This window comes from Trachurus japonicus, chromosome 7 (genome assembly GCF_045865225.1).
Source record: "Trachurus japonicus isolate A0001 chromosome 7, Traja_1.0".
In the NCBI taxonomy this organism is placed as follows: Eukaryota; Metazoa; Chordata; class Actinopteri; order Carangiformes; family Carangidae; genus Trachurus; species Trachurus japonicus.
Genome location: NC_140913.1, coordinates 36,036,576 through 36,180,754, shown reverse-complemented (window position 1 = coordinate 36,180,754; position 144,179 = coordinate 36,036,576). Strand labels below are relative to the sequence as shown.

General features: G+C 44.1%; 1 protein-coding gene across 1 annotated transcript; it reads left to right on the top strand.

The window, feature by feature from the left end:
* The first annotated feature begins 29,696 nt into the window (after positions 1-29,696).
* oprl1 (opiate receptor-like 1) lies at positions 29,697-111,519 on the top strand. The gene is made up of 5 exons (XM_085782999.1): positions 29,697-29,884; positions 83,837-83,924; positions 85,432-85,614; positions 86,919-87,009; positions 110,796-111,519. Exons 1-5 carry the CDS (start codon positions 29,697-29,699, stop codon positions 111,350-111,352), a joined length of 1,107 nt encoding a protein of 368 aa, XP_085639125.1. The 3' UTR covers positions 111,353-111,519.
* Positions 111,520-144,179: the final 32,660 nt, after the last annotated feature.

Here is a 144,179-nt window from a genome sequence, read left to right as displayed (position 1 = left end):
AGTCAGTCAGTCAGTCAGTCAGTCAGCCAGTCAGCCAGTAGGTCAGTAGGTCAGTCAGTCAGTCAGTCAGTCAGTCAGTCAGCCAGTCAGTCAGTCAGTCAGTCAGTCAGCCAGTCAGCCAGTAGGTCAGTAGGTCAGTCAGTCAGTCAGTCAGTCAGTCAGCCAGTCAGTCAGTCAGTCAGTCAGTCAGCCTGTCAGTCAGTCAGCCAGTCAGTCAGTCAGCCAGTCAGTCAGTCAGTCAGCCAGTCAGTCAGTCAGTCAGTCAGTCAGCCAGTCAGTCAGTCAGCCAGTCAGTCAGTCAGTCAGTCAGCCAGTCAGTCAGCCAGTCAGTCAGTCAGTCAGCCAGTCAGTCAGTCAGCCAGTCAGTCAGCCAGTCAGCCAGTCAGTCAGTCAGTCAGCCAGTCAGCCAGTCAGTCAGTCAGCCAGTCAGCCAGTCAGTCAGTCAGTAGGTCAGTAGGTCAGTCAGTCAGTCAGTCAGTCAGCCAGTCAGCCAGTCAGTCAGTCAGTAGGTCAGTAGGTCAGTCAGTCAGTCAGTCAGTCAGCCAGTCAGCCAGTAGGTCAGTAGGTCAGTCAGTCAGTCAGTCAGTCAGTCAGTCAGTCAGTCAGCCAGTCAGCCAGTAGGTCAGTAGGTCAGTAGGTCAGTCAGTCAGTCAGTCAGTCAGCCAGTCAGCCAGTAGGTCAGTAGGTCAGTCAGTCAGTCAGTCAGTCAGTCAGTCAGTCAGCCAGTCAGCCAGTAGGTCAGTAGGTCAGTCAGCCAGTCAGTCAGTCAGTCAGTCAGTCAGTCAGCCAGTCAGCCAGTAGGTCAGTAGGTCAGTCAGTCAGTCAGTCAGTCAGTCAGTCAGTCAGTCAGCCAGTCAGTCAGTCAGTCAGTCAGTCAGTCAGCCAGTCAGTCAGTCAGTCAGTCAGCCAGTCAGTCAGTCAGCCAGCCAGCCAGTCAGTCAGTCAGTCAGTCAGTCAGTCAGCCAGTCAGCCAGTAGGTCAGTAGGTCAGTCAGTCAGTCAGTCAGTCAGTCAGTCAGTCAGTCAGTCAGCCAGCCAGCCAGTCAGTCAGTCAGTCAGTCAGTCAGCCAGTCAGCCAGTAGGTCAGTAGGTCAGTCAGTCAGTCAGTCAGCCAGTCAGTCAGTCAGTCAGTCAGTCAGTCAGCCAGTCAGTCAGTCAGCCAGTCAGTCAGTCAGTCAGTCAGTCAGCCAGTCAGTCAGTCAGCCAGTCAGTCAGCCAGTCAGTCAGTCAGCCAGTCAGCCAGTCAGTCAGTCAGCCAGTCAGCCAGTCAGTCAGTCAGCCAGTCAGCCAGTCAGTCAGTCAGTAGGTCAGTCAGTCAGTCAGTCAGTCAGCCAGTCAGCCAGTCAGTCAGTCAGCCAGTCAGCCAGTCAGTCAGTCAGTAGGTCAGTCAGTCAGTCAGTCAGTCAGCCAGTCAGTCAGTCAGTCAGCCAGTCAGCCAGTCAGTCAGTCAGCCAGTCAGTAGGTCAGTCAGTCAGTCAGTCAGTCAGTCAGTCAGTCAGCCAGTCAGTCAGCCAGTCAGCCAGTCAGTCAGTCAGCCAGTCAGTCAGCCAGTCAGCCAGTCAGTCAGTCAGTCAGCCAGTCAGCCAGTCAGTCAGTCAGTCAGCCAGTCAGTCAGTCAGTAGGTCAGTAGGTCAGTCAGTCAGTCAGTCAGCCAGCCAGTCAGTCAGTCAGCCAGTCAGTCAGTCAGTCAGTCAGTCAGTCAGTCAGTCAGTCAGTCAGCCAGTCAGTCAGTCAGCCAGTCAGTCAGCCAGTCAGCCAGTCAGTCAGTCAGTCAGTCAGCCAGTCAGTCAGTCAGCCAGTCAGCCAGTCAGTCAGTCAGTAGGTCAGTAGGTCAGTCAGTCAGTCAGCCAGCCAGTCAGTCAGTCAGCCAGTCAGTCAGTCAGTCAGTCAGCCAGTCAGTCAGTCAGTCAGTCAGTCAGTCAGTCAGTCAGCCAGTCAGTCAGTCAGCCAGTCAGTCAGCCAGTCAGCCAGCCAGTCAGTCAGCCAGTCAGTCAGCCAGCCAGCCAGTCAGTCAGTCAGTCAGTCAGTCAGTCAGTCAGTCAGCCAGCCAGCCAGCCAGTCAGTCAGTCAGTCAGTCAGTCAGTCAGTCAGTCAGTCAGTCAGCCAGTCAGCCAGTCAGTCAGTCAGCCAGCCAGTCAGTCAGTCAGTCAGTCAGTCAGTCAGCCAGTCAGTCAGTCAGTCAGTCAGCCAGTCAGCCAGTCAGTCAGTCAGTCAGTCAGTCAGTCAGTCAGTCAGTCAGTCAGTCAGTCAGTCAGCCAGTCAGTCAGTCAGTCAGTCAGCCAGTCAGCCAGTCAGTCAGTCAGTCAGTCAGTCAGTCAGTCAGTCAGCCAGTCAGCCAGTAGGTCAGTAGGTCAGTCAGTCAGTCAGTCAGTCAGTCAGTCAGTCAGCCAGTCAGTCAGTCAGTCAGTCAGTCAGCCAGTCAGCCAGTAGGTCAGTAGGTCAGTCAGTCAGTCAGTCAGTCAGTCAGTCAGTCAGTCAGCCAGTCAGTCAGTCAGCCAGTCAGTCAGTCAGTCAGCCAGTCAGTCAGTCAGTCAGTCAGTCAGCCAGTCAGTCAGTCAGCCAGTCAGTCAGCCAGTCAGTCAGTCAGCCAGTCAGTCAGTCAGCCAGTCAGTCAGTCAGCCAGTCCGCCAGTCAGTCAGTCAGCCAGTCAGCCAGTCAGTCAGTCAGTAGGTCAGTCAGTCAGTCAGTCAGTCAGTCAGCCAGTCAGTCAGTCAGTCAGTCAGCCAGTCAGCCAGTCAGTCAGTCAGTAGGTCAGTAGGTCAGTCAGTCAGTCAGTCAGTCAGCCAGTCAGCCAGTAGGTCAGTAGGTCAGTCAGTCAGTCAGTCAGTCAGTCAGCCAGTCAGTCAGTCAGTCAGTCAGTCAGTCAGCCAGTCAGCCAGTAGGTCAGTAGGTCAGTCAGTCAGTCAGTCAGTCAGTCAGTCAGTCAGTCAGTCAGTCAGTCAGTCAGTCAGTCAGTCAGCCAGCCAGCCAGCCAGCCAGCCAGCCAGCCAGTCAGTCAGTCAGTCAGTCAGTCAGTCAGTCAGTCAGTCAGTCAGTCAGTCAGTCAGTCAGCCAGTCAGTCAGTCAGTCAGTCAGTCAGTCAGTCAGTCAGCCAGTCAGTCAGTCAGCCAGTCAGTCAGTCAGCCAGTCAGCCAGTCAGTCAGTCAGCCAGTCAGTCAGTCAGTCAGCCAGCCAGTCAGTCAGTAGGTCAGTCAGTCAGTCAGTCAGTCAGTCAGTCAGTCAGTCAGTCAGTCAGCCAGTCAGTCAGTCAGTCAGTCAGTCAGTCAGCCAGCCAGCCAGTCAGTCAGTCAGTCAGTCAGCCAGTCAGTCAGTCAGTCAGTCAGTCAGCCAGTCAGCCAGTAGGTCAGTAGGTCAGTCAGTCAGTCAGTCAGCCAGTCAGTCAGTCAGTCAGTCAGTCAGTCAGCCAGTCAGTCAGTCAGCCAGTCAGTCAGTCAGCCAGTCAGTCAGCCAGTCAGCCAGTCAGCCAGTCAGTCAGCCAGTCAGTCAGTCAGCCAGTCAGTCAGTCAGCCAGTCAGTCAGCCAGTCAGCCAGTCAGTCAGTCAGTCAGCCAGTCAGCCAGTCAGTCAGTCAGCCAGTCAGCCAGTCAGTCAGTCAGTAGGTCAGTCAGTCAGTCAGTCAGTCAGCCAGTCAGTCAGTCAGTCAGTCAGTCAGCCAGTCAGTCAGCCAGTCAGTCAGTCAGCCAGTCAGTCAGCCAGTCAGCCAGTCAGTCAGTCAGTCAGCCAGTCAGCCAGTCAGTCAGTCAGTCAGTCAGTCAGTCAGCCAGTCAGTAGGTCAGTCAGTCAGCCAGTCAGTCAGTCAGTCAGTCAGTCAGTCAGTAGGTCAGTCAGTCAGCCAGTCAGTCAGTCAGTCAGTCAGTCAGCCAGTCAGTCAGTCAGTCAGTCAGTCAGTAGGTCAGTCAGTCAGCCAGTCAGTCAGTCAGTCAGTCAGTCAGTCAGTCAGCCAGCCAGTCAGTCAGTCAGTCAGTCAGTCAGCCAGTCAGTCAGTCAGTCAGTCAGTCAGCCAGCCAGTCAGCCAGTCAGTCAGTCAGTCAGTCAGTCAGTCAGCCAGCCAGTCAGTCAGTCAGTCAGTCAGTCAGCCAGTCAGTCAGTCAGTCAGTCAGTCAGCCAGCCAGTCAGTCAGTCAGTCAGTCAGTCAGTAGGTCAGCCAGTCAGTCAGTCAGTCAGTCAGCCAGTCAGTCAGTCAGTCAGTCAGTCAGTCAGCCAGTCAGTCAGTCAGTCAGTCAGTAGGTCAGCCAGTCAGTCAGTCAGTCAGTCAGTCAGTCAGTCAGTCAGTAGGTCAGTCAGTCAGCCAGTCAGTCAGTCAGTCAGTCAGTCAGCCAGCCAGCCAGCCAGTCAGTCAGTCAGTCAGTCAGCCAGTCAGTCAGTCAGTCAGTCAGTCAGTAGGTCAGCCAGTCAGTCAGTCAGTCAGTCAGTCAGTCAGTCAGTCAGTCAGTCAGCCAGTCAGTCAGTCAGCCAGTCAGCCAGTCAGTCAGTCAGTCAGTCAGTCAGCCAGTCAGTCAGTCAGTCAGTCAGTCAGTCAGTCAGTAGGTCAGTCAGCCAGCCAGTCAGTCAGTCAGTCAGTCAGTCAGTAGGTCAGTCAGTCAGTCAGTCAGTCAGTCAGCCAGTCAGTCAGTTAGCCAGTCAGTCAGCCAGTCAGTCAGTCAGCCAGTCAGTCAGTCAGCCAGTCAGTCAGTCAGTCAGTCAGCCAGTCAGTCAGTCAGCCAGTCAGTCAGTCAGTCAGTCAGTCAGCCAGTCAGTCAGTCAGCCAGTCAGTCAGTCAGTCAGTCAGCCAGTCAGTCAGTCAGCCAGTCAGTCAGTCAGTCAGTCAGTCAGTCAGTCAGTCAGTCAGTAGGTCAGTCAGTCAGCCAGTCAGTCAGTCAGTCAGTCAGTCAGTCAGCCAGCCAGTCAGTCAGCCAGTCAGTCAGTCAGCCAGCCAGCCAGCCAGTCAGCCAGTCAGTCAGTCAGTCAGTCAGTCAGTCAGTAGGTCAGCCAGTCAGTCAGTCAGTCAGTCAGCCAGTCAGTCAGTCAGTCAGTCAGTCAGTAGGTCAGCCAGTCAGTCAGTCAGTCAGTCAGTCAGTCAGTCAGTCAGTCAGCCAGTCAGTCAGTCAGCCAGTCAGCCAGTCAGTCAGTCAGTCAGTCAGTCAGTCAGCCAGTCAGTCAGTCAGTCAGTCAGTCAGTCAGTAGGTCAGTCAGCCAGTCAGTCAGTCAGTCAGTCAGTCAGTAGGTCAGTCAGTCAGTCAGTCAGTCAGTCAGCCAGTCAGTCAGTTAGCCAGTCAGTCAGTCAGTCAGTCAGTCAGCCAGTCAGTCAGTCAGCCAGTCAGTCAGTCAGTCAGTCAGCCAGTCAGTCAGTCAGCCAGTCAGTCAGTCAGTCAGTCAGTCAGCCAGTCAGTCAGTCAGCCAGTCAGTCAGTCAGTCAGCCAGTCAGTCAGTCAGCCAGTCAGTCAGTCAGTCAGTCAGTCAGTCAGTAGGTCAGTCAGTCAGTCAGTAGGTCAGTAGGTCAGTCAGTCAGCCAGTCAGTCAGTCAGTCAGTCAGTCAGTCAGTCAGTCAGTCAGTCAGTCAGCCAGTCAGCCAGTCAGTCAGTCAGCCAGTCAGTCAGTCAGTCAGTCAGCCAGCCAGTCAGTCAGTCAGTCAGTCAGCCAGTCAGTCAGTCAGTCAGTCAGCCAGTCAGCCAGTCAGTCAGTCAGTCAGTCAGTCAGTCAGTCAGTCAGCCAGTCAGTCAGTCAGTCAGTCAGCCAGTCAGCCAGTCAGTCAGTCAGTCAGTCAGTCAGCCAGTCAGCCAGTAGGTCAGTAGGTCAGTCAGTCAGTCAGTCAGTCAGTCAGTCAGCCAGTCAGTCAGTCAGTCAGTCAGTCAGCCAGTCAGCCAGTAGGTCAGTAGGTCAGTCAGTCAGTCAGTCAGTCAGTCAGCCAGTCAGTCAGTCAGTCAGTCAGTCAGCCTGTCAGTCAGTCAGCCAGTCAGTCAGTCAGCCAGTCAGTCAGTCAGTCAGCCAGTCAGTCAGTCAGTCAGTCAGTCAGCCAGTCAGTCAGTCAGCCAGTCAGTCAGTCAGTCAGTCAGCCAGTCAGTCAGCCAGTCAGTCAGTCAGTCAGCCAGTCAGTCAGTCAGCCAGTCAGTCAGCCAGTCAGCCAGTCAGTCAGTCAGTCAGCCAGTCAGCCAGTCAGTCAGTCAGCCAGTCAGCCAGTCAGTCAGTCAGTAGGTCAGTAGGTCAGTCAGTCAGTCAGTCAGTCAGCCAGTCAGCCAGTCAGTCAGTCAGTAGGTCAGTAGGTCAGTCAGTCAGTCAGTCAGTCAGCCAGTCAGCCAGTAGGTCAGTAGGTCAGTCAGTCAGTCAGTCAGTCAGTCAGTCAGTCAGTCAGCCAGTCAGCCAGTAGGTCAGTAGGTCAGTAGGTCAGTCAGTCAGTCAGTCAGTCAGCCAGTCAGCCAGTAGGTCAGTAGGTCAGTCAGTCAGTCAGTCAGTCAGTCAGTCAGTCAGCCAGTCAGCCAGTAGGTCAGTAGGTCAGTCAGCCAGTCAGTCAGTCAGTCAGTCAGTCAGTCAGCCAGTCAGCCAGTAGGTCAGTAGGTCAGTCAGTCAGTCAGTCAGTCAGTCAGTCAGTCAGTCAGCCAGTCAGTCAGTCAGTCAGTCAGTCAGTCAGCCAGTCAGTCAGTCAGTCAGTCAGCCAGTCAGTCAGTCAGCCAGCCAGCCAGTCAGTCAGTCAGTCAGTCAGTCAGTCAGCCAGTCAGCCAGTAGGTCAGTAGGTCAGTCAGTCAGTCAGTCAGTCAGTCAGTCAGTCAGTCAGCCAGCCAGCCAGTCAGTCAGTCAGTCAGTCAGTCAGCCAGTCAGCCAGTAGGTCAGTAGGTCAGTCAGTCAGTCAGTCAGCCAGTCAGTCAGTCAGTCAGTCAGTCAGCCAGTCAGTCAGTCAGCCAGTCAGTCAGTCAGTCAGTCAGTCAGTCAGCCAGTCAGTCAGTCAGCCAGTCAGTCAGCCAGTCAGTCAGTCAGCCAGTCAGCCAGTCAGTCAGTCAGCCAGTCAGCCAGTCAGTCAGTCAGCCAGTCAGCCAGTCAGTCAGTCAGTAGGTCAGTCAGTCAGTCAGTCAGTCAGCCAGTCAGCCAGTCAGTCAGTCAGCCAGTCAGCCAGTCAGTCAGTCAGTAGGTCAGTCAGTCAGTCAGTCAGTCAGCCAGTCAGTCAGTCAGTCAGCCAGTCAGCCAGTCAGTCAGTCAGCCAGTCAGTAGGTCAGTCAGTCAGTCAGTCAGTCAGTCAGTCAGTCAGCCAGTCAGTCAGCCAGTCAGCCAGTCAGTCAGTCAGCCAGTCAGTCAGCCAGTCAGCCAGTCAGTCAGTCAGTCAGCCAGTCAGCCAGTCAGTCAGTCAGTCAGCCAGTCAGTCAGTCAGTAGGTCAGTAGGTCAGTCAGTCAGTCAGTCAGCCAGCCAGTCAGTCAGTCAGCCAGTCAGTCAGTCAGTCAGTCAGTCAGTCAGTCAGTCAGTCAGTCAGCCAGTCAGTCAGTCAGCCAGTCAGTCAGCCAGTCAGCCAGTCAGTCAGTCAGTCAGCCAGTCAGCCAGTCAGTCAGTCAGCCAGTCAGCCAGTCAGTCAGTCAGTAGGTCAGTAGGTCAGTCAGTCAGTCAGCCAGCCAGTCAGTCAGTCAGCCAGTCAGTCAGTCAGTCAGTCAGCCAGTCAGTCAGTCAGTCAGTCAGTCAGTCAGTCAGTCAGCCAGTCAGTCAGTCAGCCAGTCAGTCAGCCAGTCAGCCAGCCAGTCAGTCAGCCAGTCAGTCAGCCAGCCAGCCAGTCAGTCAGTCAGTCAGTCAGTCAGTCAGTCAGTCAGCCAGCCAGCCAGCCAGTCAGTCAGTCAGTCAGTCAGTCAGTCAGTCAGTCAGTCAGTCAGCCAGTCAGCCAGTCAGTCAGTCAGCCAGCCAGTCAGTCAGTCAGTCAGTCAGTCAGTCAGCCAGTCAGTCAGTCAGTCAGTCAGCCAGTCAGCCAGTCAGTCAGTCAGTCAGTCAGTCAGTCAGTCAGTCAGTCAGTCAGTCAGTCAGTCAGTCAGTCAGCCAGTCAGTCAGTCAGTCAGTCAGCCAGTCAGCCAGTCAGTCAGTCAGTCAGTCAGTCAGTCAGTCAGTCAGCCAGTCAGCCAGTAGGTCAGTAGGTCAGTCAGTCAGTCAGTCAGTCAGTCAGTCAGTCAGTCAGTCAGTCAGTCAGTCAGTCAGTCAGTCAGCCAGTCAGCCAGTAGGTCAGTAGGTCAGTCAGTCAGTCAGTCAGTCAGTCAGTCAGTCAGTCAGTCAGCCAGTCAGTCAGTCAGCCAGTCAGTCAGTCAGTCAGCCAGTCAGTCAGTCAGTCAGTCAGTCAGCCAGTCAGTCAGTCAGCCAGTCAGTCAGCCAGTCAGTCAGTCAGCCAGTCAGTCAGTCAGCCAGTCAGTCAGTCAGCCAGTCCGCCAGTCAGTCAGTCAGCCAGTCAGCCAGTCAGTCAGTCAGTAGGTCAGTCAGTCAGTCAGTCAGTCAGTCAGCCAGTCAGTCAGTCAGTCAGTCAGCCAGTCAGCCAGTCAGTCAGTCAGTAGGTCAGTAGGTCAGTCAGTCAGTCAGTCAGTCAGCCAGTCAGCCAGTAGGTCAGTAGGTCAGTCAGTCAGTCAGTCAGTCAGTCAGCCAGTCAGTCAGTCAGTCAGTCAGTCAGTCAGCCAGTCAGCCAGTAGGTCAGTAGGTCAGTCAGTCAGTCAGTCAGTCAGTCAGTCAGTCAGTCAGTCAGTCAGTCAGTCAGTCAGCCAGCCAGCCAGCCAGCCAGCCAGCCAGTCAGTCAGTCAGTCAGTCAGTCAGTCAGTCAGTCAGTCAGTCAGTCAGTCAGTCAGTCAGCCAGTCAGTCAGTCAGTCAGTCAGTCAGTCAGTCAGTCAGCCAGTCAGTCAGTCAGCCAGTCAGTCAGTCAGCCAGTCAGCCAGTCAGTCAGTCAGCCAGTCAGTCAGTCAGTCAGCCAGCCAGTCAGTCAGTAGGTCAGTCAGTCAGTCAGTCAGTCAGTCAGTCAGTCAGTCAGTCAGTCAGCCAGTCAGTCAGTCAGTCAGTCAGTCAGTCAGCCAGCCAGCCAGTCAGTCAGTCAGTCAGTCAGCCAGTCAGTCAGTCAGTCAGTCAGCCAGTCAGCCAGTAGGTCAGTAGGTCAGTCAGTCAGTCAGTCAGCCAGTCAGTCAGTCAGTCAGTCAGTCAGTCAGCCAGTCAGTCAGCCAGTCAGTCAGTCAGCCAGTCAGTCAGTCAGCCAGTCAGTCAGCCAGTCAGCCAGTCAGCCAGTCAGTCAGCCAGTCAGTCAGTCAGCCAGTCAGTCAGTCAGCCAGTCAGTCAGCCAGTCAGCCAGTCAGTCAGTCAGTCAGCCAGTCAGCCAGTCAGTCAGTCAGCCAGTCAGCCAGTCAGTCAGTCAGTAGGTCAGTCAGTCAGTCAGTCAGTCAGCCAGTCAGTCAGTCAGTCAGTCAGTCAGCCAGTCAGTCAGCCAGTCAGTCAGTCAGCCAGTCAGTCAGCCAGTCAGCCAGTCAGTCAGTCAGTCAGCCAGTCAGCCAGTCAGTCAGTCAGTCAGCCAGTCAGTCAGTCAGTAGGTCAGTAGGTCAGTCAGTCAGTCAGCCAGCCAGTCAGTCAGTCAGCCAGTCAGTCAGTCAGTCAGTCAGTCAGTCAGTCAGCCAGTCAGTCAGTCAGCCAGTCAGTCAGCCAGTCAGCCAGTCAGTCAGTCAGTCAGCCAGTCAGCCAGTCAGTCAGTCAGCCAGTCAGCCAGTCAGTCAGTCAGTAGGTCAGTAGGTCAGTCAGTCAGTCAGCCGGCCAGTCAGTCAGTCAGCCAGTCAGTCAGTCAGTCAGTCAGTCAGCCAGTCAGTCAGTCAGTCAGTCAGCCAGTCAGCCAGTCAGTCAGTCAGCCAGTCAGTCAGTCAGTCAGTCAGCCAGCCAGTCAGTCAGTCAGTCAGTCAGTCAGCCAGTCAGTCAGTCAGTCAGTCAGCCAGTCAGCCAGTCAGTCAGTCAGTCAGTCAGTCAGTCAGTCAGTCAGCCAGCCAGTCAGTCAGTCAGTCAGTCAGCCAGTCAGCCAGTCAGTCAGTCAGTCAGTCAGTCAGTCAGTCAGTCAGCCAGTCAGCCAGTAGGTCAGTAGGTCAGTCAGTCAGTCAGTCAGTCAGTCAGTCAGTCAGTCAGCCAGTCAGTCAGTCAGTCAGTCAGCCAGTCAGCCAGTAGGTCAGTAGGTCAGTCAGTCAGTCAGTCAGTCAGTCAGTCAGTCAGTCAGTCAGCCAGTCAGTCAGTCAGTCAGTCAGTCAGCCAGTCAGTCAGTCAGCCAGTCAGTCAGTCAGCCAGTCAGTCAGTCAGTCAGCCAGTCAGTCAGTCAGTCAGTCAGTCAGCCAGTCAGTCAGTCAGCCAGTCAGTCAGCCAGTCAGTCAGTCAGCCAGTCAGTCAGCCAGTCAGTCAGTCAGTCAGCCAGTCAGCCAGTCAGTCAGTCAGCCAGTCAGCCAGTCAGTCAGTCAGTAGGTCAGTCAGTCAGTCAGTCAGTCAGTCAGCCAGTCAGTCAGTCAGTCAGTCAGTCAGCCAGTCAGTCAGTAGGTCAGTCAGTCAGTCAGTCAGTCAGTCAGCCAGTCAGTCAGTCAGTCAGTCAGCCAGTCAGTCAGCCAGTCAGTCAGCCAGTCAGTCAGTAGGTCAGTCAGTCAGTCAGTCAGTAGGTCAGTCAGTCAGTCAGTCAGTCAGTCAGCCAGTCAGTCAGTCAGTCAGTCAGCCAGTCAGTCAGTAGGTCAGTCAGTCAGTCAGTCAGTCAGTCAGTCAGTCAGCCAGTCAGTCAGTCAGTCAGTCAGTCAGCCAGTCAGTCAGTCAGTCAGTCAGTCAGTCAGTCAGTCAGCCAGTCAGCCAGTCAGTCAGTCAGCCAGTCAGCCAGTCAGTCAGTCAGCCAGTCAGTCAGCCAGTCAGTCAGTCAGCCAGTCAGTCAGCCAGTCAGTCAGTCAGTCAGTCAGTCAGCCAGTCAGCCAGTCAGTCAGTCAGCCAGTCAGCCAGTCAGTCAGTCAGTAGGTCAGTCAGTCAGTCAGTCAGTCAGTCAGCCAGTCAGTCAGTCAGTCAGTCAGCCAGTCAGTCAGTAGGTCAGTCAGTCAGTCAGTCAGTCAGTCAGTCAGTCAGTCAGCCAGTCAGTCAGCCAGTCAGTCAGTCAGTCAGCCAGTCCGCCAGTCAGTCAGTCAGCCAGTCAGCCAGTCAGTCAGTCAGTAGGTCAGTCAGTCAGTCAGTCAGTCAGTCAGTCAGCCAGTCAGTCAGTCAGTCAGTCAGCCAGTCAGTCAGTAGGTCAGTCAGTCAGTCAGTCAGTCAGTCAGTCAGTCAGTCAGTCAGTCAGCCAGTCAGTCAGTCAGTAGGTCAGTCAGTCAGTCAGTCAGTCAGTCAGTCAGCCAGTCAGTCAGTCAGTCAGTCAGCCAGTCAGTCAGTAGGTCAGTCAGTCAGTCAGTCAGTCAGTCAGTCAGTCAGTCAGCCAGTCAGTCAGTCAGTCAGCCAGCCAGTCAGCCAGTCAGTCAGTCAGCCAGTCAGTCAGTAGGTCAGTCAGTCAGTCAGTCAGTAGGTCAGTCAGCCAGTCAGTCAGTCAGCCAGTCAGTCAGTCAGTCAGTCAGTCAGTCAGTCAGTCAGTCAGTCAGTCAGTAGGTCAGTAGGTCAGTCAGTCAGTCAGTCAGTCAGTCAGTCAGTCAGTCAGTCAGTCAGTCAGTCAGCCAGTCAGTCAGTCAGTCAGTCAGTAGGTCAGTCAGTCAGTCAGTCAGTCAGTCAGTCAGTCAGTCAGTAGGTCAGTCAGTCAGTCAGTCAGTCAGTCAGTCAGTCAGTCAGTCAGTCAGTCAGTAGGTCAGTAGGTCAGTCAGTCAGTCAGTCAGTCAGTCAGTCAGCCAGTCAGTCAGTCAGTCAGTCAGTCAGTCAGTCAGCCAGTCAGTCAGTCAGTCAGTCAGTCAGTCAGTCAGTCAGTCAGTCAGTCAGTCAGTCAGTCAGCCAGTCAGTCAGTCAGTCAGTCAGTAGGTCAGTCAGTCAGTCAGTCAGTCAGTCAGTCAGTCAGTCAGTAGGTCAGTCAGTCAGTCAGCCAGTCAGTCAGTCAGCCAGTCAGCCAGTCAGCTAGCTAAATGAGAGTAGAGAGAGGAACTAAAGCCTCCGACTACAGAGCTGAATCCTGTGGAGACGGATGTGAATGTGATCTGGATGTGGACATGAATCCTGATGGTGGTGTGAGTCAGACGCCTGAACGTCTCATTACAGTGAAGAATGTTTAATTCTGTCTTCATAGAACAATAGGCTACGTGATACATGAGACTGCTGCAGGCCACAAAAACAAATATCAGTGGCAAAGATCAAAGGAAATTGGAGCCATTTTTATTATTTTGTTCAAACTTTTGTGCAACCTGAGAGTCTGCATGAATCTTTAATGTGATCCTTATTAACGAGCGAGACAGAAAACGACACGGCGCTGACTCCAGATCTGAAGACGACTGTCGGCTAAAGTTTAATGTGCTTTCTAACATCGACCAATAAATCTAGAAGAGGAAAAACAAACCGGAGAGAGTGAGGGAGTGAAAACCACACGAGCAAGTAGAAGGAAAACAGAACTGATGGAAAAGGTTTGAACTTAAAGGGATAGTTCAACATTTTGGCAAATTGGGCTACACTATGGAGGCTAAAGGAATTTCTTGGTTTCCCTCATCAAACTCATCAAATACACAATCCAACAACTCCACAACGCTCTGGTGGACAAGTTGTGAGCTGCACATTCACCACGCTATGAGATAATAACACAACGTTACCACACAGAGTTGTTTTAGAGGGAAATACAGAGACTGTTGATGAAAAACTGTCCCTGAAGGCAACGCGCATCAGTGGTTTTGCATGAATGTGGGACTGTGTGACTGAATGTGTGCTGCTGTTGTTGTTTTTTGTTGTTTTGTTTCCCTGTGTGTACCCGTGTATCTTGTGTGCTCTGCTGGCTGCACGTCAACCCGCCCCCCAGGGGGAAAATAAAGTCTAAAGTCTAAACTAAACTACATTAATGATCTGATGGATGTTGTTGTTGTTGATGTGATAAGCAGACGGTGTCTCTGTCTCTGTCTGGGTTGTGTTTACAGATCTGGGTCGTTGCTGCTTCATGTCTGCTGCTGCTGCTGCTGTTGGAGCGTTGATGTGTGGACATGAACTTGTGAGGACGGAGCTCCACCAATCAGCTGCAGCGTCACACTGCAGTTATATATAGTATACAGTATATATAATATAATATAGGACATTGAGCTGCGTCTTTTTAATAAAAATACCATGACCGTTATTGCGACACCAACTGAACACTGTTGTGAAGTCACGTTGCTGCTTTGACATTTTCTTTACATTTGCTTGGCACATGGATGTGACAGCAGCGATGTGACCACATGCAGCTTTGACGTCATATCAGAGCCTTAATGTCAGTAAATTAGAGTAAAATACAGACTTCATTTATCCCGTACGAATGCACCGCAAGAAAACACAGACATGGGGGGGGGTTACACATCACCAGACGTCCCCAGGTAAAACTAAACCCGTGTGAATAGGACTTTAGAGCGTTTATAAGGTTACAGCTTTGAGATCTCACATGGACTCCAGAGATGCTCCAAGATTCAACATGTTGGTGACTTGGTTCTGTTTTGTAATGAACTCCTTTTTCACCAGAAGAGACGAGTCAGAGGTGATGACTTCTTCTCATCAACACATCAGTATCTCCATGACGACCTGATGAACAGTTTGATCCTCAGATGAAACATCCATAAAGAAAACAACAACACTTCAAGGCACCAAACTAAAGAGGATGAATGGATGAATGGATGAATGGAGTCTCCTCTGCCACTTCAAACGGCTGAATGCAGCGTCTGTCTACGTCTTGTGCTCGGGGCATTATGGGATGTGAAGACAGTCTGTGTCCGTCTGGTGCTCAGGGCATTATGGGATGTGAAGACAGTCTGTGTCCGTCTGGTGCTCAGGGCATTATGGGATGTGAAGGGAGTGGTTGTTGAAGAGGCTCGTTGCTCTAGGAGCTTCAGAGGAGAAGACGTGAAGCAGCTTCAGATGTTTCTGCTTGTTTCCATCCACCGTCCTGTAGTCTGGTGTGTGTGTGTGTGTGTGTGTGTGTGTGTGTGTGTGTGTGTGTGTGTGTGTGTGTGTGTGTGTGTGTGTGTGTATATGTGTGTGTGTGTGTGTGTGTGTGTGTGTGTGTGCCACATGGAGGAGGTTAGGGTCTCGTCACTGCAGCGACTGAGTCTGTGATGTTTCTGCAGCTGTTACTCTTCCAACTTCCTGTCCAGTTTATATTACTATATTACTATTATATTACTATATTACTGTATTACTATATTACTATTATATTACTATTATATTACTATATTACTATTACATTTCCCCTCGGGGATTAAATAAAGTATTTCTGTTACAGCTGAGGCCGTGTTTCATGACAGAGCAGTTTGATATGAAGCAACATCTCACACAGTGTTTCTACTGCTTCACTCTGTCCTTCAGATTCTGTAGTGAAGTCAAAGTAGAAACACACACACACACACACACACACACACACACACACACACACACACACAAAGATGAGAAAAACATCTGATGAATGTTTTAAAGGGATAGTTCAACATTTTGTCAAATTGGCCCATTGCCATAACCCCTATAGTCATAGCAGTAGGTTCGTTACCTTTAATTGTCGGTGCAAGCTGTTTTTAGAACGGCGGAGCAGAGCCGTGAGCTGCTCAGAGCTACGCTACGGAGGCTCATTATGGGATTTCTTGGTTTCCCTCATCAAACTCATCAAATACACAATCCAACAACTCCACAACGCTCTGGTGGACAAGTTGTGAGCTGCACATTCACCACGCTATGAGATAATAACACAACGTTACCACACAGAGTTGTTGTAGAGGGAAATTCATGTAAAACCTCTGATGCGTGTTGCCTTCAGGGACAGTTTTTCATCAACAGTCTCTGTATTTCCCTCTAAAACAACTCTGTGTGTGTATTTACTCTCTCATCACTTTGATTGACAGCTGACATCACAACCATGACATCATCACTGATGAGACCTGAGGGACTCAGTCCATCATGAGTCTGTGTTGGACACACACACACACACACACACACACACACACACACACACACACACACACACACACACACACACACGCATGTATAGACAGCAACACAATAGTAGTATCATTCCTGCTAAATGATACTTGACCTCTGGCTAAGCCCCGCCCCCCTCTGGCTAAGCCCCGCCCCCTCCACTTACTCGGACAAACAGTCAACATTCGGTGACGGTTGCTATGGCAACAGCTGTCACCGTAGAGACATTTCACAGGAGAGACAGAAAGATTAAATATCATCTGGAAGTCACCAAAACTTCACTTAGCTTTACTGCTATGGCTGTTGGTTGCCCCGAAACGCCGACGGGCTAATTTCTGTGAGCCTGTCTATGGAGTTTTACATTATACGTTAGCATTAAGCTAGCGGACTTTATGCTTAGTTGTGATGCTGGCTAACATCTAAACATCTCTGACAATATGTTGCCTTAAATACGATGTTGACTTAAAGGGATATTCCGGCGTAAATTTAACCCATGGTCCAACGCACCGTAACACCGAGTTAGACCCCCCCTTGAGAGATGAAGTCTGCTAACCGCTAGCTTCTCTAGTTGTAGCAACGTTAGCAATGACCGCACCATAACAAACAGCGCAGTATACGGATCCACTATCCACCGATCAAAAAGCCACTTACAGCCACAAATAATGCTCAGAACAGCACCAAACGCCATCAACAGTACAAACAGGGTCCCATCCCATAATACGAGGCATCAAACATCTGTTAGCTTAGCCTGGTTTCTATTGAAAAGAGACAAAAACAACTCACCCACTCTGCTCCAGTTATACGCTATGCAGCAACTTTCTGTGTCCAGCACAGAGTCCAGGCACTGACAACACACGTCTGAGGCCGACTGGCAGCACAAACATCTGGTTTCAGCACAAACATCTGGTTTCAGCACAAACATCTGGTTTCAGCACAAACATCTGGTTTCAGCTCAAACATCTGGTTTCAGCTCAAACATCTGGTTTCAGCACAGACATCTGGTTTCAGCACAGACATCTGGTTTCAGCACAAACATCTGGTTTCAGCTCAAACATCTGGTTTCAGCACAGACATCTGGTTTCAGCTCAAACATCTGGTTTCAGCACAGACATCTGGTTTCAGCACAAACATCTGGTTTCAGCTCAAACATCTGGTTTCAGTGGCCACCGACAGCACAAACATCTGGTTTCAGCACAGACATCTGGTTTCAGCACAAACATCTGGTTTCAGCACAGACATCTGGTTTCAGCACAAACATCTGGTTTCAGCACAGACATCTGGTTTCAGCACAAACATCTGGTTTCAGCACAAACATCTGGTTTCAGCACAAACATCTGGTTTCAGCACAGACATCTGGTTTCAGCACAGACATCTTGTTTCAGAGTAGGGTTAGGGTTAGTCACGCGCGATCAGGACGCCGTTCGTTGCAGGAAGAGACTGTCTGTGATTTAGTGAAGGAAACATCACGGACACGGCTGAGTTTATGGAGTTTGAGAACAACAACGACTGGTTTCATTTCGATGGGCGCTGCTATCAGTTAGAGACCGAGTTTACTGAAGACGAGCTGAAGGAAATGGAGTGACAGAGGGGGAGAGCCGGTGGAGTCTAAATGCTGGACCAAGTGGTCAGTGTGGTGGTCACTGCCTGTCGGTGGCCGCTGAAACCAGATGTTTGTGCTGAAACCAGATGTTTGTGCTGAAACCAGATGTTTGTGCTGAAACCAGATGTTTGTGCTGAAACCAGATGTTTGTGCTGAAACCAGATGTCTGTGCTGAAACCAGATGTCTGTGCTGAAACCAGATGTTTGTGCTGAAACCAGACGTTTATGCTGAAACCAGATGTTTGTGCTGAAACCAGATGTCTGTGCTGAAACCAGATGTTTGTGCTGCCAGTCGGCCTCAGACATGTGTTGTCAGTGCCTGGACTCTATGCTGGACACGGAAAGTTGCTGCATAGCGTATAACTGGAGCAGAGTGGGTGAGTTGTTTTTGTCTCTTTTCAATAGAAACCAGGCTAAGCTAACAGATGTTTGATGCCTCGTATTATGGGATGGGACCCTGTTTGGTGCTGTTCTGAGCATTATTTGTGGCTATAAGTGGCTTTTTGATCGGTGGATAGTGGATCCGTATACTGCGCTGTTTGTTACGGTGCGGTCATTGCTAAAGTTGCTACAACTAGAGAAGCTAGCGATTAGCAGACTTCATCTCTCCAGTTTGACCATTCTAACTTGGTGTCACGGTGCGTTGGACCATGGGTTAAACTTACGCCGGAATATCCCTTTAACTTAGAACAGATGTAGACATCCTTGTTAAGTTTATCCAGGTTTAGTTGGTGTTGTGGTCTACTGCATAACTTTATCCAGAGCAGACACTTCTCTTGGTTGAGATGTGGCTTGGGAAAAGTAAACAAATCCCCCCCGTGGCCTCTCAGGATACCTAGTGTCAGAGTAGCATGTACCCCATGAACACCGTTTGACCATTTTAAACTTAAAATGTCAAGAAAAAACATATAAAAACCAATGAAAACTGACTAACTGCAATGCATTTCAATGGACGTGGAAGCAGAGAATGTCTGAGTGTATGGGCTAGCTATGCGCACTGTGATTGGCTCATCGCGTTTGGGGGCGTGGCTTAGCTATAGGTCAATTGATTGATTACCTGTGTACACACACCCACGCACCTCAATTTAAAAAAATATATATTTTTAAATTCATTATTTTATTGTACCTATTTATTCTATATTGTTACTAATTAATTAACTATGTATGTATATGTTTTAACTCTGCTGTCCTAATGCTGTGGCAATATTGTAATGACAGTCATCCCATTAAAGCTAATTGAAACTGAAATAGAGGGAGAGAGTAGTGGAGTAGAGCGGTCTGCATGTTTATCCCATAAACCCCTCCCTCCTCTATCCCCCCATCTCTCCTCACACACACACACACACACACACACACACACACACACACACACACACACACACACACACACACACACACACACACACACACACACACTCCTCCTCCTCTCTCTCTCTCCGCTGCTGGAGGTGAAGCAGCGGTTTCTCTCCGCTCGTCATCCCGGGAACAGACACACACACCGACACACACAGAGAGACACACACACACAGACAGGCAGACAAACGGACACACACTGACCGCGGGATTCGGACTCGGACAGCGGCCACTTCCTGGAGATGAGCGCGCGCGAGGAGCTGCGGTTTTACAGTAAAGAAAACAGGTGAAGGGCGCGTGCACCGCAGCAACGCGGAGGAAACACAACAACTTGATCTGAGGAGGTAAGAGACACACACACACACACACACACACACACACACACACACACACACACACACACACACACACACACACACACACACACACACACACACACACACACATGCACGAGCACATGTAGGGAGTCGGAGCTCGTGCGCACTGCGTGAGGAAACGCGCCTCTGATTCTGCAGCGTCTCAGTGTGTGTGTGTGTGTGGAGCTTCAACACACACACACACTGACGGGGCGAGAGGCAGCGCGTGCGTGACAGGTTTTTTTATTTCATCTATGGTGCAGTGTGTGTGTGTGTGTGTTTTAAGTTTATTGTTGTCATTGCATAAAAAAACATATGCAACGAAATTTCGTCTGGCAGCAAAGAGCTATAGGAGGATGTGTGTGTGTGTGTGTGTGTGTGGGTGTGTGTGTGTGTCTGTGTGTGTCTGTGTGTGTCTGTGTGTGTGTCTGTGTGTGTGCGTGTGTGTGTCTGTGTGTGCGTGTGTGTGTGTGTGTGTGTGTGTGTGTCTATGGAGGATCAACAGGGACCAAACTCTGCATTAAAACATTAATAATGATCATCAGTCCAGTGTTTCCAGATGTGTTTCCAGGGAACCAATGAGCTGAGGGGATTCTGGGGGGCGGAGTCTAACAGGATGACGTCATCACAGCCAGTAGCTATTGGCTATTGGTTGAACTTTGTGAAGACGCTTCTACAACTCAACTGGACTTGGTTGTTGGTCTAGAAGACGTTTCACCTTAATGGATTACATTTATATAATAATGGATTACATTTATATAATAATGGATTACATTTATATAATAATGGATTACATTTATATAATAATGGATTACATTTATATAATAATGGATTACATTTATATAATAATGGATTACATTTATATAATAATGGATTACATTTATATAATAATGGATTACATTTATATAGCAGTTTCCTACCGTTACCCGATACCCAAAGCGCGTACAGCAACCATTATTCATTCATACACATTCACACCGGTGGTGGTGAACTACGACTGTAGCCACAGCTGCCCTGGGGCCACAGCTGCCCTGGGGCCACAGCTGCCCCGGGGCCACAGCTGCCCCGGGGCCACAGCTGCCCTGGGGCAGACTGACGGAAGCCAAACGGCCCCTCCCACCACCACCATGATCATTCATACACATCCACACAGGCCAAGGTGGGTGAGGTGTCTGGCCCAAGGACACTACGACAGAGACTGGGACAGAGCGGGATTCGAACCGCCAACCCTCTGGTTATTGGACGACCCGCTCTACCTCCTGAGCCACTGCCGCCCCGTTACCTTCGTCGTTACCTTCATCACCTTCATCAGCTCATGTTCATCAGTTCTTGCTCCTCTGAGGCTGAGTCTGGTCCAGCTGTCCGGTCTAGAGGACGTTCACCAGACCCATGAAGGATGAAGCTGGAACGTCTTCTAGACTAAAAACCAAGTCCAGTTGTGTTCTATTTAAAGCAGAACTATGCAGCTCGGCCGGAAATAGCTCGCTCCTTCGTTGGTTTCTCTTTTTTTCCCTCTCCGGAGCTCCCCCACAGTTCTGGTAGGCACATGTCACTGTCGTAAAAAAAAAAAAAAAAAACTCGCCGCCGCCACCTCCTCCACCCCCCCTACACGTGCTTGTGTTTACTGCTGTTTGCTAAGCCCTGCTAACACCGAGCTAATGCTAACACGGCGCTAATGCTAACACGGAGCTAATGCTAACACGGAGCTAATGCTAACACCGATCTAACGCTATGCTAACACGGAGCTAATGCTAACACGGAGCTAACGCTAGCACAGAGCTAACGCTAATACAGCCACACACAGGCACAAAGACACAGACATACACACACAGGAATAAAGGTTCCAAAACGCGAAGGTGTGTGTGTGTGTCATGATGTATTACATTATCTTATAAAGACCCATGGTGTGTGTATCTGTGTTAGCATTAGCTCCCTGTTAGCCACAAGCTGAACTTCATCAGTAAACATTTCATGTTTCCATGGTTTCCTCCGACTTTCCGAACTCAAACCAATCACGATTCGTGACATGCATGACGTCATATGCGTTCTTATCTCGTACTGCCGTAAGGCAGTTTCTCGTGATACTTCTATCCATTGACGAGATTTGTAACACCGAGACGGACGACTGATCTTGCAAGTGCGGTTTTCAGCCAGTGGGGGGGGTGAGCGCATTGGCCTAGACCCCATTCACTTCATAACAGGTCACTCAACCATCACAGTGACTCTGAGCCACAATAATTACAGCCCAAATCCTGCATAGTTCTGCTTTAAATCTCTTTGAGACAACTAACCCTGACTATCTACTATCTATCTATCTATCTATCTATCTATCTATCTATCTATCTATCTATCTATCTATCTATCTATCTATCTATCTATCTATCTATCTATCTATCTATCTATCTCTAACTAACTACTAGGACCTGGAGGAATGAGAATATTCACAGGTTGGTAGTTGTTTCCAGATGTTGCTGAACAGCTGCAGCTGTAAACAATAAGTTAAGGCAAGGCAGTTTTATTTGTATAGCCCGTTTTTACAAACAGTTTGTCTCAAAGGGCTTTACATCCCATCATAACAACATCCTCTGTCCTAGAATGCTCTCAGCTGCCGTGGCCGCCATGTCTGGCTTGGTGTGGTGCATGGAGGCTGTGGTGGTTGAGTGCATTACTGATTGTTTTCTATGAAACAGCTGTACCTGCTGATCCCAGGTCTGTCTGAAGCTGTTAGGGAACCTTCTGATTATTGTTTTGATTTGATTTGATTTATTTATTTAGCACAAGTTAAAACAGCCTGGAAGGCTTGTACAAAGTTCCACTCCCATCATCGAAGAATTACATGAACTCAAGATAAACTATTGTTGTGACTGTTCTGTCTGAGATCAGCGAGGAGCGTCTGGCCGTGGCCGGTTTATGGGATGTCGTGTTCTTTCTACTTCTGGATGATGGTGGTCAACGCTGCTCACTGGAACTCTCAGAAGTTTAGAAATGTTCCTTTAACCAACGTCCTCCAGTGTGTTTTGCAATAATAAGGTTGCGTAGGTCTTTAGACAGCTCTTTGCTATTACCCATCATGCAATGCTTCTTGTCTGACACCTTGGTGGTGAGAAATCAATCAGGCTGATATTACTTTGCACTGATAGGAGACAGGATGACAAACTCCAAACCTTTCTGCTCCTTTTCTTCATGTGTTCAACACTTCTTCCCTGTGTTCATTTACACATTAATGTTTGGATTCTTTGTGTGTGTGCACTACTTGGGTCGAAGCCGACATCTGGTGAACATTTCATGTCTATAGCTCTATTAGAAATATATTTTATGAGAAAAATGTTGACGTGTTCAATACTTATTCTCCACGCTTATAGATAGCTACTGTCTGGATGTGGAGCTTTCAGCTGCAGGACATGGTCTTCATCAGGTTCAGACTGAGCTTTCAGCTGCAGGACATGGTCTTCATCAGGTTCAGACTGAGCTTTCAGCTGCAGGACATGGTCTTCATCAGGTTCAGACTGAGCTTTCAGCTGCAGGACATGGTCTTCATCAGGTTCAGACTGAGCTGCTGTGTGGTCTGTGGTTTAGATGAGAGCGTGTTAGAGGCGTTCTGCAGTAACCACTAACGACTTGTAACTAATCCTACACAACGACGAGCAGCAACACAACGACCAGACTCAGGACTCAGGACTCAGGACTCTGACCCGGTCTTCTCCAAACCGGACTGTTGTTGTCATGTCAACCACATGACATTAGTTATTAAGGGGACATACCATGGTAACGTCTCTCTCTGAGGCTCTCTAACAGACATCTGGGTGTTGAATCAACAATAACTCAGTGGTGTTCAGGCTCCTGAGGTTGAAATCATGTGGTTTTACATTGCAAAAACTCAAATCTTTCTAAGAATATTTGTCTTATTTCTTGTCAAAATGTCTCAATTTAAGTCAAAACTAATCTCTTTCCACTTAAAATAAGACTCATCACCTAAAAATTAACTTGTTTTTAGACAGTTTTCAATGTGTTTCAAACTAATTTTCAATAGGCTTTATGTGCAGCTCCACTACTTCCTGAACTGAAACCAGCTCCTTTATTTCCTGTCTCAGATTATTGGATGAACTGATGAATCGAGGTGTCTGACTCTGACCTCAGTGTTGAATTATCTAGAATCGTGGAGATTTACTGGTTTTGGTATCGAGTCCTGACATTCTGGTATCGTGACGACCCTCGTCCTGACTCGTCTCAGTTCGGCCTCCTCTGATTGGTCGATAACTCTTCTTCCACTGGGCCTCTGACAGTCTGCAGGCTGCAGTACCGCGTTTCACCACACATTCATTTAGAGGGGCGCTGTTCCCCTCGTTGGTGAATACTCAGTGAGAAACGGGAAAGAGACAGAACAGAGGAGTGACAGAAACGATGAAACTAAGTGTTTTATTGAAATGTCTGAAGGCCGCGGCTGATTGGACGTCGTTGAGTCCAGTTTTCAGCCCAACACACAGATATACGGTAGATATTATGTGTGTGAGAGAACCCGTTTAGTATGTGATGACTTACTAATAAAAAAATGGATAAAGCAGAGTAACAAAGTGGAAACGCTCACTCTGATTTTGTTTTGTTAGGTGAGGCGTATTGCTCACTTGTTTTTTGTATTTTCTTTGTTTTTATTTTTTGGATTTTTTTATATAATGTCTCTGTTTTTGTATTTGTATATTTGGTACTGTTGGACCCCAGGAAGAATAGCTGTGGCTTTGCTGCAGCTAATGGGGATCCCTATAATAAACATAAAACATAAAACAGACCTGAACCTCTCTCATGCTGCTGGACGATCCCTGACCACATGTCCTCTCTTCTCCGTGTCTCGGTGAGTGAGTGAAGGGAACTGTTTGTGTGTTTTAAACGGGACAGAGGACAGAGCTAAGCTGACTGTTTCCTCTGATTCTGCTGTGATAGAAGCAGAATAGAAACAGTTTTCAGAGTGGACACATCTCTGCAGAGACAAAGCAGAAACTTTCTACGTAGTAACGGCTGTGAGCGGTGACAGGCTGAACATAAGCAGAGGATGCATCTTCCTCCACAGTTTACCTGGACTGTTTGGACGTATTAACGTACTGACTATCTGCTCATCTCTGTAAAGCAGCCTGAGTCTGACTGAGGCTTCATGAGACGTCCACAACACCTGTCTCAGCTTCATCATTCATCTGGATGAGAACTGCAGCAGCACTGAGGAACGAGGCTTCATCTGCAGGGAAGCTGAACCTGGTTTCAGCTGGATAACCAGTCATGCTGCTCAGTCCTGTTGATGCGGGATGAGATTTCATATCTCTGTACTGCTCTTGCTGCAACAAAATATGTTTATTTTTGTAATTACTGACACTCTGGTCTTTAAAATCAAGAAACTGTAACTGTATGTCTTCACTGTCCTGGCTCGTGTTTCAGTCAGTCAGACTCATGGTGGACGGTGAAGAGACAGTAAAGACATCGACTCTATGATCGGGTTGTTGTTAGGAGGATTGACTATCTGAAGAGGCCGTTGCCATGGGGCCGTCTGACGGTGCCACGGTAACACAGTCAGCCTTCAATTCAACCCTGTTTTATTTTTCAGTGCATTCAAAGTCACTGTGAACTTGGTGCCACTGCCTACATTACCCAGAATGCTCCTCTACCCCAACGAAGCTGGTGAGAAACCAACCCATGGAGCGGTGGATAAGGTTATTTATCATCTACCGTGTTACCATGGTGATATCTGTGTAGAGTGACTATATGAGTTCAGTGGTGTCATGTACCACAGATATCTGATTGTTTTCTGAGTGTTTGTTGTGGTTGAAAGAATTGCCGTCCTGGGTGATGATCCCTCCTCTGTTGCTCACCCTGAGCTTTCTCCTGGTTTTCCCTGTTAAAAGGGTTTTCCATGGAGTTTTTCCTCAGTGGATGTGAGGGTCTAAGGACAGAGGATGTTGTTACGATGCCATGTAAAGCCCTTTGAGACAAACTGTTTGTAAAAACGGGCTATACAAATAAAATTGCCTTGCCTTGCCTTGCCTTGCCCCCATGGGTTAGCGCTGTGGCTATCCCTAGCGCCGGGTAGCCATGGTAACTCCGGTTTGCCTGCATCAATTTTAGTCGTGTTTTTTGATCAGGACAACGAATCAAGCTGCGTTCAGACCGCACCTTTTGTTTTTCGAACGAGCGATGAGTTTACATGTTAAGTGAATGCAAACGAGTGATTGAGTGTTTTATCGCCCAGGAGAAAAATCGCTGGGGCTCTGAGCGATAGCGACAGAGCGACGGAGCGTTTTTTCGCTCTGTCGCTCGAGATGAGAAATCCCAACTCTCCGGCCGTCAGTCGCTCAGCGCTGATTGGCTGCCGTGACTCCGGTGGTGCCGGTGTAAACAGAGGCACATGGCAGTGGACATGACGCCATCAAAGAGAAAATGCGAGTCTGTGGCTCTGAGACAAACTGACGAGCGGCTGCAGCTGAGCGATGGAGCGATTGTTTCGGAGCGATACGAGCGACAGCAACAAAAATAAAAGGTCCGGTGTCAACGCAGCTTTAGGGGTCAAAAAAGACCGTAATTCTCCTTTAAGGTGTGAATCCTACATAGTTCCTCTGTAATAAGACGTGCAGCAGCTGCTTCTGGTGCTGTAACAGAGAGAACAGCATCAGATCCATCAGAGTCTCTTAGTGGGGGGGGGGGGGGCCCACCCAGATGGCACCGCAGCCTTACATGGACACACCACAGCTCCGAGTTTAACAACTATTCATCAACGCTCAGGCTGCCAACACACACACACACACACACACACACACACACCTACACACACACACACACACACACACACACACACACACACACACACACACACACCTACACCTACACACACACACACACACACACACACACACACACTGGTGCAGCTGCAATGGAGATTGAACCTGGGAAACAAAAGGCAGAGTCAGAACGGATGGTGTGTAAACAGAGACAGAGAGACATATATAACCATGTGTGTGTGTGTGTGTGTGTGTGTGTGTGTGTGTGTGTGTGTGTGAGCCTCGGGGACGTTCAGCAGCGCTGCAGAGTTACTGTGGTGTTCTGATGTGATGAATATTCATGATGGGGGGGGGGCAGCGTGTTGACGTGTTGCTGCTGCTGCTGCTGCAGTCTGAGCTGCACCAGACCGATGTAGATCTATTACACAGCTCTACTGAACGCTGCTTTCTGATTGGTCAGGATTTATTACACAGCTCTGTTGAACGCTGCTTTCTGATTGGTCAGGATTTATTACACAGCTCTGTTGAACGCTGCTTTCTGATTGGTCAGGATTTATTACACAGCTCTACTGAACGCTGCTTTCTGATTGGTCAGGATTTATTACATAGCTCTGTTGAACGCTGCTTTCTGATTGGTCAGGATTTATTACACAGCTCTACTGAACGCTGCTTTCTGATTGGTCAGTCGCTGCCTTCTACAGTCGGTTGTTTCTGTCTGACAGAGCTGTTAGGAACGCTGCTCAGACGATCAGAGAAGACGTTAAAGAGGAACTAGTGCTGGTTAAACCACTGACTAGTGACTAGTCGGTCCTAGTGCTGGTTAAACCGCTGACTAGTGACTAGTTGGTCCTAGTGCTGGTTAAACCGCTGACTAGTGACTAGTTGGTCCTAGTGCTGGTTAAACCGCTGACTAGTGACTAGTTGGTCCTAGTGCTGGTTAAACCGCTGACTAGTGACTAGTCGGTCCTAGTGCTGGTTAAACCGCTGACTAGTGACTAGTTGGTCCTAGTGCTGGTTAAACCGCTGACTAGTAACTAGTCGGTCCTAGTGCTGGTTAAACCACTGACTAGTTACTAGTCGGTCCTAGTGCTGGTTAAACCACTGACTAGTGACTAGTCGGTCCTAGTGCTGGTTAAACCGCTGACTAGTGACTAGTCGGTCCTAGTGCTGGTTAAACCGCTGACTAGTGACTAGTCGGTCCTAGTGCTGGTTAAACCGCTGACTAGTGACTAGTCGGTCCTAGTGCTGGTTAAACCGCTGACTAGTGACTAGTCGGTCCTAGTGCTGGTTAAACCGCTGACTAGTAACTAATTGGTCCTAGTGCTGGTTAAACCACTGACTAGTGACTAGTCGGTCCTAGTGCTGGTTAAACCACTGACTAGTGACTAGTTGGTCCTAGTGCTGGTTAAACCGCTGACTAGTAACTAGTTGGTCCTAGTGCTGGTTAAACCGCTGACTAGTAACTAATTGGTCCTAGTGCTGGTTAAACCACTGACTAGTAACTAGTTGGAGGGAGAGTGGAGGCTCTCTGCCTTCCACCTAGCGTCTCTTAGTCCTAGTGCTGGTTAAAGGGATATTCCGGCGTAAATTTAACCCATGGTCCAACGCACCGTGACACAGAGTTAGACCCCCCCTTGAGAGATGAAGTCTGCTAACCGCTAGCTTCTCTAGTTGTAGCAACTTTAGCAATGACTGCACCATAACAAACAGCGCAGTATAAGGATCCACTATCCACCGATCAAAAAGCCACTTACAGCCACAAATAATGCTCAGAACAGCACCAAAGGTCATCAACAGTACAAACAGGGTCCCATCCCATAATACGAGGCGTCAAACATCTGTTAGCTTAGCCTGGTTTCTATTGAAAAGAGACAAAAACAACTCACCCACTCTGCTCCAGTTATACGCTATGCAGCAACTTTCCGTGTCCAGCACAGAGTCCAGGCGCTGACAACACACACCGAGGCCGACTGGCAGCACAAACATCTGGTTTCAGCACAAACATCTGGTTACAGCATAAACATCTGGTTTCAGCACAATCATCTGGTTTCAGCACAAACATCTGGTTTCAGCACAGACATCTGGTTTCAGCACAAACATCTGGTTTCAGCACAATCATCTGGTTTCAGCACAGACATCTGGTTTCAGCACAAACATCTGGTTTCAGCACAATCATCTGGTTTCAGCACAAACATCTGGTTTCAGCACAATCATCTGGTTTCAGCACAAACATCTGGTTTCAGCACAAACATCTGGTTTCAGCACAATCATCTGGTTTCAGCACAATCATCTGGTTTCAGCACAAACATCTGGTTTCAGCACAGACATCTGGTTTCAGCACAAACATCTGGTTTCAGCACAAACATCTGGTTTCAGCACAGACATCTGGTTTCAGCACAAACATCTGGTTTCAGCACAGACATCTGGTTTCAGCACAAACATCTGATACACATCAAATATCGCGCTTGTTTACGTGATTCTCTCCGTTCGTTTCCCTGTGAACACTCGATAATAACTTTTATAAACTGATGAAGATACATAGGAACTTAGCTGCATTATATGGAGTAATACACACACATTCATCCTTGAGCTGCGGGACTCTACTTCACTCTGTCATCGCCTCCACGCCAGCTGACTACCTGTAACCATGGCTACAACAGCTGACTACCTGTAACCATGGCTACAACAGCTGACTACCTGTAACCATGGCTACAACAGCTGACTACCTGTAACCATGGCTACAACAAGCAGACATCACAGATAGGATATGGGGGGATCAAGTGGTCATTGTGGTGGTCACTGCCTGTCGTTTGTGCTGAAACCAGATGTTTGTGTTGAAACCAGATGTCTGTGCTGAAACCAGATGTCTGTGCTGAAACCAGACGTTTGTGCTGAAACCAGATGTTTGTGCTGAAACCAGATGTCTGTGCTGAAACCAGATGTTTGTGCTGAAACCAGATGTTTGTGCTGAAACCAGATGTTTGTGCTGAAACCAGATGTTTGTGCTGAAACCAGATGTTTGTGCTGCCAGTCGGCCTCAGACGTGTGTTGTCAGTGCCTGGACTCTGTGCTGGACGTGGAAAGTTGCTGCATAGCGTATAACTGGAGCAGAGTGGGTGAGTTGTTTTCGTCTCTTTTCAATAGAAACCAGGCTAAGCTAACAGATGTTTGATGCCTCGTATTATGGGATGGGACCCTGTTTGTACTGTTGATGACGTTTGGTGCTGTTCTGAGCATTATTTGTGGCTGTAAGTGGCTTTTTGATCGGTGGCTAGTGGATCAATAGACTGCGCTGTTTGTTATGGTGCGGTCATTGCTAACGTTGCTACAACTAGAGAAGCTAGCGGTTAGCAGACTTCATCTCTCGAGGGGGGGTCTAACTAGGTGTCACGGTGCGTTGGACCATGGCTTAAACTTACGCCGGAATACCCCTTTAATCCAGTGACTAGTAACTAGTTGGAGGGAGAATTGGCTGAAAACCAGCCAGAGCTCCTCCAGTGTCTCTCTCTGCTCCACTGCTGCAGCAGACTGAGACTCTGGCTGTCACAGTGTCACAGTGTCACAGTCCGCTGCAGTCAGCAGATCCACTGAGAGGCCACATGTGTCAGGGTTCAAACCTGCGATCTGTCCAGCAAAGAGCCGCGTCATCCCTGGTGCAGGAACTCTGCTGCAGACGACACCTTTCATCAAGGAAACGCAAATAGAAATATAATTAGAACACGGCTCTCTTGAATACTCTATTCTGATTGGCCAATCACCGATATTCTGCGGTGTTTATTTCTCGATAGAGCACCGCAGAGTGGACTGTTGCTAAGGACTCCATAGCAACGGTTCAGTGTGTTTCCTGGTGTTTAACCACGACGTTGTCTCTTCCTCCTTCAGGCAGAAGGCTGAAGCCTGTGGGCCTCTGAGGAGATGGAGTTCCCTGAAGACCTGCTGCTCTGCTTCCTCTGTGTTTTTTGTCTCTTCCTCCTCCAGGCAGAAGGCTGAAGCCTCGGGACCTTTATGATGGAGTTCCCTGAAGACGTGCTGCTCTGGTTCAGTGTGTTTTAACTACGTTGTTTCTTCCTCCTTCAGGCATAAGGCTGAAGCCTCGGGGCCTCTGAGGAGATGGAGTTCTCTGGTTCAGGGTGTTTTAACTAGTTGTCTCTTCCTCCTTCAGGCAGAAGGCTGAAGCCTCGGGACCTTTACGATGGAGTTCCCTGAAGACGTGCTGCTCTGGTTCAGTGTGTTTTAACTACGTTGTTTCTTCTTCCTCCAGGCGGCTGAAGCCTCGGGGCCTCTGAGGAGATGGAGTTCTCTGGTTCAGGGTGTGTTAACTAGTTGTCTCTTCTTCCTCCAGGCAGAAGGCTGAAGCCTCGGGGCCTCTGAGGAGATGGAGTTCTCTGGTTCAGGGTGTGTTAACTAGTTGTTTCTTCTTCCTCCAGGCATAAGGCTGAAGCCTCGGGGCCTCTGAGGAGATGGAGTTCTCTGGTTCAGGGTGTTTTAACTAGTTGTCTCTTCTTCCTCCAGGCATAAGGCTGAAGCCTCGGGGCCTCTGAGGAGATGGAGTTCTCTGGTTCAGGGTGTTTTAACTAGTTGTCTCTTCCTCCTCCAGGCGGCTGAAGCCTCGGGGCCTTTACGATGGAGTTCCCTGAAGACGTGCTGGCCGAGCTCTACAACGACTCTCTGTTCCAGAACAACTTCACGGCCTACAACGAGACGGACATGCTGCTGCCGACCGGCGTGAAGGTCACCATCGTGGTCGTCTACATGATCGTCTGTGTCATCGGCCTGGTGGGGAACTTCCTGGTCATGTACGTCATCATCAGGTGAGACAGACGGAGGGTCAGCGGTGATGTGAGGACGAGTCTGGTGTTGTAGAGATGCTGCTCTCTGACGTCTGTTAACACAACAGTCTGAAAGACGCTGGTCTGTCTGGGATGCTGGATTACTGTCAGTCATGAATCAATGAGTTATCATATCAATTCTTCTTCGCTACAACCCTCCCGCTCCTATAAATTCTGTAATATTCGCCTATCCAAGGCGTACCCAAAGTTAATTGAATGCTGTTCTTGAACTGTTTGGAGAATATGGATGGGCTTGGTCTCTTTTGAAAGGTAACACTCTGAAGTTTTTCCCCAAACTGAAAGAATCACTATAAGTGCTACTATCATTGAGTAATCTAAGTTGGAACACACTGAAGTAGAATGTTTTTATTCTCGCCTGAATTTTTTTTTTGCAATCAGATGCCTGCAGATGAGTGTAGCTGGAAAACACAATGGGGCCACAGCATGAAGCTTTACCTGGCCCCAGTTCAAATTTGATAACAATCCTGCAGAAAATTAGTATTTTACACATTTTTTTCTAAGTGTATGTCGAGGCGTTTTCCTTAAGTTGCCATTAGGTGAAAGGTCAAAGTGCAGCATTTGCATTGTTACGCATGAAGATGGCAGTGCTTGTCACTACCCGATTTGCAACGCTACCCGATTTGTGACAGCCACGTACGGCAACTCCACTTGGACAAACTTAGTTGAATTGACTTAGGATCACTGCCCTATGTGCGTCGCCAGAGACGGTTTATCTTTTTATTAAAAAAAAAAAAAATACTTTATTAGTAATGTAAATTGAGGGTTGGTTGTGGTGGTCTGGATCTTGATGCTCAGAAAACAGGAACACAGGCGACTTTTAATGTTTACTGTCGTCTTTTCTCGCCGGCCTCATCACCATGACAACCACAAACAATCACAACTACCACAACACTCACTGAATAAACGAGTTTGCCGCGGCTGTCTTATGACGGACGTCCGCAGGTTTTTATTTTTTTATTTTTTTATTTTTAAATCATTTTCACAGTACCGTATTTTAAGCAGACTTGCGATTGTACGCAAATCGGGCAGTGCCCAAATGAAGTTTGTCCAAGCGGAGTTGCCGTAGGCAGCTGTCCAAGATGGCGGCCGGTCTGCGCATGCGCAGACCTGTTTTGTCACAAATCGGGCAGCGTTGCAAATCGGGTAGTGACAGTGCTGCCTCTTCCTACGGCCCGTGAAGCAGCACATCGTTTTTTTCTTCTGAATTTCATTGGCTATTCAATGAAGTCATTCATGGCGTATGTAGGGCATGTCCTTCGTTTCAACAACTATATTTTGAAATGGTCGGCATATCTTTAATCACAAGCATTTTAGCTTTCCAATGATATGTGGCATGAGTATTTCAAGTGACTGGTGACATCCCTGTGTAAACCCTGCCCGCCCCCCCCGGCCCGTTGGAGCTGGGAGGGGTTGTTAAAGGACAGTTCCAGTCAAATCCAATCTGTGGCTCTAGTTTCTAATATTTCAGCTCTAACTGAATGAATGTGTAGGTTTTCTTGTTACTGTCCCTGCATCGCCACGGCAGCCGGATCTCAGGCTGTTCAGGCTGTTTACATCCCATAAAGCTGTTTCATCAACTCTGAGGCACAACGTTTTCCTAGCATAAGTATTTTTTCAATAATGTCTGTTTGGCTTCAGACTGTAGAGCTTCGTAAATCCTTCTGAACACGGAGGTGCAAATATTTATTTCTGACTCGTCACGGAGCAGATGGATCCTGGTTCTGAGCTGCTGCAAAAACTCAAACTCATTCCAAGAATATTTGTTTTATTTCTTGTCAAAATGTCTCATTTCTAGTCAAAACTAATCTCTTTCCACTTAAAATAAGACTCATCACCTAAAAATTAACTTGTTTTTAGATCATTTTCACTTGTTGTTTCAAACTAATTTTCACCTGAAATAAGTAGAAAAATCTGCCAGTGGAGCAAGTTTTTTGTGTTTGTAATAAGAAAGAAAAACTTGCTCCACTATCAGATTTTTCTACTTATTTCAAGTGAAATGAGGTAAAAAGTGTTAAAAACAAGCTACTTTTTTATATATAACTATGTATGTATATGTTTAAATCTACTTATTTTATGTAGAATGAGATTTGTTTTGACTAGAAAGAAGACAGATATCCTTGGTGAGGTTTAGAGTTGTTGCAGTTTGCTGCTGCAGCGTTAGAACTGATCTCAGAGCAGCAGCTCCATGTGGAGATGTTTGTCTCTAAGCCTGGAAGCAGCTGTCTGCTCATGTGTGTGTCATGTGTTCACTGTGTGTGTGTGTGTGTGTGTGTGCCCTGTGGATCTGATTGGACACGTGGCTGTGTGTGTGTGTGCTCATGGTCGACCTGGTGGGAAGCTGCTGTCAGCTCAGGTCTGTTGGACCAACACACTGTGTGTGTGACTCAGGTGTTGTTGTTGTTGTAGTTGTTGTTGTTGTGATACTCTGGCCTCTGGTTGTGAGTGCCCCCCCCCCCCCCCCCCCCCCCTCACATGGACAGTAACCACACTCCACCTTACAACAACTGTGAACTGGCCTTTGCATTGCTGCAACACACACTATAGCCCCTCTGACCTCTGACCTCTGACCCTGTCCTCTGATGCCCCTGTGTTGTAGTCCTCTCCTTCATGTACATGACGCCCGTGGGATTCTGCACCACTGCACATTTTGCACTTTTCACTATGTAAGGTTGTATTATGCTCCGACGTAATGTCATTGTTATTCATGGCAATGACAAATAAATGATGATTGATTGATTGATTGATTGATTGATTGAGTTTGCCGTGGACAGAAACATCTCTCTCTCCTCACCGTCCCATGAAGCCGTTTCTGAACAGATTCCAGAACAGCTTTTTGTCAAACACTGTGTGTGTGTGTGTGTGTGTAGGTGTGTGTGTGTGTGTGTGTGTGTGTGTGTGTGTAGGTGTGTGTGTGTGTGTGTGTGTGTGAAGATCTAATCACATGATTCACGTGTTCCTCTCTCACATTCCTGTGCTCATGGTTTTTATCTGAACTGGTTCAGTAGCAGCAGCAGTTTCCTCTGTTATGTCTCTGTCTTTAGGACCATAATAACCCTTTAACCCTAAAACCTTATAACCATATAACTCTTTAACTATATAACCCTAAAACCACATAACCTAAAGACCATATAACATCTGATTCATTTTTTTCCCAAATTCCATTTTTTCCGTTTTAATTTTTTTGGGAATTCAGTTTTTTCCCTTTTTCTCTTATTTCACCACCAAAGAGAGAAAGTGTTTTTAATGTTGATGACTAAAATGTTCACAGATGAAATAGAAATAGAAACAAACACTGCATGATGCAACTCAGCTCTGCACTATGAGCCACGTCTAAGCCGGTCCCATATGGACCAGCAGCCTGTTGCCATAGCAACCCAGACTCAGCTACAGTCACTGCAGCTGTATGCACATCTGGTTCTACAGATGTAAACACACTGAAGTTAAACTTATTGTTACCAACACCGGTCCCGTTACCATCGTCCTCGCCGCGCCGCGGTCGGTCCCGACCCCCGTTACCGTGTCGCTGCCGCCGCGGGCGGTGCTGTTGCCCCGGTGTCCGGTGGCGGGCGGTCCTTTGTTACCATCGCCGCCGCCGCCGCCGGTCCCGCTGCTATCGGACCGCCGTCATCGTTGCCGTCGGTAGCGGTGCGTAGCAAAGCTCCGGGGGGTAAAGGGGGGGCAGCTGGTCACCGTGCAGCCCAGCTAAGGGCTCTGGTTTGTGGGTGAGAGGAGCAGGGAGCCTGGGCTCAGTGGGCTGGAGCTCAGACTGTGGAGCTCAGCGGAGCTGCGGTACCAGGACGGTGTTCCCACACAGGAAAGTTACAGGTACATTTCTACCACTTCAACGAGTTCAGAAACATTATTTTAAGATCAAAAAACTACAAAATGGGGCTTTTAATCAGAAACCAGTTGAGCCATAACACCGGAGGTATTGGTTACAAGCGGTGGAGGATGATGGATTCTCCACCAGGTAAATGTAAACATCGCCCAACTGGAGCTTCGGCAGGGAACTGGTCATCTTAAACAGCTGGTATACAGCAGCTGGTGTTGAATATGGGTCACAAGTGACCAAAACTTCAAAGCTGTTTTTATATCTTTCTTTCTTTCTCGGCTGCTGGCAGATGATTTAAGTCATTACTCGGTTGTTTGTCCATAGAAAGTCCGTTGCGCTGCTACTTTGGAATGTTGCTTTTGACCGCCAGGTCCCTGGGAAGTGACGTCACTGAAAGCTATCAATAGGATGTGAAAAACAAGAAGGGAAGGAGAGAAGGAGAGAAGGAAAGGATGCAAGTGGAGGAAAGAGGATGGATGAAGCTGTGAGGAAGGAGACAGGTGGAGCATCACACCTGAGGTTGAGCTCTGATTGGCTCAGAGCTGCTTTTCTTCTTCTCTTAGTTTATTGTAGTTAAATATGAAATGTTGTCACATCAGAATTCAGGCTGAAGCTTCTGATTGGTCGCTTGCTGCTGTGTGTGTGTGTGTGTGTGCGTGACATCATTATCATCCTCCTGATGAAATCTGTTTATTCATGAGTCTCTTCCTTCATCTGTCTCACACACACACACACACACACACACACACACACACACACACACACACACACACACACACACACATTAATCTGCAGCATCGTGACTTTGACAGAATCTGAGGATTTAATTAATGAGTGAATCAGGACACAAACTGATTATTGATGAATTATTGATGTGTGTGATTGTGTTTGAACTCGTTGACAGGTTGACAGAGTGAATCAGTCTGTAGTTAGGGCAACGGGGCCACGGGGCCACGGGGCCACGGGGCCACGGGGCAATGGGGCCACGGGGCCACGGGGCCACGGGGCAACGGGGCCACGGGGCCACGGGGCACGGGGCCACGGGGCCACGGGGCCACGGGGCAACGGGGCCACGGGGCAACGGGGCCACGGGGCACGGGGCCACGGGGCCACGGGGCAACGGGGCCACGGGGCCACGGGGCCACGGGGCAATGGGGCCACGGGGCCACGGGGCCACGGGGCAACGGGGCCACGGGGCCACGGGGCCACGGGGCAATGGGGCCATATTTAGGCTGAAAATCACAGGGCATGTCTCAGGATACAAGACAGCAGTGTAAAGCTCCAGCAGCATGATATGTAAATGATGATATGATGGGCTATGTCAAGATTTTTAATTTTATATCATACAAAACAAAACACCAAAGATGTGTATAAATAAAAATGATGTGCACAAGAGAAATAAAAATATAAAATATAAACAGCCAAATTATTAAGCAAAAAGGTGAATTTAATTTCAACGAGAAACTCCGCCCGGCCCTCGGGGTGAAAAATTCTGGCCCTTCGACAAATATAGTTGCCTACCCCTGACCTAGAGACTCCATTTAAACTTTAAACAGTAGACACAAGTCTTGTGTATTGGCGTATTACTCCACGTTTTGATAGGTCATATAGTTTTTGATCAATCCCTGATCAATGACCATGATAATTTTTGGAGAAATTATGAGTTTATAATGGGTGTGTATTGCATGGAATGTTCGTGTCAGAGTGCGTGACATCATCGGTTAGAGTGGGAGAGATGCCAGAAAAACTCCAGATTTTTTCTCTTTCCACACTCGGCCCGGCCACAATTTACACTCTACACACATAATCTTTTCCTAATTTGTAGACAAATTTGTTCTGTCTCTCATCATGTGCTCAAAATATCAGAGAGACTTACAGAATTTAAACTCTGAGCCTCTAAGTGCGGCCACGTCTGTCTCTGCTCCTCATTGACTCCAATACAAAGATTTTCTGAGAGGAGCAGAACGGCCTGATGTTTTAAAACTGCCAGCGTCTCCAAAATATTTACTGTAGAAACACCAAATCGTACCACATTTTTCAGTAAGTCCTTAGAGCAACGTTGATCTGTGTTTTGTTCTGATAGGAGTTACCGTTTTGTCACCCTAAGCCTAAATGTGAGACCGGTGCAGAGGCAGAAAATCACTTCGTTGGTTTATTCATGAACCTGCTCTCTGATTGGCTGGAGTTTCCCTTCAGGCTGCCGTACAAACATGACGGAACAAGATGGTGACTCTCTCTAAAGCCTTAAGACCCTTGTTATATGTAGATATAAAAGAAGAAGTGTGTGTGTGTGTGTGTGTGTGTGTCTGTGTGTGTGTGTGTGTGTGTGTGTGTGTGTGTGTGTGTGTGAGTCATTAATCAGCTCTGAACAACACAACATTTGATATTTGATCTTATCAAAACCAAAACAGAGAAAAGTCTGTTTCCTCTCATCTGTTTGTAGCTCCTGGTGTTGCTGTGTGTGTGTGTGTGTGTGTGTGTTTGTCAGCATGTGTGTGTGTGTGTGTGTGTGTGTACTACAGGGTAATGACTGTGTCTTCCTCCTCCCTAATGCCGTCTGTGAATTATGATGAGGCCATTTACTGCCAGTGAATCGCTCGTACCGACAACAGTGTGTGTGTGTGTGTGTGTGTGTGTGTGTGTGTGTGTGCGCGTGTGTGTGTGTGTGTGTGTGTGTGTGTGTGTGTGTGTGTGTGTGTCAGCATGTGTGTGTGTGTGTATTTGTGAGTTTTAACAGACACCAATTAAAATCTGTGTGTTACATGACTCTGTCTCTGTGACTCACACAAACCTTCACACTGACATTGTGAAGCTCTTCATGTCCTCCTCTAGCTCCTGGCTGAATATATATATATATATATATATATATATATATATATATATATATAATCATCTCTGTTTTCCTGTTTCTGTGGCAGTTTGAAGAAATAAACTCACATGATGTGTTTTATAGATGTAATGTATTTAGAGCCCAGTAGATACATGACATGACACAGCTGAACCTGGTTTCTTATTGATACACATTCATTCATTTAAATCAATTTAACAAATACTTAATGTCAGTGATCTCCAAAGAGACAAAAAACTAAAGATTCAACCCACTGTGTTAAAACAGATAGTCAACTCAAGTCAAGTCAAGTCAAGCTTTATTATATATATTTATATTTTATGCACCTTTAACCAATGTGCTTTACAATTACAACAAACACATCTGGGTCCTTATATGACAACATGACAACAGGAAAATAGGGTTGGGCCCAAAACGGCCCCCTGGGGGACACCTGCAGCCGAACATGGTCGAGATGAACATGGTGGAGTGTTGTGCTTTAGGAATGCAATTCTTATTCAGTCCTGGTTGATTCATTTTCAGTTAGTTTATGCAAATTGTGTGAAACTAAAGATTAAACAATAGTTTATAGTGGCAGGTGGTTCCAAGCTGTGGCCAAAAATGGACATTTTGGAAAGTTCGCCTGAATATTTTGTAATAAAATCTCAATAATTTTGTCCTGCTTCAATTAATCAGAATCAACCACTGCAGAGATAATGTTCACATGTTGTACAATGATTTTATAGAGAGTTTGAGCTTCATCAGCATTATTCTAAAGGGCACTCATCAAAAATATGATTTTTTTTTAGGCAAATATTAATTTTATTAATTTTTTTCTGTGTGTCATCTTCATTTACTCTTCACCAGTAACACATATACTGAAATTTACACATCTTAGCAATTCCTCATTTTTTCCCTTTACTATGACACCAAAAGTATTCAAATAGACCTTGTGGTTGCAGAGATATACTCATTTTATTATGGATATGCAATTTTCGAGAAAAGGCCTAAAAAATAAGCTGGTTTAATGTGATGTCTTCAACTGGTTAGAACTGTAAATTCAACTTGTCATTAGTTTCATTCAGACTGCTGCTGTTGGACATTTCTCATGGTTTGAGAGTTGATGGAAACATTTTATCATGTTAGAACAGATGCTGCTGGTTGTAGACGACTAGAGGAAGCAGCGATGTGAGATCTCAGCGGTGTGAGATCTCAGCGGTTTCATCTGGACTCTTCTTCTGCTTGTGTTTCATATTGAAGTCTGATTTTGGACACAAGGTCGAAAATCAAGTGAATTGATTGAATTAAAGCCGAGCCATCAGCGTAAGTGGTCATCGTAATCCACTTTATCTAATTTGTTATTATAATTACATTAATATTTGTCCTTTTTCATCCTCTTGCTCCTCTCAGAAAAATCCCCAAACTGCTCTCATCTGCTGTTTCTCTTCTCTTCTCTTCTCTTCTTTTCTCTTCTCTTCTCTTCTCTTCTCTTCTCTTCTCTTCTCTTCTCTTCTCTTCTCTTCTCTTCTCTTCTCTTCTCTTCTCTTCTCTTCTCTTCTCTTCTCTTCTCTTCTCCTCTCCTCTCCTCTCCTCTCCTCTCCTCTCCTCTCCTCTCTTCTCTTCTCTTCTCTTCTCTTCTCTTCTCTTCTCTTCTATTCTTCTCTTCTCTTCTCTTCTCTTCTATTCTTCTCTTCTTTTCTATTCTCTTTTCTTCTCTTATTTTCTTTTCTCTTCTCTTTCCTTCTTTTCTCTTCTCTTCTCTTCTCCTCTCTTCTCCTCTCTTCTCTTCTCTTCTCTTCTCTTCTCTTCTCCTCTCTTCTCCTCTCTTCTCCTCTCTTCTCTTCTCTTCTCTTCTCTTCTCTTCTCTTCTCTTCTCTTCTCTTCTCTTCTCCTCTCTTCTCCTCTCTTCTCTTCTCTTCTCTTCTCTTCTCTTCTCTTCTCTTCTCTTCTCTTCTCTTCTCTTCTCTTCTCTTCTCTTCTCTTCTCTTCTCTTCTCTTCTCTTCTCTCTCTCCAGCCGTATGTTCCTCTGAGTCTCTGGCTGGTTGAACAGAGTAATGGAATCAGACTCAGCTCGTTATCTCAATCTGAGTGGAAGTGGATTTTAACAAACCGTTTTTCAACAGATGATTTTATTTCAGAGTTTGCACAAAGCCAAACGGGACTCAGAGGTCAAAACTGATTCCACTGCAGATTTTATTACTCGGTTCAAAAACAAATGTCACATCTGTCATAGTTGAATCCAACATGGCTTCATGACCCCCTCGAAAACGAGAGGATTCCTCTCAAGGGGTTTATCCTATTACAGTTTTTCTCAATTGCTAAAACACTAAACCCTGTTGTCTGAACCAAATTCTCAGTTGTCTGAACCCACTGATTGAATCAGTCTCTTTTGGCAAAACCATCAGCACTTTTCACCTGTTTAGACTCAACTTATCAACACATTTTCATTGTGATGCACCTGTGTTGCAAAATGCTGAGCACAGGTGGCAAAAGTCAAACACAACTAAAGCACAAGTTTCACCGGTTGAACACAACAACTCAAAATTGATAACACTTGTGTCCAATGATGTGAGGGCACATATACTGTAGCTAGTTCAGGATGAAGTCCTGTGGCCTGGTCCAGTAGAGAAATGATGCTGTGGCTGAGTAATGCACTTCTCATTTCTATATTTTTGTACTTTATTTTTACGTAGGCCTACTGTATACAAGTACTAAATGCACAAGATTTCTGTTTGTCTTTGTACTGTACAAGTGCTACGTGTAAATGCACAAGATTTCTGTTTTTTGTACTCCTTTTTTTTTTACTATGTACAAGTGCTAAATGCACAGGTTTTTTGTTTTGCAAGAGGAGAAGATGAGAGGCGACAGGGTGAAGAAAGAAAGGATGAGGGAGGGAGGGAGGGAGGGATGAACTGGGCAGAAAAAAGAAGGAAGGAAAAGGGGATGAAATGGATGTGGAGAGGTAAGGAGGAGGGTGAAAGAAAGGGAAGGAGAAAAGTGCTACAGTGTAAATGCACAGGTTTTCTGTTTTGAAACATGCATTTAGCTACAGTGAACAATAAACATTTATTTCTACAGCTTCATGTGCTGAGCGTTGTGTTTTCTATTTGTCTATGTAGTGTTTAGTGGCTGCTCAGTAGTGTTTTTAATTTTGATTGACTCGGGGCACGATTTGGCAACAAAGTTCAGTTTTGGGCACAGATTGAACTGTTTTGAGGTGAAAGTTTGGTTTTGCAAGAAGAGTCTGAGGTTTTGTGAATGTAGCTTGAAAATTGGGGTTTGTGTTCACAGTTTAGAGAAAAGGAGAGAAGCTTTCGAGAAATGTGTCTTAAAAATCGAGAAAAACTGTAAATAAAATTTCTGAATGAAAGTGGAAGGAAATATCTGGCAGACTTGTGCAACTAGGAGTGTAAAGGTCCGAGATGTTCAGGGATAAAACTGGACTTAGTTCCTGGTTCAGGTCTGGTCCGGTTCTGGTTGGGTTAAAGAGTGACACAGTCTCCTGTACAGGATATTTCTTTTTCTACTGAATTGTTTTGCCAACAACATTAAAGGGACAACCAGGAGTTTCTATTTGGTTATAAAAAGTCTGATATTAATGTGGATGAATCTCCGTTACCACTTGTTAATGGTCCATTTTCTATAAATCTATGGTTTTGTCTCTATGGTTATTTTGTTATTATTAGTGGTGGTGGAAATGCTGGGCGAGCCGACCAGCGTTTCTTTACTTTCGGTTTCGTGGCGAGTCATGAGAATAACGCCGCCGTATGAATCTCCGTTTATGGTGGGAACTACGACGGTATGTGATCGTCTTCCAACCTCTGACTTTAATTCTTGATGAATGAAAACATGAGTCTGTCTTGCGCCGGTCAAAGAATTTCACGGTGCGGAGGCTCATAAATGTAGTGAGGAAACACTTCACTTTAACAAAACTCCTGGTTGTCCCTTTAAATGATGTTGTATTGTTTGTTCTAAACTGAGATTACTGTTTAAAGAGGCATTTAACATTACCTACAAACTGTAGCAATGGAACCCGTGATCTCTTGTTGATGATGAGACGACACAGATATCACCATGGTAACATGGTAGATGATAAATAACCTCATCCACCGCTCCATGGATTCATTTCTCACCGGCTTCGTTGTTGGAAACAGATGATGCACATGGAGGAGAGGAGGGTTAGAGACTCAGAGGAGGAGAGTTCAGAGTTAAGGTGGATTTATTTCTTCAGCCGATACGTTCTACACTTTACATGACTATGTATACATATAGACCTTTTCAGAGAGTATAAACAAAGACAGGTGTGGCTCATTAGAAAACGCTCTGGTACACTAAATGGAATGGAGCCTTAATTAGTATCCTTGGTAACACCTGTATTTGTTTATACTCTCTGAAAAGGTCTATACATACATACATGTTACACTCAACACAACTGGCTTCATCCAGAAGCTGCACTGAGATCTGAGCGGAGATCAGTCCAGATTGAAGCGCTGCAGCTGCAGCTGTGATAACTGCAGCTGCAGCGATCCTGACGTTGAAGGGAATATTAAAGTCAGCTCTCCTTCTCCTTCTGCCTCATTAAACACCGGGAGGCAGCGGGTCCAGCGACGGTAACGTCCACGGCTGAAGAAGAGAGCTGTTGATACCGGGGTTGTTGCAGGTGCTGAGAGACACACGTGTAAATGTGAACAAAGGAGAATCATTTGACTGAATGCATGAGCTCAATTATAAACAGAACCTAAATCTAACCTGACGACGGCGAGCTGAGCGGCGTGAGGCTGGATGAGGAATGAACAGTTGTATTCTTTGTGAGTGGAGCTGTTTGGAGCAGAAATGTCTGAGGTCACGTGTTCCTAAAGACGTCGACCTGTGAACAATATCAGAATATGCATCGTTTTATTATATAAAGTTATGTAATTCAGTAGGTTGGTAATAAAAACAGATGCTCCTGGTGACAAACTGCTGCATGAATCCTGAATAATGAAAAAAAAACATGAATTGAATTTATTCTGCAAGATTATATATGTATATTATTCATATTATCTTCCTCTCTTTTGAAAATATTAGTTTTAAAATTGTATTAAGTTGCATTAACCCTAACCCAGCGTGTCGTTGTGTGACTCTAAACTTCTCATTAGCTTTCAGTGAAGCTTGCCTAACACCCTCAGCGTGGCTAATTTTAGAAATATTGGAATTCATTAAAGTCTCATCAGCGGTGTTTGTGTGGCTGCAAAAGGACAAAACAAAGAGAAATAAAGCAGCTACGCTCGACACAGAGGAAGAGTTAGAGTTAGGGGTTAGAGAGGAAAACAGCAGAGAAAAGGTGAAAGACAAGAAGAGAAAGAGAGGAGAAGAACGAGAGGAGGACGGAGGAAAGAGAGAGAAAGTCTGAGTGGATGTGACCATCGGTTTAATTGTAACAAGCCAACAAGCTTCAGAGAGAATGAAGAGAAAACTGATGAATGCTTCTTAAACTTCACTGAAGAAGCACTGACACACACACACACTTTACACTGCAAAAACTCAAAATCTCTCCAAGAATATTTGTCTTATTTCTAGTCAAAACTAATCTCATTCTACGTAAAATCACATTAAAAGCAGCTTGTTTTTAGACACTTTTTACTTCTTTCAAGCAGATTTTCACTTGAAATAAGTAGAAAAATCTGATAGTGAAAATGATCTAAAAACAAGTTAATTTTTAGGTGATGAGTCTTATTTTAAGTGTAACGGGGTGTTCCCACCAAACGCGATGACGCTTCATCGCGCGTCGAGATTACATGTAAAGTCAATGCAAACACGCGATTAGTCGCGTCATCGCGCCGGGCGATGCGATGGACGCGATAGCGCGACGCGATGGACGCGTTGGCCGCGAAAAATCGCCTCCATCGCGTCGCCCGGCGCGATGACGCTTCATCGCTCGAGTTCAAATAATTGAACTTTTGCGGCGAATTCGCGTGAAGACGCGCCGCGACAGCCTATCAGCTTTGAGATCGTCACCGACGTGCTGACGTACGGACGTACTGGTGTTCCCTTGGCAGTTTAGTCAGAGCGAGTCTATTGACAATATTAGAAGTTTTGTGGTTTAGTTTAGTTTATTATTCAGATCCCCATTAGCTGCTGCAAAGCCACAGCTCTTCACTGTTGCTTTTCCGGTGCTGTTACAAACGTTTCTGATTTGGAGATTCGGACCTGAAAGCCCGTTATCACTGCTGTTTTCAACCAGCGGGCGCTGCGAGCCGACCGCCCCGTCCCAAAGCACTCAACAGGCGGTCAGTCACACAGTAGTTCACGGAGCCGTCTCCTCCTCCTCCTCCTGCAGCCAGAGACCCACACCGCTGTTCCTCTCCCATCTACAGGGACAGGACCAGTGCAGCGACAGTGGTTATCTCTGCCAGAGAATGAAATAGTGGGAGAAATGTTGTTGTTTGGGCGGGCTCGTCGCGCGACGCGATGCCGCGACGAGGCGTTTTTTGCATATTGGACCAGCGTCAAAACTGGAGCGTCTAGCGCGACGCGATTTCATTTGACGCGCGATTCAATCGCGTTCATCGCGTTTGGTGGGAACACCCCGTTAAGAGATTAGTTTTGACTAGAAATGAGACAGTTTGACAAGAAATAAGACAAATATTCTTTAGAGTTTTTGCAGTGCAGTCGTTTTGCCTGTAAAAGGTTTTTGTCATGCAAAGGTTTGTTGTGTTGAGTTGTGTTGTGTTGCTTTTATAAAAAGCAAATTAGAACAAAAAGTCAGTTTCTCATAATAACAGGACGGTGGCCTCATATTCTATAACTTTCTCTTTTCATTTTCTGTCTTGTTGTTGTCTGGATGACGAGCTGATTGGCTAAGACAAGCCGCTCTCTCAGCCAATCAGGTGGCAGCTGCACACAGGAAGAAATCTGTTCCGTTGTGTTGAAGCTCGAACTGGTTGAAACAGGTTTTTGTTGCACGAACACAGAACAACAAGCAGCTCCTTCATATGCAAATGTCATTAATTAGATCAGAAGAAAAGGTGCCGAGGCAAGAAGAAAGAGAAAGAGGAGGAGGAGGAGGAGGAAGAGGAGGAGGAGGAGGAAGAGGAGGAGGAGATAAGAGGGAGGAAGGAAGGAGAGGTGAAGAGGACAAAGGTGGAGAAGGAGAGAGCAGAGGACAAGGACTTAATGAGAGAGAAGGAGGGAGGAACAAACATCTTCTGTGACTGAGAATCGATCTGAGAGAAAAATCAACAGTCGAAATAAAAGAAGAGGAATGAAAGAGAAGAAAATACAGGAAGAGGGGGAAGAGAGAGGAGGAAGGCAGGGAAATAGAGGAGGAGGAAAGAAAAGAGAGAGAAGAGTGAAAGGAGAGATGAAAACAGAAACGGAGAGATTGTCAGAAGGAAAGAGAGCAGGTTGACTGAACACAATATAAAGAGGAGGATGAGAAAGAGAGAGAGAGAGAGTGTGGAAAAGGTTGATTTTGATTGGACAGGAGGCAGAGTTAAAGGGGTAGTTCACTTCTTTCTGCCTCCTTTCATTCAAGAGTTACAGTATCGTCATTGTTTTTTAATGAGTTTTATTTTATTTTTTGTTTTTATGCTCGATAAATGAATGAAATAAATAAATAAACTAAAGTAAAAAACTAAAGAGTGGAGGAAACTAAAGGGAGAGAGGGATGAGGGGAAGGACAAAACTAGACTGATGAAGATGTGAGAGGATGAAGAGATGGTGATGAAGATTCACTGAGAGACTTTAGAGTAAATGGACGTAGATGAAACTCATTGTGTTAGACCAGAAGAAGTTCTGTATTTATGGTGTGTGTGTGTGTGTGTGTGTGTGTGTGTGTGTGTGTGTGTGTGTGTGTGTGTGTGTGTGTGTGTTGATAACAGCATCCCATAATGCAGCTGATGAGGTAAAGTTGGAATGGTTCTTCAGAAAAGAAGTCTTTACTAGAGCTACTTTCATAAAAAGTTCCAGGTCAAAAAGAACAAGTGAATAATTGATGTGAATGAATGTTTTTTCTGTTTCTGTTTGGTTTTGTCTGAGCTCTGATGATTTAGTTTGGTGTCTAAATATGATGAGAATGTGTCTTGTAACTAAGCCCTGATAGGCTGCTGCACCACACGTAAGTAAGGGATAATGTATAGTTCGGAGGTTGTTATGGAGAAATAAACCCCGACAGGTTGTATGGAACCCCGACGCGAAGGGGTTCCATACAACCTGAAGGGGTTTATTTCTCCATAACAACGACCAACTCTACATTATCCCGCTTAGAACACGGCCTACAACTAAATCATTCAATAATGTAACACAAAATAATGATAAAAAGAGATTTTATTCATGTAAAATTAGACCGTTGCTCTGGACGCCGCTCTGACCAGCGCAGCACAGAAAAGAGAAACTATGCAGGATATTTACTTTATGTTTCATTTTTACCGTCATTAAACAGCTTGGGACTAATAGTGATGTTAGATAAACGACTTGTAACCTGTTACAGGGAGAGTGGAGGCTCCTAAGTTATTTCCACATCGTGGCTGAAAAGTAAAGTTGCATCAGAACTTCTGACCGTGTCACAGCTCCTCTCCTCTCTGTAGCTCCGCGACACAAACGCATCCCATAATCTCTTGTTTATGACAGGTACGACTACACAAAATACACGTAACGTGTATGGTAATCCATCGATCCACTGATTGATTATCAAAGGCTTCAAATGCACGAACGGGAGGAGGCTCAGCAAAACAGCGGCCGTGACCGGACATGCAGAGTCGGCCGTTGCTATGGAGCCCCTAGCAACGGTCCGCTCAGCGGTGGTCTATCGAGAAATAAACACCGCAGAATATTGGTGATTGACCAATCAGAATCGAGTATTCAAGAGAGCCGTGTTCTAAATACATATAAACTCATTCATTCATTGATGCAGCAGAGCTCAGCTCCTTCAGCTCTTTGTAAATAAAGTCCAGACTGAGTGAGTGTGTTGTTGTTGTGTTGTTGTTGTGTTGTTCTCCCTGTGGAGCCACTAGAGGCTCAAACAGCTTCAACCAGCAGCTGGAAACACAAACACTGTGATGTGTAGAAGGAGTGAAGCAGCAGCAGCAGCTCCTTTATGACTGGAGCTGCTGCTGCTTCTCTCTGATGAATGGAGGAACAACTTCCATCTTATTTTAACAGTGTGTGGAGCAGGAGGAGCAGGAGGAGCAGGAGGAGCAGGAGGAGCAGGAGGAGCAGGAGGAGCAGGAGGAGCAGGAGGAGCAGGTGCAGTAATGTCGGATCATTACGCTCCGACATGTTGGAGCTCAACATGGAACCAGACAAACACACACCGAGCTGTGAGAGAAAGCAGCCGGTGACCTGAAGCACAACAGAGAAGCTGAGTGTGTAACCGCTGCACTGCAACAGGGTTGGGTTGGGAAGGGTAGGATGTGTTGGGTTGGTTTGGGTTGGGGTTAGATTGAGATTGGGTTGTGTTGTGTTGTGTTGAGTTGCATTGTGTTCTGGTTGTCTACTAACCAGAACGTCCGTGGTTCCATGTCCTCTGTCAGACACTGGACCCACATCTGCCCCATGAGCAGCTCAGATGGAGATACGAGTGTGTGAATGTGACTGTGTGAATGTGACTGTGTGAATGTGACTGTGTGAATGTGACTGTGTGAATGTGTCTGTGCTCAGAGACTAGAACAGAACATCCAGCTGTTCATCAGATGACAGCAGCTGTAACGTCTACAGTCTCTGCTGGAAAACACAGGATTCACGTCTGTTTCTATGGAAACAATCAACAGAAACATTCAAACGCCTCCAACATGAACACAGCCTGAGACCTGCTCATCACTGTCGGACAGGAAACAAGACGCGTCGTGTGAAATCCAGGTTTCTTTGTGACAGTCCATACACTGCAAAAACTCTACATCTCACCAAGAATATTTGTCTTATTTCTAGTCAAAACTAATCTCATTCTACTTAAAATAAGACTCATCACATTAAAAGCAGCTTGTTTTTAGACACTTTTTACTTCTTTCAAGCAGATTTTCACTTGAAATAAGTAGAAAAATCTGATAGTGGAGCAAGTTTTTCTTTCTTATTACAAACTTACTTTCACTGGCAGATTTTTCTACTTATTTCACTTGAAAATCTGTTTGAAACAAGTGAAATATGTCAAAAAGGGTAATTTTTAGGTGATTGTGTTCATTTAAGTGGAAAGAGATTAGTTTTGACTAAAATTGAGACATTTTGACAAGAAATGAGACAAATATTCTTGGAAAGATTTAGAGTTTTTGCAGTGTAGTGTAGAACAATCATCATCATCATCAGCAGAGCCTTTTACAGTCTGAAACGTCTCGACCTTGGAACAGAACTTAAACCTGTTGTGACGTCGTCTCCTGATTAGTGGCCTGTCGCCCCCCTCTGCCTCCAGATCTTAATTAGATGGTTTTATATTTATCCACGGAGACGCAGCGCTACCAAACTCTATCCAGACTCATTTCACACATGATTACAGCCGTGCCCTCAGAACAACGGAGTGATGATGATACGATGACATGGACTCATATTCAACCAGGATGGAGTCTGGAGAGAAGGTGGAGAAGACGTCTGGAATTATTTACACAGAGCAGAGTCACACAGACAACACACAACGTCCAGTAGAGTGGATTTATTTCTGTGTGTGAGTGGTGTGTAAAACATGGCCGTGCTGTGTGTCACTAAACACCTGTGAGTTTAAGCTACGGTGGCCTGCAGGGCTCAAGCCTCAGCATGATGCAGATGAAGCCATGATGGAAGAGAGCTATATTAATATTAAGAACTATATTAATATTATTATTACTATCAGAATGAATATGAAACCCAGCAGCAACAAGTAGCAGAGTCTTTGTTGTAACAGCTGTGGCTGAATAAACCTCTGCTGCTGATTGGTCGATGCTGAATAAACCTCTGCTGCTGATTGGTCGATGCTGAATAAACGTCTGCTGCTGATTGGTCGATGCTGAATAAACGTCTGCTGCTGATTGGTCGATGCTGAATAAACACACATATAAAAGAGAGAGAGAGCTCTTGGAATAAAAGTTGAAGAAAGTGAACAGAATTCAACTCTTCCAGATCTCTTGGTGCTTCCTGTTTTCTCTGGTTTTAGAAACACTTTACTTTACTTTACTTTATTAGTTTATTTAGTGGGGACAGTGAGTACTAGAGTACCCACAGTAAATACACCAGATTTAGCTCTGGTGTTAAATTACATCCGTAGTCCCCAAAACAATACAACTATTAACATAAAAAGTCCATAAAGACGGAGGACCAGTAGATAACAGGAAAGGTACATTTACACAGCTTCCATCACCTCCCTTCCAGCTGATTCTAGGTGGCGGCTGTGAGCCGCGACATCATTAACATAATTAACTAATTTCCAGTTGATCTGATGAGTCGGTGCCGGTTCGAGCCGGTTCAATGAGCATCGGTGGAGAGAATGATTCCAGATGTTTCTATGCAAATAGAAATTTCCACGCAGCGCGTCACAGTCAGAGCAGAGAAGTGAACAGACTCTCAGCTCTGGAAACCTGTGGAACAACAGTAGAAATGTGTTAAAGGGACAACCAGGAGTTTCTCCGTCGGCAGAACGAAAAATTCCGCGACAATAAAAAAGTCTGATATTAATGTGGATGAATCTCCGTTACCACTTGTTAATGGTCCATTTTAGATAAATCTATGGTTTTGTCTCTATGGTTATTTTGTTATTATTAGTGGTGGTGGAAATGCTGGGCGAGCCGACCAGCGTTTCTTTACTTTCGGTTTCGTGGCGAGTCATGAGAATAACGCCGCCGTATGAATCTCCGTTTATGGTGGGAACTACGACGGTATGTGATCGTCTTCCAACCTCTGACTTTAATTCTTGATGAATGAAAACATGAGTCTGTCTTGACCCGGTCAAAGAATTTCACGGTGCGGAGGCTCATAAATGTAGTGAAAACACTTCACTTTAACAAAACTCCTCATTGTCCCTCTAAAGATGTTTCTTTTCCTTTACAAAGCCACCATGCTGTTATACAGATCTGAGGTGTAGATGCTCCGTGGTGCAGGATGGAGATCAACCAGCTCTGAACAGACGGTCAGACAGTCAGCTCCATCCACCTGCTGCTTAACTGCTACAACAACACAACAACACAACAACACAACAACACAACAACACAGGTGGAGAGGGAGAGAGAAGGAGAGGAGGAGGAGGAGGAGGAGGAGGAAGAAGAGGTGATAGGAGCTTTAATGGCTCCACATCCTGTAGAGGAACACAAAGGTCACGGGACCACGGGGATCTGCACTGCAAAAAAGAATATTTGTCTTATTTCTAGTCAAAACAAGTCTCATTCTACTTAAAATAAGACTCATCATATTAAAAGCAGCTTGTTTTTAGACACTTTTTACTTCTTTCAAGCTGATTTTCACTTGAAATAAGTAGAAAAATCTGATAGTGGAGCAACTTTTTCTTTCTTATTACAAACACAAAAAACTTGCTTTCACTGGCAGATTTTTCTACTTATTTCAAGTGAAAATGAGTTTGAAACAAGTGAAAATGATCTAAAAACAAGTTCATTTTTAGGTGATGAGTCTTATTTTAAGTGGAAAGAGATTAGTTTAGACTAGAAATGAGACATTTTGACAAGAAATAAGACAAATATTCTTGGAAGGATGTTGAGTTTGTGCAGTGTGGACCTGCTCGTCCTCTGTTTCTGGTTCTGAGTCCAAATGTTTCCTGATAACAACAATATTTACCCTCAGACAGCAGTCAGCAGTCAGCTCTAGTCAGCTATCAGGCTGCTGGCTGAACCATCAGGCTGCTGGCCGAGCTCCTGGAGCTGGCTGAGCTCCTGCTGGAGGAGGACGGCTGGCAACAACACGCTGAGCAGCAGATTCACACAGAAACCGTTCATTATGTAGCGGCTGCAGACGGACCGATGGACGGCTGTGCTGCTCTCTGCTGTGTTGCTGCTCCGCTGCAGCAGAGAGCGTTTCCATGACTCTCAGTGTGAATGTGCAGCTGCTGACGGCGGCAGAACGAGTGACAGAGCGTCAGTCGGCTGAAGCTCTGATCAACATGAGTATCCACGATTTTTTTTTTCAAAAATCTATTTTTTAAAATGTATTTTTAAATATTGTGCAATGTGCATTTGTTCGCCTTTTTTTTTTTTACATCCAGAGAGTCCAGATTTTGAAAAGGGTTTAAGTTCACTTTATAATGGAGTATGTTCATTTATTTATAGGCTCCTACAGTGTTTGTGTGCAGATGGGTTAGGGTTAGATTAAAATGCAGCAGTTTACCTCCGTCTAGATCTCATTCTGTCAGAAAGGTTTCAGAAGCCTGGTTTTTCTAGACTCTTTTATTTTTGCCTCTTTTATACAGTCCAGGCTTTAGAAAAGAGAGTAAACATATACAGTATATTGCTGCTGAATAAATCTTAAAAACTGACTGACATGTGATGTGTATTTTGGGGGGAAATAGTCTGTAGACAATAATAATCATTCAACTGTTTCACGCTGTTAAAAATACAAACTAAAATTCAAGAAAATCTGCAATATCGTAGATTCGTGTGTGTGTGTGTGTGTGTGTGTGTGAAACATGAAGTTGTTCTGATCTCCAGCCTCTTGTTTCATCAACACAGAGAGAAAAGCAGCAGCAGCAGACTGTAGTCTCTCTCTGAGCCACTGGCAACACTTCAGTTGAATCATTTAATGGATCAGAGTGGAAATGTTTTCATGAATATTTAATATTTCTAAATATTTTGTTGTTTCATTTCATGTTTTCCTACAAACATCTACCAAGCAGCTGATTGGTCAGTTATAGAAACAGACGTTCAATCTAGTGATGTCACGATTACAGAATTTCTAGGTACGATTATTGTCAGAGAAATAATCACGGTGTTACGATTATCACGATTATTATACATCAATAAATGTCAAAACACTATGAATGTGTAAAATCAAATATAGTCAAAATATAATCAGCCTACATCTAATCTCTTAATATAGGAGCAGTTATTAATCCTCCAGGGGAAGTGTTTGAAATATTTAAGTCATTAATTGTCATCTATACCAAATGTTTAAGTTTATTTTAATCATTTTTTTACAATACAAATGACACGCAAACATTTAAATTCCTACAAGTTCAGCATTTCTTTAGTCCAGCCTTTCTCAAAGTGGGTGCCGCGGCACCCTGGGGTGCCGTCTGACTGAGTCAAGGGTGCCGTGAAAAAAATACCTCTTCTGACATTTCATAGAATACATTCTCTTTACATATATGCAAAGGGGCCGTGTCCACTGGACGCCCTTTTAGCGCTCTGGGCGCCTACTTTCCATTCAGATCCTATGGAGCTCGGAAAAAAGCTCTCGGCGCTCTCTGTTTTTTGTCGCGGCGCTCAGAGCGCTCAGAGTTTAAATATGCAACTTTTGGAACAGCGCCATAGGCGGCGCTATCAATAGGCTAAGGGAAGCTTAGCTTCCCCTAGATTGTCACAGAAAATGAATCATCACAAATAATAAAATGAAAAAATAAAATAATGTTTTTTTTTTCGTTGTTGTTTTTAAATTATATTTTAGAAAGAGGTGGGAAATACATTAAAACACACATTTTTAAAGTATTATCTATGTCGATGGTTTATTTATTTTTTATTTCAGTGGTATTTGACTGGTTACCTGCGTCATTAAGTACACACGGCGTAGCTACAACGCGCAGCGTAGAAGCTTACCCCTTTGCCTCGCTATGCTAGTCACTGACAGTCCAGCGAAATTAAAAGAAAAAAGCCCGGTAAAACGGACATTAGAAGGTTTTTGAATATCAAAATTGACGAGTCCGAGAGTCCCATGAAGCAGCAGCAATGAAGCCGACCACGATGCTTCCACGACCGGCTGCCGCCTTCTCTCCTGCCACTGGCCTCCATGATGACACCGGCTGCCCCCCCCCGGATACCGGCCACTGCCCGCGAGTCACCGGTCTACCTCCGGACAGCCGCGCCCCCCGAACACCTGCGCACACCCTCCTCCAGTCACTGGCCTAAGTTACGTCCAGACAGCAGCCCCGACCGCCCGGACACCTGCTGCCTCCCTCCTCCAGTCACCGGCCTACCTCTGGACACCTGTGTGAGCGCACATTCTCACAGCAGTTGCGCAACTGGATGAGGACAATGGCACAGCAGATACTGTCAACTCTGTTGCTTCTGTACATCGAGAGCGACAACTAAGAGGATTTAAACCTGAAGAAATAGTTGAAAAATATGACACAAACGCCCCGTGGCGTGCTGCTTAGGGTAAGAACATTGATTAGGTTAATTATGGGCCACTACAAAAGCAAAAAAAAAACAAGTAGAGAATGAAAGGAATCATTCTGCTGCATCTCAGTTTGATGAACATCAAAACTATATACATCTTATATATCTGCCTGGGTAAAGACTTTTTTTTCTTTTTCTTTTTTTTTTTTGTCCCGTAGCTTCCCCATTCCTTCTGCCCTAGCGCCGCCTAACAGCGCCTATCAAGCGGCTCGGACGTGAGGCGGCTCGTTTCGGCAGCGTTCAGAGAGAGAGAGACAGACAGAGAGAGAGAGAGAGAGAGAGGGAGAGAGAGCGCTCCGTGGACACGGCCGTTGGTCACGGGCGCTCAGAGCAGTAGGGGCCGTGTCCACCGGACACCGGACGCTATGAAAAAAATGCGTAGTACCAGGCTCACGTCTCACATTGATGGTGAGTCACAGCCCCTCCTCTCTCCAGTGGATCTGTGTCCGCTCTGTTCCCACTCCGGTGCGTTTGATGTATAAAACACTCTGCAGTGACACGGTGGAAATTCTCTGATTGTTGTAACGGAGTCAGAACGGAGCGGAGACGCCGGTGGATGTTCATTTGAATGCGTGCCTGCGCTGCGCGCATGTAGATCTTCTCTCTTCCTCTCACATTGCGGATTATTGTGTGCCTGTGCGTGTGTGTGCATTTGTAGGCTACAGAGGCACCTATGCATAACTACTGTAATAGGCTACTGTCCCGTTTAAATAAACAGGGCATTTACATTTAGGCTATGCAGTGTCATTTTGAATTATATTTTACACAGGGGTGCCGTGAGATTTTATGCACTTTTGAAAGGTGCCCTGACTGAAAAAAGTTTGAGAAACACTGCTTTAGACAAATGGACCAGTATCTGAGCATTTACCTTTACTTTGGTGCACATCTGCCAACACGGTTTCGATACATAATCTTTTTCAGAAAGTGACGGTATTTAGGGATCTTTACGATCAATTAATTGTGGCGTTTAATAATTGTGAAAACAAGTAATTGTGACATCCCTAGTTCAATCATTTCCATCCTCAGGGCCGTGGACGCTGCAGTTTACATATGTTCAGTAAACGCCTCACAGACAGCAGCTCTTCCTCTTGGTCCTAAACCTTCGTCTGGTTGGTCTCTCCCATGGATTTATGTATTTATGTTTTTATGTATTTATATATCAGATGTCACCGTCCTCTCAGTGTGTTTCATGTTTCATCCTCAGTCAGAAATCAAAGCTGCTCTGTTTTTCTGAAGCTGATTCCACTGCAGCGACCTGGCTGCAGAGGACACGGTTATTGGTTGGTTGGTTTCCTCTTCCCACTCTGGACTGAGCATCTAGCTGCTCCTTCATCACCTCTAGCTGCTCCTTCATCACATCTAGCTGCTCCTTCATCACCTCTAGCTGCTCCTTCATCACCTCTAGCTGCTCCTTCATCACCTCTAGCTGCTCCTTCATCACATCTAGCTGCTCCTTCATCACATCTAGCTGCTCCTTCATCACCTCTAGCTGCTCCTTCATCACCTCTAGCTGCTCCTTCATCACATCTAGCTGCTCCTTCATCACATCTAGCTGCTCCTTCATCACCTCTAGCTGCTCCTTCATCACCTCTAGCTGCTCCTTCATCACCTCTAGCTGCTCCTTCATCACCTCTAGCTGCTCCTTCATCACCTCTAGCTGCTCCTTCATCACCTCTAGCTGCTCCTTCATCACCTCTAGCTGCTCCTTCATTGATTGATTGATTGAATTTATTTATTTAAAACAGGGACAATGCACAAAAAAAAACATTAATCTTGTAAAACAAGAAGAGATGCTCTGAGCCAGGTTATAGCAGCAATTGCTAATTTCCGCCTGTAGTCCCTGGGCAGGTAAAGTGCTAAGCAGATACAATATTAAGATTAATTGAAATAAGACATGATAACCATAATATTTAAAAAATTGACAGAATGCACTAATAAAAGCAGGGAAACAGGAGCGCCAAATCATAAAGTGCACAATAGAGACCAACAGCACATACACTCTCTCTCACTCTCATCACACATTCAAACACATACACATACAATACACAGATAACAATCATCCTCCTCTAATAACCACACTCATAGCCAGACACATACACACACTCACATAATACTCAACAATGTGTGCAAACTTGCTTACTTAGTAACCAGCGCTTTGACAAGCATGAGAATGTGTGAGGATTTGTACATAGAATAAGTTCTGTGGGAAGGACATTCCACTGACTCATGGCCACACAGGAAAAAGAAGAGCTGCCAAACTGAGTTCTACGTTGAGGAATACTACACTCACCCCTCGTAACAGATCTAGTTAAACGTACTGTGTTTTCAGAGCAGAGTGTCACAAACTTTTTCAGAGGGGGGGCATAAGCATTATGAATAATTTTGTGAAGTAGACAAACATTTGAGTGTATAATCAGGTTTTCAAAGCTCAAAATATCATATTTGGCAAGTACATGGCAATGATGGTAATGCCGTGGTTTTTTGGCATGGATCTTGAGACTACTTTTGTACAATAACTCTAGTGGTTTTGTAACAGTTTTACATGCCTGAGACCAGGATGTAACACAGTACAAAAAATGGGGCTTGATCATTGCATTTAAATATGTACTTGATGCCTCAAGGGTGAGAGAATTTCTTATGTATCTGAAATTAGCTAAATTATATTTCAACGTGTTACTCAGCTTTTTGACATGCCCTTTAAAACTAAGTGTTGGATCCAACGTTACCCCCAGGTATTTAAATTGTTCTACGTGTTTTATTTTTTGCCCATTTACTACAATATCAGGGTAACTTTTAAGTTTACACCTATTTGTAAAGAACATGGTCACAGTTTTTTCCACATTTAACGTGAGGCATGAGTTGTATAACCAATCACTAACCTTGTTCATTGCCTTTGTTAATTTCACAGCCACCTCTGTTACATTTTTCCCATGAGTATACAATACAGTGTCATCGGCATACATTATAGTGTTAACATCTATAAAGCAGAAGGTTTAGCTCATCACCTCTAGCTGCTCCTTCATCACCTCTAGCTGCTCCTTCATCACATCTAGCTGCTCCTTCATCACATCTAGCTGCTCCTTCATCACCTCTAGCTGCTCCTTCATCACCTCTAGCTGCTCCTTCATCACATCTAGCTGCTCCTTCATCACATCTAGCTGCTCCTTCATCACCTCTAGCTGCTCCTTCATCACATCTAGCTGCTCCTTCATCACCTCTAGCTGCTCCTTCATCACATCTAGCTGCTCCTTCATCACCTCTAGCTGCTCCTTCATCACCTCTAGCTGCTCCTTCATCACATCTAGCTGCTCCTTCATCACCTCTAGCTGCTCCTTCATCACATCTAGCTGCTCCTTCATCACATCTAGCTGCTCCTTCATCACATCTAGCTGCTCCTTCATCACCTCTAGCTGCTCCTTCATCACATCTAGCTGCTCCTTCATCACATCTAGCTGCTCCTTCATCACCTCTAGCTGCTCCTTCATCACATCTAGCTGCTCCTTCATCACCTCTAGCTGCTCCTTCATCACATCTAGCTGCTCCTTCATCACCTCTAGCTGCTCCTTCATCACATCTAGCTGCTCCTTCATCACATCTAGCTGCTCCTTCATCACATCTAGCTGCTCCTTCATCACATCTAGCTGCTCCTTCATCACCTCTAGCTGCTCCTTCATCACCTCTAGCTGCTCCTTCATCACCTCTAGCTGCTCCTTCATCACATCTAGCTGCTCCTTCATCACATCTAGCTGCTCCTTCATCACATCTAGCTGCTCCTTCATCACCTCTAGCTGCTCCTTCATCACCTCTAGCTGCTCCTTCATCACATCTAGCTGCTCCTTCATCACCTCTAGCTGCTCCTTCATCACATCTAGCTGCTCCTTCATCACATCTAGCTGCTCCTTCATCACCTCTAGCTGCTCCTTCATCACCTCTAGCTGCTCCTTCATCACATCTAGCTGCTCCTTCATCACCTCTAGCTGCTCCTTCATCACCTCTAGCTGCTCCTTCATCACCTCTAGCTGCTCCTTCATCACCTCTAGCTGCTCCTTCATCACCTCTAGCTGCTCCTTCATCACCTCTAGCTGCTCCTTCATCACATCTAGCTGCTCCTTCATCACCTCTAGCTGCTCCTTCATCACCTCTAGCTGCTCCTTCATCACATCTAGCTGCTCCTTCATCACATCTAGCTGCTCCTTCATCACATCTAGCTGCTCCTTCATCACCTCTAGCTGCTCCTTCATCACATCTAGCTGCTCCTTCATCACATCTAGCTGCTCCTTCATCACCTCTAGCTGCTCCTTCATCACATCTAGCTGCTCCTTCATCACATCTAGCTGCTCCTTCATCACCTCTAGCTGCTCCTTCATCACATCTAGCTGCTCCTTCATCACCTCTAGCTGTTCCTTCATCACCTCTAGCTGCTCCTTCATCACCTCTAGCTGCTCCTTCATCACCTCTAGCTGCTCCTTCATCACCTCTAGCTGCTCCTTCATCACCTCTAGCTGCTCCTTCATCACCTCTAGCTGCTCCTTCATCACATCTAGCTGCTCCTTCATCACCTCTAGCTGCTCCTTCATCACATCTAGCTGCTCCTTCATCACCTCTGGACTGAGCATCTAGCTGCTCCTTCATCACCTCTAGCTGCTCCTTCATCACCTCTAGCTGCTCCTTCATCACCTCTAGCTGCTCCTTCATCACATCTAGCTGCTCCTTCATCACCTCTAGCTGCTCCTTCATCACCTCTAGCTGCTCCTTCATCACATCTAGCTGCTCCTTCATCACCTCTAGCTGCTCCTTCATCACCTCTAGCTGCTCCTTCATCACCTCTAGCTGCTCCTTCATCACATCTAGCTGCTCCTTCATCACCTCTAGCTGCTCCTTCATCACCTCTAGCTGCTCCTTCATCACATCTAGCTGCTCCTTCATCACCTCTAGCTGCTCCTTCATCACATCTAGCTGCTCCTTCATCACCTCTAGCTGCTCCTTCATCACATCTAGCTGCTCCTTCATCACATCTAGCTGCTCCTTCATCACATCTAGCTGCTCCTTCATCACATCTAGCTGCTCCTTCATCACCTCTAGCTGCTCCTTCATCACCTCTAGCTGCTCCTTCATCACCTCTAGCTGCTCCTTCATCACCTCTAGCTGCTCCTTCATCACATCTAGCTGCTCCTTCATCACCTCTAGCTGCTCCTTCATCACATCTAGCTGCTCCTTCATCACCTCTAGCTGCTCCTTCATCACCTCTAGCTGCTCCTTCATCACATCTAGCTGCTCCTTCATCACCTCTAGCTGCTCCTTCATCACATCTAGCTGCTCCTTCATCACCTCTAGCTGCTCCTTCATCACCTCTAGCTGCTCCTTCATCACCTCTAGCTGCTCCTTCATCACCTCTAGCTGCTCCTTCATCACCTCTAGCTGCTCCTTCATCACCTCTAGCTGCTCCTTCATCACCTCTAGCTGCTCCTTCATCACCTCTAGCTGCTCCTTCATCACATCTAGCTGCTCCTTCATCACCTCTGGACTGAGCATCTAGCTGCTCCTTCATCACCTCTAGCTGCTCCTTCATCACCTCTAGCTGCTCCTTCATCACCTCTAGCTGCTCCTTCATCACATCTAGCTGCTCCTTCATCACCTCTAGCTGCTCCTTCATCACATCTAGCTGCTCCTTCATCACCTCTAGCTGCTCCTTCATCACCTCTAGCTGCTCCTTCATCACCTCTAGCTGCTCCTTCATCACATCTAGCTGCTCCTTCATCACCTCTAGCTGCTCCTTCATCACCTCTAGCTGCTCCTTCATCACCTCTAGCTGCTCCTTCATCACATCTAGCTGCTCCTTCATCACCTCTAGCTGCTCCTTCATCACCTCTAGCTGCTCCTTCATCACATCTAGCTGCTCCTTCATCACCTCTAGCTGCTCCTTCATCACATCTAGCTGCTCCTTCATCACATCTAGCTGCTCCTTCATCACATCTAGCTGCTCCTTCATCACCTCTAGCTGCTCCTTCATCACCTCTAGCTGCTCCTTCATCACCTCTAGCTGCTCCTTCATCACCTCTAGCTGCTCCTTCATCACCTCTAGCTGCTCCTTCATCACCTCTAGCTGCTCCTTCATCACCTCTAGCTGCTCCTTCATCACCTCTAGCTGCTCCTTCATCACCTCTAGCTGCTCCTTCATCACCTCTAGCTGCTCCTTCATCACATCTAGCTGCTCCTTCATCACATCTAGCTGCTCCTTCATCACATCTAGCTGCTCCTTCATCACATCTAGCTGCTCCTTCATCACCTCTAGCTGCTCCTTCATCACCTCTAGCTGCTCCTTCATCACCTCTAGCTGCTCCTTCATCACCTCTAGCTGCTCCTTCATCACCTCTAGCTGCTCCTTCATCACCTCTAGCTGCTCCTTCATCACCTCTAGCTGCTCCTTCATCACCTCTAGCTGCTCCTTCATCACCTCTAGCTGTTCCTTCATCACCTCTAGCTGCTCCTTCATCACCTCTAGCTGCTCCTTCATCACATCTAGCTGCTCCTTCATCACATCTAGCTGCTCCTTCATCACCTCTAGCTGCTCCTTCATCACATCTAGCTGCTCCTTCATCACCTCTAGCTGCTCCTTCATCACCTCTAGCTGCTCCTTCATCACCTCTAGCTGCTCCTTCATCACATCTAGCTGCTCCTTCATCACCTCTAGCTGCTCCTTCATCACATCTAGCTGCTCCTTCATCACATCTAGCTGCTCCTTCATCACATCTAGCTGCTCCTTCATCACATCTAGCTGCTCCTTCATCACCTCTAGCTGCTCCTTCATCACCTCTAGCTGCTCCTTCATCACATCTAGCTGCTCCTTCATCACATCTAGCTGCTCCTTCATCACATCTAGCTGCTCCTTCATCACCTCTAGCTGCTCCTTCATCACATCTAGCTGCTCCTTCATCACCTCTAGCTGCTCCTTCATCACATCTAGCTGCTCCTTCATCACAACGCTGTCGTTATGTGGCTGTAAATTAGCAGCAGCTCCATTAGGAAACAGTGAGATGTGGTTTGTGCTCAGAATAACTCAGAGCTGGTGGTGTAACGCTGACACCATCTCCATAAATCACCGTCTACTATTTTACAGCACGTTTTTCGTTTTTCTAAACCTTCTACTTTCTACTACTAAACCTTCTGCTTTCTACTACTAAACCTTCTACTTTCTACTACTAAACCTTCTGCTTTCTACTACTAAACCTTCTGCTTTCTACTACTAAACCTTCTGCTTTCTACTACTAAACCTTCTGCTTTCTACTACTAAACCTTCTGCTTTCTACTACTAAACCTTCTGCTTTCCACAGCTTCAGCTCGTTTTTGTCCTTTTCACATAAAGGTTCAGCAGAGAGAAGAGGAGTTACTGGAGAAGAAAGAGAAGAGCAGATGAATCAGACTGTGATTGTTTAGGGACGTGAAGAGAAGCTGAAGCAGAAGAGACAGAGAGACGAGGAAGAAGAGGATGAAGGTTAATGAATCTGATCCACACGTTGGATTCATCATTTAGACAAATGGTTCATTCACTTCACTTCTGAATCACAACTGAGTGAACAGGCTGATATTATGGACTGTATTATTACAGTAGAGTAGAGAAGAGTAGAGAAGCCCTAAATAAAAAAACCTGTTGAACACTGATGAAAGGAGTTTTCTAGAGTTTCTGTTGTAACGTTCACCAGAGGAGAAGTTGTGGTTTCAGTATCAGTCTGATTCCTTTAGTGGGAAGACAAGGCAGTTCTATCTGTATAGCCCGTTTTTACAAACAGTTTGTCTCAAAGGGCTTTAGCCTACATCCCATAATAACAACATCTAGTGGAGAGAAGAAACCGTCTTCATGGTGTGTCTGGCTCCTCACTGAGCTGTTCCCTCAGCTGTTCCCTCGGCTGTTCCCTCAACTGTTCCCTCAGCTGTTCCCTCGGCTGTTGTCATCCAATGATGTCGTTAGTTTTTGAGTTTGGTCGGTCTACAGGCTTCTTTTTCTATTTGTCTCATCTCTCTGGTTTCACTGTGTGAAATTCACTCAATCGCCGCTGACGCTACTTTTTTTATTTTATTGTCTTTGCTGTGTTCTGTGCTCCACTTTGTGTCGTGTAGTTGTGTAGCAGCAACATGGTCCAGTTGAACTCTGTTCAGCTGGATTCATGCAGCTTGTTGCACCATCAGGTGTCGTAGTCGACTAACGTGTTCACATGAACCTCAGTTGTCCAGTTCTAGTCGGGTCATGTAAACGTACTGACTGAGGTTAGCATGCTAACAGCTAGCCTCCGACTCTGACCTAACACTTCTCTGGTTGTCAAGGCAACATCACGGCAGCATCACTGTCTGTAACGTCTCAATGTCTCAAGTCTTTTCTACGTTGAGATGTTTGGTTCCTCCACCGTCTGCACCAGTCTGTTCTCCTTCTGAAACTCTGCTGTTGTTCTGCTTAGACTGTATCGTTGTCATGGACGTGGACGTCAATGCACCGTCTCTCTCTCCATCTCTCTCTCCGTCTTCTCTCCATCTCTCCATCTCTTCTCCCAGCCTTATATTAGCCAACGGTCTGTAACGTCTGTCTCAACTCTTTAATACTTTGAGCTGTTTGGTTCTTCCATCGGCTGCTGGTTGTGGAGCTGCACCAGTCTGAGTCTTTTCTCCTTTTCAAAACTCTCTCTTATTATTCTGCACAGTGAAAGACTTCAACTTTATTGTTGTCGTGGACGTGGACGTGGACATCAATGCACCGTCTCTCTCTCTCTCTCTCTCTCTCTCTCCATCTTCTCTCCATCTCTCCCAGTCTTATATTATCTAACGTTATTAGAGCAGACGACGTTTCAGCTGCTGCTCCTCAACAGCAGCTGAAGATAAAGACGTTTCTCCTGCTGACAAGGAGCTGTTTTCACCAGGGAAGACTCAATACTGTGTGTGTGTGTGTGTGTGTGTGTGTGTGTGTGTGTGTGCGTGTGTGTGTGTCTGTGTGTGATGTATTTATTACCTGGTCGATCGAGTCCAGATTTATTTTACACAAAAGGTTTTTTCTTCCCGTCACTGAGCCGCCTGAAGCAGCAGAGAGTGTTTGTGTGGAGGTTGTGTAGTGAAACATACACACCTGTAGTGTGTAGTGTGTCTACACACCTGTACCTGTTGTGTGTGTGTGTGTGTGTGTGACACCAGTTCCTCTGAGCCTCAGGCTGTAGCTCAGTTCGCTGCCGTGTGATTCATAGAGTCATAATGTAGAATAGAGTAAAGTAGTGAACAGTTTCACCGTAGCAACGACCTGTATCTCATCTACTCAGCAGGAAGTAGCTTCCCTCTGACAGGAGGAGGAGAAGGACTTTGGTCTACAGCTTCATACAGATGAACATGTTGTCAAGGCAAGGCAATTTTATTAGTATAGCCCGTTTTTACCACCAGTCTGTCTCAAAGGGCTTTACATCCCATCATAACAACATCCTCTGTCCTTAGACCCTCACATCCACTGAGGAAAAACTCCATAGAAAACCCTTTTAACAGGGAAAACCAGGAGAAAGCTCAGGGTGAGCAACAGAGGAGGGATCATCACCCAGGACAGAGATGTTGTTACAGACAAGAAAACAGTTTACAGTTTATAATCGTTTATAATAGTCATCATGTAGGCAGATGTTCAGTTCACTTCACTTCAGTTCAGTTCAGTTTATTTGATTAGCATTTCTTCTCCCCTCCTTCTCAACAGAGGGAATTCACTCAATACACACAAATACATAATATGATATTTATTTTTTTCCTGGAGTTAAAATACTTCCAAACAGGCGATCTATGAGTACGTCCTAACTTAAAGCTCCAGTTGGTAAGTTGACGAAAGTGAAAGTAAACTCCGCGACTTGGTCGGAAATTTCAAGACAATACTCCGTCAGGTCCCTTTATGAACCTCTGCCAAGCGCCCCACACACACACAGACACACACAAAGTAGCCATGAACGCACCCACAGAAGATGTACCGTATCCATAGCACGACGTGTAGGAGCGGCGATTGGCTGCTCCTCCTGCTCCCTCTACCTGACTGGTGGAGAATCGTCGGGCGCGGTGGATTTTGGCAAATACGATTACAGGCTGTAGGTGGAGCCAGAGGAGTTGGATTTTGTCCTAAATTACTCATTTAATGTCTGACCATCAGAATATAGTGACAGTTCCAGCAAATATGACTGAATAATTGTTACCAACTGAAGCTTTAACAGAGAAATCAAACTAAAATGTGATATTATTGGCAGCTTATTTACAGATGTTACTAACGGAGGAGACAGCTGTCTGTCTGCTGCTCCAGCACCGACACACGTCTGTCTGTCCGCATGTCTCGTCCTTTCCTCCGTGGTCGTGGTGCTGAAATAACGCGGAGCACTTTGCTCTCATTACTTTTGTTTAATTCAGAATATTATTAAAGCCTGTAGTTTTTGATTGTGTTAAGATTCCTGTTCATGTCTGAAAATGTACATAATGATTTTGCTTTTTGATGAAAACCAACTTCAGTCCTGGTTTTTTCTGCTAAGTCCTGGTTTCTTGCCCTGGTAGTGATTTTAACACTTAATGTGTTGTGCGTAGCTGGGATGCACGGATAGTGCGTTTACTGCATCCTTTCATCAGCGACACCTGGGCACATGGCTGGTAAATAATGTGATGTTTAACAGGGGAGGGCCTCATATGAAATATTGAAACGAGCCCCCAGATGTCTAAGGCCACTGACAATGAGGAGCTGATGGAAAAGGTGTCGGCTGAAGCTCATGTTTATTATTCTGCCTTTTACCCTTTTTACCAGAACCAATGAGAAAAGAGATGAAGAGAGAAAAAACTAAACCATCAAACCAAAAACTAATTCAACAAGGAAACTTTTAGACCACATGGTCTAAGTTCTACCATAAGGATTCAGATCAAACAAGCATTTAGCTTTCACAACTAATCTGTATATTCTTTTAGTAGTTTGGTTTTAAACAGATGTTCCAGATGTTACAGATGTTATAACAGTTAGTGAGAACTACACACACACACACACTGGATCTACTGGGTGTTGCACCATCATCTTGTATATATGGTTCAACCTTGAGGCTTTTTAAAATGTATTTATTAATTTTGCAGGAACATATCATTTAAAACAGCATGAACCATCATCATGATGGGATGTGCAAAGGGCTGACATGGAGTTAGAAACAAGAACTTAGGGAATAATTAAACTAAATAAGTAGAAAAGTGAGTGATTGAACAGTAAATATAAGGAAGTAAGGAAAATAAATACATGAATGAATAATACAAAACAATAATAATGAATGAGAAGAAAAGAAAAGAAAACCATGACAGGCTTTACAGTGTTCACATGACATCTCTAACTCAGGCTTTTTCTACGCCAATTTCCTATAATAATATAACGTAATAATATAATAATAATAATAATAATTCTCTGGTTCTTCAGTTCGGCTGTAAAACTAATGAACTGTTTGGTTTCAGTTCAGAGATTAAAGATCGAGTTTCACTTAGTAGAAACAACACAAATAAAAACACACAACGGTTTAAATAGAAACAGTTCTTCTCCCTGAGTGTGTGTGTGTGTGTGTGTGTGTGTGTGTGTGTCTGTGTGTTACTGTGTGTGTGTTACTGTGTGTGTGAAGTGGCCTCTCGTGTGTGTGTGTGTGTGTGTGTGTGTGTGTGTGTTGTCCACTCTCTCTCTTCAGCTCTGAGTCGTTTTGCTCTGGATTGGACTGTGATTGGTTTAACAAAGTGGACGTTTGATTCTGTGTGTGAGCAGAGAGCTTGTGTTGGAGTGTGTGTGTGTGTTACTGTGTGTGTGTGTGTGTTGGAGTGTGTGTGTGTGTGTGTGTGTGTGTGTGTGTAGCTCTCCATTAGCGGTGTGTGAGCTGTGGGACAGGAAACGAGGCTGAATGAGCCGAGCTGCAGCTGAAGACTCTGAACGTCTGAAATCTGCCTCAGTGGAGTTGGAACTGGACCTTTAATGGACGTCGTGTTTTCGAGGGTCGTTGGGAAGTTGAAGCTTCGTCATCACGGGGTCGTTGGATTAAATCTGATTATCGTGACTTCAGCCGAGCAGGATGACTGGAGTAATGAAGAAACGGAGCGGCGGCCCGGCCCAAGTCTTTAACACCGGTTCAGACCGGAGCTTCGGTCTTTAACTCCACCAGCAGAAACCACCTGAGCTCCTCGTTATCAGTCTAATCCAGATTAAACTGTTGGTTTCTGTTCTAATCCAGATTAAACAGTTGGTAACACTTTATTTTAAGGGGTCCTTGTTCCTGTGTAGTTACCTAATTAATTACAGTGTAATTACCTATGTAACTACATGTAATAGCATGTACTTACATTGTAATTACATAGTGTATTTTGGTGTACTTACAGGTCCTTGTTACACTTGTAATAAGAAATGCTTGTTACAATACCTGGTCAAAGTGGCCTCTCTCTTTGGGGAAGGGGTACATCTGCAAGAAAAATGGGTGAAACCACAACCCATGTTGCCTGGGCAACCTTTTCCATCAATCTTCCTCCTGCCTCTTGAGTCTTGGAACATGTGTGCTGTTTCACAACTTAGTCTATGTAACAGTTGTGTTAGTACACCGTTGTTACTCTTTGATACAGTGTAATAAGAACATTAAAGTGTACCTGCTGGGATACCTCAGTTCTTAACCATTAACTGCAATAATCAGTGTCTTTGATAGTGTACCACGTGTGCTGTTACACAACTTAGTATATGTAACAGTTGTGTTAGTACACACTTGTTACTCTTTGATACAGTGGAATAAGCACATTAAAATAAAGTGTACCTGCTACATACTTACATGTAACATCATGCAGAAACTTGGTACTCAAGTATTTTTACATAAACCAATAACTAGAATAGCATTTTTTCAGAAAATGAGACAATGCTGGATAACTCAATTCATATGGAACTGAAAACATCATCAGCAATCTGTATGCATAAACCACACACTCAAAAAAATGCATTTCAGTGTTCCTTTATCGTCCTTTATTTTTATTATCCCCAAAAAACCACAAGGCTTGATCTTTTCCTGTCCTTTAATGGAGTCCTCTATTTCTCCTCCGTAAAACTGAAATGATCACAGAAACACAATTTACTTACAGTACTTACAGTAGCATTGCATGAATAGATACACTTCAATTAGCATCCAGATTAACAAAATGAAAAGAGTTAGCATAGACTGAAAGCTAGCAAGGTATATTTACCGAAAACATAACTAATCATGTCTTAATTACAAAAATACACAATCATGTAACACTATTGACATATTCTACTCACAGATAGACATTCCCCAAGGCAAAAGCATCCAACAATATTATTTAGCAGTCTGTTTAGCCGTCTGTGTTCACTTTTACACCCGAGCATGAGAAGTGAGCATGCAACAGAAAAAACACAACATAGCTGGACTTGACGAGCCGAGCGCTCACTTCGACGCGGTTTCTCTGAACCAAAGAGAAGACCACTCACTCGGACGTGGTTTCTCTGAACCAAAGAGAAGACCACTCACTCGGACACGGTTTCTTTGAACAAAAGCACACACTTTTTTAACCCTCAAAGACAGTACAAAGACACTGGTTATTGCAGTTAATTTGTAAGAGTTGAGGTATCCCGACCCAGGTACACTTTATTTTAATGTGCTCATTCCACTGTATCAAAGAGTAACAACGGTGTACTAACACAACTGTTACATATACTAAGTTGTGTAACAGCACACGTGGTACACTATCGAAGACACTGGTTATTGCAGTTAATGGTTAAGAACTGAGGTATCCCAGCAGGTACACTTTAATGTTCTTATTACACTGTATCAAAGAGTAACAACGGTGTACTAACACAACTGTTACATAGACTAAGTTGTGAAACAGCATAAATGTTCCAAGACTCAAGAGGCAGGAGGAAGATTGATGGAAAAGGTTGCCCAGGCAACATGGGTTGTGGTTTCACCCATTTTTCTTGCAGATGTACCCCTTCCCCAAAGAGAGAGGCCACTTTGACCAGGTATTGTAACAAGCATTTCTTATTACAAGTGTAACAAGGACCTGTAAGTACACCAAAATACACTATGTAATTACAATGTAAGTACATGCTATTACATGCAGTTACATAGGTAATTACACTGTAATTAATTAGGTAACTACACAGGAACAAGGACCCCTTAAAATAAAGTGTTACCAACTGTTGGTTTCTGTTCTCTAGTAGCTAATCCAGATTAAACTGTTGGTTTCTGTTCTCTAGTAGCTGATCCAGATTAAACTGTTGGTTTCTGTTCTCTAGTAGCTGATCCAGATTAAACTGTTGGTTTCTGTTCTCTAGTAGCTAATCCAGATTAAACTGTTGGTTTCTGTTCTCTAGTAGCTGATCCAGATTAAACTGTTGGTTTCTGTTCTCTAGTAGCTAATCCAGATTAAACTGTTGGTTTCTGTTCTCTAGTAGCTAATCCAGATTAAACTGTTGGTTTCTGTTCTCTAGTAGCTGATCCAGATTAAACTGTTGGTTTCTGTTCTCTAGTAGCTAATCCAGATTAAACTGTTGGTTTCTGTTCTCTAGTAGCTGATCCAGATTAAACTGTTGGTTTCTGTTCTCTAGTAGCTAATCCAGATTAAACTGTTGGTTTCTGTTCTCTAGTAGCTGATCCAGATTAAACTGTTGGTTTCTGTTCTCTAGTAGCTAATCCAGATTAAACTGTTGGTTTCTGTTCTCTAGTAGCTGATCCAGATTAAACTGTTGGTTTCTGTTCTCTAGTAGCTGATCCAGATTAAACTGTTGGTTTCTGTTCTCTAGTAGCTGATCCAGATTAAACTGTTGGTTTCTGTTCTCTAGTAGCTAATCCAGATTAAACTGTTGGTTTCTGTTCTCTAGTAGCTAATCCAGATTAAACTGTTGGTTTCTGTTCTCTAGTAGCTGATCCAGATTAAACTGTTGGTTTCTGTTCTCTAGTAGCTAATCCAGATTAAACTGTTGGTTTCTGTTCTCTAGTAGCTGATCCAGATTAAACTGTTGGTTTCTGTTCTCTAGTAGCTAATCCAGATTAAACTGTTGGTTTCTGTTCTCTAGTAGCTGATCCAGATTAAACTGTTGGTTTCTGTTCTCTAGTAGCTAATCCAGATTAAACTGTTGGTTTCTGTTCTCTAGTAGCTAATCCAGATTAAACTGTTGGTTTCTGTTCTCTAGTAGCTGATCCAGATTAAACTGTTGGTTTCTGTTCTCTAGTAGCTAATCCAGATTAAACTGTTGGTTTCTGTTCTCTAGTAGCTGATCCAGATTAAACTGTTGGTTTCTGTTCTCTAGTAGCTAATCCAGATTAAACTGTTGGTTTCTGTTCTCTAGTAGCTGATCCAGATTAAACTGTTGGTTTCTGTTCTCTAGTAGCTAATCCAGATTAAACTGTTGGTTTCTGTTCTCTAGTAGCTAATCCAGATTAAACTGTTGGTTTCTGTTCTCTAGTAGCTAATCCAGATTAAACTGTTGGTTTCTGTTCTCTAGTAGCTGATCCAGATTAAACTGTTGGTTTCTGTTCTCTAGTAGCTAATCCAGATTAAACTGTTGGTTTCTGTTCTCTAGTAGCTAATCCAGATTAAACTGTTGGTTTCTGTTCTCTAGTAGCTGATCCAGATTAAACTGTTGGTTTCTTTTCTCTAGTAGCTAATCCAGATTAAACTGTTGGTTTCTGTTCTCTAGTAGCTGATCCAGATTAAACTGTTGGTTTCTGTTCTCTAGTAGCTGATCCAGATTAAACTGTTGGTTTCTGTTCTCTAGTAGCTGATCCAGATTAAACTGTTGGTTTCTGTTCTCTAGTAGCTGATCCAGATTAAACTGTTGGTTTCTGTTCTCTAGTAGCTAATCCAGATTAAACTGTTGGTTTCTGTTCTCTAGTAGCTGATCCAGATTAAACTGTTGGTTTCTGTTCTCTAGTAGCTAATCCAGATTAAACTGTTGGTTTCTGTTCTCTAGTAGCTGATCCAGATTAAACTGTTGGTTTCTGTTCTAATCCAGATTAAACTGCTGGTTTCTGTTCTAATCCAGATTAAACTGTTGGTTTCTGTTCTAATCCAGATTAAACTGTTGGTTTCTGTTCTAATCCAGATTAAACTGTTGGTTTCTGTTCTAATCCAGATTAAACTGTTGGTTTCTGTTCTAATCCAGATTAAACTGTTGGTTTCTGTTCTAATCCAGAGCTGCAGGGAACGCTGTCGTCATTTTAAACATATACACAAGTTTCCCAACGTCATCTCTGGTCAAAACCGGAAGAAGCTGGTTTTGCGGGTTTGGTGGAATTGTACGTTTACGTTTCCATGGTTTCCAGTCGTTGTCATAGTTACGGTAAACGCATGGATCTATTAACGCTGGCTTTTAACACAGATGTCAGTCTGTGTGATATCCGCTGTTAAAAGCTGCTGTGATGATCCATGTGTTTTACACATTTTCATTGAAAAAAAAAATCCATGCATTTACCGTGACTACCGAAACCATGGAAACGTAAACATACAATTCCACCGGAAGAGCAAAACAGGCAAAACAGGCAAAACAGGCTACGTTTTAGATGTTTGGAAAAAGGTGGATAGAGAAGGTTGAAAGTCTTTTCATGGTGGACGTTTGAACGTGACACAACGTTAGTTTTAAACCGTTCATCAGACTCAGACGGACTAACTAACTCTAACTCTGGTGGAAGGATGTAAAGTTACTGTGAAAAGCTGCAGCATCGCCGTGACGACGAACCTGTGACCTCTTAGTGAGAAATGATAGTTTCATGTGAAAGAGGTGAAACGGCACTCCTTGATCCCTACAGACATCTCCCTCTGGAGTTCTGTACAGGGGAGGGTTTTTTTCTACTTTTCCGGTCATTTATTGGGCTTTTGTAGTCGAGCCACTGTTGTTGTTTCAACACACTGTATTTTACCCCCCCCCCCCCCCCCCCCCCTTTTTTTAATTGTGTGTCTTGTATCTGTGTTCTTTTTACTTGCTGCAACAATAACTGCCCTACGGGGACACAGATAAAAACCTTGAACCTTGAAAGAGGTGAAACGGCGTCGGAGCTGAGGCCGCTGGGTCTGGTTTGGATTTCCAGAGAGCTGTCAGGCTGCTCTAGGACCAGAGGACCAATAGGATCGGCTGTAGCTGTAGTAGATCAGCTCTAGTTCTAGTTCTAGTCCTAGTGAGCGTTGTGATGTCAGCAGTGAAAAGCCTCGTCCCCTCGTCTCCTCGTCACCTCGTCTCCTCGTCTCCTTGTCTCCTGGCCTCGTATCCCTCCACCGCCTCTCGTCCTCTAACCGCTCGGCTCAAGATGAAAGAAAAGAGAAAAATGATTTTGTGTCTCCTTTGATTTCAGCTCAACCTTCACTTGAAGCCTCTAATGGTCCTGGTCAAGCTGCTGCAGCGTTAAAGGGGCAGTTCTGCCTTTACTTTCTGTCTCTTCCTGACACCAGATACAGTTATATATCTTATAGATACATATGTACAGCAGTGCTTATTCTCCCACTGAGCCATTAGAGCAACAGGTTGTTATGAGCCAGAGTTTCCTGTTGTGGATGTGCAGCGTGTAGCTACAGGTGTGTTGTGCAGCGTGTAGCTACAGGTGTGTTGTGCAGCGTGTAGCTACAGGTGTGATGTGCAGCGTGTAGCTACAGGTGTGATGTGCAGCGTGTAGCTACAGGTGTGATGTGCAGCGTGTAGCTACAGGTGTGATGTGCAGCGTGTAGCTACAGGTGTGTTGTGCAGCGTGTAGCTACAGGTGTGATGTGCAGCGTGTAGCTACAGGTGTGATGTGCAGCGTGTAGCTACAGGTGTGTTGTGCAGCGTGTAGCTACAGGTGTGTTGTGCAGCGTGTAGCTACAGGTGTGTTGTGCAGCGTGTAGCTACAGGTGTGTTGTGCAGCGTGTAGCTACAGGTGTGATGTGCAGCGTGTAGCTACAGGTGTGTTGTGCAGCGTGTAGCTACAGGTGTGTTGTGCAGCGTGTAGCTACAGGTGTGATGTGCAGCGTGTAGCTACAGGTGTGATGTGCAGCGTGTAGCTACAGGTGTGTTGTGCAGCGCGTAGCTACAGGTGTGTTGTGCAGCGTGTAGCTACAGGTGTGATGTGCAGCGTGTAGCTACAGGTGTGATGTGCAGCGTGTAGCTACAGGTGTGATGTGCAGCGTGTAGCTACAGGTGTGATGTGCAGCGTGTAGCTACAGGTGTGTTGTGCAGCGTGTAGCTACAGGTGTGTTGTGCAGCGTGTAGCTACAGGTGTGATGTGCAGCGTGTACAGGTGTGTTGTGCAGCGTGTAGCTACAGGTGTGTTGTGCAGCGTGTAGCTACAGGTGTGTTGTGCAGCGTGTAGCTACAGGTGTGTTGTGCTTCAGTGGGAACAGCTGCGTCGTCTCGTTCCTGTGTGTTTATGTGTTTATGTGTTTATGTGTTTATGTGTTTATGGTTAAAGACTCGATGTAATTGTTGTAATTAGTGACTGAGTGAAGAGGAAACATCAACAGTTCAGGTCATGAACTAACTCAGAGTTCTGTACCGAGGCCTTATGATACATGTTTATTATAATGAACATGTTGTTAAAGGTTCAGTAGGAACAACCCATGTGTCTCCACGACAGAGTCCTGTTCATTATGGGATGTGACCGTGGTCAGAAGCTACAGGACCAGTGGGTAAAGTTCAAAACAAGGAAAAACACACACGCACTCTCCAAAAAACTTTCAGGAACCAAACTGAAGAGGTGCACGGCCAGAAGTTACACTGACAGAAACAGAAGGAAGGCAGCAGCTTTGTGTCCTCCTCAGAGTGGTTTTATTGCAAACACACAGACCAGTTTCAACAGGAAGTGATGTATTTAAATACTCACAGCCGTGGTCAATCAGTTGATAGACAAGTAACAAGTAACAATCATCCAGAAGAATAACAACTTCAAAAATGTACAAATATTAGAAAAATAGAAAAATGTAAAAAATACAAAACTACATGAAAGACCCAGACATCTAAAGCATCACAGGTAAACAGGTACATACAGCAGTTCTTCTTCCAGTAGGTAAAGTCACAGCTCAACTTCATAATCCTCTAAATCAACAATTGTTCACTAATCCTCCTCCAATAGGAGCAGAGAACAGCATGTTGAGGTGTTGAACAAGCTGCAGCCGGTGGGGGGCCGTGGTAATCGTCTGATTGGACCGTAGGATTTACCTTCAACCGCTCCTCTTCCTCCTGCAGCCACAGAGCTGTGAAAGGCCTCACGCTGCGACAGGAGAGAGATAAACACGTCTTCATGGGACAGCGTCATTATAGCACCGAGGGGGGGGGGAACACAGAGACACAGAGACACAGAGACACAGAGAGACAAAGACAAAGAGCAGGCAGAGGCAGAGGGAGAGGGAGAGGGAGAGGGAGAGGGAGAGGGAGAGGGAGAGGCAGAGGGAGAGGGGTTCAGTCACAGTGACGTTGGTCCAGCTGAGTGTTCTGCTCTAATGGAGGAGACTCAGTCTGGTCCAGAAGCTGCTGCTTGGTCACGGCTACAAACTAAAACTAGAACATTTCCTCTGGGGACATTTTGAAAGGCCCACGGGAGCTACTGCCGGTTTCACCATCTCTGTCAACATGGGAATCAAACCCACGATCTTAAGGTCAAGACAGAGCTGATCAGACAGACACATGATCATCTTCCTATAAGCACTGATATGGAGGAGCTGTAACCACATTAGGTTAACTGTGTGTGTGTGTGTTGGGCGATTTTGACATTCTCAGATCGTCCCAATCGCCCTCCCTGGAGACCTATCTATCGCCGGGGGCAGGGGGTTGGCAGCGGCCGTTCCACGTGTTCGTTCGAACCATAGACTGTAGTCGACCGGGGGGGGGGGGGGGCGGCGTAGCGTATGAGTATCGCTTTCACCGTGCCCTGCTGTCATGCTGTCATGCATGCGCGCTTCTCTCTCTCTCTCTCTGTGTGTGTGTGAGGGCTAATAACGGAGAAAGAGCGCTATGATCAATGAACACAACGATATTGCGTTGCCGAAAAATCTTGCGCATTAGATCAATAAAAAAGTAGCGAGTGTGTGTGTGTGTGTGTGTGTGTGTGTGTGTGTGTAAAATCGGCAAGAAAACAAAACATCGCCGGCACAACCCTAGTGTGTGTGTGTGTGTGTGTGTGTGTGTGTGACTATGAGCTGCATCCTGTGTCAGTCTGATTTAGCTGTGTCTCTGTTTATAAACATGTTAACGAGCGCCAGGTGGATTGTTTATGAAGTTAACGAGCTCTGGCCTGGTTACCACGGCAACTCCAGGTGGTTACCACGGCAACTCGAGGTGGTTACCACGGCGATAGGGCCCCCCCCAGGCTGAGGCAGACAGAAACGTGGAGAAAAAGAGCCATTTTCTGCCTCTGCACCGGTCTCACATTTAGGCTTAGCATGACAAAACGGTAACTCCTATCAGAACAAAACACAGATCAACGTTGCTCTAAGGACTTAATGAAAAATTTGGTACGATTTGGTGTTTCTACAGTAAATATTTTGGAGACGCTGGCAGTTTTAAAACATCAGGCCGTTCTGCTCCTCTCAGAAAATATTTGTATTGGACTCAATGAGGAGCAGAGACAGACGTGGCCGCACTTAGAGGCTCAGAGTTTAAATTCTGTAAGTCTCTCTGATATTTTGAGCACATGGTGAGAGACAGAACAAGTTTGTCTACAAATTAGGAAAAAATCATGTGTGTAGAGTGTAAATTGTGGCCGGGCCGAGTGTGGAAAGAGAAAAAATCTGGAGTTTTTCTGGCATCTCTCCCACTCTAACCGATGATGTCACGCACTCTGACACGAACATTCCGTGCAATACACACCCATTATAATCTCATAATTTCTCCAAAAATGATCATGGTCATTGATCAGGGATTGATCAAAAACTATATGACCTATCAAAACGTGGAGTAATACGACAATACACAAGACTTGTGTCTACTGTTTAAAGTTTAAATGGAGTCTCTAGGTGAAAGTATGCCTGAGCAGTAGACGTTTGTTAAACTCCAATGATTGGTCTCTTTCGCTCTTTTTTTACCCGCCTGTCCCATTGAGAATTTCAAATTTATCCTTCTATCTGACACTGTGTTTCAGCCTGTGTCCTGATCCTTTAAGTTGTATTAAAAGGTCTTAAACAGAAGCTCTGAGTCTGTGATATAGATCATATATACGGCGCTGGATGTAAAGCTGCTGATGGAGCTCCTTTCTGTTCCTACGCTCCGACTACGAGGAGGAGAGAGCCATCCCAGCAGCGACTGAATCCTGAATGAGGGATGAGCAGCTGCAGCGTTGCCCTCTGGGTAGAAAAGCTGCACTGCAAAAACTCAAAATCTTACCAAGAATATTTGTCTCATTTCTAGTCAAAACAAATCTAATTATAGCTAAAATAAGTATATTTATACATATACATACATAGTTATACTGTACATAAAAAGCAGCTTGTTTTTAGACACTTTTTACTTCTTTCAAGCAGATTTTCACTTGAAATAAGTAGAAAAATCTGATAGTGGAGCAAGTTTTTCTTTCTTATTACAAACACAAAAAAAACTTACTTTCACTGGCAGATTTTTCTACTTATTTCAAGTGAAAATTAGTTTGAAACAAGTGAAAATGATCTAAAAACAAGTTGATTATTAGGTGATGAGTCTTATTTTAAGTGGAAAGAGATTAGTTTTGACTAGAAATGAGACATTTTGACAAGAAAGAAGACAAATATTCCTGGGAAGATTTAGAGTTTTTGCAGTGCAGCGTTGCCCTCGGGGTAGAGAAGCTGCTGCAGCAATGTGATGATGCAGACATACGTTTCCATTCACATGTCAGGTGTAATTACTGTATTAACTGTTCCATGTTGACATGCTGCATCCAATTAGACGACCCTTATTAGGCTCTCACACACACACACACACACACACACAGACACTCACACACACACACACACACACACACACACACACACACACACACACACAGACACACACACACACACACTCTCAGCTCATTCAGAGCGACAGAGTGCAGACCTGGCAGTGTGTGAATAATTAACTGTGATTATTAATATTTGAAAGTGAACAACTCGACAGATGAAAGAGTCGTCAGAAGAACTCCTTTCATCCTTTCATCCTTTCATCCTCCTCCTCTTCCCTCCGTTAATGAAGCGAAGGAGGAGGAGGAGGAGAAGAAGTGCTTTGAGAAAGAGAGAAAGAAGAGAAGAGTCTTGTTAGAGATGCAGATGGAGAGAGGAGGAAGGACAGGAAATAAGAGGAAATTAAGTCTGACATCAGAGTTACACCGGTCTGACCTTCAGAGAGCCACGCTAATCTGATTCATCCTCTCACATGAGACCAGTGTTTATAATAATAATAATATAATAATAAAGTTTATTTACATAGCACCTTACAACATCAGAAAGACGATCAAAGTGCTTCACAGAAAGAAATTACATTGCAAGTTGTGAGTAACATAGCAGATACAAAAGCAAGAGAACACGAACGATGAAATGCATTCGTGTTCACATTGAGCCTTTATAACGAGGCTTTAAAGAGACGTAATGTTCACCTGGTTGATGGGATGTCTGAAGTGTTGCAGGTATTTAGTCAGAAAACCAAAGTTCTGGACACATTTAAACTTTGATGACGTTGATGTTTTATGAACTCAGTGGAACCAGAACAGAGGACAGAAACACTGTTTGTTCTGCAGAGACTTTATTTTAGTGTTTCACACATGAGAAGAGAAACATCGTGTTACGTTAACAAGCCACTGATCCAGGATTAAAGTCTGCTGGTGTGTGTCAGTAGCCATGTTTCCATCCAAAGTGATGAGAATTACTGGGAAATGCGCATTAAAAGAAATTTGAATCGTGTGTGTTTCCATCTACGGACTTTGCCCCCCTCCGTACGGACCGACGGACGGTCTGATTTGAACACATTAGAGCGATTTAGCGCATATATATGTTTATTACCGTCATAACGTATAACTGTCCGTGTGAGAGAGAGAGAGAGTCTTTATTAATGATAAACTCTGGATGCTGGTTGATCAGTTTGGTTTTCACTGAGGAGGAACTATGAAGAACTGAGCAGTAGCATCATTATGAAGGTGTGTGGGGGCTTTTATTTTGCTCTGGCGGTGCAGAAACCCTGATGTTGTCTTGTGAGTGAACTGCAACACAGGAGCAGACGGGGTGAAAGTGGCTACGTCACTTAACTCACATAAAGCTGTTTCCATCCCATAGAATCAACCAACACCGGCCGTAGCAGCGTATTTCAGTTTGTGTGAATCAGGGGATTTTAATTAGAATCACAGCGTTTCCATCATCTAGATGATCTAAACAGCTGATGGAAACGCACCCAGTGTTGGATGAATTTCTAAATTCTGACCTGTAGTCCTCAGTTACAGCGTGCACCTGCAGATTCAGCACGGGTCATTATGGGATGCAGCTCTGTTTCCTGGAGGGATCGGGGGGGTTAACCCATTAATGAGATTTATTAATGACCAGATCACAGACGAATGTAAATAAAGGACAGGAAGTCAGAGAGAATATGATCCACTGCTCTGATTGGTCTGAGCTGACGGCTTCTCTCATTGGTTGGTTTGTCTGGATGATGTCATCGTTGTCAGGTGGAGGCGTCACAAAGGAACAGGTTTCTGAGGTCGTCTGTGTTGTAGGACTGACGAAGCTGCAGCTTCATTCACTTTGACCAGAGGAGGAAACTGAAGGGGACAGATGATTGGACGAGAGCTGTGGCTCAGGAGGTGTCGAAGTGTCCTTGGGCAAGACACTGAACCCTGTATCATGGGATGTATGAATGTGTGTGAATGATTAGTTCCAAGCCTGTCTGTGAACAGCTGTATGAATGTGTGTGAAAGGGTGAATGCGACCGTTACAGTGTAAAGCGCTTTGAGTGAGCAGAGTGACTAGAAAAGCGCTATAGAAGTGCAAGTCCATTTACAAGCATGAGACACAGGAACATAAACACACAGGAGCCTTTAACCTTTCTCCTTTACATTGATTCATGTTGAGTTGAATCTCATGTTCTCTTCTCTCAGACTTGGTTTTCTGTTGCTAACCTTCTCTGCCAGATGAGGAAACATAGTGAAGTTACACAACCTCCTCTGGTCTTTATTCATGTAGACGTGTTGTACAGGACAAAGACCAGGACCTGGTGGCTATTAATGTCTCAAGGTTTCAGTCAAACGCTTGATGTTTGTTTAGGCCTCTGAAGATGTATTTATGTTTTCTGTTCTGATAAGTCACATGAATGAGGACGAGGCAGCCGGTCTGTCCTTCTGTTCTCAGGTAGTTTGACTTTTCTCCAAACCTTCATGGTCTCAGCTCGTTGAATGATAATAGCAGAGAGAAGGGCGGTGGTCAGAGTTAAATAATGAAACAGAAGGAACAGTTCTCTCTGGAAACACTTTTCTTATATTTAACCAGAACAGTTTTTACCCCCGGAACATAAAAAAGATATTAGAGCGATTAATAATTGATGCTTTAGTTTCCATGAACAGACGTTACACACTCTGTCATCATGTTGTCTACTGAAGCAGCAGTGGTTTTGCATGAACTTGCAGAATGAATTTGAAGTTGTGGAGTTGTTGGATTGTGTATTTGATGAGTTTGATGAGGGAAACCAAGAAATCCCATAATGAGAAAGTTAGAGTGTGAGCCTGGCTGTCTGGCAGCACGGAGCGAGCTGCAGTCGTCTGCTGTTAGCAGCCGGCAGGTTGAATCAGTTCAGAGGATTAGCTACAGCTACAGCAGCTGAGTCTTTATAGGAGAGGACACAAAGAACCAGAGTTAGAGACAGAGCAGAGAACTATGAAGCAGCAAACACACTTTGATGTCACGGCTGAATATCTCAGGCTTATTTGGGAGATTGTGGGATTCCTTAAGAGAGGAGAGATGCTAACAGCTACCAGCTAACAGCTAACAGCTACCAGCTAACAGCTAACAGCTAACAGCTACCAGCTAACAGCTAACAGCTAACAGCTACCAGCTAACAGCTAACAGCTACCAGCTAACAGTTCAGTTCAGTTCAGTTTATTCGATCAGCATTTTACCCCCCCCTTCTCCACAGGTAAAATTTACTAAATGTACACAAGTGCTTACTGTACATGTGATGAGGGGTGCTGATCGAAAAGGTGTAGGCTGAAGCCTAGGCTTATTATGCCTACCCTTTTTACCAAAACAAAAAAAGAGGTAAAGAGAGAGAAAAAACAAAAACAAAAAAACAACAATCAATCCAGAAACTATTTCAACAAGGCAACTTTTACATTAGAGTTTAAATCAAACAAGCATTTGGCGCTCATAACAAATCTATATATTCTTTAAGTACCTTGGATTTAAACATTTTCTTGAAAATAGAAATCGAGCTACACATTCTTAATTCCTCATCATAACTGTTCCACAAATTGACACCTCTGACGGAAACACAACGCTGTTTCATATTAGTTCGTATTTTTGGTCTTTTATAGACACCTAATCCTCTCAATTCATAACGACTCTCTCGAGTTTCAAACAGCCTCTGAGTACTGCAACAAAACATATGGTTATGCACTTTAAACATAATTAGAGCCATTTTGAAATTAACTAAGTCGTAAAATTTAAGAGTCTTTGACTGTACAAAATAAGCGTTTGTTGACTCTGTAATATTTAAATGATTTATAATTCTTATAGCTTTCTTCTGTAATTTGAAGATAGGTTGAGTGTTAGTTTTGTACGCATTACCCCATATCTCGGCACAATAGGTCATATATTGAAGTAACAGCGAACAGTAGAGTGTGTATAATGACTTTTGGTTGAGATAATTTCTTGTTTTATAAAATATTGCGATGATTTTTGACATTTTGGTTATCACATTGTTTATATGTGGCTTCCAACACAGTTTGTCGTCAATTGTAACACCCAGAAATTTGTTTTCATACACTCTTTCTATTTCAATACTATTTACTATAATTTTAACCTGAGTTTTAATTTGTTTGGTACCAAAAATTATAAACTTTGTTTTATTTAGATTCAATGATAACTTATTCAAATCAAACCAGTCTTTAAGTTTGTTCAATTCATTTTCAACTATACTCAGAAGCTGTTCAAGATTTTTACCAGAGCAGTAGAGAGTGGTGTCATCAGCAAATAAAACACATTTCAATAAATCGGAGACATTGCAAATATCATTAACATATAACAAAAATAATTTAGGGCCCAGGAACAGCTAACAGCTACCAGCTACCAGCTAACTGCTAACAGCTAACAGCTAACAGCTAACAGCTAACAGCTAACAGCTAACAGCTAACAGCTACCAGCTACCAGCTACCAGCTAACAGCTAACAGCTAACTGCTAACTGCTAACAGCTAACAGCTAACAGCTAACAGCTACCAGCTAACAGCTAACAGCTAACAGCTACCAGCTACCAGCTACCAGCTAACAGCTACCAGCTAACAGCTAACAGCTAACAGCTAACAGCTAACAGCTAACACCGCCAGAGATCAGTGTGTTTCTGCTTCAGAGGAGTCAGTGATACACTCTGGTGGTGTTTTATTCACCGGTGGATCTCTGATGAGGTGTTTTATTCACCGGTGGATCTCTGATGAGGTGTTTTATTCACCGGTGGATCTCTGATGAGGTGTTTTATTCACCGGTGAGGTGTTTTATTCACCGGTGGATCTCTGATGAGGTGTTTTATTCACCGGTGAGGTGTTTTATTCACCGGTGGATCTCTGATGAGGTGTTTTATTCACCGGTGGATCTCTGATGTGGTGTTTTATTCACCGGTGGATCACCGATGTGGTGTTTTATTCACCGGTGGATCTCTGATGAGGTGTTTTATTCACCGGTGGATCACCGATGTGGTGTTTTATTCACCGGTGGATCACTGATGAGGTGTTTTATTCACCGGTGAGGTGTTTTATTCACCGGTGGATCACCGATGTGGTGTTTTATTCACCGGTGGATCTCTGACGTGGTGTTTTATTCACTGGTGGATCACCGATGAGGGTTAGCTGGTTTCAGTAATGCCGTTCTCCTGTTCCCACTATGTGACAGAATCAGATCACGAAGGAGAACGGTTTCTTCATGCAGCGGAGTTTCAGGGGTTAAACAACTTTCACGCTCGGCTGGCTGAGGCGGTCGTGTTGCCATGGAAACAGCACTGTCAATCACTTTTGATCAAAAGAAATCCACGATGTAACAAATGATCTGAGACGTCGAGAGCAAAGTTATTGATTCATGACCAAAGAGTCGAACACGGTTTCCTGTTCCTCTGCAGTTCATCTCGGTGTCCGTGGCAACGGCTTCGTGATCACATGGTGACTCATCCGTCTTTTGCATTTGAACATTTGTGTCTTTGTGTTAGTGAATGTAAAGCAGACGAGTTGTTCCCCTGTCACATGGTGACGCACGGTGCAGCTTTGAAACTAAACCAGAAAGACAAATGTCTCACTCATCTGTCTGTTGAACTCACTTTAATGTCTTTATACTTTCACTATGTTTACAGTCACACAGTTTAGGTCTAACAGAAGGAATCTGAAGATTTCCAGTTTAATGTCTCCTGTTTTGTGGTAGTTGTGTCTGTCCCCGCGTGTTCCCCAGAAGTTTATTTACTTCAACAAGCCGACATGTTTGTAAAACTAGATCTAACTCAAAGTCTGGCGGAGTGGAGACCCAAGTCTCCGCTCGGTGTGTTCAGGTGCAGTGGGAAGCTCCCGTTGGTGTCAGAAACACAGGAATATCAACTCTGGACTTGCTTCAAGTAAGGAGCAATTAAACTGAAAACCTTCAGATTCCTTCTGGTAGACCTAAAATGTTAGGAACATACAGCCTGAGGTGAATTTGCCCAGAATTGTCCTTTAATACGACTCCTGTCTGTTGACTTTCCTGTCACCGAGTAGAGAAATGGAAAGAAGTAACTTATCGTTCTCAACATCAGACTCGCTGCTCTGGACCAGGTCTCAGCTGCAGCCGGTAGAAACGTCTGGGTTCTCTGCTACTTTACTGTTTGTGCTCATGTTCAGTTTGTCCAGTTTAACTCTGATTAAGACGAATTCATGCAGAAGAAAATGGATTTCCAATCACATCATCTGGTGTTTCAGTCGGATGAGGAGAACTCTGGTATCAGTCGGACTAACGCGGTCACAGTCACTGCAGTCGTCCAGTTAGAGGCAGATTAATGGTGCGTTCCAGGCAGGCTTTTTAACCCGTAAGTCACGACTTCAAGTCACCAGTTACGAGTTTGTAGCGTTCCAGGCAAGTTACGAGTTACGAACTGGGAACTGGGAGTAGATCGATCTAGTACGAGTTCACAGGTGGGAAGTTACTAGTTTGACTGTACGTTCTAACGGGTAACCATAGGAACAGGTCGGAAAAATACGAGTTACGGGTTGCCTCGAACGCACCATAAGACCTGAATCTGGTTTTACTAGTGTCACATAAACGTACTGAGAGAATAACAGAGAGACGAGAGGCAGAGAACACGAAACCAGGGAAGAGAGACGATCTGAACTAGAGACAGAGAGAGAAACAGAGCTGTAGAGAGAGAGAAGAGCAGATCTAGTGGAGGAGAGAGAGTTGATCTCTGATGTCGAGACGCAGCAGAACTCAGCAGCCATGAAATATTCTGTCTGAAGACGCTCGGCCTGCAAGTCTCAACATGCAGAGAGAGGGGGAGGGGGAGGGGGAGGAGAGAGAGAAGAGAGGGGGAGGGGAGAGGAGAGGAGGAGGAGGGGGAGGGGGAGGGGGAGGAGAGAGGAGGAGGGGGAGGGGAGAGAGAAGAGAGGGGGAGGGGGAGGGGGAGGAGAGAGGAGGAGGGGGAGGGGGAGGCAGGAAGGAAAGAAAGAAAGAAAGAAAGAAAGAAAGAAAGAAAGAAAGAAAGAAAGAAAGAAAGAAAGAAAGAAAGAAATAAATAAATAAATAAATATCTTTATTGTCCACAATGTGTAAATTTGTCTTCGGCTTCACCACTTACAATACACATAAAACCACATAAAATACTATACAATAACACACAATAAACAGCAAAAGAGTAAAAGAGTAAAAAGGTGATGTACAGAGCTCCAAAGTCCTGAAATGCATTTATGAATTTAATATTGTGATTATGGTTATTACGGTATGAATGATTTATTAAAAATATATTAAAAAGAAAGAAAGAAAGAAAGAAAGAAAGAAAGAAAGAAAGAAAGCCTTTTGTCTGAGTGAATGACTCCATCTTGATCACAGAGACACAACAGAAACACAACTGGCCTCAGACCAGAGGAACAACAACAACAACAACAACAACAACAACAACAACAACAACAACACAACGTGTGAAGAGATTCAACACGACTGCACAGACTCACAACACGACTGGAGGACAAACACACAACGACTGCACACTGAGACACAACACAACGAGACAACTAACTGCACCGTAACCACGACAACAGCAGGGAGAGAGCACTGACCTGACAGCAGTTCAGGTTAAAGGAGAATTACAGTGTTTTTTTACATTCTGGACCTTATTTCTATCCTAAACTCCAATCATTTCCTCCCCCAGATAACTTTGGTGTCATTCCAAGTGGTTGTGATGAAATGAGCTCCAGCCGAGAGGCGCGTATATCCGTATAATGGAGTCTACAGGGTCTAAATAACACATTATCTGCAGAGAAACTCCTTCATTTCACCAAGATTTAGTTGTGATAGGCTAGTGCTATTCCCCTCTGAGTCCGGGGTTAGCTGTTATCAACATCCGGGGTCTGTAGGTTGACCTACTGACCTCTGACCTGGATGATGTAATCTCTGTAGGTTGACCTACTGACCTCTGACCTGGATGATGCACTGCAAAAACTCTACATCTTTCCAAGAATATTTGTCTCATTTCTGGTCAAAACTAATCTCATTCTACTTCAAATAAGACTCATCACATTAAAAGCAGCTTGTTTTTAGACACTTTTTACTTCTTTCAAGCAGATTTTCACTTAAAATAATCTTATAGTGGAGCAAGTTTTTCTTTCTTATCACAAACACAAAAAACTTGCTTTCACTGGCAGATTTTTCTACTTATTTCAAGTGAAAATTAGTTTGAAACAAGTGAAAATGATCTAAAAACAAGTTGATTTTTAGGTGATGAGTCTTATTTTAAGTGGAAAGAGATTAGTTTTGACTAGAAATGAGACATTTTGACAAGAAATAAGACAAATATTCTTGGAAAGATTTAGAGTTTTTGCAGTGTATCATCTCTGAGCGCCACACAGCGCGGCTCATTCTGATAATAATCATTCTGCTTCGGCATTCGGGTCCATTTTTATCTCAACTAGCCGGAGCTTTAGTGAGTCCAGGTTGAGGAGAGGAAGCCTGTGGAAGCTGAACTTCATCCAGCTGCTCATTTTGTTCTGACAAGTCAGAAACACGCAGAAACCAACCGTAGTATTAGCGGTAGCAACAAGCTCAGAGATGACATCATCCAGGTCAGAGGTCAGTAGGTCAACCTACAGACCCCGGATGTTGATAACAGCTAACCCCGGACTCAGAGGGGAATAGCACTAGCCTATCAGAACTAAATCTTGGTGAAATGAAGGAGTTTCTCTGCAGATGATGTGTTATTTAGAGGCTGCATTCTGCTGCTGCCCTGTAGTACTGGACCTTCAGACCGACGGTCTCTAACACAGACCTGTAGTTCCTGGACCGACAGTAGAAGGTGTAAGAAGGAAGGACTAGGAGGAAGGTGATGAGAGGGAGAGGAGGATGACATGACAGAGAAGAGAGGAGTGAGAGAAGGAAGAAGAGGAGAGGGAGGAAGAACATCATCTAAAGAGGAAAAATAGAGACGAAAAAGAAGAGAAGAGAAGAGAAGAGAAGAGAAGAGAAGAGAAGAGGAGCTGGAGGCCAAACTGACTGGAGGAAGAGGAGGAAGAGGAGGAAGAGGAGGAGGAGGAAGAGGAGGAAGAGGAGGGGAAATATCTGACTGCAATGCGTTTTTGTAAAGTTTTATTCAGGGCAACTCACGCAAACAAAACTTCAGTTTATTTCAAGCAACACACACACACACACACACACACACACACACTGTCTCTGTGTGCAGACTGAGACCGGCTGCTGAGGCTCGGTGAAGCTGTTAAAGGTGTGTGTGTGTGTGTGTGTGTGTGTAATGTCTGCACCATGTATTCTGTTGTCAACATGCTTAACGACAGACTCTGTGACCTTGTTCCATCTCCTCTCCATCACATCACAGGCCTTTAATCAGACTATCAGACTAAGTCTCATATTAAGTGAAATAAACGTAAACTCAGATGTACTACTGTAGTTTCAGTCTAGTTTGTAAAGATCTGCAGCTATGGAACGATCTGGACAAAGACCTACAAACATCTTCAACTGCACTGGTTTTTAAAAAGAGACTGAAGAGGAAACTGCTGCTGAAATATGAAATATGCATGACTGTGATGTAATATTTTCATGTTTACAACTATGATGTGTGACTGATGCTGACCAGGCTACTTGGTACTTGTTGGGGGGGGGTTATGGGTTGTATGTGAGTGTGTGAGAGTGGAAATGTAGATTACCCTGTGGTGTGAGAATGTGAGTATCGGAGTGTGAGTGTAGGAATATATGTTGGGTTCATGTCATGCTAAATGTATTATGTAGCTATGTGGCTATGTGTATGTCTATGTATATGTGTATGTCTTCTTCCTGTGTGTGTCTTCCTGTCATTTTCTGAGTCTGGGCCTCTTTTTAAAAGCTCTTGAGCTTCTCAGGGTTTTTCCCATTTCACATATGAAACTACAACTATTGTAATGATTTTAAAACCTTTTCTCTCTATGTGAATAAAGATGAGTGATTGTGTTGTTGTTGTTGTGTTTCCTACAGATACACCAAGATGAAAACTTTAAAACCTTTTCTATATGTGAATAAAGATGAGTGGTTGTGTTGTGTTTCCTACAGATACACCAAGATGAAAACTTTAAAACCTTTTCTATATGTGAATAAAGATGAGTGGTTGTGTTGTGTTTCCTACAGATACACTAAGATGAAAACAGCCACTAACATCTACATCTTCAACCTGGCCCTGGCCGACTCCCTCTACCTGGCCACGCTGCCCTTCCAGGTAGGAACCACACACACACACACACACACACTCAGCCTTCATTAACCAGCTCTGCACACCGCACTCTTCACAGCTTTAAAGGACAATGACGGCCATTTTTTTTACCCCTAAATCGTTGTCCTGATGGTCACCCAGTGTTGGTTGGAGCAAAGAACGCGACTAAAACTGATGCAGGCAAACCGGAGTTACACCTGAAAAGCAGAGCAAACTTTTAAAATTTCTCTCATAATTTAAAACAATGGCTACTGGAGAACCAAAGTTTCCAGCACACTTAAAAGCAGGGCACTTGTTACTCAGTTAGTCTCTTAAAAAATGTATTTTAGTGGCTCTTAACGCATTCAATCTATGGAATTATCTTAAAATTAAAAAATACACAGTTCCATTGTTCACTATAATCTAATTTTTTCCAGCCCTTCAAAGTGCAGGAAAAACACAGTTTTTATTTGGACCTAACCCTGACCCTAAACCTCTTTTAGGCCGTGAAAATAGGCCGTTTCTTTGGGTCTGTTCACAACACTGTATGTTGTAAATCTCTGGGCAGGGCTATTATGGGCTGCCGTTGCTAACGGGAGGAGTGCAGAGAGTCTTCTACTGCAATTAAAGTACTTAGGGGCTATTTGGAGATCATCAACCCCACTTTAAAAAAAATGATACTATCCCTTTAAATTGATGCAGGGGTCAAAAATGACGGTAATTCTCCTTTAAACTTGGACTAACCAGCTAACTGAATCCTCCAACAGCTGATTGAATGTGTTGGTTTAAACTCAGATCTTCATGGGTCAGTGTTTGGTTGTGAGGCTTCACTGCTCTGTGTGTTTCCAGCTGAGTGAATAATGAAGCGTCCAGAGTGGTGTCGCCATGACACTCCATTCATTACATGTTAGATTAACGTTAACTGGGCTAACCGCTAGCTGTTAGCCGTTAGCTGTGTCTTAAATAACTCAATAAACGCTCCATGAAAAAATATTTTCTCCAGCGGATATCCTAGTTCCAACATGACTGAGCTAACTGGAGTAGTTTCATGTGGTGTCCCACAACGGGAGGGTTTTAACAGCTGACGTCCTGGTGTTAGCTTAGCTACTACTGTTAGCTGTCCCTGTCAGCAGCAGCAAAGCTAACAACTACGATAACCATGACTAATTACAAAAACGTGCACACAGAAATAGTAATGTTTGTTCAATAATTCGTTTTCTAGACTTAACAAACATCAGATTTAGTCAAAACGGTTTTGGCAGCCCGGAGCCCCCACATTTGGTTCCTACACCGGTGGCTAACGCTACTAGTTAGCCGCTAACGCTACCAGTCAGCCGCTCGCTAGAACTGGTGGCTAACGCTACTAGTTAGCTGCTAACGCTACCAGTCAGCCGCTCGCTAGAACTGGTGGCTAACGCTACCAGTTAGCCGCTCGCTAGAATGCTACTAAAACCCACTTCCATTGTGGTGTGACGCAATGGATCATGGGAAAATAAAGTGGGTGATAGCTACAGTCTGAACTTTCTGTTTCCAGGGCACGGACGTGTTCCTGGGCTTCTGGCCGTTCGGCAACGCGCTGTGCAAGGCGGTGGTCTCCATCGACTACTACAACATGTTCACCAGCACCTTCACGCTGACGGTGATGAGCATGGACCGCTACGTGGCCGTCTGCCACCCCGTCAAAGCTCTGGACATGAGGACGCCGCACAAGGCCAAGGTGACGGCTCACTCAGCTCTCAGCTCTCAGCTCTCAGCTCGGTCTGGAGGAGTGATACTAAAGATCTAAACTAGTGATACTAAACACATTTACATTATCACAGACAGATCAAGGTTCCTCACTGAGCTGGTTCAGAAACCATGGTAACAAACTCTGAGTTAAAACCTGAACTGTCCAGTAGAGTTATGGTTTCAGAACAGTTAGTTCAATCAATTGTGTGTTTGAGCAGCAACTAAAGATGAAATATGAAAATATAGTTTGGGTGTGGTATAATTTCATTACACACAGTCATGTGTCATGTATTCAACATGTGATATCAGAATCAGAATTAACTTTATTGATCTGTGAACCATGACATCATCAGTGGACCAGTCAAACGCTGCGTTTGAGACAAAGTCTGAACTCGGATGTTTCCCAGTTGAAATCTCAGAGTTCTGACTTCAAAGCGTTGGAGACGCTCCACGACCAGAATAACCAAAGACACGTTGGACCGGGGCAAACTCTGCATTCAGAAACATTACAGATCGCACAAAAACAATTTATAAAAGAACGTTTTAATGTATTTTGGCATTTAAATGCACTTTGATTGATGTTGTACGTTGATGGTGACGTGGTTCTACACGGTGCAGATCGTTGTGACGTTAGACAACTGATTCCTGGTGAAGTTAGGGGAGATGTTTTTCTAGGACTGGGAGATCCGACTTTTTCAAACTGGAGGTCGGAAAGGTTTGAGTTCTGAGTTGTCTTGAACGCAGCGTTATTCTAGTTGTAGAAGACGAGCAGGAAGGAGGAGGAGGAGGAGGAAGATCATCTGCAGTGGTCTGAGGAAGAAACTAAATGTCTGGAGGAGATCTGGACAAAGACAGAATTTAAACAAAGAACCAGTTGGATGAATTTATCTTTGGGGCTGAATAAAGTAAAGTAACTGTGATGTTTGGACCTGATGGAGGATGATTCACTCCAACACCAGATCTACACCAGACCCAACCCCGACCCAGACCAGAACATTCACAACCTTCACAAACTGAAGAACAACCGAGGCAGAGAGAAAGGAAAAGTGTTTCCACTGCTGTTGCTTCCTCCTGAGTGAAGCAGAGTAGCGTCCTCCCACTCTGGTTCCACTCAGCGCTGCTGGTTCAACAGGAAGAACCAGAACCAGGACCAGAACCAGGACCGTGTCTCCTCCCACAGAGGAACTGCAGAACCATAGTTTTCCTGCGTTTGTCTTTGTGGATGTAAACAGAGTAGGTATGTGTGGTATAAATGTTGTTGTGTAAACGTCTTCTCCTCCTCTGTGCCGTCAGGTGGTCAACATCTGTGTGTGGGTTCTGGCCTCGGCCTTCGGCGTTCCGGCCATGGTGATGGGGAACGTCGAGGAGGAGACCGAACACGACAGTGAGTCAACACACACACACACACACACACACGTATATATACAGTATATATACACACACACGTATATATACAGTATATATACACACACACGTCTGATCACATGCCTCACACCAGCGGTTGTGAAGTGAATGTTAATGTGTTATTAATATTCAGGCAGCAGCCGAGCTGCAACACGCTGCAGCTCTAACAGACTCACTAGATGTGTAATATCTGCTGCTGGAGGGGTGTGTGTGTGTGTGTGTGTGTGTGTGTGTGTGTGTGTGTGTGTAACAGTGTGTAACAGTGTGTGTGTGTGTGTGTGTGTGTGAGTGATTGCCTCAGGACGTGAGTGTGTGGAGCTGGTTGCTGCTGTTTCCATCTGCAGCAGATGAAGCTGCAGACTGCAGCCATATACCATATACTGTATATATACACACACACACACACACATATATATATATATATATATATATATATATATATATATAAATATATATATATATATAGACAGACAGACAGATAGCCATGCACTGATCTCATGATGCCATATTACTGTATAATAATGAACACCAGAACAGAAGTGGCTCCTCTTGATGTGCAGTCACAGTAATATTCAGAAAGATTTCAGCTCTAATGAATTCATATAAGAGGAAAAAATAAGCAAATGATATTTTAAGGAGAGTCCACAGAAGTCACAGTAACTGATGCTTCATGAAACAGACTCAAGATTCAAGATTCTTTATTTGTCACATGCATAGTTAAAGTGTACACTTACAACAAGCAGTGAAATGAAGTCCTGACTACACCCCCCAGACTGTGCTGTCCCTCATTGTCTGATAAAGGAGCAGACTGTCTGATAGAGGAGAGAACCGATGAGGAGGTTTCTGAGGGGATTTACAGCCAGAGAGGACCGACCTTAATTAACCTTCAAAGAGAAAAAAAAACACCTTTTTAAAGTCGTTGCTGCTGCAAACTGAGAAAGAGAAACTGAGGATGTTGTGGTCGAGTCAACACAACGGACTGATCCTAGATCTGATCCTAATAACACCTGATGAACAACAGCAGCTTCATCCTCTTCTCTCTGGCTGCTCATCATCATCGCTTTCTGTTGAGTAGAGCAGCTGAGGTGTGTGTGTGTGTGTGTGTGTGGGTGTGTGTGTGTGTGTGTGTGTGTCTGTGTGTGCTGCCGTACATCATCTCACTCAGACATTCATATAACACACACTCATGGACTGAGTTATAGTCGACTATTAATAGGAAAGTGTTGCAGGGGAGCAAGCTGGGGGTGTGTGTGTGTGTGTGTGTGTGTGTGTGTGTGTGTGTGTGTGTGTCGGGGCAGTGCGTTTGCCTTATAAGGTTGTGTGAGTGTGATGAGTGTTTATGTGTGGTGAAGTGAAGTGAAGTGACGGCGCTGGCTGGCAGTCGTCGTCGTGGTGACAAACGTAGCTACAGATGGCAGCTCGTCGCCTAAAAAGGCCAGAAACAGTCAAAGAATTCAGCTTGGTCGCCACGGTAACAGGTGCCCTGAACGTCCCATATGATTATGGTCTATATACTGTACAGAGCTGAGAGAGAAAAGCAGCGTGAACTCCTCCTTTCACCTTCAGCTTCATGAATGTTTCATTGTCTCTTCATCAGAGATGTGAAACAGGTCGAGGCTGCAGTGAAGCTTCATCTTTCACTGGAGATATGAGATTATAAATGATTCTCTGTAGAAAGAAGATGAAGATGAAGACTTTAATGGAATTAAACCATAAAGGACAGAAAAGAGCAGGATACTGATGAGAGACGGGATGACAACATATCATTACTTTCACATACACACACATTATTTATTTACTGCTAACACCTATTTTATTTATCTTTTTATACGTTGAATAACTGAACGTCGACACTGGTTGCTGCTATCGTTACTGCTTATTGTTTGTCTGTGTTTTATGTGATGGCACTTTAAGGTTTTAGCTTTTGTTGTACTGCTGTACAATGACAAATAAAACTCTGATTCTGATTCTGATGGAGAGGAAGGAAAGAGATGAATAACAGGGAGTTTGGTTATAAATGTTATAAAGAGGAAGTTCCAGCTGCTCTGTTATGTGTCGCTGCTCATCTCAACCCGACCGGAGTCATTTGTATATTTCCGGTACAGCCTCGTTGTCACTGTGTTTGTGTGTGAGAGAGAGAGAGAGGGTGAGGACGGGTCAGCTAGACACCATGGTGCGTTCAGGAATCGAAATGCGGTACCGTTTGATTTTACGTGAGTCGATATTTGGGATTATGGGCGGTGCGTGGCGAGTCCCGCGTCGGGCAGACCTTTCCTGCATGTCATTCCCCCTCTCTCTGCCTCCCCCTTTCCTGTCTATCTCACTCAGGCAAAAAAGCCAAAAACACCCCCCCCAAAAAAATATATATATATATATACAGTACAGGCCAAAAGTTTGGACACACTCGATGCATTTCCTTTATTTTCATGACTATTTACATTGTAGATTCTCAGTGAAATTCCACTAATGAACCTGACAAGGCAACACCACCTGTGAAGTGAAAACCATGTTCAGGTCAGGTTCACCTCTTGAAGCTCATCAAGAGAAGCCAAGAGTGTGCAAAGCAGTAATCAGAGCAAAGGGGGGGGGGCTACTCTGAAGAAACTAGAACTGGTGGGGGCAGAGATAGAGGAGGAGGAGGAGGGAGAGGAAGGAGAAAAGAAGAAAGAGAAGACAAAGAAGAAAAGACCTGTTTTCAGTTATTTCACACTTTTATGTTAATTTGTTAATGTGTTCATTCATAGTTTTGGTGCCTTCAGTGAGAATAAAGGAAACACATTGAATGAGAAGGTGTGTCCAAACTTTTGGCCTGGACTGTACATTCGGGATTACCCCGGGAGTTCGGTCGGTACCGATTAAAGCTCCAGTCCTCATCTCTAATCTGAGACTGTAGGACTTGTCGTAGGACTTGTCCCTCCCCGACTCATCAACAAGACGCTGAGACCCCAACCCCCCCCCCAGCAGAGCCCCTCGGCCTCACACTGAGCTGCATCATGGAGCTGAGGGTTCATGGTCAACAGGACAACATCGTCTGCAAACAACTTGACTTGTTTCTTTGCTGCAGCCTTTACGTTTCCATCCCACAGGGTTCTGCCTCGGGCCCGTTATTCCTTCTGCTTCATGGACAGAAATAAAACCTGTGTGGTGTTCTGATGGAGATCTCTCCAGTTTCCTCTGACTTCACCTCCTCTTTGTTTCAGCCTCACAGACCTGGTTGAAGCCACTGCAGCTTTGTCTCCTCTAGAGGTTTCCTCCTTCTCCCACTCACACATACAGGAGATGATATCCTGTCTGTAGCTGCAGCCAGACTGTTAACTCCACCTGAGAGAAGACCAGCTTGTTATTCCTCTCTGCTCTGCCCTTCTCTGGCTCCCTGTCAGGTTTATATCAGACTGTGCTGCAGGTTTTAAAGCTGTGGTCAGGTTCTTCATTATAGATGTGGATTGATTCTCTCCTCTGAGCCTGAGAAGCTGAGAACTTCTCAGAACTCTGTCTGCATCCATCTTTTATTCATCCTCCCTGTTGCTGTTTGTGGTTTAGACTGAAGGTCTTTGCACACTGAGGCCGTTTTTTTTCGTCCTAAATTGCCGCACGTCAAAAAATAACTTGGACCTCATGTTGTGTTGATCATGTTTACACACCGAGTCACAAACTTTCCTCCGTCATTAAAGTTTTCGGAACAGGTTCGATTTAATGCGTTTCGAGGCTGGAGAGAGAGAGGGAGGGGGGGTCACCGCTGAGTGTGTGTGTGTGTGTGTGTGTGTGTGTGTGTGTGTGTGTGTGTGCACCAGCCGCTGTTCAGGATCATGGAAATTGTCCGTCTTCTGTTTAAAGGGATAGTATCATTTTTTTTAAGTGGGGTTGTATGATCTACAAATAGCCCCTAAATACTTTAATTGCAGTAGAAGACTCTCTGCACTCCTCTCGTTAGCAACGCCAGCCCATAATAGCCCTGCCCAGAGATTTACAACATACAGTGTTGTGAATGGACCCAAAGAAACGGCCTATTTTCACGGCCTAAAAGAGGTTTTACCTGAAAAAAATACCCAGTTCCATTGTTCACTATAATATAATTTTTTCCAGCCCTTCAAAGTGCAGGAAAAACACAGTTTTTATTTGGACCTGCTGGACCAGCAGCGCACGCACATGACAGTCACGGCCGGTAAAAAACACAACTCATATGACGTGGAGGAGTGTGTTGCTCAGTGGTTCCATATTGATCCAGAATCGGCCTGAAGCCGCGGTCTAATCTGATCATGGTTTTATTAGTCTGCTCTTCTCTTCTCTTCTCTTCTCTCCTCCCCTCCCCTCCCCTCCTCTTCTCTTCTCTTCTCTTCTCTTCTCTTCTCTTCTCTCCTCTCCTCTCCTCTCCTCTCCTCTCCTCTCCTCTCCTCCCCTCCTCTCTTCTCTTCTCTTCTCTTCTCTTCTCTTCTCTCCTCTCCTCTCCTCTTCTCTTCTCTTCTCTTCTCTTCTCTTCTCTTCTCTTCTCTCCTCTCCTCTCCTCTTCTCTTCTCTTCTCTTCTCTTCTCTTCTCTTCTCTTCTCTTCTCTTCTCTCCTCTCCTCTCCTCTCCTCTCCTCCCCTCCCCTCCTCTCTTCTCTTCTCTTCTCTTCTCTTCTCTTCTCTTCTCTTCTCTTCTCTCCTCTCCTCTCCTCTTCTCTCCTCTCCTCCCCTCCTCTCTTCTCTTCTCTTCTCTCCTCTCCTCCCCTCCTCTCTTCTCTTCTCTTCTCTTAGGGGGTTAGGGGAGCACTTCACTTCCTGTTTATACATCTACGGGCCACGCTACTCTGCAAGGAAGAAGGCAACACACACACTTATCAACTACATCTCAGGGTTAGCGAAGTTAGTCACTTGGAAAACACGTAAGAACAGGGTGAGGGGTCAGGGGTCACAGGAGGTGGTGGCTATGGTAACGGGGATGCTGGCAGCTCGGCTGAGGGTGGAGTTCAGCTTCTACAGGCTGACGGACCAGATAGAGGGTTTTGTGAAGACCTGGGCTGTAAATGGTGTTTTGTGTTCGGTCCAGGAGGACTCACTAGTCCTGAGTTTCTGAGTCTTTTCTGTTGTCGTCATTTTGCTCAGTTGATTATGTCCTGGTTTTCTCTGTCGCAATTGTGTGATTGAATTTGATAGAGTTGTGTGACATAGTATGGACTGATAATAAACGTTTGGTTTTAAAAATCAAAAAAAAAATCTCTTCTCTTCTCTTCTCTTCTCTTCTCTTCTCTTCTCCTCTCTTCTCTTCTCTTCTCTTCTCTCCTCTTCTCTTCTCTTCTCTTCTCTTCTCTCCTCTCCTCTTCTCCTCTCTGAGTCTCTGTATCTGCAGTTTGTTCACGTCTTCTCTTATTCATCTCATCTCTTTTCTTCTTAACTTTCATCTCCGTTCAATCATGAGGTTTTATTGTATTCACTTATATCAGGTTAGTATCATGTTGATGTCGGGCTGCAGCGTCTCATCTCATCATGACCTCATGCTTTTAATTTACGTCTCATTGAGGCATCGATTCATGTTCAGTCATGTTCTTCTCATTGATCTCAGTCTCCTCTGCCTTGTTTCATTCTCTTCCTCTTCATTTCTTCCACACCTCCATTGTTGCCTCTGTTCTTGGTGTGTGTTCACTTTCACCTTCACACACACACACACCCCCCTCCCATTCCAGTTTAATCAGCAGCTTGTTTGTTTACCGGTGTGTTCCTGTGTGGCTGCAGCTCTGCAGCAGATTGATATTCAGGGATAATCAAGGTTTGCTCTCCTCCTCCTCCTCCACTCGTGCTCCTCTTCTCTTCCTGTCTTCTCCAAACAAACGGAGAGAGGGACAGAGTGGCTCTACGACCCGGCAGCTGCAGGGAAAGTCACAGCAGTAATTGGGGTCAAAAGCCTCTGGCCCAAGGGCACAGAGGCAGAGCTGCTCCCACTAATCCTCCCAGAAGACTAGAAGACGTGTCGAAGGTGTGTTACGCTGCAGTGTGTCACACCAACAGCTTCTCTTTATGTGTCAAGTCTTCAAGTCCAGGAGGTTCAACATTTTTGGCAAATTGGCCCATTGTCATAATCCCTATAGTCATAGCAGTGGGTTCGTTACCTTTAATTATCGGTGCAAGCTGTTTACATGAATTTCCCTCTACAACAACTCTGTGTGGTAACGTTGTGTTATTATCTCATAGCGTGGTGAATGTGCAGCTCACAACTTGTCCACCAGAGCGTTGTGGAGTTGTTGGATTGTGTATTTGATGAGTTTGATGAGGGAAACCAAGAAATCCCATAATGAGCCTCCGTAGCGTAGCTCTGAGCAGCTCACGGCTCTGCTCCGCCGTTCTAAAAATAGCTTGCACCGACAATTAAAGGTAACGAACCTACTGCTATGACTATAGGGGTTATGGTGATGGGCCAGTTTGACTAAATGTTGAACTATCCCTTTAAAGGTGAATTTAAAGTGTTGAAGACGATAAAAAGCAGAGCATCGTCTCTTTGAATGAACTTTATTCAGGAGTAGATGCTGTAGTTCCTGTCTGAATGTTTCCTCTGGTGATTGAACTATAATCTTATGTGCAAAAACAAAACTGTATTTTTAACTTTGAGGACACAGACACGGAGAGTTTCCAGTGAAGTAGGGCCTTAACTTTTGAAATGGAACATATTTGCATATTCATAGATATTCTGATGAGGGCAGAGTGTTTTAAGGACATTTATGAACATTTAATGTCCTGTATCCTTCAGTATCTCCCTATCTCACAGTTTTGATGGAAGAAGTTTGTGGTTTTAAGACCTAAAACACGTCCAAGTCCAGTTCCCCATCTCCTCTCTCAGCTTCTGGCTGGAGCTCTGGTAACACTGAGTCGGTGTCAGCCAATCAGAAGAGAGGAGGAGGCTCTGAGCCTCTCTTCTGATTGGCTGACTGGTTTCTGAGTGGTCCAATAATAATAGAGCAGATTCATGTAAGCTTGGACTGCAAACAAGTAGATGGATGGATGGATGGATGGATGGATGGATGGATGGATGGATGGATGGATGGATGGATGGATGGATGGATGGATGGATGGATGGATGGATGGATGGATAGATAGATAGATAGATAGATAGATAGATAGATAGATAGATAGATAGATAGATAGATAGATAGATAGATAGATAGATAGATAGATGCACTGTAAATTGTAATAAGTTCACTTTACTTAAAAAAAGTGAGGAAACCGATTGCCTCAAAATTTCCAAGTAAAGTAGCTAATTCATTTTAAGGTGATATAGCTGAAAATAACTGTGTTTATACAACTCAGATAATGGCAGTAAACTTGAGTGAAGTTAACTCAAAATCATTAGTTAGGTTGACTATAAAATGCCAATTATGACTACTTAAACTTTTGAGTTATGTTAATTAAACAGTACTCGTGAAAATAAGTTATCCTTACAAGTTTTACAAGTTCACATTACTAGAAAAATATCAGGAAACCGATTGCCTTGATATGTTCAAGTAAGCTGAACTAAAAGTGATAAGTTATTGAAACTAAGAGACAACAGACAACAGTTTGAATGGAAAACAAATTTTAATAATTAAACTCTTTTTTTTCTGAACACAAATACATGTAAAAAAAAGTAGGGTCCAGGCTCAGGTACACACTTACTAACCTTTTTTTTATATTACATATTTTGTATGTAAAATAAGATCACTATTTCAACTGAATGCGCAACTGTAATCATGATGTTTAAGACAGCTCAGAGCTTTCTGATTTAAATTCTTAGTGGATGAGTTTAGAACTGCACTATCAATAGATATATCTTTCAACATAGTATATTAAGTCTGAGATAACTGGCTAAAGAACCTGATGCTGGTAATCAGTATCACCACAATCATGTCAGCATTAACACAAAAGGAAAAAGAAAAGCTAAAAGTAAAGTAGTTTCTTCTCATGAACATACACCATTTAGTAAAACAATTTAGTAGTCTGAAAGGGTGATGAGGCTCCCTCCCACAAAAAAGGATCTAACAAGAAAAAAATATCACTTTTCCAATAAGGGTAAGGGATTCAATGTGACCCATAATGTCACGTCACATTCACATTGTGAACACATTCAGTCATTGCATCAGAAGATTTTTGAGTGATTGTATTTTTGGTTTTAGGGATTTATGTCCAAGTGTCCAAGCACCTTTTGGATGAGGTCAAAGGTGTACTTCAGTTGTTGGCATGTGGAAGATTTCCAAGGTCATCCATGTCAATTCTTCCTTCCAAAATTATTGCAGTACCTGAAGACTGAAGCGCAGTGAGTCAGGGGAGGCCTGTCTGTCCTCAGGAACGATGGTCAGGATCCCACGGGCGGTGTGAGACATGTCTGGGTCTTCGCAGTCCTAACAACAATAGCAGCAATAACATCAAAATTACATATCAGATGTCACCTTGAATTTCCACAGCAGAAACACAAGACAGCCACTAAAAGTAGTGGTAGAGAGTGGTAGAGAAGTAACTAAAACTAAAGCTATCAAAGTAACATAAGGAGCAGAATTAAATAGAGTGAACACCCTGTGGTGTGGAATTAAAAAAATAGTGATAAAGACAACTTACAAAGCATGTCTTGAAGAAGTCTGTGTTCTCATCTCCAAGGATCACAGGAAGGCCATGGAGGACTGCCATTCACTTTGCAGCAATATCTGTACACAAATGTCGAACACACATCACTTAAGGACAATCAATTAATAGCTCTGCACACACAATGGGGTTGAGTATTCTGTTCCCCACATGATACAAAATGTGTTACTTTGTATCTGAGAAACTTACCTCTGGTGTGACTTGTTGCAGATACTTAAGTTTCTGGCCAACACTTCCCCCCTTGCTCTTGAAAATCGTGTCTGTTTTTTGAGAAAAAAACAGACAAATTATTATTCAAAGTAGAGATGTATACATCTTAAAACATGTTTGAAGGGAATCTTTCTCATGACTGAATCGTCACTGACACCATGATTTGAGCTTCTGCCTCATTTTTTCTTGCTTTGTAGGATCACTAGAAAAATCTTCAACTTCATGTACATCATGTGACATGCCTGGATCTGAATCAGGTGTGCTGGCAATGTCAGGCTTCAGTCGCTTCTGACAGGGAAGCCAGTCTTGAATAATAGTTTAGCCCTCTTTTCAGAAGAAAACAAGCAGTACTTACACGTCCAAGGCATTCTGTCTTCAGAAATAAAAACCTGCAAAAGAAACAACAAAATCAATCAGTTAAACTGTAACTAACTCATAGCACAAACTATTAGAGCTGTAGCCTACATGATATAAAAAACGAAACTTATCAACCAGCCCTGTGTCTGTGGCTTTCTCTCTCGCACACAAACACAAACACAGGCACATGGACAGGTCATAAACAAACGTGCTAAATAGCGCTGTGCTAACTACTACACATGACTGCAAAGGACCGACTCGCAGCAACAACAAAAATGAAAAAACTGAACTAACAGATAAATTATATGATAAGAATAATGACTAAAAGTTTGCTCCAAACAAAACCAGTGCAACTTACCGTGTCTCTAGCTGCAGCAACCGCCTTGTTGTTGACGGTTTACCCGGCGCTTCATTCAAAGCACGTCGTCACTCGTCAGTGGGCAACTGCGCATGTGCGTTGGACGAGAGCTGCCGAATGCTGCCGAGTTGCTGCTGGTAATGCAGATGCGTCTTGCTCACTCAAACCTCTAAGTACAGGTTACTTGCAGCTGATGAGTTTAATTACTTGCCTCAGTAGAAAGTTGTCTTTACTAAGTAAAAGTGAGGATAGTCAACAGAGTAAGCTGAAATTAGTTAAGGTCACTTTTCTTTTTAAGTGAGATATACAATTACATTTTACAGTGCATGGGCTGGAAGTTGTTACTGATTGATTAATAGTGAGATATTCACATAGTCAACACAACATCAATCAATAATCAATAATATGAGGTATTTTGTGACTATAAATTGGTTGGGACTGGATTTAAAGAAGTGGATTATAAGGAAAATGGAAAGAAGACATTTCTTGAGCCGGATCATCTCAGAGCTGGAGCTTTGATCAAGGAGGGAGTTGTGTCCAAGTGAAGACTTCCTCGTTCAGAAAGCTGCAGTTCTCCGTCCGGCCTCTGGGGGCTGAGACCAGAAGAGACCAGTTCTCCATTAACCTCCATGTTAAAACAGCCTTTAGACTTTACAGCTTAAAAAACATCTTTACAGCCTGGTACATGTTATTGTTTTGGTCTCTACTGATAGTTTCACCTCCGTCAACACTGTGTTTGTACCACAACTGTTTTAATGTTGTTTAGGCTTCACATTCCTGCATAAATTATGTTGAGTGACAGGTTCACAGACAGTTTACCGGACGTTAATTGGTTGCTCCGAGTTCAGTGGGCGGGTTCTCAGCCGGCTAACGGCCGCACCTCTCCAAATATGGAAAGTAGACTCCACCTAAAATCCAAGATGGCGGCGCAGTTCAAATCCCCGTAGTAGCGGCACAAAACAGACTCCCCCAAACCAATGGCTGACGTCACGGTGCTACGGCCGTTCTCTCTACAGTCTATGGCTTTGACGTCACCAGACAGAGAAGTTCTACATCTACTGGATGGAAACTTATGATGAATGAGTAACTACAGAACTAATATGTGACCCGATCCATCAAAATGAGTCACAGTGACCCAAATTTCAAAGTTGAGATTTTGGTATCAATGGAAAGATTAGAAAATAAGCTTTAAAAGGATACCCTAGTCAAAGTCATACATTTGATGGTTTTCTAGATGTGGCCATTTGAATTACGATCTCCTACTCTCTTATTCCGTTCTAAAACCTGAGAAAATAACAGTTAAAGTTTTTGCCAGTGACTCTGCATCTGTTCCTGTACCACGTGATTACACGCACCCTATACGGTCCCTTGTTGTCATAGATGCAGCATTCAATGACCCTCGGAAAGCAGGGAATCTCACAATTCAGATGCTTTTTACAGCTCGTCTCTATCATAAACGGTTCAGAAGTTGTCATGTTTTGTTGACATTTTGTAAAACATGTGCAAGCGTGTACGTTCGGTTTAGCATCGATGCTACGTTCGGTTTAGCATCGATGCTACGCTCTGTTAGCGTCGATGCTACGCTCTGTTAGCGTCGATGCTACTCGGTTTAGCATCTGTTTCTGTATCCGTCCCTTCTCGTCATAGATGCAACATTCAATGACCGTCGGAAAGCGGAGAATCCCGCGATTCAGATGCAGTTTACAGCTCGTCTCTGTCATGAACGGTTCAGAAGATATTTCATGTTTTGCACCGAAGCAACGCTCATTTTCAGAGGGTTTAAGTTGCAAGTCAACTTTAATCATCATTTATGTGCCTTTTCTCAATTATCTGGACTGTGAAACTTTGGGAGATTGTTTTTGAACGTCATTGCTTTGAAATTAGGGTAAAAAATTTTTTTTGATTTTCTATGGGTTTTCCATGTTATCAGCTGATTATCTAAAAATAGAACGTTGCGACTTCCGACTCATTTTGATGGAACGGGTCACATATAGTGTTGCCGCTGCAGCAGCCATCATGGTGACGTTGCTCCAGCTGTTGTGTGTTTTATGGGCTGGTTGTTGTAAGAGCAGCGATACCGACGCTGTAACGAGCTGCTGTGTCACATGTCGTTACTCTGGTTGGATGACGAGTCTTCAAGTCTTAATGAGATGGTTTGTGTTGGTGTTAGTGTGGATGAGGGAGACGGTGCTAACACACACACACACAGCCTGTAGAGCCAGAGAGTCCTGCTGCTATCGGAGCTTCAGCTGCTGCAGAGCTCAGCTCGGTCCGGTCTAGTGTTGGTTTACAGCCCAGGTCGGTCCGGTCTAGTGTTGGTTTACAGCCCAGGTCGGTCCGGTCTAGTGTTGGTTTACAGCCCAGGTCGGTCCGGTCCGGTCTGGTGTTGGTTTACAGCCCAGGTCGGTCCGGTCTGGTGTTGGTTTACAGCCCAGGTCGGTCCGGTCTGGTGTTGGTTTACAGCCCAGGTCGGTCCGGTCTAGTGTTGGTTTACAGCCCAGGTCGGTCCGGTCTAGTGTTGGTTTACAGCCCAGGTCGGTCCGGTCTAGTGTTGGTTTACAGCCCAGGTCGGTCCGGTCTAGTGTTGGTTTACAGCCCAGGTCGGTCCGGTCCGGTGTTGGTTTACAGCCCAGGTCGGTCCGGTCCGGTGTTGGTTTACAGCCCAGGTCGGTCCGGTCTAGTGTTGGTTTACAGCCCAGGTCGGTCCGGTCTAGTGTTGGTTTACAGCCCAGGTCGGTCCGGTCCGGTGTTGGTTTACAGCCCAGGTCGGTCCAGTCTAGTGTTGGTTTACAGCCCAGGTCGGTCCGGTCCGGTCCGGTGTTGGTTTACAGCCCAGGTCGGTCCGGTCCGGTCCGGTGTTGGTTTACAGCCCAGGTCGGTCCGGTCCGGTCCGGTGTTGGTTTACAGCCCAGGTCGGTCCGGTCTAGTGTTGGTTTACAGCCCAGGTCGGTCCGGTCTGGTGTTGGTTTACAGCCCAGGTCGGTCCAGTCCGGTCCGGTGTTGGTTTACAGCCCAGGTCGGTCCGGTCTAGTGTTGGTTTACAGCCCAGGTCGGTCCGGTCTAGTGTTGGTTTACAGCCCAGGTCGGTCCGGTCTAGTGTTGGTTTACAGCCCAGGTCGGTCCGGTCTAGTGTTGGTTTACAGCCCAGGTCGGTCCGGTCTGGTGTTGGTTTACAGCCCAGGTCGGTCCGGTCTAGTGTTGGTTTACAGCCCAGGTCGGTCCGGTCCGGTGTTGGTTTACAGCCCAGGTCGGTCCGGTCTAGTGTTGGTTTACAGCCCAGGTCGGTCCGGTCCGGTGTTGGTTTACAGCCCAGGTCGGTCCGGTCTAGTGTTGGTTTACAGCCCAGGTCGGTCCGGTCCGGTGTTGGTTTACAGCCCAGGTCGGTCCGGTCTAGTGTTGGTTTACAGCCCAGGTCGGTCCGGTCTGGTGTTGGTTTACAGCCCAGGTCGGTCCGGTCCGGTGTTGGTTTACAGCCCAGGTCGGTCCAGTCCGGTCTAGTGTTGGTTTACAGCCCAGGTCGGTCCGGTCTAGTGTTGGTTTACAGCCCAGGTCGGTCCGGTCTAGTGTTGGTTTACAGCCCAGGTCGGTCCGGTCTGGTGTTGGTTTACAGCCCAGGTCGGTCCGGTCCGGTCCGGTGTTGGTTTACAGCCCAGGTCGGTCCGGTCCGGTCTAGTGTTGGTTTACAGCCCAGGTCGGTCCGGTCCGGTCTAGTGTTGGTTTACAGCCCAGGTCGGTCCGGTCCGGTCTAGTGTTGGTTTACAGCCCAGGTCGGTCCGGTCTAGTGTTGGTTTACAGCCCAGGTCGGTCCGGTCTAGTGTTGGTTTACAGCCCAGGTCGGTCCGGTCCGGTCTAGTGTTGGTTTACAGCCCAGGTCGGTCCGGTCTAGTGTTGGTTTACAGCCCAGGTCGGTCCGGTCCAGTGTTGGTTTACAGCCCAGGTCGGTCCGGTCTAGTGTTGGTTTACAGCCCAGGTCGGTCCGGTCCGGTGTTGGTTTACAGCCCAGGTCGGTCCGGTCTAGTGTTGGTTTACAGCCCAGGTCGGTCCGGTCTAGTGTTGGTTTACAGCCCAGGTCGGTCCGGTCTAGTGTTGGTTTACAGCCCAGGTCGGTCCGGTCTAGTGTTGGTTTACAGCCCAGGTCGGTCCGGTCTGGTGTTGGTTTACAGCCCAGGTCGGTCCGGTCTAGTGTTGGTTTACAGCCCAGGTCGGTCCGGTCCGGTCTGGTGTTGGTTTACAGCAGCAGAACCTCCAGCGCTGCTTTGCTTCTATATTTACCTCCTGCTTTGTTTCCCAGCATCAGGGCTGAGAGCTGGCAGGAGGAGGAGAATCCTCTGTCTCTATATCAGCTGCCACTCGGCCTTTTACTGCTCTTTCCTCACAGCGACGCTGCATTTCATTTACAACAACGTTCAATGGCATTTTGCAGTTATATAAAAATATGTGGAAAGATTCTTCTGTGCAGAGTTGAACTCATGTTGCAACAAAATGCACATCTGGAGTCAGAGCAGCAGCAGCTTCTATACAACAATACAACACAATACACCATGTACATCCTTCACTCACTGACACAGCTCTGACTTCACAGCCGTTACCACTGAGAAACATGTGGTGATGTTAAAGGTTCTAACTAGAGATGCACATGATTCACCTTTTAACCCGTAACCCATAACAACAACTCTGACCCATTAATACTGTTGGTTAATTTTTCTTCTTAGCTCTTCATGCCGTCAGCTCATGCGGACGTGTTGACACCTGCAGACTTCTACACCTGCCTTCAGTCATATCTATTTCACAGCTAAAAGTTAAACCAGAAGACTTGACGAGTCAGAAGTCGCAGCTCGTTTCCTCTGAAGCTGAATCCTCCAGAACTCAGGAACACACAACACTGTTCAGTGTTGGTTCACATCATGGTGAAGCCACCACACGCCACAGTATCGCAGAAAGCAGCGTATTAAAAAAAAAAACATTTCTTTAATCAGTTACAATTACAATCTGGTAAAAACTGCTCCAGAATCAAATCTCCAACCTTTAATGTTGTTGCCATGGAGATTAACAACAACAAACGAAGCGAAGCAGACGGTGAAACACATCAGGTGTTCAGTGAGGACAGAGATGAAGCTGAGTGAAGTCACTGGTTGTGTGTCTGTGGTGGAGCGATGCTGACAGCTTCATCCTCTACACACAGCAGACTTGTAGGTCTTCAGACCGGTCTCGGTCTCGGTCTCGTCTCTGTCTCGTGTCTCTCGGTCTCGCAATGTCTGGGACTGGCAGAACGGTCTGGAAGGGATTTGTAGTCTACATCCAGGCAGCCATGCTTTTTTTGTTGAATATCATTATTTATTCGCCCCCTTCAAGTGGTAGGCTAACACAAATGTATTTAGTGACACAGACGTGTTGGAGCTCGTCCTCTCTCGTTCTACAACTCTTGCAGAACAGCAAAATATGGTGCAACTAGTTGGTTTTTTTGGTCTCATTCTTGGTCTCAGTCTTGAGCTCAACTGGTCTTAGTCTTTTTTTTTTTTTTTTAAGTATATTTTTCGGCTTTTTGCCTTTATTTGATAGTGATGCCAGTAGAGATAGACAGGAAATGGGGAGGCAGAGAGAGGGGGAATGACATGCAGGAAAGGTCTGCCCAACGCGGGATTCGAACCGGGGACGCCTGCGGCGAGGACTGTAGCCTCTACATGGGGCGGCCGCTCTACCCACTGCGCCACGCACCGCCCCGACTGGTCTTAGTCTTGACTTGGTCTTGATACTCTCTGGTCTTGGTCTTGGTCTTGGTCTTGATACTCTCTGGTCTTGGTCTTGGTCTTGGTCTTGGTCTTGATACTCTCTGGTCTTGGTCTTGATACTCTCTGGTCTTGGTCTTGGTCTTGATACTCTCTGGTCTTGGTCTTGGTCTTGATACTCTCTGGTCTTGGTCTTGATACTCTCTGGTCTTGGTCTTGATACTCTCTGGTCTTGGTCTTGATACTCTCTGGTCTTGGTCTTGATACTCTCTGGTCTTGGTCTTGGTCTTGATACTCTCTGGTCTTGGTCTTGATACTCTCTGGTCTTGGTCTTGGTCTTGATACTCTCTGGTCTTGGTCTTGGTCTTGATACTCTCTGGTCTTGGTCTTGGTCTTGGTCTTGGTCTTGGTCTTGATACTCTCTGGTCTTGGTCTTGATACTCTCTGGTCTTGGTCTTGGTCTTGATACTCTCTGGTCTTGGTCTTGATACTCTCTGGTCTTGGTCTTGGTCTTGATACTCTCTGGTCTTGGTCTTGATACTCTCTGGTCTTGGTCTTGGTCTTGGTCTTGGTCTTGATACTCTCTGGTCTTGGTCTTGGTCTTGGTCTTGGTCTTGATACTCTCTGGTCTTGGTCTTGGTCTTGGTCTTGGTCTTGATACTCTCTGGTCTTGGTCTTGGTCTTGGTCTTGGTCTTGATACTCTCTGGTCTTGGTCTTGATACTCTCTGGTCTTGGTCTTGATACTCTCTGGTCTTGGTCTTGGTCTTGATACTCTCTGGTCTTGGTCTTGGTCTTGATACTCTCTGGTCTTGGTCTTGATACTCTCTGGTCTTGGTCTTGATACTCTCTGGTCTTGGTCTTGGTCTTGATACTCTCTGGTCTTGGTCTTGATACTCTCTGGTCTTGGTCTTGGTCTTGATACTCTCTGGTCTTGGTCTTGGTCTTGATACTCTCTGGTCTTGGTCTTGGTCTTGGTCTTGGTCTTGGTCTTGATACTCTCTGGTCTTGGTCTTGATACTCTCTGGTCTTGGTCTTGGTCTTGATACTCTCTGGTCTTGGTCTTGATACTCTCTGGTCTTGGTCTTGGTCTTGATACTCTCTGGTCTTGGTCTTGATACTCTCTGGTCTTGGTCTTGGTCTTGGTCTTGGTCTTGATACTCTCTGGTCTTGGTCTTGGTCTTGGTCTTGGTCTTGATACTCTCTGGTCTTGGTCTTGGTCTTGGTCTTGGTCTTGATACTCTCTGGTCTTGGTCTTGGTCTTGGTCTTGGTCTTGATACTCTCTGGTCTTGGTCTTGGTCTTGGTCTTGGTCTTGATACTCTCTGGTCTTGGTCTTGGTCTTGATACTCTCTGGTCTTGGTCTTGGTCTTGATACTCTCTGGTCTTGGTCTTGGTCTTGGTCTTGATACTCTCTGGTCTTGGTCTTGGTCTTGGTCTTGATACTCTCTGGTCTTGGTCTTGGTCTTGGTCTTGATACTCTCTGGTCTTGGTCTTGGTCTTGATACTCTCTGGTCTTGGTCTTGGTCTTGGTCTTGATACTCTCTGGTCTTGGTCTTGGTCTTGGTCTTGGTCTTGATACTCTCTGGTCTTGGTCTTGGTCTTGGTCTTGGTCTTGGTCTTGATACTCTCTGGTCTTGGTCTTGGTCTTGATACTCTCTGGTCTTGGTCTTGATACTCTCTGGTCTTGCTAGTGTCTTGGTCTGGGTTCAGGCGGTCTTGGTCTTGGTCTGGGTTCAGGCGGTCTTGGTCTTGGTCTGGGTTCAGGCGGTCTTGGTCTTGGTCTGGGTTCAGGCGGTCTTGGTCTTGGTCTGGGTTCAGGCGGTCTTGGTCTTGGTCTGGGTTCAGGCGGTCTTGACTACCAGTCCAACACAACCAGAGTGTCAGAGACACAACAACACTCAGAGCTGCAGCTTCAGGTTACACACAGGAACTAGACTATCAGCTGAAACACTGAGACACAACACACACAGCAGAGAAACAATGTGTGTGTGTTTGATGACGACTGTTGTATCACCTCAGGATAGACACACACACACACACACACAAAGACAGAGCACACGTGTCCACACTCAACCTGAACACACACATACACAACTATCTGAGTGTGCGCACAAAGAGAAAACACAGATGCCCAGGGACACACACACACACACACACACATACACACTTCCAGTCTTCTTACAGTCAAGCCGTGTGTGTGTGTGTGTGTGTGTGTGTGTGTGTGTGTGTGTGTGTGATGAGCTGTAAACATACAAATGTCATTCACTATTAGTGTTACTGTATAAACTACTGCTGCTTCACACTGACTGTCACGTTACATCAGTGTGTATGTGTGTGTGTGTGTGTGTGTGTGTGTGTGTGTGTGTGTGTGTGTGTGTGTGTGTGTGTGTGTGTGTGTGTGTGTGTGTGTGTGTGTGTGTGTGTGTGTGTGTGTGTGTGGTCGACCAGCTGAACACACTGAACTTTCTCTTCCTCTGAACAGTGTTTGACTCCTTTAAAGGACAGTTCCAGTCAAATTCACCTCTAGGCTGTGTGTTCCTAATGTTTCAGGTCTAACAGACGGAATCTGAAGTTTCCAGTTTAATGTCTCATCATAATGTTTTGTGGTCGTTGTGTCTCTAATTCAAAGTCTGGTGGAGTCGAGACCCAAGTTGACGCTCGGTTACAACAATACACACACATATATATATATATATATGTCCATATACATATCCGTATATATAACAATACAGCCCTGAGGTGAATTTTTATGAAACAGTGTGTAGCTGTCAACATGTTGTAATGAGTCGTTGTTTTCTAAAGTGAATGTGAAGCTGCGTTGGACTCTAAAGATCCCAGTGAAATGAAGGAAAGAACCTTTATCATCGTATCGTGGTTTAAACGTCTGAATCTGAGGCTGGTTAAAGACCCGACACGATCCAATCTCTGCAGAAACACGGCTGTTGTTGCTCAGAGCGAACATGGAGGCTGCAGGGGGAGGACAAGAAAGAAAGAAAGAGAGGTATAAAACGAAGAGAGGTGAAAGGGAGGGAGGAGGAAAACAGAGAGGAGAGGAGAGGAGATGAGAGGAGAGGAGAGGAGAGGAGAGTAAAACGCTGTTTGGCTGCGATTGTAAATGAAAGAGGCGAAGGGAAGAGGAGATTAGCGGCGGAAATAAGAAATAAAAACCCACACGACAGAGCTTCAGAAAAGATGATTGAACACAGTTATTTTCATCTGAGAATAATAAAGGTGAAGAAAGGAAGAGAAAAACACCGGGGAGCGGAGGAAGATGGAAAAGAGGAGGGGGGGGGGGATGAAGGAGGAAGAACACAGAGGAAAGAAGGACAAGAAAGAGGAGAGAAAGATGAAGTGACGGAGAAATACAGAGGCAATAAACACACAGAGCAGAGAGAGTCGGAGGAAAATGAAAAGAGAGAAAATGATCTGAACCAGAGAGATAAAAAACCTCTCAACTCAGGAAGGAGGAGAGAAGCTGAGAGAAAGAAAGAAAAAGATGAAAACAAAAAACACACAGGCAGCAGAGGAGGGAGGAAGAGGAGGAGGAAGAAGAACGAGGAAGAGGAGGAAGAGGATAAAGAGGAGGAAGAAGAGAAGGAGGAGGAGGAAGAGGAGGAGGAAGAGAAGGAAAAGGAAGAAGAAGAGGAGGAGAAGGAGGAAGAGGATGATGAAGAAGAAGAGAAGGAGGTGGAATCCAAACTGCTCCAGTCTCTCCGTACCACTGGTGGGAGGATGAAGAACAAAACAGTGGATAAAGAGAAACAAAGGAGGATGAATGGACCAATGAGACGACAGTGAAGAGGAGACAGTGAGTCATGTGACTGAGCCGACCAATCAGGGCTGAGCACTAAACCTGTCAGTTAACACGCAGAGCGGTGTAGCCCCGCCCCTCTGGTCTCAGAAGCCCCGCCCCTCTGGTCTCAGAAGCCCCGCCCCTCTGGTCTCAGAAGCCCCGCCCCTCGGTCCTCAGAAGCCCCGCCCCTCTGGTCTCAGAAGCCCCGCCCCTCTGGTCTCAGAAGCCCCGCCCCTCGGTCCTCAGAAGCCCCGCCCCTCTGGTCTCAGAAGCCCCGCCCCTCGGTCCTCAGAAGCCCCGCCCCTCGGTCCTCAGAACAGGAAGTAACGTTATATTCTGGTCTGGTCTGCATGGGGCCGTGGAGTTCACATGCTGCTGTGATGTTTAAACATCGTTGTTCACATGAAGACGACTTATGGAAGCGTGTAGCATTCACTTACTGAGTACTTTATTTTTCGGTTTGTTTTTTGGGGTAATTATTTCTGTTTTTCGGGGTAATTTCTTTCTGACTTAAGGAGATTTCAAACTCCCGTGAGAAGCTCCCACCTGCAGGTAACGTTTAACCACTGCAGTGAAGCCTCCACTTCATCACGGATCTTTTACATCTATTACATTACATTACATTATCTATTACATCTTAGATCCATGAGATACGTTGTTAAGGATTTTTATTCAAACTCCACTTTGCTTCAGGTTCCACCGTTGCTTTATTTTCCAGACTGACGGCTGCAACACGTAGAAGCATCAACACACTTTTCCCAGGGCGAGTTACACACGACACATCAGGGAGGGATTTTGAAATCTCATTAAGTCAGAAAAAAACAGAACAGAACAGCAGCTTCTGAACGGCTCAATAAACTCTGACATGAAGAAACAGCATTAACCCTTTAACAACAACATGTGTCATCCCAGACAGAACCACTCATCAGACACTGGTTACGCTCCTAATGGGGGCGGGGCTTCACGATGGGGCGGGGCTTCACAGAGCTTCACAGAGCTTCACCTCGCCTAGGAATAAGAGAGTAGTGACAGCATTGGTCCAATGGAAGCGCCTCCTGGTGGAGGAATATGGGTTTTACAAAAGCGCCCAAGAACTGACATCATCTACATTTTGTAATAAACAAATTATAAGTATAATCTGATATGACCAAGACACCTAAAAACTAGGGGGCATGAGCCTTTAACCGCGGGAGTCAATGGTGTCGTTACTGTCTTTTACAGCGCTCTACACCAGGCTCTAACCAGCTGCTCCACCTTCACACAACACACACACTGTCATGTCTCATGTCAAGAGCATGACAAGATAACTGAGACGTGTTCAGGTGTGTGTGTGTGTGTGTGTGTGTGTGTGTGAGTGTGTGTGTGTGAGTGTGCGTGTGTGTGTGTGTGTGTGTGTGTGTGTGTGTGTGTGTGTGTGTGTGAGAAGAGGTCAACTAGACAAAGTGACATTTCTGAGGAGACGGCGTCTCAGGAGGATTCAGTCAAGAGCTGTTATCACTTCCTGTCAATAACACACTGACTGACTGTGTGTGTGTGTGTGTGTGTGTGTGTGTGTGTGTGTGTGTGTGTGATATTTGAATGTTAGATGACGTCATAGGTTTCTCACAGTGTGAATTATTTTCTCTGAAGAAAGAAAACCAGACAGAGCAGCTGTTTTACAGCGTTCACAACAGTCTGGAAAACAAAATAAAAATACGGTCATTCCGACCGCAGGAGGGAGGAATAGTCGGAATGATGAGACATCTAACCTACTGAATTTAGGAATGAATTCATTATGATTCATGCTGGTACTGTGTTGCTCTGATGGTCCTTGTGGTTTTTTTTCTAATTCAGACATCCATGTTGGTGGTTTATTACATAATGCACCAAATTATTACATTTTATTTATAAAAATGTGCATAAAACACGCTCAATTTGTAATAACTGATGCAAAATGTAACAACTTGTTACAAAATGCGGCAAAGTTTATTAAGTTTATTACATATTGTGTTGAAGATTTTTATTACAAAATGCAGCGTTATTACATAATGACGTGAAAATGTATTACATTATTACATAAAGCTGGTTTCCCATTCTGCTGCTGCTGCTTCGTTTCCCTTTTCACTCTGAACCTGTAGAGAACTAAGATAACACACTGATGTTGATGAAAATACTGACGATTAAAAGAGTGTTTCATGTGTAACTTGATGTCTTTAGGAGATCGTTTCATCTTGATGAACTGTTAAACACATTAACAGACGTTTAGGACCAAGGTGACGAGCTGCAGCTGCTCTGGGATGGAGCCGTTACTACGGCGACGCCCACACGCTGCAAAGTGTTTATGATGCATCTGATAAAACCTTCAACCAAATGGAATAATATAATACATCAACTCCTTCCAGTGTGTGTGTGTGTGTGTGTGTGTGTGTGTGCTGCCTTATCTTCCCGCTGCTGCACACACACTTTAAAGGGTTAATTCAAAACAAAAACATTATGGCATTATATTGGTTTTACAGCCGGAGGCGATGCATCACAGGCTGGAGAGGTTATTCTGTGCTGCAAAACCAACCGCTCGATTTATCACGTCATATTTCAAATAATGTGGAAATGCACATAAGTGTGTGTGTGTGTGTGTGTGTGTGTGTGTGTGTGAGTGTGGAGCCTCCTCTTTAAATCATTAGTTTGCAGCGGTGCAGCAGAGCGATGCTGAATGTTGTTAAAGAAGGTTAATGATCAGACTGATTCAGTTTGATTTCTGGACTTGAACAGATCTGAATCCTGACATTAGTCTTAAAGGGATAGTTCAACATTTTGTCAAATTGTTCCCATTGCCATAATCCCTATAGTCATAGCAGTAGGTTCGTTACCTTTAATTGTCGGTGCAAGCTGTTTTTAGAACGGTGGAGCAGAGCCGTGAGCTGCTCAGAGCTACGCTACGGAGGCTCATTATGGGATTTCTTAATTGGTTTCCATCATCAGACTCATCAAATACACAATCCAACAACTCCACAACGCTCTGGTGGTTGTGAGCTGCACATTCACCACGCTATGAGATAATAACACAACGTTACCACACAGAGTTGTTCTAGAGGGAAATTCATGTAAAGTTTTTCATCATCAGTCTCTGTGTTCATATACATCCTCTAGTTTTGCTTCCTCTGCGTGATGATGAGATTTAGTCCTGAGTCTCCTGAGTTTTGTTTCATTCTCGTAACATTTCAGCAGCTTCATCACTCATCCTCTTTTATTTCAGCTGTCACTACTTATCTCTCTATAGGTCCAGACACATTTATCTTCCTGTCTCCTCCCGCCCAGTCCCGCTGCTGTATTATGATTAAACTGATTAAACCCGTCTCCCTGTGAAAACCCACTCTCCTCTAACTCCTCTTTTATCCTTTGATACCTTTGTTGTCGTTCTGCAGCGGCGGCCATGTTTTCTTCTCTCCATTCCCTGAGCCTCAGGTCTATTATTAGTATCCCTGTCTAATCTGCTTTAGTCATTAGCATTTTTAATAAATACATTAGTATTCAAATATCATCCACATTGTTCCATTAACATACAAAGTCGGTCTTATCCCAGTTTAATTGCATAATGTATAAATAATTAAGGTTTATTTCTGGACATGCATTTGCATCACATCCAGTCTCTGAGCATCTCGGCTGCTTATTGGGTTTGTCAGAGGTGAAATTGAACTTGTTGAAGCTGTGATGGTTTTATTTGGCACCAGGGTTTGGCTCCTCGTGGGGTCGTAGCTCCTAATTTCACCCTGCACGCAGCCTTTAGATAGATAGATAGACTTTATTGTTGTCATTGTGCAAGCACAACGAAATTGGTCGCAATCCCAGGTGCAAAAATACAGCAACAATAGACAATAAATTAAAAACAATAATACACACACATAGACACACCATACCTATTGCACGGTTGGGTCCATGCCTATGTTCCCACAGCCTTATGTTCCCTCAGCCCTATGTTCCCTCTGGACTCTCTCTACCTATCTGGACTCTCTCTATCTGGCCTGTCTAGCCTCTACCAGGTCTTTTTACTAAACTTAACCAACTCTTTTCTTTATTGCCTAAACCCAACCAATGGTGGGACCAAAGGGCTGTGGGAACATAGGGCCTAATTTTCAGTGACAACAAAAGTTAGAAATGTGGGAACATAGGGCTGAGGGAACATAGGTATGACCCCGCACAGTTTACTAGGCATTTAGGGCAGCAACGGCTCTTGGGTAAAAACTGTTCTTTAATCTGTTAGTTTTTGCTTTAACAGCCCTGTATCTCCTGCCTGATGGCAGCAGCTCAAACAGCGGGTGACCAGGATGTGATGAGTCCCCCAGTATGTTCCTGGCTCTATTTAGGCAGCGGGAACTGTAGAGTTCCTGCAGTGAGGAGGGGGGGGGCAGCTGATGATCCTCTGGGCAGTGGTGATGACTCTCTGGAGTGCTTCTCTGTCTGCAGCCGTGCAGCTGGCCAACCACACACAGATACAGTCTGTCAGAATGTCAGGATGCTCTCCACAGCGCCATGATAGAAGTCCACAGAGAGTTGTTGTTTCTTGAGGAGTCTGAGGAGTTACAGTCTCTGCTGGGCCTTCGTCACAAGCGCTGTGGTGTTAGCACTCCAGGGGAGGTCCTCCTTGATGGTGACGCCCAGGAACTTAAAGTCCACCACCCTCTCCTTTAACCTGGATAATACATCCTGTGCTGCTGTTGTCTAACCACTCACCAAGTTGTCTAACCTCTATCTTCTTCTTCTCTGTAGGTGTGGAGTGCATCGTGGTTCTGCCTGAGCCACGGGGCCACTGGGAACCGGTCTTCGGCACCTGCGTGTTCCTCTTCTCCTTCCTCATCCCGGTGGCGATCATCAGCGTGTGCTACAGCCTGATGGTGAAGCGTCTGCGCAGCGTCCGCATCCTGTCGGGCTCCAAGGAGAAGGACCGTAACCTGCGGCGCATCACGCGCATGGTGCTGGTGGTGGTGGCGGCCTTCGTGGTGTGCTGGACGCCCATCCAGATCATGGTGCTGGCCCAGTCGCTGGGCTTCAACCTCAGCAGCCTGTTCGTGCTGGTGCTGATGCACTTCTGCATCGCGCTGGGCTACGTCAACAGCAGCCTCAACCCGGTGCTCTACGCCTTCCTGGACGAGAACTTCAAGCGCTGCTTCCGCGAGTTCTGCCAGCCGTCGCCGTTCCGCCTCGACACGCAGCAGTCCGGCCGCATGCGCAGCATCGTCCGCGAGGTGGCCGCCGCCTACAGCTGCAAGGGCGGCGACGGCTGCGGCGGGGGGCCGGGGGGTGGGGGCATGCCTAATCCCGCATGACTAGGCGTGGAGCTGCCCCTGGTGGGGGTCGAGCCCCCCCAGAGGAGAGACACTCAGGGCACCGGGAACTCCAACACAGAGCTGACTCAGATCACGGCGCTCTAGCGGCACGAGCCCCCCCGCCCCCCAACGAGAAGACTGGCCTGGGGCGGGGGGGTCGGAGAAGAGGAGGAGGACGACGGAGTCGAAAGGAAACGGATTTAGGAGTTTATTAAAGCAGTAAGGTAAAGTAAGGTGAATGTTTGTGTTAATCTAAGTCTTAAATAGTTGTATCTTCCGACAGCAATCACTTCTATAGAGTGTTTGGTCTGAAACACGGGTCTGTCAGTCACTCTGCTCTGCTCTGAGCCCAGGAGAAAACTTTCCTTGTATCCTACAACCTTTATCCAATGAGGAGAGAGAACGGCATAAAGGGGCAGTCCTCTCTGTGTGTGAATGTGGTGACGTAGGGACGAGGGCGGGGACTGCTAACTCCATCTGCTGACAGGAAGTTAGACAAAACCACCGGATCACTTACTTCTGCTTTAAGGCTGGGGGGTCAAACATCAGACCCTTCAGGAGCTTTTATGACTGGACTGAAGAGGGAAACGGATTGAAAGGTTGAGCAGGAAGTGGGAGGATGTTGGGTTTTCCAACAACTAGGACTCTAACTCCATGAGGCAGCGAGGAGTTTTACAGACTGCTGCCTTCAGGTGGATGTAAAAACAACATTTGATATTTATCACAGAAACAAACAACACTCTGATGGACAGAAAGTGAATCTGCCAGCTGAGGGTGATACCCAGCCCGTGACTCTTTCCGTTGGGCGGAGCTAAACATTTGTAACAGTTAGTGACTGACTGAAGGAGCTGCTGAAACCAAATCTCTGAAACCACCATGTGCTACTTTGGTGCTTGTAGAAAAAAAAACTCTGAACAATCAATGGGAGCATGAATCTGGTGGTGAAGATCAGGAAGTGAAGAGGGAAAGATCTGTGAAAAAGTGTGAAATGGATGGAAAACACTTCCTGTCCCGTTTATTGTGTCTGTATCAGTGGATGTTTCAGTCTGAAGAACGATTCTATCATGGCTGGTGGAGGCAGTGGACCGCGCTGGTCTCAGTGTGAGTCCTTTATTGTGATTGGTCCTTTCAGAACGGGTCTTCATAATGGTGATATGCTGCTGAGCCCTCGTCAGGACCGAGATGGGCCAATACAAATGGAATGGGACATTTGAGACTGTACACAGGAAGTTGGATGTAACATAAGGAAAACAGAAGGATGTGCCACACGCTGCTCCTGATTGGTTCTTCACTGACTGTCTCTCTGGTCCCTGACGGGTCAACCTGAATGTCTTTTTCTTGTAGGAGCAACTTTTCTCAACGAGTCCTCAGTGAAACAATTGTGTCCGAAAACACATTTCTTAGAGGTTTTGTGATTCTTGAGAACTTTCTACGTATTTATCACCTGTTGGGTGTTGGAAATGTAGAGTTTGGGATTGGGGGGAGGGGGGAGGGAACTGGTGAGACTGTAACCTAAAAGAAAAGCTGAGTAGGAGAGGTGCTGACCCTTTTTCTTCTCCTTGGGACATGAAGTGACACAGATCTGACTCTGTAGCTATAGGACGTTAAAGGTTTGTCATCAACAAACCTTTAACAGAACCGGTGATGAAAACAATAAATCTGCAGAAGCTGTTTCAGATATCTGCTTCAAGCACTTAGGGAGCGGAGGATGCCTTACTACTGAAACACATAAACTGTGAAACAAAACAGTGATTAAGCCTGTGGATATTCTCATTTGTCCAGGTCATAGTTATCTCAAGGAAATTAAAATCAAATGCAAATGGACTTGGTGAACTCTGGTGGACTCTCAGCAAAGAGGCTTCATCAGTTCATGTTTGCATCTGATCATCTGAAGCCTCTAGGATGAGAGGTGAAACGTCTTCCTAGACAAATAACCAAGTCCAGTTGCATTCGATTTAAATTTCCTTGAGAATACAGTGATCAGTCGTCTTCTTAATTAGAATAAAGGTTTAAAAAACAAGTCTCATATTTTGAGAAATATTGACCTGACTGGAATTAGTGAACAGAACATCTGCTGAGTGGAAACCTCTTGTAGAACCTTTCAGGCCGATCTACCCTTTTAATTAAACACAAATAAACACACTACACATGACCCAAAACATGAAGTAGCAGTGTTGCGCTAACTGAAACCAAGTCAACCCTTCAGTATGATCCTCATCGCTCCCTGTGCAAAATGTCACCTCTGTCTTTTCAGTAATTAACCCCTGAAGTTCCAACATCGTCCTTGATCGACGAGGGACTCGGTTTGTGTCTGATTGGATTCTAGTGTTGTAATTATCTCCAAAAACATGTGTGAGGTGACGGTCGACATTCCAGACAACAGCTACAGACAATATAAAGACAAATGTTTCCAGAAGGCACACATGGATTCTGTTTCCAGGTGTGTAAATGTCTGTGGGGTTTAAGGAAACCAAGGTGGAACTGATGGGGTTTTTGGGGTGGGGGGGGGGGTATTGGTGGTTAACTCTGGGTTTGAGATGATTCATTGTGAGGTGGGACATCTACGTTGGGCGGGGGTTTGGGTTGGAGGTGTTAAAGGGATAGTTCACCCAAAATTGAAATGTCCCTCATTATCTCCTTCTCCCCCTCATGTGGACTAAGGGCTGGGAGAAGTTTCAGAGTCCTCCGTGGCTTCTCTGAGTTACAGGGGGTCTCGGCGTAGCAGTGCATGTCCATATGACGGTTGTCAATGGATACCAACTGTCTTCGTAACAAAAAGACACACCAAAAAACATCCAGATACCTCCATGCTGCTCGTATGTAATGTCCGTCTTGTATTGAAGCCCCGACATGAGAAATTGTTCCGAAAAAAATTAAATAAGTCTATATTTCAAGCTTGTTTGTAGCCGAAGCTCCTCTTCCTGGTCGGTCCAAATCAACCGTCATATGGACATGCACTGCTACGCCGAGACCCCCTGTAACTCAGAGAAGCCACGGAGGACTCTGAAACTTCTCCCAGCCCTTAGTCCACATGAGGGGGAGGAGATAATGAGTTCAAAATTTCAATTTTGAGTGAACTATTCCTTTAACAGTGGAGTGGTTTATCTCCAGCACCACAGTGGCAAAGCAGGAGGGGGGGGGTCACAGCTCTGACCCCCTCCCCGGGACAAAGGGGCTCTCTCTATTCTAGTGTCTTAAAGTGGAAACAGCCCTGAAACTGAAACCACGTCTCAGATTCTCACCAACAGCTACGATCCAGTCTCTGGTCCAGTATTAATATAAAGTAGGGATGTCACGGTTACTTGTTTTCACAATTAATCGCCGTGTTAATCGCCACAATTAATTTATCGTAAAGATTCCTAAATACCGACATTTTCCCAAAAAAGATAATGTGGGAACCATCTTGACAGATGTGCGCCAGAGTAAAGGTAAATGCACAGATACTGGTCCATTCTGAAGTGGTAGGAATTTTAAAAGTTCATGTCATTTGTAATTAAAAAAACAAACAAAAAAAACGATTAAAATAAACGTAAACTTTTGGTATAGATGACAATTAATGGCTTGAATAATTCAAACACTTGCCCTGGGGAATAGAATTAGTCCTTTTTTAATAGATACTTCAAATATTTTGTGTAAATAATTAGCAAGACTATATTTGATTTTACACATACATACGTGTTGTGAAATTAATTACTGCATAATAATCGTGATAATCGTTAATACCGTGATTATTTCTCTGACAATAATCGTACCAAGAAAATCTATAATCGTGACATCCCTAATATAAAGTCATTTGATCTCACGTTGATGTTGTTTTACGCTCCAACGCGTCCGTTTTCCTTTTCCTGGAGGTTTAATCAGTAATAAAACTGTCCAGGCTGTGAGAATGAACACGTGGCCTCTGGTTCAGGGTTGGTTTCCCCTTTTATTTTATATTCTGTCTCTCCGTGTTACTTTAGTGCTTCACTTCATGTCCATTTTTATATTTTAATTATTATTATTGGTTTTTTTTTGTTTTTTTACCATATTTTCTTCAACAGTTTCAGTTCCAGGATCAAAGTTGATTCCATTTGTTGTCACAGACAGTTATGATTTTCTGTGTGTGTATATATATATACTGTATATATACCATATATAAATATACATACATTTTTCTTTGTGTGTGAACTGATTTCTTCGCTGCATTTAGTCTTTGCAGCACATTCAACATTACTTTTCATTTTCCTTCATTTTTTTGGGTTTGAGAGGAAAAATTCTATGAACTTACATTGCCTTAAATATCAAGTGAAGTCTGTAACTGAAGCTCGCTCTCTGGCTGGATAAAACGTGTTCTAGTTTTTAACTGGTGCTTCGCTGTTAGTTGATACTTAGTCCAGGAGTGTATTCATGAAGCCTCTGAGAGGAGAACGCATTAGGCCGAGAGTCATTACACTTCTACAACATCTTCATCTTAAATGAAGGATGAACTACACATGATGTTTAACATTTAGTCAAATGTTGTGTGTGAATCCAGAGTAATTAACTCTGTTGGTGTAAATCACAGCAGCTTAAAGTGACGACTCTGAGAGATTGCAGAGGATTTTCAGCAGCTTCTCTTTCTGCCGGTGATAAGCGGCTGCTGTATAATGTAATAGCTCTCTGCGGAGTGAGCTCAGTACATTATCACTAAGTGAGAGTTTTACAGTCGGGAGCTTTTCTTGCTCCTTTGCTTCAATATGAACCAATTCAACCCAACATTCAGTGGCTTTCATTCCAGATTGAACAAAACAAGCAACAGTAAAAAACACAAAAACACTCCCTAGCTCCTCTGAACGCAACACCATCTCATCTCAGACATTCTGATTTAGAAAATAATGTTTGAGTTTTATGTAATTTCCTTATGTTGAGACTCACTTTGCATCCTTGCTCACAGTTTATAGCCTAATAAACCCTCAAATCTCCTTTCAGCTTTCTGAATCTCAAAGTGAAATGGTTTTGTGGCAATCAGGGAGCTACTGCATATATGAAAATAAAACGATGAAAGTATTTGAATTAGCTGCTGATTACCACCGTGTGTGTGTGATTGCAGCTCCGGTCTGTTCTGCTCTGAGACAGCTCTATGAATACGCTCTCCTCTCGTACGACCTAGCAGACACTGAGTAGGAAAAACGTCCGGAGCATCGAGGATTTGGGCTTGGACATGTCTCTGTGTATGAAGATGTGCTATAACGCAGCTGTGAGGCTATTTGTGCTTAACTGTCACTGTTAAAACTCAAGACGAGACTATATTTTGTATTACTGTTTGGTGTTTTGTTTTTTTTATAGCACAAAAACTGCAGAAAGGGCGCAGTGTGAACATACTTATACTCTCTATTAGTTGTGTATAGACATTCTGTTATGAGTATTACACTTCTGTAAAAGTATAAACCATGGTTCTCATCATTTCTCTTGTTACTCTTTGGTGTTTGAATAAAAACTATTTCACGGTAAGTATTGTTGCCTCCGTGCGTCTGAACGCAGCGAGACTCCTCTCATTCGTTTACATTTTACAGACCACATGAATGTCAAATGAAAAACCTGTTGAAGATCCAAATCTAGGAAGAAGAAGAAAAAAAAAGCCTATGATGTTGATGTTGTTACTATTATTGCTATAAAAGAGAAACGTGTTGCATCAGTGTGTTTTGCTGTGGGAGACTGTCTGACATGTATCCGTGTATTTACCTGTGAACTGCATTTTGCTCACTGCCGGACTCATGACATCACACAGCTCTTCATTCTCTGGCACTAAAGGGTTAAACCTGAGTTCATTCTCTGGCACTAAAGGGTTAAACCTGAGTTCAGGGCTCTGGCACTAAAGGGTTAAACCTGAGTTCAGACTCTAAAGGGTTAAACCTGAGTTCAGACTCTGACACTAAAGGGTTAAACCTGAGTTCATTCTCTGGCACTAAAGGGTTAAACCTGAGTTCAGACTCTGGAGCTAAAGGGTTAAACCTGAGTTCAGACTCTGACACTAAAGGGTTAAACCTGAGTTCATTCTCTGGCACTAAAGGGTTAAACCTGAGTTCAGACTCTGACACTAAAGGGTTAAACCTGAGTTCATTCTCTGGCACTAAAGGGTTAAACCTGAGTTCAGACTCTGACACTAAAGGGTTAAACCTGAGTTCATTCTCTGGCACTAAAGGGTTAAACCTGAGTTCAGACTCTGGAGCTAAAGGGTTAAACCTGAGTTCAGACTCTGGCACTAAAGGGTTAAACCTGAGTTCAGACTCTGGAGCTAAAGGGTTAAACCTGAGTTCAGACTCTGGAGCTAAAGGGTTAAACCTGAGTTCAGACTCTAAAGGGTTAAACCTGAGTTCAGACTCTGCCACTAAAGGGTTAAACCTGAGTTCAGACTCTAAAGGGTTAAACCTGAGTGTCGTTGCGGTCGGCCAATCAGGTGACGAGCTGTTTGATCACATGACTCTGACTGTAGTTCCTGTTGCCTGGACGACCGTGCTAGCTGCTTGCTGTCGACAGACTTTTTGCTGACGCTTCAATTTTAAATTGTATATTTTTCTCCGCGTATGAAATGAATAAATAAATAAATAAATGAATAAGTCTGACTCAGTGTCGAGTGTTTTTATCAGAGGCTTTTAAATAGATCTGTTAGCTCAGGGTTCAGTACTTATAGATATGATGAATGGGTAAACCTGTCTTTTACAGTCCCCTAGTTACTGTGTATTTACAAGGTAAAAGAAAGAACTTACAAGGTAACTAACACTGGTAAAAATGATGGTAACTACAGAGTAAATACTAACTAATTGCCTTGAAATATCTCAACTATTACTAAAGAACAACACTGCATTAATGGGTAATTACTACATTACCACTACATTACTACAGTACGGCATTATGAAGGTAACTACAGTAAAATAATAACACAATTACAATGTAAAAGGAGAGAAATGACATCCCATTTACCTGGTAGTATAATCCAACCTGTCCATCTTGTTACTAAGTTATTGAGCTGTTTTGGCTGGTAATAACTTTGCTCATTCATTTATCATGTCTGATTTTATTTAGAACTTACCTGGTAAATATGCCACCAGGGTCGTCTAGTTAATGAAACCTTCTGTAGTATTACTAGGTAAAACATGTCTATTTACCAAGCCAATAAGATGAAAGTGTGCTGTAAAAGAAAGTGTGGCTTCTTTCCATAGTATTACCAGTTTATTACTATGTATACCAAGACTTCAGTTTTACATATTTTCCGTTCTCAGCATTACCATGTATTTTCTGTAGTGTAAAACATGTCTATTTACCAAGTAAATAAGATGAAAGAGTGCTGTAAAAGAAAGTGTGGCTTCTTTCCATAGTATTACCAGTTTCTTACTATGTAATTAAACCAAGACTGTTCAGTTTTACATATTGTCCATTCTAACCTTTACCATGTATTTTCTGTAGTGTTATTAGGTAAAACATGTCTATTTACCAGGTAAATAAGATGAAAGTGCTGTAAAAGAAAGTGTGACTTCTTTCCATAGTAGTCCGTTTCTTACTATGTAATTAAACCAAGACTGTTGAGTTTTACAAATTTTGCGTTCTCAACATTACCATGTCAGTTCGGTTCATTTTCGGTACAGTAAGAGAACCAAATGCAAAACATAAATTTGATTGTTTATTAGGAATTCTTCTAAACCAAATTTACATGTTTTAGTCAAATGTAATTATTTTACTCACCCACTAATGTTATGTTGTACATTGTCCCTGATACAAATAAACTTTTTAAACTAAACTAAACGAACGACCTTCATTCAGCTGCTGGTTACATTCACCAGTTCCTACTGAACAGAAACACAACATTTTGATTCACAGACCAAGAAGCAGCAAACGTCTTCTCTTCAATAAGAGGATTCTGTTGCTGCTGCATGGATTTACATTTAGAGATTCTCTGTGGGAAAACGTGGTTGTCTTTTCAGCTCCTGGTTGTTGTGACAGTGAGTTTCAGACGTTAATGATGAACAGCCAATCAGAGGAGGAGGAGGAGGAGGAGGAGGAGGATGAAGAGTAACACCTGCTGCTCCATCAATCAAACTGTGTGTAACTACAGCTTCAGCTTCACTTCGGTCTCTGTTCCAAAAAACACAATCTGTCATTTTCACAATGAGTCACCGTGTTGGTACAGAGATGTCAGTTTGTTATGATGCTGCCGCCTACACACAACACAACACAACACAACACAACACAACACAACACAACACAACACAACACAACACAACGCAGCTCAGTTTTACAGTTGAAGCTGCTGAAACGTAACGATGACGTCATCTGTGGTGTTGACTGGCGGCGTAGACAACAACATGAACGCACACCAACACATTATCACACGTAGGAGGTGACGACAGTTATGAGCAACATGACACACAACTCTCAGTAACAACGTGGCTGCAGAGTGTGTGTATGTTACAGGTTTTCTCAATTGTTTACACACAATTTCTGGTTCTTGAGGCACAACGGCCTCAACATCTGACTCATGTAGCACCGACCCCCTGAACCAAGTCTGCTAAACTACACGCACAATTCCTGCTTTACACTCAAAGTGCAGTTCTATAACACACTTTTTTCAAAACACTACACACAATTCTCTGCATTTGGCTCAGTTTTCATGAAGAAAATCTCTTGTTTTCACCAGTAACACACTGATATTCAAAAGTCTAAAGTTAGTTTCCCTGCTATGCACACTGACTCATCACATGGGTAAACACCTGTCACAGTTTTACAATCAGCATAACAGGCAGTGATGGACTGACACCAAACAGAGAGAGAGGCCACACATCACACACACACACACACACACACACACACACACACACACACACACACACACACACAGTGTTTCCACGGCAGCGTGTTTCCCTCCAGACTCAGAGTGAGTAACTATCACCTGGAGTTTTTCATAAAGAACATTTGACCTTTTCAGAGAGACTCTTTAGGAGTTTCAGCCTCATCAGTTTCTAGTTGCAGTGAGAAGAAAAAGGTTAAAGCAGTTTCCCCTCATTGTCCTGAAGGTTAGCGGCTTCCTGTCTCTGTTGCCGTGGAGACGGACGGTCCAGCTGCCGTGGAAACGGACGGTCCAGTGTCTCCGTCCGTCTCGGAGCTTCACACTGTTTTCACTGTTTTCAGTGTCTTGGTTGATTAGTTGGAACAGTTTGAACCAGAACAAGAAATGAAGCTGAAGCTGTTAGTGAGTCAGTGTCTCTCTGCTCTGTATCGATAGCAGGTGAAATTTTCATCTTAAAGGGATAGTTCAACATTTAGTCAAATCGGCCCATCACCATAATCCCTATAGTCATAGCAGTAGGTTCGTTACCTTTAATTGTCGGTGCAAGCTGTTTTTAGAACGGTGGAGCAGAGCCGTGAGCTGCTCAGAGCTACGCTACGGAGGCTCATTATGGGATTTCTTGGTTTCCCTCATCATCAAACTCATCAAATACACAATCCAACAACTCCACAACGCTCTGGTGGACAAGTTGTGAGCTGCACATTCACCACGCTATGAGATAATAACACAACGTTACCACACAGAGTTGTTTTAGAGGGAAATTCATGCAAAACCGCTGATGCACGTTGCCTTCAGGGACAGTTTTTCATCATCAGTCTCTGTATTTCCCTCTAAAACAACTCTGTGTGGTAACGTTGTGTTATTATCTCATAGCGTGGTGAATGTGCAGCTCACAACTTGTCCACCAGAGCGTTGTGGAGTTGTTGGATTGTGTATTTGATGAGTTTGATGATGAGGGAAACCAAGAAATCCCATAATGAGCCTCCGTAGCGTAGCTCTGAGCAGCTCACGGCTCTGCTCCGCCGTTCTAAAAACAGCTTGCACTGACAATTAAAGGTAACGAACCTACTGCTATGACTATAGGGATTATGGCAATGGGCCAGTTTGACTAAATGTTGAACTATCCCTTTAACATGAAGGTTTTTCCTCTGTGACAGCTGTAACTATGACGTCACCACCTCCATCTAATCTAGTTTAGTTTTAACCTTAATCTGATTTGGATGTTCATTATTTCCCCGGTGTGAGGCTGCACAGAGACGTGATTCTTGTGGAAACATTCCTGACTAACGTCGTTCGCTTAAAGCAGGAGAACAAATATTTCTGCATTAAAATCTGCAAAATCAAATAGAAAGAGTGGAAACAGACAAACAGACAGAGCGACGCTGCAGAGGGAAAGAGAGAAGTCCGCTCTGCCTGTTCGATAACGCCATCCCATAACAGAAGCATAATCAATGCCGGCCTCGTGCTCTGCTCCTCATCACCATCTTTCATTTAGATGTAAATGGTCAGGAAGGAGAGAGGGAACAAATGCCAGAGGGATCAGACGACCCCCCGGGCCGCCGCTACAACAATAAGAGCCAGAATAATAATAATCATAAAACAGACAAAACAGAGTTTGATGGATCGGCTTCATAAACTGGACCTGGAGTCAAGTGAGAAGAACAGATGAGCTGAGTGTCTGCAGGAGGGAGAGAGAGATGGAGGTGAAGAGACGACAACATGAGATTTAACTGGTGATGAAACACAGAGACGATAGTAAAGCTGAGAAAAAAGGGATACAATTCTGATATTCACCAAACTTCATTTGACTCCAACATTTCTGTCAAATATTTTCAGGAAGATTGAAAATGTACTGATCAAGAACTGACTGGTACGTGTTACTGTTTACAGTCAAAGGTTTCAGGCACCGTAGCCTCAATTCATCAAATACCAAAAAGCCGTGTGGTAACTTTGTGGAGGACGGTCTGAAGATGCAGTCGCAGCAAAGAAAGGGTTAATACGTTTTACAGTTTTGAGGAACTAAAGTGTGGAGTGATGGACTTCATAACCTGCGCAGGATTTTACGATTGTACAAACGTTTCTAAAGTATCGGAGCAACATTTGGTAAAAGTTGCAAAGGGAAGAAGATTGTTAACTGGACAACTTAACTTCCTCCTCCTACACTCGTTTATCTCTTCACTGCTTCTTGTTTTCAGCAGACGGCAAATTACAGAATAATAAACCATAGAAAAGAGTGAGAGACTCAGAGACTTTAAATCAATATCAATAATCAATCAATTATCAATCAATTATCTCAACACTGGAGTTGAACAGCAGTAACATCTCACTGTGTTTCCACCGTGAACTCGTCACAGAGAAGCTTCAGAATTGATTTCATCCATGTTTTCTCTGCTGCAGACACAGATGAGCAGTTCAGCTTCTAATTTAGTGCAGTTACTGTAATATTCATTACAGTTTCATATTTTAAGAGGAACTCTGCAGGATTTTCACCTTAACTCTGCTTCATTTGTACCTTAATGAAACCCCACAACCCGTAATCTGTTGGTTTACGACTGAAAAACACTGTCTGCATGCAGCTGAAACATTTTTTGGCAACTCTTTAATTTACAGGCCGTTAATTACATTATAATGTCAAGAAATAGCCCAGAAATAACTGTCAATTGTAAGAACTTGGTGGAGAAAAATTCTGGCCTTTCCCAAAAAAAATTCAAAGCATTAAAAGCATGTCTAATCTTTTGTCTTTATGAAAACCATGAAATTACTGTGAAATTGACAATTATAATAATAAAGTTTGATGCTGAACACTGGGACAGCATGCTACACATTATTAGCTATGTAGCAATATAGTATAATGCCTAAGCTCCTGTAAAGAGACTTGAAACTTGGTTAAACCACATTTCATAGGTGCAAGTAGAAATGAAAGACGTCAGGAAACTTAATAAAGAGTTAGGAGACAGAACGGGAGAGGAAAGAAGAGAAGAGTGAAATAAAGACAGAAAGGGAGAGCAAAGAGAGTGAGATAAAAACAACAGAAATGGGAAAGAAGATGGAAACATCAACACAGAGAAGAGTGAAATGGAGACGGAAGTAAAGAAACAGCAGAGGCTAAATCATAAATAAACATCATATAAAAAGACGGATTACAGGAGGAGAGAGAAAATATAATGAAGATGAAGGGAAGATGAAGTATTGACAGGAAGAGAGATGGAGGAAATACAAGCGGATGGGAGACGGTGAAAAGGTTAAATGAAGAGACAGGAAATTAAAGGTGTGAACAGTCAGAGGAGATGAATGAACAGGAAGCGCCGAGCGGCCGCTGGGCTTCTCTAAAGGTCTACAGTAGGGGTGTCAACGTTTACAATTGTTTTCTACACGTGTGTACGGGGCTTGTAACCGACGGTTACACGGTTACACATGTAACAGATGTTAGCCCGTCGCTATCGGCGACAGCCATAGCAGTAAAGCTACGTGAAGTTCTGGTGAATTCCAGATGATATTTAATCTTTCTGTCTCCTGTGAAATGTCTCCTAGTGACTGTTTGTCTGAGTGAGTGGAGGGGGCGGGGTTTAGCCAGATGGGGGCGGGGCTTAGCCAGATGGGGCGGGGCTTAGTCAGATGGGGGCGGGGCTTAACCAGAGGTCAATTACAGACACTCACTGTTGGACGATGTAGAATCCAGATGTGTGACCAGCTCCACCTTCTTCCTGTCTGACTGAAAACCAATCAAACATAAAGCTGTAATTATACACACATTATTATCAATATAGAATAATTTATTATCAATATAAAATAATTATACACACATTATCATCAATATAGAATCATTTATTATCAATATAGAATAATTATACACACATTATCATCAATATAGAATCATTTATTATCAATATAAAATAATTATACACACATTATCATCAATATAGAATAATTATAGATACATTTTAATCAATATAAATAATAAATGACCTTCAGTCACAGCAACGTTTCACTGCAGCTGCATCGACGTCACACTGACATTTATCATCAAGTCTGCAACACACACACACACACACACACACACACACACACACACATACACACCAATAGGGGGAACAGGGGACCTGTCAGGCCAAGCTGCCAAGAGGGGTCTTATGTTTACACTTATTTTGAAAAAACAAAAATGGAATATAAAATTTACTTTTAAGGTGTTTTACCATAATATTACTGAAAATGTGACTTTTAATTATTTTTAGAGAAATTGCCAAGAGGGGACTTGGATCTCTGAGCGACATTTACCTATCAAAGAGTGGACCTCCACATACTGCAGTGGAGCTGTCTGCACCCATTCATTCACCTAACGACCCATTCACCTAATGAGTCTTTGTTTACAACAATGACTTTCTCAGTTTCTTTCAAAAATGGATAATATAACTTTAGAGTTATCATTACTTATTTTAAAGTCTCTGTAGTACAAATTGTATATAAATATATAATCATGGCCACATTTGAGAGTGAATATTTTTTATTGAATTGCATGCAGTTCAGAAGTAACATGACTGCATGCACTAATATCAAGTTCTGCAGTATAAGCAACAACATTTACTTTAAACCGGCTTTAATATAGATTAATTCTTTTTTCTTAACAAAGATAATTTGCTCGTCCGTCTTTACTCATCCATAAATGCGTTGCCTCTGTCATTCTTAGCAGTCCAAGAGGGGATCTACTATCATCTCAATTTTAAATAGTCAAAATGCTCTAGACATTTGGTTTCAACCAATTAATAGGAAATAGGAATGCATTTTATTTATTGTTTTGCATTGCAGAAAAAAGGTCCACACTTGGTTCATATGGAATGACAGGGGTCCACTGTTGGCTGGTGCATAATGACACAGGTTCCCACTTAGTTAGCATGGAGTGACATACACACTCCATCATGTATGAATATGAAAGAAATAAGCAAAAGTGATCATTCTTAAGATATTTTTTTTTCATCAAAACTTAACACAAACATTTCTAATAAAGTAGCACCAATAATGTTTTCATTATTTTTAAATGTAGGTTGTACTGCAACACACATATCTACAGTCTATTAATTTTTCCCCTACAAGAGTTTTATACTCCTTGACTGCATTTTTGTTATAGGAAAAAAATATTTGAATTAAAACTAAGGGTTTTAGGTCATTTTAATGTACTTGCATCATGAATCTGTATTTATGAGGATGTATTTTATTTACTGTTTTACATTACAGAAAAAGGTCCACACTTGGTTTATATGGAATGACAGAGGTCCACTGTTGGTTGGTACGGAGTGACACACACACTCCAGCATGGGTGGATAAGCAGAAATGAGATAAATTGCTAAGTTTTAAGATACATTTTTAATCTAAATTTAATACAAACATTTGTAACTATTAATACACACAACACACACACACAAACACATGCAAACACACATATTTAAACTAAAGTAGCACTGGTGAAGTTGTCATTGTAGTTTTTTTAAAACATGGAATGTACTGTGAAAACTCAATGGCAACCTATCAAGATACTTAAGGGAATATTTCAGTTATTGACATTTATGGCTCAACAATAAAACATGTATGGGAAAATAAAGGAGGCGCTGGGGGTCATCAGTTTGTCTGAGATACAAGGGATAATTCTTCTAGAGGATGGATTAACCTCACTAAGTAATATGATATACCACTGCAACACACCTTTCTACAGTCTGTCAAGTTTTTGACTTACTGAAGTTTCATACTCCTTGACTGCATTGTTGTCATGGGAAAACTACTTTAAATAACTAAACTCAGGATTCAACATGGTCTGATGGCCCAGAGCCACAAAGTGTTATTCTGTAGTCGCCTAATGTCCCATATAGATGAAGCTCTGTGGTGGCCACCTATTGTCACTCTTCTACTTTTTAACAGCACATGGTTTCAATCAATTTTAATGTACTTGCATTCTAAATATATATTAATAGGGATGCATTTTACTTATTGTTTTGCATTGCAGGAAAAAAAAGGTCCACACTTGGTTTATATGGAATGACAGGGGTCCACTGTTGGTTGGTGCATAATGACACAGGTTCCCACTTAGTTAGCATGGAGTGACATACACACTCCATCATGTATGAATATGAAAGAAATAAGCAAAAGTGATCATTCTTAAGATATTTTTTTTTCATCAAAACTTAACACAAACATTTCTAATAAAGTAGCACCAATAATGTTTTCATTATTTTTAAATGTAGGTTGTACTACTGCAACACACATATCTACAGTCTATTAATTTTTCCCCTACAAGAGTTTTATACTCCTTGACTGCATTTTTGTTATAGGAAAAAATATTTGAATTAAAACTAAGGGTTTTAGGTCATTTTAATGTACTTGCATCATGAATCTGTATTTATGAGGATGTATTTTATTTACTGTTTTACATTACAGAAAAAGGTCCACACTTGGTTTATATGGAATGACAGAGGTCCACTGTTGGTTGGTACGGAGTGACATACACACTCCAGCATGGGTGGATAAGCAGAAATGAGATAAATTGCTAAGTTTTAAGATACATTTTTAATCTAAATTTAATACAAACATTTGTAACTATTAATACACACAACACACACACACAAACACATGCAAACACACATATTTAAACTAAAGTAGCACTGGTGAAGTTGTCATTGTAGTTTTTTTAAAACATGGAATGTACTGTGAAAACTCAATGGCAACCTATCAAGATACTTAAGTGAATATTTCAGTTATTGACATTTATGGCTCAACAATAAAACATGTATGGGAAAATAAAGGAGGCGCTGGGGGGTCATCAGTTTGTCTGAGATACAAGGGATAATTCTTCTAGAGGATGGATTAACCTCACTAAGTAATATGATATACCACTGCAACACACCTTTCTACAGTCTGTCAAGTTTTTGATTTACTGAAGTTTCATACTCCTTGACTGCATTGTTGTCATGGGAAAACTACTTTAAATAACTAAACTCAGGATTCAACATGGTCTGATGGCCCAGAGCCACAAAGTGTTATTCTGTAGTCGCCTAATGTCCCATATAGATGAAGCTCTGTGGTGGCCACCTATTGTCACTCTTCTACTTTTTAACAGCACATGGTTTCAATCAATTTTAATGTACTTGCATTCTAAATATATATTAATAGGGATGCATTTTACTTATTGTTTTGCATTGCAGAAAAAAAAGGTCCACACTTGGTTTATATGGAATGACAGGGGTCCACTGTTGGTTGGTGCATAATGACACAGGTTCCCACTTAGTTAGCATGGAGTGAAATACACACTCCATCATGTATGAATAAGAAAGAAATAAGCAAAAGTGATCATCCGTAAGAGAACTCTTTCATCACAGCTCCACGTTACACTTGTTCCAGGCTCTGCCCGTCGTTTTTCTCTAGAAATAGAAACTTTTTCCAACTTTTTTATCTCCGTAGCGATCGCACTCGTCTTCTCCTTCTTCTTCACTTCTTGCTCTGATCTACAGTCTCATTCGTTCTACACATCCCAGAAGCCCCAAAATTACTCAGTGTGGGCGACAGCGTCCCCATTTACCAGCCGCAGAAAACTGCGTTTGACATATGTCAATGGCACTCAATGAGTTAAGTGGGAGGTACACAATAAATCTAATTCTTTTTTTTTTTTTTTTTTAAGTATATTTTTTGGCTTTTTCATGCCTTTATTCGATAGGACAGTTGAGAGTGTGACAGGAAATGGGAGGCAGAGATGGGGGGAATGACATGCAGGATAGGGCCGTCCGACGCGGGACTCGAACCGGGGCCGCCTGCAGCGAGGACTATAGCCTCAACACATGGGGCGGGTGCTCTACCAACTGAGCTAAACACCGCCCCCACAATAAATCTAATTCTAATCAAATTTATTTTGAAAACAAATAGTAGACTGGCAATCTGATTCAGTGATTAATTTGTTACACATTTGGGTTGCTTCCTAATGATTTTTTGATGTTTTAGTACCCAGCCTAACACAAGTGTGTATATTCCTTACTATCTACAGTATGTATGTGCCTTGTAGGCACTTTACTTGCAAGTGTGTGTATGCAGTGTTTTATAAATCTGAATATTTTTTGTCACATCACATCTACCCCAACACTTTAGAGCGCTTCTGTCTCGACGCCGTGTTTGCCTTCGTTCTGACCTGAACACAGCATGTGTTGTTTGGGTTAGAAACATGCACATTTGCAAAGGAAAAAAAGCTAAATCGATTAGCGGAATCATTAAAGCAGAAGTAAGTGGTCCGGTCGTTTTCGCTAATGCTGCGTTCCAGGCAGGCTTTTGAAATCGTAAATTACAGCTTCAAGTCACAACTTACGACTTTGTAGCGTTCCAGGCAACCCACTCGTGTTTCTCCGACCTGTTTTACCGGTGAAAGTCACTATAACGGCCACTCATAACTTCTGACCCGTGAACTCGTACCAGATCGAACTGGTACAACTTCACGGACGAGTTTCCTTGAACGCACCATAACAGTCATCGTCCCTACGTCACCACATTCAGGCACATCCCTTGGCTGCACACACAGCCCTGCATGCCGTTCTCTCTCCTCATTGGATAAAAACTGTAGTATACGATAAATGTTTTCTCCTCGGCTCAGAGCAGAGCAGAGTGACTGACAGACCCGTGTTTCAGACCAAACACTCTATATAAGTGATTGCTGTCGGAAGATATAACTATTTAAGACTTATATTAACACAAATATATCACTTACTTCTGCTTTAAGCATGCACACACACAATCCCAAGGAAATGATCACGTGGGAACCAGTTCTGAAGAGGAACCGGTTCTCAGTTCCCACCCATAGACTTCAGTCTATGATGTGGACACAAAAGCATTCCTCTACATTGAAGTAGTGAAGTCATCAACACTCATGTATTTCACAGATCCTAAATCCTGGTACACACATAGAGATTCTCTAAATTTCAACCAATTTTTTTTATCTGTGAAAGACCCCACACATGAAGATAAAAAATCTGTGATTGAACAGTTTTGATCGTATTGTGTGTGGTGTGCTGTGATATTCCAAACACAGCTCACCACACACATTAAGATTTTTCAGAATCTTGACCCTCCGGTCAGAAAACTCAGAAAGAGATCCGTATTGTTGTAGCTACTCTTTCGGGTCTATTTCCGGAATGGACAATGAGAGTGATGTAATTTTTTTTTAATGAAAGCGGGACACTTCAGCCTTTACAACGATACCGTCTGTGTGTGTCTGTGTGTCTGTGGCTTCGGACGCCGAGCAGTCAAGCGGCTGTGAGCGGCGGTCACATGATCGCTTAAACATGGCTGCTCTATTGCCGGCTGTTGCCGGCTATGATCGCTACCGTCTTTGCTATCGGCTATCAGGAAATCTCCCGTGTATGCGTGAATGTCTGTGTGAACCTCATGTATTGCCAGGGCTGCACCGTGGCTCTCTGTGGGATTGCCGGTGTTGTGTCGAGAAGTGGCTTGCCGCGAGCAGCATGCAGAGCTTGGCAAGCAGGCACTTCTCAGCACAACACCAGCTTTCCACACACAAGATGACTTTTGATTTGTAAATATTGAACATGTTTAATATTTACGATTATCGGCGTCAAACGTTTTCCGAGGCGATTGTTGTGAGAATTTTGACTCTTAACACACCATACACTACAAGAGAATCTCATAAAATAATCTTAAGACCTTAGGATAATCGGCCGATTTTTGTCTTTGGTCGGAAGGGGGAAAATCGGGGCAAAATCAGCACGATTATCTTTATGTGTGTGGTAGGCTTAACTCTACCTCCACTCTCCACTCTAAATGTGGAACTGGCTTCTGAGAAGTGAGTGAAGTGAGTGAGGGCTTAAAATCTGTGCCAGACGACTTGTGTCAGTCCTTGACTGTCGGCAGTGTGGGGGATGGTTTCTTGTAGCTGACGATGGTCGTTAGCAACTCTGAAGGGCAACCTGGAAAAGACTAACATCCTTCAGCCAAGATCTTATATCCAAATCAGACTAGCAGACAATGGAATTCCCCAGTCCTAGGTTGGCCATGTGCTACACACCTATGGACTTCTGTGACAACTGTAAAGAGTGGGTGTCCCAGCAATAATCCACCCTGTCAAGTCTTTGATGAGTTTTGTAAAGGTGTGTGATGCCTTGTGATCAGTATAATATTTTGTCAGCCTTTATATGATCTACCATTGTGTGCCAGTAGAAATGTTGTCTGAAATTAGGATTAATCAGATTTCCAGAGATACAGGGGATAAATCAGCTATAGTGGATGGAATAACTCCAAAATACCCACTGTTGAACTACTGCAACACACATTTTTACTTACCAAACTGTTAGCTCTACTGGAGTTCATGTATACCTGTCTGAATATTTTTGGTCCACAACAAAAATGAAAACTAAAACTAAATTTGTGTTTTTTTTCTGTATATTACACACTGTATCACATCGTCATACACATCTATAGATGAAATTGGTGTATAAATTGAAACCTAATTTAAAGTTGTCAAAAGGTACAGGATTGGCACAGGATCAGAGAGTTTACATTAAGTGGGAAGTACACAATAAAAGCTGTATTCAGTTCACACTGGTGCTCAGCAGAAATGGGTCTGGTTGCTTTCAGGATGTGTGGATTGTACATTCAACAATCCCATATTACCTTATTCATAGCATCTGAAGTGGATTATAAACAAATTCAATTAATTGTGAAGAAGATGGTAAAACGTTATCTAATTAATGTATATTTTTAAGTAATTCATTTCTTATCTATTTTGGTTGTTTCCTAATGATTTTCTTTCGTTTCAGTACCCAGCTAAACACAAGTGTGTATATTCCTTATTATCTAGGTATAACCTTGTGCATGTTGTAGTAAGCAATGTGACTTCATTACATTTACACACAGTTTTCTAAGTCGAGTTGAACATTTTTAATGGGGTTTCAGTCTATGATGTGGGCACAAAACATTCCTCTACATTGAAGTAGTTAAGTCGCCAGCACTCATGTATTTCACAGATCCTAACTTTAAGGTAGAGTTGTTGAACTGGGATCTGAGAAGTGAGTGAATGGAGTGAGAGCGGAGTGAGAGCCAGATGACCTGTGTCAGTCCTTGAGTGTGGGCAGTGTGGGGGATGGTTTGTCGTCGCTGACGATGGTCGTTAAGCTTTTTCAGGTTGGGCTTCAGAGTTTCTACCTTCTTTCAGCCAATATCTTTATCCAAATCAGACCGACTGAGACACAGGTATTCCCAGGTCTTAGGTTGGCCATGTGCTACCTACGCACCTATGGCCTTTGGTGACTCAACTTCTGTGGCAACTGTAAAGAGTGGGTGTACCAGCAATATTCCATTTTGTCTAAAGAATTGTCAGTTCTTTAATGAGTTTTGTGAAGGTGTGTTATAATATTCTGTGACAGGGCCTTTATATGAGCCACCATTGTCTGCTAGTAGTAATGCTGTCTGAGAACAATTAACATGGAATAAGAAATTAAGATTCATCAGATTGTCATGGATACAGGGAATATGTCAGTGTGTGGACGGAATAACCCCAAAAAGCCCCCTGTTAAACTACTCATTAAAAGGTATTTAGAAAATCAAGGGAAACAAAGGAACGCATAAATATAAAAACACATGCAAAGCCTTACAAAGCCTTGTAAAGGACAATTAGGACACAGCAAGAACTATATTCCTCAGACACGGTCCACACCACTGTCAACTTTTTTTATTTGTGTTGCAGCAGTTCAACATTGAGCTATTTGGGGTTATTCCATCCACACAATGCCTTATCCCTTGTATCTCTGACAATCTGATGAATCCTAATTTCTTGTGCCATGTTAAGTAAGCTGTTGTTCCCAGACAACATTTCTGGCAGAGAATGGTAGCTCATAAAAATGCTCTGTGACTCTATATTGCATTTACCCATGTCTCAGTCAGTCTGATTTGAATGTAAGTAAGTGGAGTGAAATGCACACTCCATCATGTATGAATAAGAAAGAAATAAGCAAAAGTGATCATCCTTAAGAGAAATTTTTCATCAAAACTTAACACAAACATTTCTAATAAAGTAGCTCAGATAAATACAGTGGGGCCAGGCCGTTAAGTGCTTTAAAAAGTTATATGTTAAGAACAGGAGTAATGTGCTCACGTCTATTAGTGTTAGTTAAAAGACGGGCAGCAGCGTTTGGGACAAGTTGGAGGCGACTGAGCGAAGACTGGGAGACGCCAACATAAAGTGCATTGCAATAGTCCAATCTAGAACTGATTACTGCAACGCATGGATGGCTTTCTCGAGGTCGTGACAGTTTAAAAACATTTTGACTGTGTGAATGTGTGTGGCAATAGTTTAACATAGGGATCCTCTCAATTAATTATCCCTTGTATCTCTGACAAACTGATGATCCCCCATTCCCTCTGTATTTTCCCATATCAAATTGTCGTATATCAGTAGGCTACCTCTTTGATGGTTTACTTGTACATAATATCATCGTAGGTTGCCATTGAGTTTTCACAGTACCCCCCACATAAAAAAACACAACATTACCGTTGCTACTTCATTATAAATGTTTGTATTAAGTTTTGATGAAAGTTTTGAGCTTTTGAGGTTAATCCATCCTCTAGAAGAATTATCCCTTGTATCTCAGACAAACTGATGACCCTCCAGCTCCTCTTTTATTTTCCCATACATGTTTTATTGTTGATCCATAAATGTCAATAACTGAAATATTCCCTTAAGTATCATGATAGGTTGCCATTGAGTTTTCACAGTAACTAACCCTAAGTAACTAAATATGTGTGTTTGCATGTGTTTGTGTGTGTGTGTTATGTGTATTGATAGTTACAAATGTTTGTATTAAATTTAGATTTAAAATGTATCTTAAAACTTAGCAATTTCTCTCATTTCTGCTTATCCACCCATGCTGGAGTGTATGACACTCCGCACCAACCAACAGTGGACCCATGTCATTCCATATAAACCAAGTGTGGACCTTTTTCTGTAATGTAAAACAGTAAATAAAATACATCCTTATAAATACAGATTCATGATGCAAGTACATTAAAATGACTTAAAACCCTGAGTTTTAATTCAAATATTTTTCCTATAACAAAAATGCAGTCAAGGAGTATAAAACTCGTGTAGGGGAAAAATTAATAGACTGTAGATATGTGTGTTGCAGTAGTAGGCTACACCCTACATTTAAAAATAATGAAAACATTATTGGTGCTACTTTATTATAAATGTTTGTGTTAAGTTTTGATGAAAAATTTATCTTACGGATGATCACTTTTGCTTATTTCTTTCTTATTCATACATGATGGAGTGTGTATTTCACTCCATGCTAACTAAGTGGGAACTTGTATCATTATGCACCAACCAACAGTGGACCCCTGTCATTCCATATAAACCAAGTGTGGACCTTTTTCTACAACGTAAATCAACAAATAATTCCTATACAGATTTATGACGCAAATACATTAAAATTAATTGAAATCACATGCATTTAAAAAGTAAAAGTCTGACCATAGGTGGCCCCAACAGAGCTTCATCTATATGAGATGTACGTGGCCAAAAAGTAACTTTTTGTGGCTCTGAGCCATCAGGCCATGTCAAACTGTGAGTAGTTTAAGTATTTTCCCGTGACAACAATGCAGTTAAGTAGTATAAAACAAACAAAAAAAAAAAATTAATAGACTGTAGAAATGTGTCTGGCAATAGTTTAACATAGGGACTTTGTGAGATTAATCCTCTCAATGAATTATCCCTTGTATCTCTGACAAACTGATGATCTCCCAAACCCTCTGTATTTTCCCCAAAGATAACAAATTGCCGTGCCAATACTTTAATATCAGTTACTCTTTGATGGTTTACTTGTACATAATATATCATCGTAGGTTGCCATTGAGTTTTCTGTAATATAAAACAGTAAATAAAATACATCCTTATGAATACAGATTTATGATGCAAGTACATTAAGATTACCCTAAATCCTAAAACCCTCTATTAAAAAATGAATAGACTGTAGAAATGTGTGTTGCAGTAGTACACCCTACATTTAAAAATAATTACAACATTATTGGTGCTACTTTATTAGAAATGTTTGTTTTAAGTTTTGATGAAAGTTTTCTCTTAAAAACTATCACTTTTGCTTATTTCTTTCTTATTCATACATGATGGAGTGTGTATGTCACTCCATGCTAACTAAGTGGGATCGTGTGTCATTATGCACCAACCAACAGTGGACCCCTGTCATTCCATATAAACCAAGTGTGGGCCTTTTTCTGCAATGTAAGTCAACTAATAATTCCTATACAGATTGAGAACACATGTATATTGTAAAATTGAAACCCTGTGCTTAAAAAAACTGGACAAGCAACAATAGCAAGGTCAATTATTTTTAATGTTTAAAGGTACCATCCCGGGCGGCTGGATTTACTGGACTAACGATTTATTTTTCGAATTGCACACCCTCCCCTCCATCCAATCAGGAATCACAAAAGCCACGCCCCCCCTGCTCGGCTCGTGCGCGTGCTTCATTGCAGTCGGAGACGGTTGTTGTATTGCACCCTGCACCGCGGTAGCTAAATGACAACACGGACAGTGGATATGACGTTTGCACAGGTAATTGAAAACTAACTTTTTAATTTTCAACATAAACTCGTCTATTTTCACCACACAATGTTGTTGGTACTCTGGCATATTGTAAAATATTGTAAACTTTGTTGTAAACCCTCCGAACTTTTGCTGTTTAGCTAGTTTTCCACATAACATTATACCAGGCTAGTGGGCCATTTTTGTAGAGATAATGGAAATAATGTATTTCATATTAGAGCCTTGATTGTTTTTAAAAGAACATCTACAGTATATAACATGTAAAAACAACTTAATAATAATTTTCTGCTAGCTTACACTGTCTATATAATTTTCTAGCCTGATGACAGCATCAGCTCAGTGAGCTCACTGCCCTCTGAAGAGGAAGTGCCCGTGCGCCTGGATGCTGGAGGTGAAGGTAGCCGAGGGGCCCGTGGCCGTGGCCGCGGTCGCGGTCGGGGTCGGGGCCGGGGCCGGGGCCGGAGACCAGCAATAGACCTCACCTTGTCGCAGGAGGACTCTGTGCGAGTTGAGCGTCAGCGGGCCGAACTTGTTCAGCGTACTCGGGTAAGTCAATGTCCCACATGTAAACTAGATTTCTCCAGTAGCCCTAGCTTTGTACATACTCAAATCTGCTCAAACACTAAACCAGTGATCATCAACTGAATAGAAACACGCATTTCAGGACTTCTGACTTGTATCATCAGAACAGATTGTCAGCCTCCTTTCATATTTAGGCTGAAAATCACAGGGCAGGGCAGTGTAAAGCTCCAGCATGTGGGAGTATCTGAAAGTCCAGCTGTCAAGATTTTTCATTTTAGGCTATATCATACCAAACACCAAAGATAGCCTATGTATAAATGACAATTATGACCTTACAGGTAAAATAGAGTATAAACAAATAAATTATTAGGTCAAAAAGGTGAATTTAATTTCAATCTCGGCCTATTTGAATGTCCGGCCCCCAAGGTGTCTGTTGAGAAAGATTCTGACCCCTGCACTAAACACTAAATAGTTATCTCACCTTCCTGGCTGAAGAGCTGTGTTGATTGAACTCAGCTGGTTTAGTGCAGAACAGAAAAATATGTCATGGAGATTATTTGATGATTCCACAATTCCCACCTCTGATTATTTGTAATGTGTCTTTCTGTGCAGAGTTGTATGTTCTCTGTGTGCTGTGCATGTTAGGGTGTGGTTTGCCAGACTGAGGACTGCAACAAAGCAAAACAAGCAATTCCACTTACTCTGGTGTATACACTGCAACGTGTACTGTATTATCTGCTCCCTGTGCACACTGTCCTGTCTAAGTAAATACAATATACTGTATACATCTGTCTGTCATTCATTACAGGATCGAGTTGCAGCCCTGGACCTGGAGCGCTGCCATGATATTCTCAGTGCTGCTGTGGACCGTGACCCAAGCCTCATGCTACAGCTCCTCAATTCATCTGAAGTTCCTCAGCCTCAGCCTCCAAACAACCCTCCGGTGGTTGGCCAACCAGATTGGTGCGTGTGCTCCAACTGCCGTGAGATGCCAACTATCATTGAGAGGAAGTGCTGTGGCAACCCTCAAGAGGCATGCATCTCAACGTGTCCTGAGATGGATTTTTACATTTTACAGCCTGGACATCTGCGCCTTGCAAGGCGCATTTGGAACGATGTGCGTGCACAGCATGATGCTGTCGAGGTTGGGGAAAGCAACAGACAGTTCAGGTATGCTGCTTACAGACAATATGTTGTCTGGCAGTATGGAGCGTTGGGAAGAGGGCAGCGCGTTGTCATTAACAGCTGTGTAATCTGGAGGATTCGAGATAGTTATCCTGATCCGCATAACCAGTACAAAGGTTTTGTTCCAGGAAGGATTTAATTTTTTATTTCAAAGGAGGTTAAATTGAAAGCAACTGGACTTAGTTATAACTATAACTTTCGATTTAACCTCCTTTGAAATACTATGACCTGGGCAAATGAGAATATGCACCGGCTTTAATTTTTTACACTCTGTGTAAATGTTACACTATTTGATGTACAACATTTTTTTTTTTTTATAAAATAAGTTCCAATGTTGCTGTGATGGTCGGGTGCACAGCCTATAAACCTGTTCTCATGTTGTTTGTTTAATTTGTTTTTTTTTTGGATGATTTAGTTATCTAAATAAAAATGTAAATAAATATAATTACATTTCATGTCATCTCCATTTGTGTTTCTTTCAAGTTTAGGGCTTACAAAACTAAATGAGAAATTCCCAAGAGTTCAGTTGATTGCTCGATGTCTCTACTGTGAACCTTTTCTGTCTTCTTGTCAGCACCTGATATCAGCAGCGTTGCCCAAACGTTGAGCCACAAAATCAAAAGTTCAATAAAATCTATAAATAGGAATGAATGAAAGTAGTACAGAACCAAAATACTTTTTCCATTACTGCCTCCATACAGCAGGGATTGTATTGACATTATTATTTTCATTCATCTTTATACATTACATCAAACATCTAGAAACAACACAGCATGTATTGATTAATGTTCTCCTACTGGCATTTGGCAATAAAGACATGCTATTACAGTGAAGACAAGGTAAAACAAACGATATATCACATATATATCACATCCATATCATGATGCTTGCACCACCATGCTTGGGGGGGTGGGGGTCTTCACTGTGTACTGTGGCTTGAATTCAGTGTTTGCAGGACGTCTGACAAACTGTCTGTGGCCCTTAGACCCAAAAAGAACAATCTTACTCTCATCAGTCCACAAAATATTATGCCATTTCTTTTTAGGCCAGTCAATGTGTTATTTGGCAAATTGTAACCGCTTCATTACATGTATTTTTTTAACAATGGGACTTTGCGGGGGCTTCTTGGTGGTAGCTTGGCTTCACATAGACGTTGTCTGATTGTTACAGTACTCACAGGCAATCTTAGATCTTTTTCTTAACAGTGTCTTGAACAACCCATTTTACTCTGTTTTTCAAAGAAAAATACACAGCCAGCATATGCAGCATCAGTTGCAGTCTTTATTCAAGCACAAATGCACAGCCAGCATATGCAGCATCAGTTGCAGTCCTAAAGACTAAATGGGAAGTGAACGACCTGTAAAGAAAGACAATAAGAAGAAGTAGTAAGTCTTTGAGCACCTGGACTTAGTGAGATTTGCTGTGGGATGTTCTTCCGTGTTTAACCCTCCTGTTGTCCTCCTGGTCAAGGAAGGAAGGAAGGACGAAGGGAAAGATGTAAGTAAGGAAGGACAAAGGAAAAGATGTGAGGAAAGAAGGAAGGGAAAAAGGAAGGAAAGACAGAAGGAGGGAGGGAACAGATTGGGTCAAAAAGGAAGGAAGAAGTAAGGACGAAGGGAATGAAGGAAGGAAGGAAAGGAGGGAGGGAAAACGGATTGTGGGAAGAAGGAAGGGAAAAAGAAAGGAAAGAAAAATGGAGGGAGGGAACAGATTCATTTAAGGAAGGAAGAAGGGAGGAAAGAAGGGAAAAGGGAAGGAAAGAAAGATGGAGGGATGGGAACAGATCAGGTCAATTGGATCAAAAGAGGAAGGAAGAAGAAGTAAGGACAAAGGGAAGGAAGGAAGGAAGGAAGGAAGGAAGGAAGGAAGGAAGGAAGGATTCTGGAAAGAAGGAAGGGAGAAAGGAAGAAAAGAAGGAAGGATGGAAGTAGGGAGCAGATTGGGTCTATTTGACCCAGAAGGACAACAGGAGGGTTAAGCACAGAAGAACATCCTGCAGCAAATATCGCACATGTGCACAAACATCATCAGAGCTGCTACATCAAGGCTAAAAACAAAGATGTAATTACTTTTTCCAGAAAACTTTTTCATGCTGGTTGTTTTGGTGAAGTGTGTCTTTAAATTTATGACCTGGTAGTGAAATGGCAGAACACAAATGACTGTCCTCGATATTGTATGTCAACTCACCTTGCATTCTGCTGACTTGCACTTTGAGCAGTTCCTGGGTGGTCGGAACACGGCCACTTGCAAGAAGGCCAAGGTGACGTGGGTCATCAGGCTGCATGGTTGCGTGTTCGGGCATGGCTCCAGTTGCTGTTAATCGCTGCTGCAGAATCTTCTGCTGAAGCTCTGTGATGTAGCTGTAGTCCTTGACTACTTTGAGTGTGTAAAGGCTCCAGCGCTTGGACCTCTTCTTATACAGCTTCTTATATCTGGTTTATCAGCGATAAGGTTATAAGCAGATAGAGAGACAGATAAATAGTTTAGATAATAGATAGATAGATAAATACTTTATTTATCCCGAAGGAAATTCAGTTTCTCAGCTGCACAATAAACAAACAGTCATTCAACAGCAAGACATAAAGTAAGTGCATTGAGAATAGAATAAATAAAAACAATAGATTATAAAAACAATAATAATAAATAATTGCAGATAATAAAAATGCAGGATTGCAGTGGAAAGTGAAGTGCATACATAGTATGTGGGACATCATTCCCCTTGTTCCACAACTCCTCTTCCTCCCCTCCCCAGTGATGTGTTATAGAGCCTGATGGCTCATCCACATGTGCAAAATGATAAGTCACGCCACTCATAAAGAGCGCGGGAGAGAGAGAAACAGTGTCTTCACCCACCAGTGGTAACCATTGGCTGCTTATGGAGGCTGAATGTTGTTCAGTTTCGAGGTGATAGTTGGATAAGTTTGTTCAGACAGACACACAGACCGACAGAAGGACAGATTTACAGGCAGACAGACACTCACCCAGCTGGCAAAACAGGCAGGCAGACAGGCAGAGAAACAGACGGAAAGACAGGCAGACAGCTACAGTAACTGAGAGATACCTGCAGTCATCCTCTGCTCTAGTCACGTCCCCGCCAGCACTAGCACTCCCAACACCAGGCACTGACAGTACACCTGCACCAGGCCCATAATTCCTAGTCACCTGTAATGGTGCTGCTACTTACTGAATGGATCCGTCTGCTCCTCTCCTGACTGGTCGATCCAAGTGGTGATTGTAGTCCAGTGCAGCCAACTGGGTCCTTAATAATAAAACAAATAATTAAGAAAGCTATATACAGTACTGTAGTTGGAGTTGAGTATAAGTTAAGTTATATCTCATCTGGTTCAAAAGTTACAGCCAAATTACTTTACTCTGCAAAATTTGGTGCTTGGAGATGAGTTTGCCCACACATTGGCATAAGGTCCCCAACTTATAAAATGAAGAATAAAATTCTTACCTTGCCGCATACACGGGTGGAGAAAAGCTGTATCTCTTACTTGCATACATCAAGATATGATTGTGGAATGATTCCAGGTCAGCCGTGCTCCTGATGGCAAGAAACAGATACAGATATATGATTGTATTTAGACTGATATACTTTGAAAATGATTAAAGCTGTGTATTATCTCATAAAACAATGCTATGCTCTTGGTTACAGGGTGCACAAGGTCACAACAGGAGAGATAATGGGTGAAAGTGACATTATTGTTAGTGTGGATGTTTGTGTGTGCACAGTAGGTATACTGTAGCTCAGGCTTTGTCTACTGAGTGGTGTGGATGTGTGTGTGAACCGAATCAAATTATTTCAAATTAAATCAAATCAACTTTATTTATATGGCACTTTTCATACGTTGCAGTAACACAAAGTGCCTCACAGAGGATAAAAACAAAACAATACAAAACACATTGAAAACCCAAAACCTCCCACCCCCACAAATATACACACAGATACACAATTACATACATAGACATACGGACAGACATACATACCCATACACACAAGCATACACACACCCACACACTTAAACTAGCTGTCGCTGAGGAGACATGGCTGGGCACCGAGACCTGAGGTGAGGAAGAAGCTACCTTTGGGGGCTGCGCACACCGAGAGGAATCATGGTCCATGACTGACCGCCCCAGCCCAGGCAGACAGGAGGCTCGATTAAAAAGATGGGTCTTGAGCCTCTTTTTTAAAAACATCAACATTCTCATTTGTTGATGAGAATCAACAAATGAGAATTTGTTGTCATTTGTGAATGACAACACTTGTGTGTGTCTGTGTACTGTGCTTGTCAACTAAGTACATTACAATACAATTTAACTCTGAGATATTTCACAAGTTTAAAACACCAAGTTAGGAAATAAGCAGCACGCATAATTTACCTGAAGCGCAGGTACTTGTGGACCTTTGAAATCCATTTGGGATTCATCACAATTTCCTTCAGTCTCTTGTGTGCAGTGGATTCTGGGTCCATCCATTGCTTGATCGTCTCATCCTCTCTGCTGTGCTCTGAGTGTTTGCAAGCTGATAAAGCCCAGACATGTTCATCACAGACATGGTGCAGGACTCCAGTCCACATAACCTAAGAAGAGTGTTGTAACAGGTAATTTCACATTAGAGATTACATTTTTTAAATTTGCTATCAGGGAATTTGTTTTTACAGCTGGCCTTCTCTCCCTGCCTTCCCTCCCAACTGAAGCTGCCTTGTTAACCATTTCCATGTTTTCCATATCCTGCGTTATAAACTGTTTTCTTGTCCGTAACAACATGTATTGCACGTCTGCCTGTCCTGGGTGAGGGATCCCTCCTCTGTTCTCTAAATTTTTCCAGTGTAAAGGTTTCTGTGGAGTTTTTTCCTCAGTGGATGTGAGGGTCTAAGGACAGAGGATGTTGTTATGATGCCATGTAAAGCCCTTTGAGACAAACTGTTTGTAAAAACAGGCTATACAAATAAAACTGTCTTGTCTCAACTTTTTGTAAATCCCTCAAACAAAGCTTGTTTAGTACGAGTTGTCCATTTCAAAATCAAAGTAAATGCAATCTTTCAAACGCAGTAACAGTTGCAATACTCACATAAAACTCGTCAAAGTCATTGGCAGTCCTACAGCAATACCAAAAGTGGTTTACAATGTCTCTGCTCCACTCCTTCAAAATGGCACATGACTTTTCCTTTGCTGCCTGGAAAGAAAAATGAAAGCATATAACTTTTTGGGATTTCAATAGTTTGTGTACAGTTGACCAGGTAGACCGCTATTTGTTTCAAATTACTTAGAAGCATCATCTTGTTGTTGCTATGACAATCTCCCCAGGGTGTCAAGACTATCGCATTGACACTAGCACTTGATTTGAAAAGTGTGGAACACTCTATGAAATACAACTTACTGCTTGGATTTTTGTACACAAGTTTTTTGCTCCGTGCCAAATGTCCCATGTGTGGTGGATGCCGCTGTCCTTGTACTTGCCACTGTCTGAAGGGAAAGGCAAGGCATGACAACAATTTATAACAGGGGTCTTCAAAATTTTCCTGGCCAAGGACCCCTAACAGTGAGTGATGGATAGATGGAGCAAGGACCCCCCCACTTACATATAGTAAAATTGTGTTTCATATTAAACTGGTCATAATTGTCTTGTATAGATCACAGGGAACCTGACAGAGCCAGCGTGTCACATACGGCCTCGTGATTGTCACATCAGCCAAATTAAAAACATGTCAAATCTAGAGCTATCTTGGACTAAGGATTTTCATGGTCGAATCTGATTAGTCAAATTGTAATCGTTGAATCAGGCTGCGTTACACAACATTGCCATCCTTCTTTCATGGCTGTAGCGAATTAATGAGTGTGTACAGAGAATTAAAATGTGAAGTCCCATAATTGTGTGGCCGATAGTTCAAGGGGTGAGTGTCACAGCACCATGGACAGCGTAGTATACTTACTGAAGAGTGCTGAGATTTGCGAATGAGCATCTGTGCAGACTTCGGTCACGTTCAGCTCCTGACGCAGTTTGTCTATGGTCTGGACAAAGCCTTCTCGTTCCATAATCACAGAATTTCTCAGGGTTTGTCGTTTGTCAATGTTGACCAGGGAGACAATCTTCTTTGAGTCATTGTCCATCGCCGTATAAGTACAATATTGCGCGCAGAAGCCTGGACTATCCATCCGACCGTCACCTAGGAATGGTAAAATGAGACAGGATTGAACACGTAAATTATTTTAAATTGAATAAAACTACACATATTTCTTGACATTAGCAGCGTCTCAATTCACCTAATGCTTTACTCAGATTTTCAGAGTTTATCATTTGTCACATGCAATGATCAAGACCGTTGCAGTGAAATTATATTGCATATATATACTCTGTGATAGTAAAACATTAGTGAAATATTTTTCGTGTGAACATTTGAGTATGTTATCATGTATCCAGTTAGTGGTTGTTTTGGGGAGATGCCTATTCTGTACTTGCGCCAGTTATTTTGCCTGTGTTTGTGTTGGCACAAGCGAGTGATATGCTTGTGTGTGTCTGAATGTGCATTTGATAAAATAAATATTATGTATGTTTAACTTACCAAGTAGTACAATTGGCCCTTCAGGCTGAAGCTCTTTGATAACTTCTTCTCTCCTCTCATTCCAGAAGTCTTTGATGGCGTTGACACAGTAAATTTCTTGGATCCTGAAGAATGCAGATTTGCTCAACATCCCCATATTCATGTATTGAAAGAGGAGTGAGATCTTGGCAAAGTTGTTTCCAGAAAGAAGAATATTACATCCCAATAAAAAATCCCCTGCCAGCATCTGGTTCTTGACTGTGGGTTGTGAATACCACTTGTAGACACTGTGTCCACTAGGACAGATCTGAAATTAGAATGAAAGGGAAAACATCCAAGAAAGACTAAGATTAGATTGATTATGTTCATTTTGTCTTCTCTAAGATTAGTTACATTTTTGGGTTACATATGATAAACAAATCACATACTCCTGCTAAATAAAAGTGCAGTAATGACTGACCCATTCTATGACTGCAGCAGTTCCCCTGGACTTGATCTTCACTTCAAAGGTGGTAGCTCCACACCGTTGCTTTGTGATAGCATTTTTGGAGGTACACATCTTGATGGGTAGTTGAAGGTAGTCTGCGAGTTGCTTCAGTGAGTCATGATATGATATTGATGCCGGACGGCCAATGAGGTCATCTTCAACCAGGACTTCAGTAGTGTCGTTGTTGTTGATAGGTGTTGCCTCAGACTCTGTGTCTGTATTGTATGGCCTGTCAGCTGAATCAAGTACTGATTCTTCCATACTGATCTGCTGCAGGGTATCCAGGTTAAGTGGAGTCTGTAGTGCCCCGGCAGTTCTGAAAAAATAAGCAAATTATGATGAATATGATTTCAAAAAGTCAGCTGACATTGACATGGCAATAGAGCTGGCTATTGAAAAGAAAAGGGCCGCACACACTCTTGTTCCAGTCAATTTTTGAGGGTTCTGTACTATATTACTTGAAAGTCAATTCAACACAGCCCAGATGAATACATCGATATAGAGAAATGGTTGATTATTTCTGCTGGAATTGTTTAAAATTAGAGGACAGTGGAATAAAGTTTATTATGACTAGACAAAGAAACATCACAAAATAAAATAATTATGTGGGAGTGCCATATTGTTGTAACTGGACTAACTTCTTTTAGGACATCTGTGTGGCTGTAGCACACTCCTAAAATAATTCTACAGTCTGA

Excerpts from the sequence above, each read along its gene's own strand:
- oprl1 (XM_085782999.1), top strand. The coding sequence starts at position 29,697 with ATGGAGTTCCCTGAAGACGTGCTGGCCGAGCTCTACAACGACTCTCTG. Across the intron at positions 29,885-83,836 it reads GTCATGTACGTCATCATCAG|ATACACTAAGATGAAAACAG; the intron begins GTGAGACAGACG and ends TGTTTCCTACAG. Across the intron at positions 87,010-110,795 it reads GGAGGAGACCGAACACGACA|GTGTGGAGTGCATCGTGGTT; the intron begins GTGAGTCAACAC and ends TCTTCTCTGTAG.